Here is a 140,686-nt window from a genome sequence, read left to right on the forward strand (position 1 = left end):
AGTCATGAAATATAACAGAAGGAGGCATGTCATCAGTGCCGACATCCAGATCCCTGACTACGATGTGGAGGCTGGAGTTAGGCTGGGTGTTGTGGATGGAAACACAAAGGGCAGAGGAACTCACACCATCTTTCTCGATTTTTTAAACAAAAATGTTCCTCAGCTCTCCCTGGTTGGTCGTGCCAAGTAAGAAAGCAACTACAGATCACTAATAATCAATAATTTTTTAATCTCACTGCTATCATTAACAGCAACATGTATATGTTCTTTCAGTCTAAAAGCCATGAAGGAAGGTATGCTCCAAGTCCAACTTGTGGTCCCATCAATCAGTGCTGAAGCTACTGTCACAGCTACAATGAAACGTGATGAAGAAGTGGAACTGGAGCTTGAGAGTGAAATCAAGGTCATGGATGCCAACTCTCAACAGAAAATCAATATCAAATATGGTAAATTGCTTTTTCAGTTACAGTGTTCTAAATGTCCCATCACAAGTTATTTAATAATTGCGTATTGTTGCTTTTTTGTATCAAGGTATGAAAAATGACATCCTCCTCTCTGTAGAAATATCTGTCACTCTGAAAATCATAGTTAATAATTGGAGCCTAAAAGATGGTTTTACTGACCATTTAAAGGCAACTATGATCAAGACGTAGTGAAAAAGTTGACCCATTTCTAATAGATTGAATTTGATTTTTCTCATTAACTAACTTTGTTTGGATTTTATTCAGTGCTCTCTTCTTTATCATTTTAGACGCCACAAAAATTGAGGTTGAGGTCAAGTCGGATGTGAACGCTAAGACCACCATGTTGCCTAAGGGCGACTTGATTAAAAATTATGGCAATGATCTTCTTGACATGCAAGTGGGACAAACTGACATGAAAGTTCGTCATATCTTCAAGAAGTTTGTGGAGGTACATACATATTTGCTCAATTATACAAATGTTTTTCTTAAAAAAACATAAACTCAAAAACAGAATCAGAGTACTTTATTAATCCCAGAGGAAATTTTGTAACTGTGCATATAATAATGGTTATCTGTTTTCAGGCAGCAAACAATTACATGGAAAAGTATGGTGCTGATTTCCCTTACATTCGGAACTTCAGATTGCCTGACATGCCAGAGATTTCCCTACCAGAGACACTATTCCTGAATACGTAAGTGTATTAAACCTCATGGTAAATATTAAAACTGTCTAATTTTTCTCCCTAAACAAAGAGATATTTACTTTTGTCTTTTTAATAGTGAGGCAACGGCCATCTATTACATAAACAATAATCGCTTCACAATTGCTATCCCTGTGCCACTTGGAGGAAAGTCAAAAGAAGAGCTTAACTTCCCACCAGCTTTGACCACACCAGGCCTGTCTCTACAGCAGTATGGACTGGAAATCCCCTCTATGGAGATTTCCATCCCAGAGTTTGTTGTTCCTGAGAGCATCACGCTATCTATTCCCTTGTTTGGTAGAGCTGAGGTTTCAACAGTGATGAAAAGCAACTTATATGACACAGAGGTCTCTGTGGCTTTCGGCGTAGACCAAGAAGAATCACAAAGCTACTCAGCCAACTTTGTCATCAAAGGAACCTCCCCAATTGACATTCTTTCAATAAAGCTTGAAGGTACTTCACACTGAAGATCAATGATAAATTTAAAGTCATTAATGTGTAGTTCAAATGAAGTGCTGTTTTTTGTGTCGGAATAGTTTTCAAGAGATTCTTGATGTATATATGGATATTGTATACAAGCAAATGGATCTTTTCTGGTAAAGTAGTCACCATAGGGATTCTGAAGTTATTAGTCAGCAATTAAGCAGTTTTTTTGTTTTTTGTCCTTGTGTGTTTTTTTTTTTTAATCTAGGCTCAGGAAAAGTCGCCACTACCGATTCCATCAAAGCCCAATTTGAAAGTTCTTTGGCCCACAAATTCGTTGAAGCCAGGATTAGCATTGTTGAAGATGCAATCATCTCTGATGCAATTCATTTGAAAACAAACACCAAGATAGAAGCCAGAAGTCCACTTGGTCTCAGTGTTGTCACAGAGCACACTGGTATGGCTGGAATAAACCATGAGGAAATGTCTGTTGACAACAAACTTCAGGTGGCATTTGAAGCTGGACCCATTTATGGCAGGACTCTCTCACTCCAGTCCTTAACCATCTTCCCATTCAGGCCAGAAGTAAAGTTTGATTCTAATTTTCAGGTAGATTCCACACTTGTTAAGGCCCTGAATGTAATTACAGGAACCTATATCAGTGGGGAAGTCTCAGTTGTGTCTAACACCAGTGCCTTTGATGTCATCACTCACAATGCTGAGCTTTCTATCAGAGATAGCAGAGTGAAACTGATATGTGCTGCAAATGCCCTTGCTTTTGGCATGAAGATGCAAAATCAGATGGAAGCCTCTGCTGGTGCTGGTGAAGTCATCTTGAGGATGGAAACAAACACAGACCACTCTGAAAATCATGTTTACTCTTTGCTGACCGCCTCTCTTGATGTCAATGGTCTGGCTATAAATAGTGATGCCAATGTGAAGCTTCTTGAAAATGAGGCTACTCATAAGGTCATTCTGAGAATGAATAAAGATGGTTTCACCACAAAAGGAACAACTACTCTCCATAGCCCGCTGTCCATGGAAAACACCTTTGATGCCGAGGTTGATGCTACAAGAGCTACTCTATCCATTACCAACAGGGCTGCGATGTATGAAATCAAGGTTGACAACACCAACAATTTGACCATAACTCTCTCCGGCCTTAACTTCAACTCAAAGGCTGAAGCCTCTGCAAGGGATTATGCCTCTTACACTCATGATATCACCTTCGACCTGAACCCCCACAGTGTTTCTTCAAATGTTAACAACAATCTAAATCTCCTGAGTGCTAACTTTATTAATCAGGCACAGCTGCAGGCAGGGCTTGGCAAGCTGGATCTGAGTGGAGTTTTGAAAGCCAACAATGGTGAAGAAGAGCTCAAGCACACCTATCAGATCAGTTATGGTGACATGAGTGCTAATGCAAAGTGCAGCACCACTGGAAAATTCCTTGGAACTCACATGAGCCACAACACTGAAGTTGAAGTTGTCGGCCTTGCTGCCATGATTACCAATGATGTCCGCTTTCACTCACAACCGGTGCGCTTAAGCCACACTGTGCGTTGCAATATTGCTCCTTTCGATTTCAACTTGGATGCCATATTGAATGCTGAAGGAGATATGGCCATTTATGGAAGAGAGAGTGCCCAGATCTACAATAAGTTTCTCTTTAGAGCTCAGCCCATGGTTCTTGCCAGCTCAAATGAAGGCAGGGCATCCGTAACCCATCAACTGAATAATGGCTTTTCCCTTGAGACCACATTTGACAACAAGATGGTTACTACTTTGTCACTCCAAGAGCAAAAGACTAGTTTTAAATTCAAGTCTAAAATGAATGAGCACACCTTTGATCAGAACATAGAAGTTTATAACACTGCTGAGACAACTGGAATTGAGGTTTCTAGTACAATCGTTACAAACATTATTAACACAGCTTCCACAGACAACCAGGAGTTCACTGTCTCTGGCTTACTCAAATATGACAAGAATACAGATAGTCACATAATTCAGATTCCAAATCTGCTTGCCCTCCTGGAACACATCAAGGGATTTTTTGTGAATGTTGCAGATGCACTGCACCACTACATCAACAATGATAGTATAAGAGCTAAAGTTGAGGCTCTTCCGCAACATATAAGTGACCTACTTACTGAATTGAATATAGAAGGCAAGATAATTCAACTGAAAGAGTTTTTCAGTCATTTAATTCAGAAATATACTATCTCCATGAATGATGTGGAAACATTTTTGAGGAACCTAAATGTTACTATTAAGAAACTACTAGCTAATCTCTCTGTTTACATCCAGAACTTTGTTGATGTGGTGAATGAAACTATTTTTAGTGGCAATTTCCCTGAAACCACCATTCAAGCGATCCAGGAATGGCTGAATAACCTTAATGAGGAATATGATATCGAGCCCATTATTGTATATGCAACTGAAACCATAGGAGAAATCATTCAAGTGTTTGACTTGGAAAGACTAAAGGGCAGCAGCTTTGCATTCCTACATGATATTGCTGGCAAGGATGAAATCAAAGCCAAACTACAGTCAATCCTCAGAGGTATAAAAGAAACATTGGAGATTTTTGTTGCTGAGCTAAAGAGCTTCACGTCATCCTTAAAAGCTCATATCGAGTTATTAACCAGCTACATTCCCACGAACATTGTCAGCCCCATAACAGATTTTATTCAGAAAATTATTCAGGACTTTGATATTGTAAATAAGATTAACACAATAACTTCCAAACTAAGTGAACTGATTGCAAAGCTTGAGGCTGACAAAAATTTTCAAGCAATCTTAGATAAAGCTGTGGAGGTCGTGAAAAAGATCAAGATTGACGAAACCATCACTAATCTCGCTACTGACATAATAAAATGTTATCGTTTTTTAATGGATTCCACTGAGTTTACTATCTACCACTGGAAAACAACTGAAGTAAAAGAAATAATTCAGGAAATTAACATGTTTATTGAAATGATTGTGGAAGAGCTTAAATCATTTGATTATAACAACTTACAGCAGTTTGTTGATCTGTCTGTATGGATCATGAATGAGATTATTAGAAAACCTGAAATTCTTCAACTACTTGGGGCAATAAGAGATTTTGTCAATGCGGTGTTATTGTCTGTTCGAGACCTTTCAGAACACTTAAGAGAAATCAAAGTAGCTGAAGTTTTTAAAACTCTAATGGATATCTTCGATGAAGTTGTGTTTAATACTCTTAAGAGAGTTGCCCAACTTGTCAAAGACAAAATTACAAGCCTTGATATCCCAACTCAGCTTGACATACCCGAGTTCACTATCTTTGGGTTACACACTGTTAAAGCCACCACAGTCTCCACTGATGACATCAAGCAGAGAATTATTGAACTTATTGATTTAATTTTAAACTTTAAGATTAGCATGTTTGACATGGATGCTTTCTTTGGAGATTTGACGATGAACTACTTTCCTTCCATCCCTGAGGTAACCCTCCCAGAGATCACTCTTCCTCAGATCTCATTCCCCAAAATTCCACAAGTTCCTACAGAAAAACTTGCCAAGTTTCTTCAAGTCCCTGAAATAAGCTTGCCAACCATTCCAACTGAAATTGTAGCCCCATCTTTTGGTAAACTCTTTGGTGAACTCAAACTCCAGACTCCCATCTACACAATGGAGACATCTGCTGAGTTTAAGAACGCAACTGAGAATGCAATGACGCCTCAATTCAAGGGATTTTTCACTTCCATTGGAAACTCTCCAAATGTTGACATTCTCAATTACAAACTAGATTCCACTGCTCGCATTGCAATCCCAAAAATGAGACGTGTTGTCTTTGGAGAGACAGTAAAGTTCAGGCACAATTTTCTTGGAGCTGAACATCAGGCATCTGTGACTCTCTATGGCCTATCAGCTCAGGCCCAAGCAAAGACTGAAATTAAGGTCACTACTAGACCTTACACTTCTACCTTTGTAAACACAGCCTTTATTGCTAGGGAAGGGGGAATGACTGCTTCTCTTGATACAACATACACACATTTAGTGGACATTCAATTTGACAAGAATGTCATTGCCAGTAATGAGGTAGCTCTAAAACAGAAATCACTTGTTCGCCAAGATGGCTACACGCTTACTCTAACAGCTGACAATACAGGAACGTTTAATGGTGATGATAGCCACAACAGCAAGTTAGAGTTGTCATTTACTCCCAGCATTGTCACCATATCTTTCAGTGGTGACACAGACTGTTCCATGTTAAAGATGAAACAACATATTAGTGCTGAAGTTAGCACATTTTCCTACTTCAAGTTTAACGTTCGCAATGAAGCAGAAGCACCAATTATTAAGAACAGTCTTTTTGTTGGATCTGGATATGCAAACCTTCATGACATGAAGGTTGAGTTGAAAGCAAACAAAGACACAGAACTCTATGGTGCAGTCACTGGTAGACTTTCCAATGCAATAAGCGTTATAGCTCACCCTGGTGAGTTTTTCTTTGACTTTCAAAACAAAGGAAATGTTAAGGTCAACAGTTTTGAATTTTTGACTGCTAAAATAGAACTACAGAATGATTACTTGGCCCACATCAGTCCTGACAGTCAAAAGATGAATACAGTCATTCTGACTCGTTTTAACCAGTACAAAATCTTGTACAACTTCACTCTTGAAAATAATGTAAATGAAGTTGGAATCTTCGCTGCCATGGAAAGTGAGGCCAGTCTTGACTTTCTGAAATACCCCATCAGTATTCCTGAGATTGATCTGCCTTTTGTTGACTTTCATACTCCTGCCATCAATGATCTGAACTTGTATGATCAGGCTGGATTGGACAACATTTTGACTACCACTGACCAGTCTCTGGATGTGAATACTAAGATTGTTTACCAGAAAAGCAAGGCAGCCCCGCTTGCTGATATGATGGGCTTGATCCAAATTCCCTGTGTGGGCAATCTAATAACAGAACTGTCTGTCAAGTCTGCCATTATTAATCTGATTGCTAATGCCAGAATGTATACAGAAGATGATCTTGTGTTCCGTATTGAAGCTACCACAACCTCTATGTTTGAGGACCTTCAAGTCAAACTTGCTGGCACTACTAGTCTTACCACCAAGAGGGGATTCAAGATGGCTAACTCCCTGTCCCTAGAAAACACTCGTATTGCAGGAACTCATGACAGCACCATCAGTCTGAGTGCTGATACTTATGATACTGAAGTCTCTGTGGCAACAATTGCAAATATTGCCCTGCCAATACTAAACATGCAAGCAAACCAAAAACTGGATGCAGACACAAAAACCAAAGCAAATGCCATTTCCACCTTGAGGATAAGTGGTAATTTGAATATTCCTGTGATCAAAACTGTTGGAAGGGCTGAGGCAGACCACAGTCTGAAGCTTGAAGGGACCTCTGATTATATTTCCATGGAGTCCTCTACTAGAGCAAACATGGATGGCACAGTCTATGAGGACTACCTTCTTTATGGATTGCTAGATAACGAAGCTAATGTGTTCCTGAATAAAGACGCCCTGCGCTCAACTTCTAAAGTTATTATTGATACCAAGTTTAACCATGGTACAACCAAAGTCATTGATATGGATGTAAATGAGAATCTTTCCATTGAAGCCTCCATGAGCCATTTGTATGCAGTGCTGAAGTATACTGGAAACAATGAGGCAAACCTGTTCAACTTCAATACCAAAGGGAAGCATATTGCCCAAGCCAAAATGGATTTTGCACCAGCCTCCTCCTTGACTGTTGATATTGACATTGACGTGTCTCAGCCAACCAACATGGGTGACTTTGGTCTCTCTGAGAAGACTGTTGTTGAAGTAACAGCTGCCAAGCAGCACATCTTTACTAATTCTACGCTTGTCAGCCCACTGTACACTACAAGCATGGCAGCTGAAGTAGAAAGCCGTGCTCCTGTCATCAGAGCAGTTGCTAAGTCCTCTGCAACCTCTGCTTTTGTGATCTTGGAATACAACATGGATGGTGAGTTGATTAAAAGTCCCTAAAAACCTCTATCTGTCTTTATCTTTTTTAAGCACTGTTGAGCACTAAATTTGATGAAATTTCTTTATGTAGCTTCTTCTACTGTAAACTTTGAGAATGAAGCTTTCAACATGATTAGCCAAATCACACTGACACATGCTGACCTGACTGTGAATGCCAACCATGCCATTATGCAAGCTATGAGGTAATAATCAATATGTTTGTTTTAAAATGTGTTATTTTAGGAAAATGCACAAAGCTATAATTCATGCTTTACTGTGTATTTTCATATGTAAATTGCATATTTTTATATCTTTTGCATGTAACAACAGATGAGGAGCAATTGTGATTTCAATATTTCCTTTTGTTCCAGTGTTCAACAACATGCACTGAATGTGGACTTCACCAGTCATACTTTCACTGATGTGAACCTTCAATATGCTACACGCAGCAATGGTATCAGTGCCTCAGTATCTTCTCCAGCCACTGGCCTTCTGGGCCTTCAGTTCAGTCGTGCGGTCCCATCCCAGATGAGTGCAAAAGTCTATGGCCGTTACCCTGTAAGTATTGTTAGCAAGATCATTTTAATACAATGGACACTAAGGAAGAAAGGCACTGGATCAAATGGCTAGGCAGAGAGATCGAGCTGGGAAGGATGTGCAACATGTGCACAGATCACATGTGTGTGAATGAGAAGGAGACAAGTGGAAAGGTTACGAAAAACAAGGTGTAGATGGGTAATAGATAAACCGTAGATGTCAAAATTTTTAGGGGCAACACAGGTTGTGTGGTTTACATACAAAGTTAGAGACAGGATTGAGATGGTACAGAGGAGGGATAGTCGATATATTGAACAAAAGTTGTTAAACATGCAGTTGCCAGAGAGTAGGCCCTCAGAAGAGGTTTATAAATGTAGTAAAGGAAGACATGGAGAGGGTTGGTGACACAGAAGAGGATCCCAAGGATAGTATGGTATGAAGGCAGATGAGCCACTTTGGCGACCCCTAAAAGGAGCAGCTGAAGAAGGAGAAGAAGAAGAATGTCAGTACAACGATAAATTAAAATTTTGGTTACTAAATGTTACTTTCTTTTCTTTCTTTCTTTTATTTTCTTTTTTCTAGTCTGCCCCAGAGGTTGATGTTGACATCTTGGTCATCAGATCTACTCCCAAGGATAACGACAAGATGAATCTACAGATTGTTTACAACATGGAGACACCCACAGCAATACTCTCTCTGATCAAGATGAGACTTCCTTCCATAATCTCAACATTCAAAGAGTTTACTGACAAGTATCAGTTCACAGGGTACATGGAGATGTTAAAGGACTCTGTCATTAACCACATCAATGAAGTCTATAATGCTGCAACCAATTATGATGTTCAAATGAGCCAGCTTTCAATTTTGTTCAGGAACATAATTGTACAATACCAGAAAACTGTCCAGGTCTTCCTAAATGCTGTCATTAAGGTCTTAAGGGAGACCAGGTTCAAAGTGCCTGGGTCAGATGAGTTGACCACTCTCCCTGAGGTCTTAAAGAAGCTAACAAGCAGCATTGCTGCTATGCTAGAAGCAACCATTCAGATTATCTATGAGAACATGGAGGCTGCCTATAACTTTTTTGTTGAAAGGTTGAGCAATGTGAAAATGCAGATGCCGGTTGGTGATGCAGTCACTGGAGGGCAGATCATAGATCAAGTTAAAAAACTTTCCAAGAAAATCTTTGAGGAAATGGTGAATTTTGTAAAAAACATGGAGAGTCTTGACACAATGCTAGTGAAAATAGATGAGACCCTGGAGGCTATTGTTGAGAAATCGCAGGAATTTGTAGACTCTCTCAAGTCAGATTATTTAGATGCAATGTTTGTCAATATCAATCATCTCTATCGTAACTTTGTCACGGTCCTAAAGAACATAGTTGACCGGATCTCTGCCTTCGCTATGGAGTTCAACATGGTGTGCGACTACATTATAAATGTGTTCATGTATGTAGTACATCAGTTCAATAATATGGTTCATGGGGTTCTGCAGCAAGCTTCTGAGGAAGTTCAAGCCCACGTGACAGTCAGAGATGGAAAGCTTGAGATTGACCTTCCATTTCACTTTCAACAGTAAAGCATCAAAGAGTGAAGCCTAAGTACATAGGAAACACTACCATCCATTCAGAGCACATTTTTGGAAAGAGTACGGACAAATAGCTTTTCAATATTTATAACAATAAGTTCAGCAGATACACCGGCTACACCATTAATGAAGATGGATTATTTTGTAGAAACACGTGTAGAACATGTAAAATGTTATTCAAACTCACCTTCCAGCATAGACTGAGAAGCATTAATAAAATCCATTAATGCAGTCTGTAAATGTCTGATTTATTGCTTTGTGATTTTTTTTTATTTACATCCGAACTTAATTAATTAGGAAAACTGTCAAACTACACAAAAGTAATTCTTTATGTTAAACTGTATCTTACATGAGTGATCATCAGAATTGGCCGATAATGTCACTGTAGTTTGAATAAATATTCATACCTTTTAATCTCTTCAGATGCAACATTAGCTTCAGATATAGTGATCAGGACAAAGCTTTACATGAATTTCTAAAGCTGAGGTGTTAATTCATTTGTCAAAGAGGCACATTAGAAACTGGGACTGTTGTAGAGGGCTACACCAAAAAGATTAACTCAGTTCTGCTCAATATTAATTTTATCTCTTGATAAACTGTTACTGGTAAGAGTATATTTGACAGTTAAGCAATGAGAATGTGAAATGAAAGGTGAGAATATATAAATCAGTGTTTAATCAGCATTTCCAAAAACAACTAGGAACAAAATGTGCAAGCTATAGCAAAATTTCAAAGACTTTAATTTTATCTATTGCTATTTTACTTGTAGTTTAACTACTTCATCTTCAGTTTTTCTCCATGTTCTCAAAGTTCTGGACTTGAACAAGTGGATTAAAGACAGACTTATGTCTAAGTGGAAATTTTATTTATATAGCACCAGTTCACAACCACAGTCACCTCAGTGCACTTTTTAGTGTAAAGTAAAGACCCTACAACAGGGGTCCCCGATCCCAGTCCACGAGGGCCGGTGTCCCTGCAGGTTTTAGATGTGTCCTTGATACAACACAGCTGATTTAAATGGATAAATTACCTTCTCAACATGTTTTGAAGTTCTCCAGAGGCCTGGTAATGAACTAATCATGTGATTCAGGTGTTTTGACCCAGGGTGAGATCTAAAACCTGCAGGGACACCGGCCCTCGTGGACTGGGATCGGGGACCCCTGCGCTACAATATTAGAAAGAAACCCCAAATAATTACATAACCCCCTTTGAGCAAGTACAGTGGCGAAAGTGTGGATGAATACTCCCTTTTAACACAAGAACCCTTCAGCAGAAACCAGCCAGGGTTATAAATTCCCGAGTAAGTTTCTGGTTAGATACCATGTTCCTGAGATTTTTTTGGCGAATAACCTCAGTTTGATCCTAAATTAAAGCAGGAGATTAGACGTAATCCAGGTCTTTATGTGATTAGACTTTAAACTCTGAGAATGCAACAACTAAAACAGTTTTTTTTTTACTTTTCCGATCATGGTGGAGATGACAAAGAATAAGGTTTTCAAATGAATTCAAACTATTTCTAGGTCTTTAATTACCTGATAGCCTCTAGTGAAGAATTTCTTCTTTTTTTTTTTTTTCTTTTTTTTTCTTTTTCTTTTTTTCTTCTTTCTTTTTTTTTTTTTTTTTGCACAGTATTCTTGATCAATTGATCAAGAATACTGTAGTGAGAGTAAAAAGAGACTAGAACAGGACTAGACGGGGAGACCATATTTATCCCATATCAGCTTCTTGTCACTGACTACCAAACTTCTTGGCAATAGTGAGAAATAAAAGCTCCCTTTTAACAGGAAGAAACATGCAGCAGAGCCAACTTCAGGGAGTGTTCAGTGCAGCCACTATATGTGCCACTATATTTGCAGCCACTATATTTCTTGTCTGAAAATACCAGCTAACTGTTCACTAAGCAGCAGTGAAAATGTGAAAATGGAATGTAAAGTGCAAACAGAGAAATCTTTGATGTAAAGTTGCACATTTTGAGACATGTTGATACCTCTAATGGCAACCAATTCACCTCGCAATGCCCTGCAACCATTCAGGCAATACAAGAAACCTGGAAATTGTAGTTGCTAACAGGGTTCTAGATGCACCCTTATTATTTATGCACCCTTCAGCTATGTTATAAGTTTCAATGTTGTAATCTTTGTCCACCAAAGAACTGCAACTTCCCAGTTGGCAGCAGATGTTTAAAACACCTCAAAGACAATTACCAACTGATCCAAGCAGGTCCAGGAAGAGTGTGTCAGTATATCAGTCAATATACCAGATTTTTAAATTGCTAAATATCTGTGTTTGGAATCAGTTTTCAAAATCCTATATCAGTCATGTGAAGCATATATAATACTTGGCCCTATAATTCTCTTAATATTTCTGCCTTTTGGTTTTCATGCTAGTAATGCAGAAATTCTTCCACATGGGAATCTTTTATATCTTTTTTCTATATTCCCTAGTATGTGATAGATTTTGTCCTACAGCAGGGGTGGGCAACTCCAGGCCTCGAGGGCCGGTGTCCTGCAGATTTTAGATATCACCCTGGGTCAACACACCTGAATCACATGATTAGTTCGTTACCAAGCCTCTGGAGAACTTCAGGATATGTTGAGGAGGTAATTTAACCATTTGAATCAGCTGTGTTGGATCAAGGACACATCTAAAACCTGCAGGACACTGGCCCGCGAGCCTTGGAGTTGCCCACCCCTGTCCTAAAGGAATGGTTACCGATTATATATACTGCAACATTCCATTACTTAAAGTTTAGATTCAGCTACAGATGAGGACAGAATTATCCACCCCTGCCCCCATTCTTTTTGCTGAATAACAATATGCAGTCATTTGTTTTAGTTTTTAACAAATCTCGCACACGTCTCCAGAGCAAGCCGAGCCCCTTCTTCTTTGGCGAATCTCTCAAGCTACTCTAGATTTGATGGTATTCTAACATGAACATTGATCTTCTGTTCACCCCACAGATTCTTATTAAATGTGCCTTCTGCACCACAAACAGGACTGTAGACCCTATTCGAACATCAAATTTGGGAACCTTTGAATCCCTGCTTTAAAGATGGACATATGGTGGCCCCGAGAGGCCAAACGGACTGCAACTTAAGAAAACACCAGCAATAAGAAAAACACTGCAAAAGCACACAAAACACAACGGAAATAGGAAAAAACAAAACAGAAATAAGAAAAACGACAACGGAATTAGGAAAAAAGACAAAAGAAATAGGAAAAAGGAAAACAGAAATAGGAAAAAACAGATTTTCAAAAGCACAAGGGAAGTGTTTCTGGGGAGACAATAACCCGATGGACCAGTTGCAGGAACCAAAATATGCTAAGAATTGCGCTGGGAGACACTTAAAAGAAGTGGCGGATCTATCGGTTTTGTGAGGAAAGAAAAGATGAGAGGTAAGTGTGCTAGCCTAACTATTAGCCTAAAATCCGTCATCAGTATTATATGAATCATGATAAAACACACCTAGCAGGTTTGGGTTCCTGCAACTGGTCCATCGGGTTATTGTCTCCCCAGAAACACTTCCCTTGTGTTTTTTCCTATTTCTGTTTTGTTTGTCATTTCCGTTGTCATTTTCCTATTTTTCAAAATATTCCCAGCTTATGTAAGTTAAAGGATATAAATAACAGCAGTAAGCAACCAGTTGTTGATGACATAAATATCTTATGTGTTAGTGAGAGCACTGATAATAAAAGCTGACAACACAATCTTTGCCCACTACATCGTCATGGACAATGAGTTCTTCCTGCCTACTGTCACCGGTGTGCCTCTGAGGATTGCAATCTCTGGTACTTTTACACCCGGTATCAAGGCTGGACTGAGGATTCCTCGTGACATGGTAATTCTCCATAAATATGTTTAAATGTCACCTGTCATTTTTTCACCACATCATCACAGGTGTTAACTTATGTTCCTGTTTCCATATAGATTAAATAGACTTTCATGCCCTCTGCTGGTATTGAGTTTGTAACTCAGATGGGTTCTCACATCCCTGAATATGTCAACTCTGGATTAGAAATGCCCACCAATGTTTTCCATGACAGTGGCCTCCATGCTAAGATCACCAGAGCAGTCATGAAACACAACAGAAGGAGGCATGTTATCACTGCTGACATCCAGATCCCCGACTACAATGTGAAGGCTGGAGTTAGGCTGGGTGTTGTGGATGGAAACACAAAGGGCAGAGGAACTCACTCCATCTCTCTTGATTTTATCAACAAAAATGTTTCTCAGTGCGCCCTGGTTGGTCGTGCCAAGTAAGAAAGCAGATTTTCCTACCAGAGACACTATTCCTGAATACGTAAGTGCATTAAACTTCATAGTAAATATTTAAACAAACTATTTTTAGACCTCAACAACGTAAACAATGCTTATTTCCTCATGCCTCTTGGAGGAAAGCCAACTTAAGAACTTAACTCCCCACCAGCTTTGACCACTCCAGACCTGTCTCTAAACCAGTATGGACTGGAAATCTCCTCAATGAAGATTCCCATCCCAGAGATTGTTATTCCTGAGAGCTTCACTGTGTCTAGTCCTCTGTTTGGTAGAGCTGAGGTTTCAACAGATGAAAAACAACTTAATGACAAAGAGGCCTCTGTGGCTTTTGGCTAAGTTGGACATTAAAATAACCTCCCCAAATAAAATTCCAAAGCTTGAAGCTACACACTGAAGATCACTGATACATTTAAAATTAACTTGTAGTTAAAATGAGGAGCTGTTTTTATTTGAAGGATTTATTTGCGGTTTGTGAATTTATTTCTTTTATAATGTTTTGGTAATGTACTTTACAAATCTACTAATAGATTTTGGTTGTATAAACTGTAACACTAATAACTCGAAAAAACTTGCTGCTGAGCTAAAGAGGCTCTTTTCATCCGTTGTCTTAAAAGCTTATATTGAGGAACTAGTGAACTACGTTCTTAGACAGATTCACACTGACATAACAGATTTCATTCGGAAAATAATTCAGGGTCTTGACATCGTGAGTAAGATCAACATAATAAATTCCAAAATAAGAAAATGCTCAAGCTGTCTAAAAAAATAAATATTGACAGAATTATCAGTTATGTAGTTTTATGAATGCCTTTGAGGATATCAACATGTGGAAACCACTCAGGATTGTTTTCATGTTCAACCTTGAGGCCAACTTTATTGCATTGTGTGTGCATTAATTTGAAAATCAGGGCCCCTCTGGTGGTCCTCCATGGGCTCTTGCTCTCTGGGGGGCCTCTAGGTTTCTGGGTCCTGGATCTCCTCCATGCCTGCTTCATGTCCTGGGGGGCAGGGCTATGGCTCTCGACACCCACTAGTGTGTGTTCACAGACACAGACTATATCTTTCTTGGCTGCTGCCTCAAAGTATACATTGCACTGTCAGTCTTGTGTGCTGCTTAGTAGCATTCAGTATTTATTATTTATCGTTTCTTATACTTATCTAGGTTGTTGCTGTGATCTCCCTACTGTGTTGTTCTCTTTTTGCTTGTTCTTTTTTTTTCTTCCAGCACATGAGGTATTTGTACTTGGTTATTTCTCACCTCTGCATATGAAGGTAGATCCAAGGAGAACCAACATCTTCTAAGCATATTTCTTTATGTCTGGAAAGTTCTCTTCTGTGAAAGAAGGATAAAAATGCAACAGTGATACTGACTTGAAGGATATTCTGGAACTCAAAAAAACCTACAGACGCACAAATGTAATGTCTATTTGCAACCAGAGGGGGTCACTGGAACCTTTTCTTCACGAAATATGTAAAAACAGTGCTACAAGGCTGTGATAGCTCATATGTTGTTAAATTAATGAGAACACAAAATAGACTGGGCATTTGTCTTTTCATGGGTATGAGGTAGCATGCCACGATACTTATTGTAAAAAACATAGTTAATTTATATATTAGTCACTCACAGCATTTTTTCATTCTTAACATGTTTCAGTAATTGAATTTTGTGTTAGAGTGAAAAAAAAATACATTTTAGATATAAATAAGTAACATGAAAAGCTTGAAGCTTACAGGGTTGTTGATTTTTCTCAAATATATTTCACTCGTGTGAAAAAGAAAGTATACCTTCTTGTTCTTCAGTGTTCAGGTTGTACATATCAGGACATAATAAAAAAAATAATCTGGTCAGGTCAGGTTATCAGGTTCTAAAATAATTGAAACACAATCACAAAAGAACAACAACAGAGAATTATTACACTGTTTCATTATTTATTTAACAAAAATTAAGTCAAAATTTAAAAAAAAAAAACATGAAAAACTAAGTATACCCTTACTGCTCCCATAGGAGGGTAGGTATCAGCCCAGTGCTGCTAATCACATACATTTAATTAACTGATCGTCAGCAAGTGTGAGCACCTCTATAAAAGCAGATGTTTGGGCAGTTTGCCTGCTGGTGTGTTAACACAGTGCCTAGTAGGAAAGACGTGGTCAGTAATCTTAAAGAAGCAATTGCTGCTGCCGATTAATCTGGCTAGGCTTATAATGTTATTTCTAAACAATCTAAAGTGCATCATTCTGCAGTGAGAAAGATTATTCACATTCAAAAGAGCTGTGTGGACATCCCAACAAATTGCAATGCAATGCTCAGAGAAACTGCAAGAAAAAAACCAGGGGCTCTATTTTAATCTCTACAGGCCACAGTTAGCATCTTAAATGTTCAAGTTTACAACAGCAAAATTCAAAAAGACTGTGGCTTTTTTTAGAAGGCTTCCCAGAAGAAATATTCTTCATACCATAAAAGAACATTCAAGAATCAAGATGGCAACACAGCTCAGGTGTAAAAGGTTGTACCTGAACAAATCACAAGATTTCTGAAATAATATGTTTTGGGCAAACAAGACCAACATGAAGATGTTTGGTCATAAAGCACCACGTTTGGTAAAAATCAAACAGCAGATTTGTACCAGCAGATCAAACCCACTGTCAAACATGGGGGTGGATGAGGGATGATTTGAGTCCTTTATATACCCAAGTATTCTAGAGTCGGATGTGAGGCTATCCAGCCTACAGCTAAAGCTTGGTTGAAACTAGATCAAGCAAACAGTTCAATGATCCCAAGCACAACAGCAAATCTCCAACAGAATGACTAAAAAAGAAAAGAACGAGGTGTTGCAATGGTCCAGTCAAAGTCCAGACCTCAACCTGACTAAAATGCTGTGGTGGGACCTTAAGAGAGCTGTACATAAATCAATGCCCACAAACCTCAATGAACTGAAGCAACATTATAAGTAGGCGAAAATTCCTCCGCAATGATGTAAGCGACTTATAATGTCATCCACAAAATGATTACTTCAGTTTATTGCTGCTAAAGGTTGCTCGAAAGCTACTGAATTATGGGGTGTACATAGATTTTCACACTTTTTGGCTTAAATATTTGTTAAATTCACAATTACACTGTGTAACATGTCTTGAGGTTTTTGTTCATCTGAGATCGTATTTAGATAACTGTACAATCTGCTGAGGACCGTATGATTTTTGTTTTGTCCTCTTATACAAACTTTACAATTAAAAGAGGGTATAACTTCTTTTTTCATATGTTTGTAATTAACAGAACGATAGTCTCTGTATTTACTTCATCACCGATGTACAAGACATTTTTATATAACATTAGCGTAAACAAGTCGTGGCAAACCAAGCGCAGCTTCACCTCTGATAAAACTTTGAGGACCATTGCCAGAAACTGAAACCTTTGATCCATGACTGCCCTTCCATAGCAGTACAGGAACATGTTATCAAGTTCCTGAAGATAGTAGAAGTTACTCGTCAGTGAGATGTAGGACAGTGTTTTCCCAGTGCTCTCCTTAAACAGTACGGTAAGTTTCCAGATGCTAAACAAAGCCTCTTTTTGACCATAAACACGTGAACAAACATTGTGAAATTTACACAAAAAATGCATTATGCAACATTTTGCAATAAATTAAACATCTAGTAAACAATAGCTGCAATTATTCATCATCTGGTGGGTTTAACATGTCTGTATGGCCTTTCTTTACTCCATCTGTTGCACATCCTTATTTGGTTTTGTAAGACACATCCAAAGCCACCTTCCACAAGTTCAGTCTTGACCAAGGCAGAGAAACCTCAGATGCTCTCCTAAAGCTGCAACATCTGTAATATTCTTGTCTCTCAAGCTAAAGCAAGCTATAAAAACAAATATTGGGTAACTGCTATTACCATGACTCAAATCCCTTTGTTCAAACATACACGCAGTAGCTGTTCAGTCGCAGTGTGTGTGTGTGTGTGTGTGTTTGTTTCTTCTGTTTTAGTTTGCTGCTTTCACTGTCTTACAGTGTTGTACACAGGTTTTTCATTTTTATTTTCTGTGTTAAACACGTCAAGTTCACGTATAACTAAACGTAATATTTAAATAAAAATGCCTGGTTGGTGTTTGATACCCAAATACACTGTATATAAAATGCTTGCCAAAGAAACACACAGACATTACTTAATAGTGACCAGCACTGTGTTGTTCATCAGCTGACAGGAATCAACATGTCTGCATTGCTTTACTTTGATTCACCTGTTGCACATCCTGATCCAGTGTTGCAGAGGCCACCCAGAGCTATTGTCTTTTGCTGCAGCTGCTCCAAAGTTGGGGAATGATCTGCCCTTGCACGTTAGGCAGGCCTCTTCTCTTTCTGAGTTTAAGACTCTTCTTAAAACGTATTTATTCGATGAAGCCTTTGGCACTGTTTAAGGGGGTTGACTCAGTTTGTTTTAACATGTTTTATTTTATTTTATTTAGTTAGTTAGTTATTTTGTTTTATCTTATTTTTTTATCTTATTTTATTTTTACTTTGCTTATGCTATTTGTATATGTACAGCACTTTGTGAACCCTGGTTTTATGTTAAAGTGCTTTATAAATAAAGCTGGTATGGTATGGTATTGTCCACAAGTTTAGACCAAGTCAAAGAAACTGTAAAGATTTCTTCCATATTTATCTGGTTTATCTGTCACTCTGTTGATTTTAAACTCTGACATAAGCGTGGCAAGCTACTTTATAGGCCCAGTACTAATTATGTCCAGTACTAACAGATGCATTGGTCGTTTCAGCTTCATTGCTAGAGTCATGATTAGATTTATTTAAAATGTACTTAAAACTAGTTTTTAAAACATTTTAACACAAGGATCATGCCAAAGATCATTCCATAGTCAGAAAGTACGCTTTAAACCTGAGTAATTAGGTTGATTTATTGTGCCTTTGAGGCAGTGATACATGAGCCAGTGTGATGAAACTTTCATCTGTTTTAAATCCTATAAAATGCGTTCAGTTTACAAGGCAGAAAGCTTTGAAAGGAAGTTAAGAATTAAAGAAACCTGAGATCTGGGTCTTATTTGGTCTCTGCATTAGCTTTTTAATCCAAAGATTTTGAAACGTAGTTCTTTTCTTGTTGCTTGTGAGAATTGTCTGACTTTTCCAATTCACAATGATGAGTACAATATTCATCTTGTTATGCAAAAAATCAAAAAAGCAACCAAAAAACTTGCAAGTTATTTTAAGGCAGAATGACTAGCATGAAAATAAAGCACAGGGACGAGGTTAATTTGAGTGTAAAACTGCAACATGTTGTCTTACTGTCATTCTAAAAGGTTAATGAACAGGCACATTTAAGGGTGGAATACTCTTACCTGATAATTTGTGATTACACTTTGCTAGGACTCCTGTTTACCTTTAGAACTACCTTAATTCTTTCTGGCATAGATTCAACAAACTGCTGAAAACCTTCCTCTAAAGTTTTGCTCCATGTTGACATGATAACATCACACAGTCGTCGCAGAATTGTTAGTTGCACAACCGTGTTGCACCATTCCACCATCCCACGATGCTCTATTGGATTGAGATTGAATGCAGTGAACTCATTGTCAATACTCTAGTGGCCTGTGGTAGGCAAACAATCCTCAGCTGGTGTGAAGGAGCCCACCACCTGAACACTTCATACAAAGCAGGATGATTTTTCCAATCTTCCCAATTTTGGTTAGCCCATGTGAGCTGTATAAGTCAAGGCAAGGCAAGGCAAGTTTATTTATATAGCACAATTCAACACCAAGTTGATTCAAAGTGCTTTACAGAGACATTAAAAAACAAAAACAAATAAAAAGCATGATTTAAAATTGATTAAAAAAACCAAAAAAAAACAGTAGATAAAATCAGAACAGTAGATAAAATCAGTAGTTAAAATGTAAGTTTTGAAATTTAAGCTTAAAAGTGTGGGTTTGGTGTTTTATTCAAATGCAGCTGAGAATAGGTGTCTTCAACCTGGATTTAAAAAAACTGAGTGTTTCAGCTGATCTGAGGCTTTCTGGGAGTTTGTTCCAGATATATGGAGCATAAAAGCTGAATGCAGCTTCTCCGTGTCTGGTTCTGACTCTGGGAACTGATAAAAAACCGGATCCAGATGACCTGAGGAATCTGGAAGGTTCATACTGGGTCAGGAGGTCACTGATGTATTTTGGTCCTAAACCATTCAGAGCTTTATAGACCAGCATCAGAACTTTAAAGTCTATCCTCTGACGGACAGGCAGCTAGTGTAAAGACCTCAGAGCTGGACTGATGTGGTTCACTTTTTTGGTCTTAGTGAGGACTCGAGCAGCAGAGTTCTGAATGAGCTGTAGTTGTCTGACTGATTTTTTAGGTAGACCTGTAAAGATGCTGTTACAGTAATCAAGCCTCCTAAAGATGAATGCATGGACTAGTTTTTCCAGGTACTGTTGAGACATCAGATCTTTTATCCTTGATATATTCTTGAGGTGATAGTAAGCTGATTTTGTTATTGTCTTATTGTGTTTTTCTAAGTTTAGGTCTGCATCCATCACTACACCCAAATTTCTCACCTGGTTTGTGGTTTTTAGGTGTATAGATTGAAGTTCTCTGGTGACCTGTAATCGTTTTTCTTTGACTCCAAAGACTATTACTTCAGTTTTATTTTTGTTTAGCTGGAGAAAATTGTGGCACAACCAGTCATTAATTTCCTCCATGCATTTACCAAGAGCCTGTACAGGGCCTCGGTCTCCTGGTGACATTGTGATATATATTTGTGTGTCATCTGCATAGCTATGATAGTTTATTTTGTTGTTCTTTATAATCTGTGCCAGTGGGAGCATGTAAATGTTAAATAGAAGGGGTCCCAAGATGGAACCTTGGGGAACTCCACATGTGATACTTGTCTGCTCAGATGTGAAGTTACCTATTGATACAAAGTATTTCCTGTTTTCTAAGTATGTTTTGAACCAGTTTAGTACAGTTCCTGAAAGACCTGCCCAATTCTCCAGTCGTTTGAGTAATATGTTGTGGTCAACAGTATCAAATGCTGCACTGAGATCCAGTAAAACTAAGACTGACATTTTTCCACTGTCTGTATTCAGACATATGTCATTAAACACTTTGGTCAGAGCGGTTTCAGTGCTGTGGTTCTGTCTAAAACCTGACTGGAAGGCATCATAGCAGTTATTCTGTTTTAAGAAGTAATTGAGCTGTTGAGAAACTGCGTTTTCAATGATCTTACTTAAAAATGGGAGATTTGAGATCGGCCTGTAGTTGTTCATTTGTGTCTTGTCAAGATTGTCCTTTTTCAGTATAGGTTTAATTACAGCAGTTTTTAGTGGTTCTGGAAACACACCTGACATTAAAGAAAAGTTGACGATCTGTAACAGGTCTGACTCCAAAGTCTTTGAGACCTTTTTGAAAAAACTTGTTGGCAGGCAGTAGCGGTTTTAGATACAGGCGACACGGGCGGTTGCCCGGGGCGGCATCGTGGTGGGGGGCGGCATCACGAGCATCGGCAAAAAAAATAAATAAATAAAATTGCTGCCCCGACATCATGCCAGCGCATATTGGGGATGGCATAGGCACCGATCGGTTTTCTATCGCCCATTTGCTGGGAGTAAGGGTGCCCTCCGTTTGCGGGGTGCGCCTGCTGCTTGCGGCACAGGGAGGAGAGGGCGGGGCGGCGGGGGATTCTCTGGCTGGCTGGAGCAGCGTCTAATAACCAACTCGCAAAATAAAACAAAATAAAAACAAACCAACAAACACGAAAACACCAGAAATTATGATACAGACTTATAATTTGCGCCGACGTTTTTCTATACACGAAAAGTGAGCGCGAGAGCCCTCGGTGCGCCTGCTCGCTGCTGAAGTCAAAGTAAACTTTATTGTCATCTCCGCTACATACAGTCCAGTATAGAGAGAGACGAGACCACGAGGCTCCAGTTACAGCAGTGCAAGTAAACGAACAATAAATATTTAAGAGTAAAAAAAATAAATATACACTTTAGGACCAGGGGTAAAGGGATCAATAACAATTTAAAATGTATATTTTATATTTTGTTGCTTTAAAGTCTCACACACAACCCGTTTTTCAAAGTTTAAAAAAAGAGAAAAAAGAGGAGTGTAGCGACTTCCACAGTCGCTAGAGGCCGGGGACTGAGCCTGCCTATTTGCCTGAGCGCTGTCAACTTTACGCAATAATGCGAGAGGTGGAATTGCTTGCTTGTTTATTAAAGTGCTTGAAAAGTTTACAGAGCAATGTGATCGGCTCGCGATTCAAACTCTTAAAACATCACAGGCTCTAATGCAACAAGGGGAAACTCGTTGTGCTGCGGTCAACAAAAACTGCGGCTACCCAGCCCTCCTCTCTGTCAAAATCAAACCAGTGAAAGACAGACTGACAACGCCCTCTTAATGTCACCGCTAGCACCCACGTGACTCCAGTTACACATCACCATAGCAACCAAACAAATGAAAACCCAGTGATCATTAAAATTCAATACATTTAATTATGGCTCCTACAAGGAGAAACGAGCAAAAGATACAGGTAAGCAGATGTGTCATTGGATAATGGCAGGTCATGTATCCTAAAACATTAAGAATCAGAATACTTTCTTAATCCCTAAGGAAATTATGTGGGTTACAGTTCCTCCAAGAAGAAATGGTAAAAATAGTAACAGTAACAGACTAAACTCCAAACAATATATACAATAATATAATATTAATTAGTCAGTGTCAATTATTGATTTGTCCTGTTCTCATTGTATGACGAATTATGATGTCTGTTTAGTAGCCGTTTGCATACTATGCATACTCTCTCTCTCTTCATATGTGTGTGTGTCTGTGGGGGGGGGCGCCAGAGGGAGTGTTCGCCCAGGGCGCCAAACAGGCTAGGACCGCCACTGTTGGCAGGACATCTAAACAGCAAGAGGAGGAGTTCAGTTGACCTAAGATGTCCTCCAGGTCTTTGCTGTTAATAGGGTGAAACTGTTTGATGGTGTTTAAACAGTTTTTCGGTGGACACAGTACATATCCTGAATCTGCTGTTGATGTACTGTAGCCTCAGTTTCCTGCTCTTAGTTGTGTATTGGCTCATAATCTTTTATATTAAGTTATGTTCCTGATGTGTTGTCCATGTTCAATTGTGGGTAAAATGTGTGGTTTATGGTATTTTCATATCATTAATTTCTGTTTTTATGTACACAACAAGCCAACTTGTGGAGAATTGGCTTTTAGCTTTTAGTATATTTTATTAATTTTAATATTTATCATGAAAATATCTCAGGATTGAGATTAAAGACAGTAAATCTTTAGTTATCCATTTCCTTATTGCATTACATTTGACAGAAAATGCAAGATATTTCTATCTGCCTTGACTCTTCTCTGTATTTCGGTTATGTTTGTTTAGTCATTATGACTCATGCTGGATCAACAACATACTATCACTACAGTATCAGAGGGGATTTTTCTGAGTGGCTCTAAAGCAATGAAGTGTCTCCTTCCAACTAAAAACTGTAAGAGTACAGATATCATTCACGCCATGATCTCAGTCTTAAATCATTTGTGTTAATTTTGTCTCCTTAATGACTTATATATACATATATTTCCCATGTTTGTTTACTGCTTTGTGGTTTTTAGTATTATTACTTTATACTTATTAACTAAATGTCCAGCACTGCCATTTCCCTCTTTTATCCACTAAACATCTGGTTCAAACGTATTAATCAGAGGTAATATATTCACATTGGTTTTGATGAACAGTGGCGAGCACTTAAACCTGCTGAACCTTATTGATTTGGTAAGTTCTCCTTGTTTTCGGAGCTCAGCAGAAGATCAGTATCTCAGACTGAACTTTGACTTGAGCCCAAATGAAACAGGAGACAAACATCTTTATTTACCTTTATTTAGGAAACTAGCTTTATTTTTAAAGTGATCATTTCATATATTTTTTTCGTGATCAGATATTTAACCATACTACTGCAAGTGATTAAAGTACATAAAAAAGCCAAGTAAAAAGGTTCAATGCATATTTCTAATTGTTTTTTTAAATAGCCCTCATTTATCCAATTAAACTAATTAATCATTGGTCACTTCATATCATCTTGTTCACTGCAACTGGCCTGTTGCTAAATTAGATGATCTGCTGTGTGGTAACTTGACTTTAGTCCAAAGATAGAATGGTAAAGAAAGATTTTACAATCTTTGTTATTATAAAGGTTTCTCTTTTTCCTCTGACATTAAAATGGGATCATTAATAGCAGAGACAAAAAAAACAGACATATTAACAGGAGGTGTCAGTGAAATGGCTTATTTAAATAGTCGTTTTAGTATTAGTCCCAAAAATTCACTATTTTCTCCTATTCCCATACATCCCATAAGTCCACATAGTCCATATAGTCTACATACTGTACTATAACCCATTTGCACAGTGCTAATGTTACTCTTGTGCAACATCAGCTAGTCTCCTTGTGTCTGATTGACTTATCTTGAGCTCATTTCTCCTGTAAGCCTTATCTAGAAGCTTTCACAGGCTTTTCTTTGGAGGTGAAAGGTTAGCCATAAATACTGAGACACCACTGCTGAGATTTATTTGCATCCAGTCTGGTTCCCACTGGGAGTGACTAAAGCTCCAGGGGGCTCTGGCCTACAGGAAGCTATGAAACCTTACCAAGGTTACATCTTTCACCCTGTTATTCCGAATGCACCACAGCAAATGGGAAATCAATAAGCAGGTTTATGGATTACTGGACCTTTAGCGATCTGAAAGGCACTGGTGATTCATTTAGCAGCTTCTGCACTTTACTACTTCAGGCCATTTGTCATATTATAATAATTACATTTTGCATGTGTTGCTGTGGGACATATTGAATAGTGCATATTGCAGTAGAAGTCATTTTAGTCAAATTAGAATAAGCTAAAACTAAACTCTTCTTATTTTGTGAATGAACAGTTTAGTAAGCCATGGTTGAGGTTTAAGGTTATTACAAGACTACAAGAGTCTAGGGTGGATCCTAAAATGATGTTACACCCAAATGCAAGACATAACTGTTGCAGTTGGGCTGAATATTTCTTGTTCAGGGAGATATGTTTTGAGTTTTCCATTCAAGTATTTCAGGTAATCCAGCTTCTTCTGGACCAACCCCTTTGAAATCGAAATTCAGCATCCTCCCATCACACCAAATCCCACTGATAGGGGAAACAGCTTATAAAAAGGGATGCAAGTTGAATTTGAGTGAAATAGCTTGAAGGTTTTGTTTTAATTTTATTCCATAAGTGAAATTACTCATTATAATCACTTTCACTTTGGATTTTTTCCCCCTGGATGTCCAAGTGCCACCCTAGAGATCCCACCACCATTCTGAGAACCACTGCAGATGCACTGCACTTCTGATGACTGGTTAGGCCCATTAGAGTCCTATCTACCATGTGCATGTCATAAAGCACCTAATGCTTTGAGACGTGCTTTAATATATGCTGATAACAAACTTTAAGCAGGAGCACACTAGCAGCAGGCGATATAGGTTCACATGCTTGAGGCATCTATGAGGCAAAGGTGAGCGTTTGTGAAGGCGTTCGCATATTTGTAGTACATCATAGTGCCACATTTGTGCTATAAGCTATATTTTGAATCGTATGAACGGTCATGCAGTCATAAGTTTGAAACAAAGAAATAATACTCAGAAAAACTTTATTAATCCCAAAGGAAATTCTGTAAAATCAAAACTGAAACCCTTCTCAGTCAGGTGAACTGATTGCCTTTTAGAATAATGGCACACATCATTGAAATGAAAGTCAATAAAATCCTGATACTACCAAATGTTTCTGTGCCCTGAGCTTTGAATGCAACATACAAACAAAGTTATTGATCCATGATGATTAGTACCTACACAACACTGATGATGGTTATTAAAAATGTTAGCTAGCAAGACTATATTAATGTTGTATTAAAATATAATGATATATGAAAACATACCGGTATAAACATTAGTATTAACCTAGTACCACAAAATCTATGTTGTACTGCACTATATTACTTACTAATACAAGTAGTAGAGCACTAAATAATAAATTATCTGCTAGATATAAATTGTGTTTGTGTGTGTGTGTGTGTGGGGGGGGGGGGGGGGGGGTTGTTTTTTTGTTTTTTAACAATAAGCATTAGCATTAGCATTCTATATTAATGACCTCAGGATGATCTCAAACCAGAAATAATAAAACAACTGTCATTTAGAATAATCACTGGCCACCCCCACCCAGTGCGGACAGACAGTCTTTTTACCTTTGACCTGCCACAAGGACTGCTCAGACTTTGGAACCAGGGCAACACATTTGCAAGTCCCTGCAATCACATACAGTATGTCTTGAAAGCTATAAAAGCCAAAAGGCAAAGGCAAAATAATTAGTCTTCAGAGAAAGAGGGGGACTCTCCTTACCTTAAGGCTTCCAGGAGCTCAACCCATGATGTTGGGTTACAAGCTCTGCCTTGTGCTGTTTCTGGGCACATGCACGCTAGCCCGTGAGTACAATATATATATATATATTTTATTTTTTTTTTTTTTTTTTAAAGGCAGTGGATTTTTAAAACTTAGTCCTGTATGTGACTTAAATCTGCTTGTTTAAAAATATGTAACGAATGCTTTTTTTTTTAGCTTTGTGAAAAGTTGGCAACTTGCTCTGAAATGGAACACATATTTTACAAATTTGAGACGATGATCTTTGATACCGTTTGTGTCTCCTATGTTTTTAAAATAGAGCAAAACAAATGTGTAACTATTTAATTAGACTTTGACATATAAAAATTTACAGTAAATATTGTTAGTTTGTGTTAAGTGTTTTGCAAGGCATTGACAAATAACAGTATTATGTTTTTATTATTAGTAGTAGTATATTTTAATGTACTTAACTTGTATCTTAAACATTCACCAAACAAAAATCAATAGTTTCCCCCCGGTAGGAGACACAAATTCCTTAGGGCTTGCATAAGACAGCGTATTTGACATAAAATCTGCCAAATCAAATGCGCAGAGACTCACGCTTGGAATATGAGAGCAGCCAAAAGTGGCATAATTACTGTATTCAGTCATTTACAATTGTGTTGTTGCACTGTAACGGCAGCTTGTGCGTTTGTTTGTTTGTTTGTTTGTTTGTTTGTTTGTTTTTTTCGTTTTCCAGAGCAAGATGTTGGAAGTGTTGAGGAACCATCTCCAGCCTGCTTTTGTGAGTGTCTTTGTTGTCATTGTTTAAAAGTAAACATTTTATAATGTGTAATTTAATATTATAAAGCGGGAAAATTAAAATGGGAACCTTGAAGTATTTAATTCCCATTATACCTAGAATATATATAGAGAACTATGTATTAAACATTTGGCTTCAGTTCCATAAGTCCTGGATGTAAAGCTTTGGTTTGAGTGGAGCTAGCCTTGAAATTTTTCTTTTAGTGTAGCATTTAAAAAACTGGCTGTTGTTGGTCTAACTATTGCTGTAAATGCTTTAAATACTTTTCAGTGGCCAAACGATACAGGCACTTCAGAAGATTTGTGTATGACTACGAAGCTGAGACCTTTAACACTGTGAATGGAGCTACAGACAATAAAAGCGGCCCCAAAGTCTCCTGCACAGTAAGTCTTCGAGCTTAGATCATTGCTGGGGGGGAAAAAAACACCCCAGCAATCTCATGACCCCGAATGTAAAACAAGAAGTCCAAACAAACTGTTTATTCTGCTGCACAGGTTGAGGTTGATGTGCCCCAGACCTGTAGCTTCATCCTCCGCACAACAGAGTGCTCTCTGAGTGAGGTTGTTGGCATTGATGATGAGGGGAATCCACTGTATCGTCCTGCTGCTGGAGCTGAGGCTTTCAAAGCTGCCATGGAGAAGTGAGTCATCTTGTTTGTAGGGAAGATTTATCTATTTCGTTAATTACTCTCAGAAATTAGGATCCAGGATAACTGAGGAAATCAAAGAGTGACCTGAATGGCAGGCTGTAAATGATGATCTGTCCACGTCAACAGAAACACTCTAAAGATCACAGTCGAAGGACAGACAGATGTCAAGCTGTACCCTGAGGACGATGAGCCTGTCAACATCCTCAACATCAAGAGAGGAATTGTCTCTGCTCTCATGGTGCCTGTGATGGAAGAGGAGAAGAACAATGAAATGGTAGCTCCCCTCACTTGTTTATTACTTGATTTCTTCTTTTTTGGGGATATTTTCATAGCTTCATAGTTGGCAATTAAATCAGGCCAAGTAGAGCCTGATTCAGTTTGTTGTTTAGTCATGCACAGATAAGTTGCACAAGAGGCAGATAAGCTGGCCCAGTCAGAGCAGATAAATACACTGATGTAACAGCATGTTCCAACAATGACAATCTTCAGCAACAGGTCAAAGTCCTAGATAACTTTATCTTGTTATTGACATATGCTGCTCTCATAATGGAGGTAATCTTTAAGAATGATTGATTACCTGATTGAAGAGATAAGTTAAAGGAAAGAAAGCACGTCCACAAGTCCAGTTCTTACAGCTTGAATATTGAATGGTTTTGAACATCCTAATCATTTCCAGCCCACCGTACACGGAGTGTGCTCCACCGACTTCACCGTCAACAACAAACAGGACATTGCTACTGATGTGACAGTCAGCAGGGATCTGTCCAGATGTGACTGGTTCACTGCCCGCAGACAGGACACCAGTCCCCTGGCTCTCGTCTCTGGCATGGTAAGAGTTCAACAAAAATCTGACACTGCCTTCACAAACTCAGGCCAAGAGTCAAAATCCTCAGTGGAAAACAATATGGTCCGATTACACTATTAAACGAACCCAAGCTATATTTTCATAGTATAAAACCACAAAGCAAACATCCATCCCTTTTTTCTTCACACGTCAAGTCATAAAGTACATCTACATTTCCAAGCATTCTACATTCTCCAAACTTGTGACAAAACATTGATTTTTTAAATTTATTTATTCTTTTGCCTGTCAGAAATACGGCCTGTCCAAGCTGATCAGGAGCACTCAGAGCTGTAACTACAGGTTTGACAACCAGAAGAAACACATGACCAGTGGAACCTGCACAGAGAAACACATCTTCCTGCCCCTGTCCCATGAGTAATTTTTATTTTGACTTTTTGTATATTTTTCATGAATAATTTTGTGAATTCTCTTTAAAAGCTAACGCACATTTGGCACATATCTCTCTTCTGTAAAAAGAAACCAATATGGAATTTCTGCTATGGTGAAGCAGACTGTGACTCTGAGAGCGACTGCCAAGATCAACGACAGAATCTTTGATCACAGTGAGTGCTTCTGTTGCGTGAAAACAAATTTTGTAAAAATGGGGGGAAAAAACAATATAAATATTCTATGTGTGTCTCTAACATCCAGATTCTAATAGATTTTCCACTGCTTGTGATTTATTTCTGTACAGATGAGGACAATGTCAGGTACTTGCCCATGGATGTTGTTGACGACAAATCCCCAGTGCAAACCATGGATGCTGTCGCTGCCACGATGCAGAAGCTGAACTCTCTGTCAGAGACCAACGAGGGCGAGAAGCGCGCCGGCCTTTTCCGCCAGCTGGTGTCAGAGTTTCGTGGCCTGAAGGGGGACATCCTGAACTCAGCTATTGTTGAGATGACAGACATTTCACCCTCTCTGACGTGGCAAGCTCTGGCTCAGTGTGGTACACCAGAATGCACTAGCGCCATGCTCAAGCTTCTCAGGACCTTTGATGGAGACGCTGTTGAGGTTGATGCTGTTGTCTACGCCCTGGGGCTGCTGCCCAACCCTTCCCGCCAGATGGTGAAAGACTTGCTGGCAATGGCTCAGTACAAGCAGAGCAAACCCATCATGTATGCTTTGAGCAATGCAGCCAGGAAGTAAGTGAACATAAATATATGACATTCTGAAGGACGCTGTCCTCGATGCAGTAACACTGAATTGTGGTACCTATTGTAAATTAATACATAATCCCTAATGTCTATCTTTGCTTCTAGACTGTATAAATCTGAGGGAGTCACTCCAGAGATCACAGCTGTCTACAAATATATTGCTTCTCTTCTGGGTGCAGACTGCGCTGGTGACAAAGACCTGACTTTCCTGACTTTAAGGGTAGGTAACAAGACGTGAATAAGAATACATTTTCATTCAAGAAAACTTTATTATATCAAGACAATACAGAGGGGAAAAAACACTGATCCCACATTTCCTGAGGACAAAGATAAAAAAAAAGTTTTAAGGGGAACATTTAATTGCATGATTTATGATTTGCTTTAATATTCTGTCCAGGTTGTTGGCAACATGGGAGACGCAATGGAGGCCACCGATCCTGCTATTAAGACCACCCTGCTCAAGTGCATGAGACAGCCTGCAACCACTTTGTCCGTGCAGCTGGCCGCCATCCAGGCTTTCAGGCGCATGTCTGTGACAGATGAGGTAACTAACCACATTCCTCTTCTACATGAACAGTCTCCTTGCTTCCCAGTTTTATAGTGGAGACAAACTGAAGCTACAAAGACCATTAAGTCACTGTTTTTTCACATTGTTTTCCTGTCCAGATTCGTGCCAACCTCCAGAGGGTCAGCCAGTATCCCAAGGGCGCTGTGCAGAAACGTCTGGCAGCTTATCTGACACTGATGAGAAACCCCGAGGACAGTGACATTGAGGTGGTGAAGAAGCTGCTTAACCAAGAGCAGAACGAGCAGATCAGGGCTTTTGTGTCCTCCCACATCTACAACATCATTTCCTCAACTGATTCAGAGACCAAAAAGTAAGAATAAAGCATTTTTCAGCTTAATGTGTTGTTCTATACTAATATAGCGCCGATTTGGGCACCCATCTATTTACACTCAGCTAATAGTTTTACTTTTAATCTTCACTCCAGGCTCGGTGAGAAAATAATGGATGCCCTGCAGGACACAGATGTTTCTACACACAGTGACTACACCACAAAATCTCGCAACTATGAGCTGGGAATGGCACATGAGAGCATGGCGGCCAAAATTCAAGGCAATGTCATTTTCGATCCCAGCAGCACGTTGCCAAGGGAGGTCTTGCTGGAAACTACCCTGAATGCTTTTGGTTACAGCATGGATATTTGGGAGGTATGTACATTGCTTGTCACGCACAATAATTTTGCCATTTTAAATTGTAGTTTTACACCTTTAACACTGAACTTTATTCATGGGGATTGATTTTATTTGATGGGACCTAACCCCAACAACTCCTGGTTCATTTCTGTATTCATATTATTAAATTCTTTTTGGCAGGTTGGCATGGAAGGAAAAGGCTTTGAGCCAACCATTGAGGCTCTGTTTGGCAAGAATGGATTCTTCCCTGACACAGTGTCCAAGACTCTGTACTGGGCTGAAGAACAGATGTCACCAAAGATCAAGGAGGTTCTGGAGAAATGGGTTGCTCCACTGAAAATAGAGGGGCAAAAGGTATATCACTCGCATAACTGTTTCTGTTTAACACTCTTATTCTTAGTGAACGTATCATTGTCACTCACACTAACGTATCTAACATATTGGTCCCTTTTTCTTAAGGCTCCTGAAAACCTTGCAACAGAAATTGTCCGCAACCTCAACAAGCTGGTAAAAGACCTGCAGAACCGAGAGTCCCCAGAGGCCATGGCCTACCTGAGGCTAATGGGAGCTGAGCTTGGCTACATCAAGAGCAATGAACTGAAATCTATTGCTGAAAATGCAATGATGTATGCGAACATTTTCATGAGGATAATGCCTACAAAGGTAGTGTTCTGTAGTCATTAATATAGTGTCTATATAGAGTTTTTTTTTCTTTGCCCCAGAAAAACTCTATTTGTTAACTGTATTTCTTCCTGTCAGGTCATGTCTAACCTGATTTCAAGCACTCGCAATGAGATTTTTGCCCATTACATCTTCATGGACAACAAATTCATGATGTCAACAGCATCTGGCTTGCCTCTGACATTTGCTCTGTCTGGCACCTTTGCTCCTGGTGCAAAAGGAGGTCTTCGCATGACTCCAAACATGGTAAAGTTTCCATCTATTGTATTAAACCTGTGTTTAGCACCATACTAAAACAGCAATTGTTATTACAATGTTGCTGTTTTAATTGTTTGTTTCTGTGACATGTTTGTAGAATTCTCAATAATATTAATCCTGACATTGTAGCAATGTTGGTTATTTTTTCCCCACACACTTCAATTTTTCTGTGATCCCCTTTGTTTCCAGGAGCTGGTGTTCATGCCCGCCATTGGAATTGAGTTCATGACTCAGATGGGAATCCATGTGCCTGAATTTGTTGTCTCTTCAGTTGAGATGCACACCAACATGTACCATGAGAGCTCTTTCAATGCCAAGATCACCATGGAGCAAAACCAGGTCAAGCTTTCCATCCCTGCTCCACAGGGCACCATGAAATTCTTGAGAATCAGGTAAAAAAAAAAAAAAAATCTGATAACTTACTTTGTGTAATACAAGTAAATGGTATTAATTGATATCGATTGAATAATTATAAAGAACACTACCAACAGGGAGCATATTGCATTTCATATATTCTGTATGTTTAATAAAGTTGTTAGAAGTAATTTTGCTGTTCTTTGTTTGAAATAGCAACAAAGTTATGATTGTGGGTGCTGGGCACGCTACAGTGATCCCACACAGACTGGCCGACTCCAGCTGCAGCCCTCTCTTCTCTGGAGTCAAATACTGCACAAAAACACTTCGTGGTGATGCTCCTGGCAAGACGGCTGTTCCTTACTTCCCTCTGAACGGAGAGACTGAGTAAGATGTTCTTTAAAAAGTCAGGTTTTGCTTTTTTATTTTGTTTTTCTTTGTTTCTTTGTTAAATAAGAAAAGGAAATGCCTTAAATATGATCATGTAACATATTTCCATTTAATGCTGAATATTGTTTAGTATATTGTGGTACAGTTGAAAAGAAGATGGTTAAATACAGATAAGAATAGCCAAAACAGCACCGCCTTACTTCACCTTATATTTATACTTGGTCAAGAATAGAGATGAAAAGATTTTAGCTCATCTCAGATGGTGGTTTTAGCTGGATATATGCACATGAGATCATAGATTTCATAGCTGCACAGTACCAAATTGCATTAGAAGAAATAAAAATGTACTAAAGACTTTATTTTTACCCAAGGTTTGCTCTGGACATCGAGCCTACTAAAGAGGTCTCTGAGTACACAGCCAGTATCACCTATGGCGAAGAAAAGGACGGACGCCACAAGGTTAATTCTGTGAAGATGACTCTGAGAGCCGAAGGTATGAATATTGCTTTTTTTTAATCAAGGATTTTATTACATGTGCTGCCTCTTTCTTTTCTTTTCTTTTCTTTTCTTTTCTTTTTTTGAGTTATACAGATAAGTGATTAACGTTTTTCTGACTCTGTGACGTCAGGTGCTCAGCCTACTGAGGCTACAGTCACCATGAAATACAACAGGAACAGAAATGTCTTCAGCACTCAGATCGACATACCTGACTTTGATGTTGAGGCGGGCGTCAAGCTCGGCATGACAGATAGCAATGCCAGAGGCAAATCTATTACCCTCGAGATCTCCAACAAGAACGAGCCTCAACTCACTCTGACTGGCCGTGCCAAGTGAGTAAACCCAGCAAAATCTTTCCCTAAATTGTTCAGTTACTTTACTATAATTCCACTGACCTCATTGCAGAAATTAACTGCTTTTTTTTATTATTAATTATAGGCTTCAGGCTATGACTGATGGCATGCTGCAGCTTCAGCTGTTAGTCCCCTCACTCAGGACAGATGCCACAGTCACTGCTACCATGAGCAAAGCCGACGGACTCACCATGGAGATCAGAAGTGATGTCAAGCTCCCAGAGATCTCCTCCATTCAGGCAGTCACCTTCAAATATGGTAATTTTGCTCAAGAAGAGTGGCAATGGAGCTCAAAGAATGGTCATGTCAGGCACAGTTTAAAACACTGTCTTTCTGCTGTCACAGGCAAAGATCAGGCTGAGGTTCAGCTGATGTCCAACATGAATGCTGAAACAAAAGTCCCAGTGCATTACACTAAGGTCCTCCAGGCCTGGCTCAGGAAGACTGCAGAGGATGTTATGGACCAGCGGGTTGTCAAGACTGATATGAAACTACGACACATCCTCAACAAAGGAATTGAGGTAAAAAGAATTTTATACTAACTGAATGTTTATTTCGTAGTTTTTATTTTGTCCAGACTGAATCATAAGAAATATGATGTGTTTTAATCAGGCCAGCAATATCTGGATGGACAAAGTCTCAGCTGATTGTCCCTATATGGCGAGACTGAGGAACAGCTTAGCTATGATGGAAATGCCATCTGTGCCTGAAAACCTGTTCATGAACCTGTAAGTGAAGCAAAAACATAAACTAGTATCTTCATAATTTTTATTATAATAAAAAAAAACTTCAAACCTTATACTGAATAAATACAACATTTTAACAAGTTCCCTACTTTTGCCATTTCAACAGTGAAAGCACACTGAGATACCAGTTCAACCAGGACCGTCTGACTATCACCATCCCAGTTCCTTTTGGGGGCAAATCATCTGAGGAGCTGAGGATACCTCAAATGGTCACCACTCCACACATTTCCATGCCGAAGTTGGGCATAGATTTTGCCCCACGAGGAATCCAAATCCCAACTTTTAACATCCCATCTGACTATGATCTCACCCTGCCTCTGATGGGCATGGTGGAAATGGCTGCCAAGGTCGACACCAACTATTATAAGTGGGAGGCAACAGCGTCTGCTGGTAACAACACTGCAGAGTCTCCTAACTATGTGGCCAAATTCAACATTGTGGCTGACAGTCCGATCAAATTCCTCTCATTTTCAGCTGAGGGTAATTCTTTATTCTTTATTCTTATAAACTATACATTTGTTATTGAACAGTGCAGAAAAAACATAGATGCTGATACGAATTGTTAATTTTTTTTATTTGTCTGTTCTAAAGGAGCAACCAAAATCACTGACACAGAAGCAGAAACGATGGAATTCAATCTTGATGGTTCCCTGAAGCACATGCTGATCACCACAGGTTTTAATGTTCAGGAAACCATTGCAGTCACAGACAGTTTGATGTCAACTGGCCACTACAAGGTGCATGCTGTTGCCCCTGTGGGTCTGGACACCTCCCTGACTATTACTACCCAGATGACCCTTGACTCTAAAAAGCTTTTTGGAAATGTTAACACAAATGGAAGTGTCACTGTTGGACCCATGACTGCTACCACCACCTATCTCTACACCTTCTCGGTCGAGCCAGCGAAGAAAGAAGCAATAATGCAGAGTTCACTGAATGTGAAGTCTGAAGACCTGAAGTTTGAAAACAAGATGAAGGCATCATATGCAGAGGAAGAGCTTCTGTTTGACTCTAACACTAAAGTGAACAGCGACCCCATCGTGCACAACACCAAAATTAACCTTAGGTACAAGGATCTCAAGCTTACCATCCAGTCCAGCTCTGAGACACAGGCTGATGAGAGGATGCTTCGGAGCCAGATAGAGTTTGCTGCCTCTAGAGGACAGGCCAGTCTCAGAATAGAGAATCTAGCCGATGATACAAGCAACCGTATCTATTCACTGCTTACCGGTTCCCTTAATCCCTCTGGCTTGGAGGTCAACACTGATGCCTCCATGAACATCTTTTCAAGCATCGCCTCTCACAAGGCCGCCTTTTCCCTGAACACCAATGGCCTGACCACCAGCTGTACAACAACTGCCCAGCACAGTCCATTCACATTTGAGAATATTTTCCATGGCACAGTTGACACTTCAAGTGCCACCATGTCTCTCACAACAAAAGGAGGCATTAAAGAAAACAAAGCAGAGCTCACCATTGGAGGCAAGATTGCAACCACAGAAGTCTACCTTAACAGCAACTTTGAGGCTAACCTCTTTGATATTAACAGCAGGAACAGAGTGAACTTCAGAGTGAATGAAGATGGCTTGACTCTCTCTAACAACATGGTTGGATCTTTCAATGAGATGAGGACTGAAAACACAAATGCACTGTCTCTTACATTGAGATCTTTTACCCTGCAGTCCAAGACTGACAACTTGCTTGACAGCAGCAACTCTTACAAGCATGACATCACAGTCAACATGGGCCGTTCTGCTGCCTCAGTTATTGTGAAAAATGACCTGAAGATAATGGAGGTTAGCTTCGTGAATGATGCCCAGTTCAAGGCAGAGCCCTACAACCTGGAGCTGACTGGAACAGTGATGGGAGCTTTCTCAGAGGAAGAGCTCAAACACACCTATGAAATCAAGTTTATTGACATGGTCCTGTCTGCAAAGTATAACACCAACGGTAAACTCCTGGGAACTCAAATGACCCATACCACTGATATCGAGGTTGCTGGCCTGACCATGAAGTTCAACAATGTGGCTAACTTCAACTCACCATCTCTTCATCTGGACAGCAAAGTTGCAACTGTGGCTGCACCCTTCACCCTGAACATTGATTCCATTTTCAATTCAAATGGTGCAGTGAATCTGTATGGAAAGCAGAGTGGTGAATTATACAGCAAATTCCTCCTGAGAGCACAACCCATGCTTTTCACACAATCATTTGAGTACAGAGCTTCAACCACACATGAACTAGAAGGCAGACCAACCATTACAACAAATATGGACAACATGTTCAGCAGCATGCTGAGCCTCCAAGAGCAAAGTGTCGCACTGAAGGTGACATCTAAAGTAAATGAGCACGCCTTTGAACAGGAAATGAGTGCCTACAACAATGCAGAAAGAATGGGTGTTGAAATGGCAGGAGCAGTCTCCACTCCCCTCTTCAGTGAGTCCAGTCAAAATTATGGCATCTCTGGATTTGTGAAATATGACAAGAACAGTGACAGTCACTCTCTCCAGATCCCATTTATTGAGCATCTGCCTGCATTCGTTGAAAAGATGAAGAGCACAGTGATGGCGCTGATGGACAACAGCATTGAGATGCTAAAAGACATCAACAACAGGTATGAGATCAGTGCCAAGTTACAGCTCAAGGTGGCAGAACTAAAGGAGGCCATTGACAACTTTGACTTCAACCTGTTTGTCCAAGACCTGAGAAAATTCATCAGCTCAATGGAAAACTTCATCACCAACATGACACCCAAGCTCCCAACTGAAAAAGTCATGAACATACTGAAATCTATCAAAGACACCATAATGGTTTGGATGAAGAAACACGACATTGCAAACAAGTTCCAAGTGATTTATACCAAAATTGAAGAGATTCTCTCCAACTTTGAAGTTGAAAAAAAGATTGGAGCCTTCATGGATGAGATTGTTAAAATTATGAAGCAGTATCAGGTCAGAGAAAAGATTCAGCATGCATTTGATGCTCTCAGGTCAATTGACATTCAGCCTGTGATGAAAAACATAATGGTACCTGTTCAGGACCTGTTGAATGAGCTATATGCCTTTGACTTCAAACAGCTAATTGATGACATGAGTGACTATTTCATGAGAATGATCCAGAAAGTAAGGTCCTTTGATTATGACACCCTCACCATGGAGCTGAAAGAGAAAGTGGCAGAAATGAGCAAGATCCCCTGTTTTGGAAAACTTTATGGAGAGTTCAGAGTTAATTCACCTCATTATAAACTCACAACCACTGCTGACCTGGAGAACACAACAACAATTTCTGACACACCAGAGTTCAAAATGAACCTCATCTCAAAGACTACATCTACTTTACGAATCCTTGACTTCACTGTGGATGCCAGTGCACATTTATCTGTGCCCAAGATGAGTCATTTGTCCATCTCTGAGCTCATCAACGTTGATCAGTCGTCTTTTAAACTTGACCACAAGGGTCAAATGACCTTCTATGGTCTGACAGCTGAAGCTTCTGCTGATACCACTGCAACAGCAGCAACTGAGCTCTACTCTGCAACCCTTGTTAACAATGCAGTCTTCAACATGGAAAATGGAATTTCAACCACCGTAGCCACTAATTACAAACATGACCTCAACATGCCTGCCCTTAACATCTTTAGTGAAATGGAGATTAATGAAAATGTAGTTTTCCTGCTTAAAGATGGCTCCATCCAACTGACCTTTAACAATGTTGCCAGTGAAAAATATGCAATTCGGGACTTCTCAGATGAGGCACGCCACAAGAGCGACTTGTCAGTGGTCATGGATTTCCATAAAGCCAAAGTGAGTTTCACTGGAACAACAGACAGCAACCTTCTGAAAATGAATCAGAATGTTGGTGCTGAAATATGCATTTTCAGCCACATAGTTGTTGATGCCAAGGCTGAGACTGAAACACCTTTCATTAAAAACAGCGTTGCAGAAGTCAAGTTCGAGGCAAAGGTTGAAGACATGAAAATTGATTTCTCTGCCTCTCACAGTGCACAGCTGGTTGGTCAGGTTGAAGGAACTCTCTCAAACTCAGCCCTTGCTCTGGTCACACCTAATGAGCTTAAGCTTGATACCAAGAACACAGCAAATGCCAAAATTGCCCTTCCATTAAAGCTGTCTGGAAAGATAGATCTCCAGAATGACATTGCTTTCACCGTGAACACCGAAGTGCAGCAGGCTAGTTGGACAGGTCTGGCTAGATTCAACCAGTACAAATACTCCCATTACTTTGCTCTGGACAACAGAGAAACAGAAATTAACCTGTATTCCCAAATCAAAGGAGACGCCAATCTTGATGTATTGAAGCAGCCTATCACCATTCCTGAAATTCCCTTGCCATTTGTTGACATGAAGACACCAAAAGTGGAGGACTACTCACTGTGGGAAGACACTGGTCTGGGCAATCTACTAATCACAACAGAGCAAACATTTGATCTGAGCTCCAAGCTGAAGTACACTAAGAACCATGAGTTGATCACCATTGACATCAATATGGATCCAGTCATCAATGCCATTAACACCAATTTCAAGACACTGCACAAGAAAATGATGAATGGCAAGGATAGGGCTGCTGCCATACTCGCTACATCATATGACAAAGCAAAGGAAGAGTATGAAAAATATAGCACTGAGTTGCCTAAAACTATTACTGTCCCTGCCTATAAGGTTCCCATGATGAACATTGAGACATCAACATTCACAATTCCACTGCCTGACTTCACCCTCATCACAATGCCCACTCTGCGTGTGCCCTCTGCCCTGCGCAAGGTAACTCTTCCAAAAATCACCCTGCCCAAAATTCAGAGCATCAAGATCCCAGTTATGGGTGATATGACCTATGAGATCTCCATGAAGACACCGATGATCACTCTCAAGACTAACGCAAGCATCCTAAAGCAGGACAGCATCACCATCAAACTAGATGCTTCTTCAATATCTGAATTTGATTTCCTGAATGGAATGATTGAGGGCAATACCAATGTGAATGTGATGGGTGGATTTAAAATGGCCTCTCTCCTCAATGTGAAACATTCAATGCTAGAGGGACACCATGACAGCACCATCTTCCTAACTACTGAAAATGTAGCTATCGCCATCACAAACACAGCAAAGGTCAACATTCTTGACCTGACCATGGAAATCTATGAGGAGATTACTGGAAATCCAGAAGAAGGCCTTATTGTCTCAGTTTCCAATCCATCTGCAGGACTCATTGCAGTTCAGATGCAGGCTAAGCGACCGGCACAAGTGAAAGCAAGACTCTATGGTCGTTACCCGGTAAGAAAATAGTCTACTATCGATGCACTTTCTAATTAAAGCTGATTTTTTTTCAACCTAAATGGTATATTATTTAAATAATTAACCTATTGGTTTTCATGTGTACTGTTTAGTCTGAGCCATCCACAGACATTGATATCTTGGGTCTGAAGATGTCTGTGATCAACTCTGAGAAGCTGAACCTTCAAACAACCTGGAATATGGAAATACCATACGAGATGATGCTCGGAGCGAAGAATCAGGTGCCTGCGGTCATGGAAATAGTGTCTGAATCTGCTGTCATAACATACAACGAGGTCAACAAGCAAGTTAGAAGACTCGAAGGTTCCTTTGCACAGGCTAAAAAGCAGGGTAATGTGATGTTCAAGAGGGCTATTAATAGTCTCGAATCAGTAAAATCTTGCAAGATTGTGACAACTGTCACAGATAATACTGTTTTAATCCTCAAAAACTACCAGAAGAAAGTTGAAAAGTTCCTTGATGCTGTTGTTAAATTTCTGAGAGAGACTAGGTTCCAGATTCCTGGCTATAAAGAGAAGCTGTCTGGGCTTGAGGTCTATCAGAAATGTACTGCTTTTGTTGCTGATGTATCTGAAGAAGCAGTCCATAAGATTCCAGAGTACCTTTCTTCCATGTTTGCAACGGCACTTGATTATTTCCAAGCCACTGAATTCACCTTCCCAGGTTCTAATCGCATTGTCAGTGGAAAGGAAATTTTTGATGATATGTTGGTAGCTTTAAAGAAAATCCAGGACCAAGTGGTTGTTACTGTGAGGAAATTTAGAGATATTCAGCTGGAGGACATTGTAAAGAAATTATCAGCAATCATGCAGTTTACCATCCAACAGAGTGAGAAGCTTCTCCAAATGCTAAAATCCCAGAATCTGGAGACACTTTCTGACTTTGTGAGTACTGCATACAACGATGCCATGAACTCTCCTGTTCTGGCTGGTGTTGTCAAGCCAGTTGAAGAGGTCTGCAGAGTTGTTATGGAATATCTAAAAACTGTGACTGCTAAACTCCAAAATATTTTGGCTGACATGTCTAGTAAACAACTCACAGCTGACATCCAGTCCTGGATTAAATCAATGGTAAAAGGCATTAATAGTCTGCACAACAATGCCATTAAATCCCTGAAGGAAAAAAGCAAAAGTGTTGAAAAATATGTTAGAGTAAGCGAGCAAAAAGTAGAGGTTGACATCCCTTTGCCATTTGTTGCCAAATTCAACTAAGCAACCATAGCTAACAATGATTTAGGATGTAGTGTCTGTATTGACTTTCTGTGTTTTGTAACCAACGGTGCAATAGTGAATCTATTTTCATAACAGCAAACCAAACTGAGCAATAAAAATGATGCCTGTATAATGTTTGTTCCTTTACTAGTTTTCAAATTGATAAAATTGTTTATTATTTCACAGCAGACGCCCAGTGCTCCCTTTGTGTCTTGTACTATTTAAAAAAAAAAAACCCTGTCTGGGTATCAATAAATACAGTTTGTACTGCATTCATGTCTGTGCATTCTTTACATAAAGTTTAACATGACTGGTTAAAAAGATTGGAAGCTAATGGACTATAAATATTTCCATGTAGTTTTATGTTTTCCTGTACAGATTTAAAACAATAAAAAGCTTACTCCCTAAAGATCACAACAATACACCCTTGCTAGTAATTTCTATCCTCTGGTCTAATTTTAGATCGGACACAAATAGTTCCTGTGATACACACACACACACACACATTTCTTATAATAAAACAATCACAATAAATATAGAAACAGAGTCATTTTGACCAGGGTTATAACAATAGTTAGAAGTCAAGTCTCAAAATGTATTCCCCCTTTGGAATAATGGGATTATTTTGTCTGGGGACAGCTACAGGCTATGTGTCATCATGAGAAGTGGTGAAATAAGTATACAGCTTATTGACTCGTGTAACGTGATAAATAAGTCATTAGAAGTATAAACAAGCTTAAATCTTTAAAGGGTTTGCAAATAATATGAGAAAGAGTAAACTATGAGACCCTTAAAAGTAAACATATTCATAATAATGGGAACACGACTCAGTACGCTGTATACAGTGCTTAACAAATTTATCAGACTGTCTGTCATAAAAACAAGAAAATGCAAATATTTTTTTAAATCTATCAAAAATATATTTATAACTAAAACAAATGATGCTGTTATTTATTATTTATTAGGCAAATGAAAAATTGAATCCAATGTTTTCTTACCCAAATATGAACAAGTACACTGGACTTCTCTGAGAACTCAAATATGAACCAAACATAACATTCAAACTCTAAAGCAGATTTTTCTATTCAGGAATGTTTATAAATAAATAACTGTAGTAAAAATAATAATAATGTGCTTTAAATATTTTTTCTGCTTTTCTGTAAAATGGTAAAAGTGGAAATTCATGGATAACAACAATAATTATATTTTAGCAGTAAAAATATTTATTTTTAACATATTGTAATATTAACAAAAAAGATTTTTATAATTACCAGTACTGTTAATTTTGGGCATTTGGGTCATAAATCTGTATAGTGGGGTATAATTATTCATTTTCATATAGTGTTATTTAATGTTGTCACTTGTTGAAAAGCAGGTATTTTGAACTAGCATAAATTTCTTTCAGCAAAACATATATAAGTAAGTTAACTGCAAATACACAAGTACATTAGATTTACTCTTGTTTCAAAGGCCTGAATCAACGTGATGGTTCAGTGGATCCTGATTAAAGCAAATAAAGAAAGAAATACTAATAGAGTGAATTTTCTAAATTTACCACCAGGTTCCAACTATTTTAATCAGTATACGTAATGTTTCTTTGTATGATCAAAGGAAAGAAAGCTGTGTGTCAGGAAAATGCGACAAAAGAGTGGAAAAGTGCAGTTAGTGAAACACATTGATTTTTTTTTTATTGACTTTCCCAGAACAGTACCACTTGTTCCCTTACATTCTGTTTTTTTCCTCACAAAATTTCCACTCTTAACTGTACCATTCTTCCACAGAAAGCATTGTGTAATTACACCAATGGCATCAAATAAACTCTTACAAAGAGATACGTTTGGCATATTCCACAATTTCCTTTTGTGTGTTTTCGTTAAATAAAAGGAGACGCAAACTGCACCGTCTTACCACAAATACTAACCTAAAATCATTGCAAATCAGAGGCACATGAGGGGGGCCGGTGTGGGAAATTAACCAGTCCAGCACAATGCATTCCTGTGCTGTATGTCAGCAAAAAAAAAAAAAAAAAAGAGCCCAGCAACAGACAGCAGACAGGAGGAATGTGACTTTTAAACGCCACTGTAACTCCGGCTGGATTTTTTATTTTTTTATTTTTAAACAAAAAAAAAAAAAAAAAAAAAGTATTTTTAAACACAGATGTGCCTGCAGCGCAGTTTCTTAGTAAAAACACAGACAAAGTAAGTGTTTAAAGCAAAAATCCATCTTTTTTTGTTTCCAATAACAAGTAAAAGAGCAAAACATGAACAGTAAGAGTTTCACCCTTAACAGTCTCTGTAACTGATGTTCACAGTCATATGAACAAACACTCCCACCATCATGCAAGAGGACAGTTACACAACACTTATGTAGACACTGTAAAAAAAAACAAAAAAAAAAAAAAAACAAAACAATCTGAATCCTTTTCACAAGAATGAAAAAAAAAATGTCAGCTCAAAATACACTGATTTTAGCTTTCAGTAACATTTTTTTGACAACATAAATTTAAGGTACATTCACTGTCATAATGGAAGACATTGAGATTTTAAGAAAAAGGGAAAAAAAGAAAAAACTTTCTCTTTCTCAACTGTATTTAATTCAGTTTAACAGCTCTATAATCATTAGTACTTCACATTTACCGTTTTCTCGTGTTTTAATAATCAAAGGGAAGCCCTTTAGTTTAAGTGTGTGTTACTATTACATAAGTGTTCTACTAATAGAATTGCATGAAACACTTCCAATAAAGTGTTGCCATCAGATGGCTTAATCCCACATTAGCGTGTGCCGTTGGGTCATAAACAGCAGTTTCATGACACTTTGAGAAAACGCCCTTCACCGAGCAAGGCCATCACATGCCACACCGTCTCAAGTGCTTAATTGTCTCTGGGAAATATCCTCCGTGCCACTCTAAATGAAGCTGTGCCCAAACAGAAAATTTCAAGCTGTTTCCCCCCCCCCCCCCCCCATGTGTTTGAAAGAACAGAGACAGCTGGATGGAAATGGGACTATATACTACTGTATGTGCTTCAAAAGATGCTGTTCAGATGTGCTGTACAGAAATATATGTACAGAGGACAGTGTGTTTGTATAAATTAGCCAAAATGAGTTAAAACTTGTGTAAAAGCATGCTTAGCAACATAAAAAACTAAAGTAATAAAACGTGACTCCCACTTAATACTGACAGAGTTTCTGCCTGAAAACCTGCAAAACTATAAGACATTGTGGTTAGCCCTTTTCAAGACTGGTCCAGGTGTAGTCTTGTAAAACTTGCATCAAATCTAACCTGCTGCGTAATTTGAAGGGGAAAAAAAGACATTTAATACTGTGGAATCAAAACTATTCGTTATTTTTAGCCGTGCTCCGAACTAACAAACTCTAAAAACATAAATAACCAATTACAACCTTGAGCTATGAAATGTCTTTGCAAAGGTGCCCTAAAATATCACAAAAAACAAAAACAACAACAACAACAACAACAAGTTGGCAATGACTTGTAGTTTTAACAAGCTTTCTTTCTATGAGTTGCTGTAGCATCCTGGTCTTGTGCAAGATCAAACTTCAATTACGTCATATTAAAAATAACAGTGCATTTGTTCTTTTTGCTTTGCTTGTTACACAGTATAACCATGGCAATAAGGCTTGTGGCCTATGCAAACTTTAAAACACAAAAAAAGAGAGCAGAGTAATCTTGACTCTCCAGCAGGCCTTCTCGTCTACACGAGAAGATGCAGAAGGGGATTGAAAAGTCGCCCACTGAAATCAAACGGTTTGTGATTTTTTTTTTTCAGTCAGACTGGGATCATGTGACCCAAAAAGAACATGCCAACATGCCATAACCAGTGTATTTCCCCCCCCACATTACACCCGCTATCAAATGATATTCGTGTGTGTTCCAATCAGCTCCGTTTGCAGTCACCGGTTTTGGTTCAAGCAAAGGCATCCGACTTCGAGGGAGTGTCCGAACAATGGTCACTGCCCTCACATGTCCAGACACGGACCCCAACGCAGGAAACGTCTGTTCTTGCGCGTCCCAGTAGCCCCCCGCCCAAGCCAGAGTCAGTTCACATCAAAACACAGCATTTGAAACAGCCACCTGGGGTTGTTTGTCGTTTCTGTAAAGCTGCCCGTGTTGCCGTTTCAAATACTTCCCAGATCCCCTCCTTGGTTTTAGCTGAGCACTCCAAATAGTCATATGCGCCAATGCGCGTGGCCATGGCCCGGCCCTCCTCTGTTTTCACTGGCTCCAGCTTCAACCGAGACAGCTCATTCTTCACGTTCTCGTCGTTGCGGAGATCCTTCTTGTTGGCCACTAATATGATGGGTACATTCGGGCAAAAGTGTTTCACTTCAGGGACCCACTTTTCAGGGATGTTTTCCAACGAGTCCGGGCTGTCCACCGAGAAGCACATCAGAATGACGTCGGTGTCCGGATAGGAGAGCGGCCGCAGCCGGTCGTAGTCCTCTTGTCCGGCTGTGTCCCACAAAGCCAGCTGGACTTGCTTGTTATCCACTTCTATGTCCGCCACGTACGTCTCAAACACAGTCGGGACATACACTTCTGGAAACTCGTCTTTGCTGAATACTATCAGTAGACATGTTTTCCCACATGCACCGTCGCCCACCACGACAAGTTTCTTTCGTATGTCTGCCATTGCTGCCTCTCCCAGTTCTCGCTCTCAAACGCGGCTCAGTCCAAAGTCGGCAGTTGTAATGTTTAGTCGTGTCAACTCCAGTAGCTTTGAAACTCTAAGCAGATACTGGTCAAACTCGTCCCTCAAGTCAGTCCTTTCCACTAACTCCGGAGCCTTTTGCCACAAACTACAGCAATCTCTTTATAAAGCGTAAGGCGTTTTCCTAAATATAGCAATCCAATCGGAAATGGGGAGGTGAGATCACCGTCTGTAAAGGAAAAGGTGATTGGGTCCCGTCGGGTTTTTCTTGCGTTGGAGGAGGGAGGAGTCACTGACCACGAGGATCCACCCGACTGAGAATCAGGCGAAATCAACTAAATATCACAGCACGATGACGATAAATATACACGTACTTCTTCTTTGAAACCTCCCTTTCAAATAAGCTTCCTCAACACACTGCCTTGCTACTTTTATTACTGAGTCAGCATTTTGTTCACAAAATGACATGAGCCGGCTGTCTAATGAGGATTCATTCAAACTAAGCCAGTTTATCCTATGAAATGTGAGAGTGATTTTGGGTGGGGAAGTGTCTCAGACTAATTTCTGTGATACCACATGTTAGGTTGCCTAACACAGGGGGATTTGGTGTTCAAAAGGCACGCTGGGAAGGCAAATTGACACTGACATTGTTATACGCATGTCTACGTAGTTCACGCTATTTACAGGGAGGGGGCACTAGCGTAGACAAACTCTTAGCTTTGACTACCAAGCTTTGCTAAATCACCGCTCTCTCTCCAAGGAAACAAAACAATATAGAATCGGGTTGACGGCGTGCAACAAGCACAGATCCTCTCTCGACACGATAACGCGTGAGTATGCCCTCACATCTGTTCACAACCGAATCCAAAGCTGTGTAAGGGGACTGCTTTGGAGGCGGTTGTCGCCGTGCGAGTATTTCCCCTTTTGTTTAGCGGTTAAGGCCCCTCTGTTTGGAACTTGAAGGGGGGCCATGTTGTTTAGCCACTCAGTGTTTGGCTGATGTTTTAGCTAACAACAGCAACATGGCTATTAGCGTTTGTTAGCTCCCGGAGATGGCCGTAACGTGTTGTGTACAGTGAATATCGGATAATAAGTCGAGAAAATGTGTTCTATTTAACATGCAAAGACACTCGCTGACTATAAAACAGCAGTGAATTAAGCGAATTTCTTTGATGTCTCACCAATAATAAACACAACAGGCCCTTTGCGGTTAGCACTAGCTAGTTAGCTCCAGTGAACCAATGGTTAGCTTTAATCATGTTCGATTTCCGCTAGCAGAAATACATGAGGGAGGGGGAAAAAGTAAACAATCAAAAGAAGCGAGGCAACAAACCACAAAGCAAACACAATCTAATAAATAAATAAATAAACATTTACGCATATCTCCGCTGAAAGTCGGTAAGGTAGCTTCCTTATTATAACAGCGGCTTGCTTGCTGCTGGCTAGGCTAGGCTAGCTAGCCAGGCTGCTAATTGGTGTGCCACAATGAACAGTTTCAAATTTGAATACGTTGTTGCAAGCTCGTTACATCATCTCAAAAATCAGTCGTGGCTATCGCTGAATAATTGCATTCATGCGTGTATGTCTGTGTGGTAGCCGAAGCTTTATTGCTGGTATCCCCAGTCTTATGGTCACCAGCTAGTATTTGGCTAACGACAGCGTTACCGAGCGGTGTTGCTCTTATAAGCCACCAACATCGATGTCAGTCGCTTGTTTTGTTCTTGGCCCGATCTTTTTAATTTAACAAAACATTAGTAACCTGTTGTAGCACAAATAGTTCAGCAGAATTAGACAACTATATCCCTGGCGTGTTGTTAGCAGCTCGGGAATTAGTCTTGTCCCAGCGAGGAAAATTAAAAGCATTAGTTATCATTTTATTATTCTTTTGGATGAACGTCTTTAATGGGATGTAAAAGCTGATTTTTGTCTGAAGGCTCAAGGAGGATTTAATAGGTCCACGATGGTCGCATTATAATAGCATGGGCTTTCATAAAAGCCAATTATGATGCCGTAAACACCACATTGTAATGGGTGCTACATTACATTATATAATGAAATTAAAATCACATCTGAGTCATTTATATCCTAGTGTTTCTTATTGGTTATTTATATGTAATTATACAGGACACGCAGAGAAACTATATCCTCTAATAAGATTTCTTTCAACTTTATGCAAGTGAAATTAAAATAAGAAAATAAGATTTACTCACTGAAATATGTTTACTTTGTCTGTTTGTTTTATTTTTTAGGCTTTCCCGTGGAATGAGCATTCCATGCAGCATCCTAGGTATGAATGACGTGGCCTGGCAGGAGACAAGAGGTGGGATGCTGCATGCAAATGGTGCTCCTGAGTCTGGGGGTGTCCGAGTTCATGGCGGAGGGCCCCTAGCCACAGTTGGTGGAGCTGGTCAGGCTCCTGGAGGGCCACACATACAGGGCATGGACAGGGTTCCTAACCCTACCCCAGGTACCCCACAGCCCCCGCTGAGCGGGAGGTCTCAGGATGACGCCACAGTAGGATACTTCTTTCAGAGGCAGCCTGGGGAGCAGCTTGTAAGTTGCACACCTAGCAAGCATCGCTGGCCTACTGGGGATGCCAATCATGTCGATCAGGTAAAGAGTTGGTTTGCTTTTTGTTTTATTCAGATAAGACATGCGGTGATGTGCAGTTTAGTATAATTACCAGACAGAACAAGTCCTCAATTTTCACTGATTATTATATTGGTATAAACAGCAAGTAAACAATCTGTTGTTTATTGTTTAAATGTAGCACTTTGTCATTATTGGAATTACAGACATGTCTATCCACAGCCGTTTGCCCAGTCAAACGTGAGGTGAAGGTTGGAGTGCAGATTTCAGAGATCACCAGTCTGTTACTACAAGTATTAAAAAGCCATAGCACTGCTTCTGATTTACAACAGACATCAGTAAGATTATAGTTTTGGCCATTGTGTCAGCACAACAGGGGTGTGAGTCTCACCATGTTGACTGAGCCAGAGTTGTAATAGAAAGTGTGGTTATTAAATAATGAAATAAATGCTGCAATTAAACTTTAATGAAGAAAGCTTGTCTTTTAATTCTGTTCCCCTTCAAATTATTCCCCTTCTGCACCTACAGACTGCTGCACTCGGGGCTTTCAGTGATCAAAGCAGCGTAGTAAGTCTTCTTCCATTAGTGGTCTAAGAGGCTTCATGGTTTTATTCTACACTGTTGGATCAGACTTGGAAGTGCTTCTCTTAAACGCAAATGTGATTTTGAAGGAAAATAAATAAAGTTGCGTGGTACTTGGATCAGATGAATAAGGAGGATTGACATGTAGTCGGCCAGAAATGGCTTCACTCGGACAGCTCATCATACTGATATGGATGGAAATATTTTCCCACAGCTGTGGCTTCTTTTTTGCTGACCATATATTGAGAAATGTCTACAATCTGTCTGTAGTAATGTTAAGCCAATGGTGTACTGGAAACCAATCCTCTTTTAATTTCAAAACCTGTCTTTGTGTTGTCATTTAATAGCCACACCTCACATCCTGTCTCAACAGTAGTTTAAGCTGCTCTGCAGCTTTTTTTTGTTGCTACATACAAAGCCCCGTCTCGTGTTTAGGTTATTTCATTTTTTTTTCTTTCAAACTTCATTCAAACTATTCTGTTTCATGCAAACAAGTCATTGTGCCCTGCAGAAGAGCGAGTGTAATCGCCTCTCTTTATAAATCACCATGTGTAGCTTGTGCAAATGTTTTTTTGTGTTTAGCTCTGCATAGGTCCTAGTCTAAAAATGTTTTTTTAAAAAGGTCTTTCTTAGATTTTTATTTTCTTTTTCAGTTTTCCTTAACACATCATGTATAGTGGGCCGGGGGGCAGCCATGCAATAACCAAAGCTAAATGATCGTGTCAGATACCTTAACATAAGTCGAACAGTCAGGACTAATTGCTTTGGGATTTCATGTAAGATAACTTTATTAAACAACAGCCTCTTATTGGCTTAACAGCATATTCAAAATACTGTGTAAGTCATAATTCATGTCTGGCTTATTTCACAAAACCAGAATGTTACGTAATGTAAAAACAATTGCACAGATTGAAGAATAAATGTTAGTTTTTTTGCTATGAATGTTTATGTATTCTATTGAATTGTCACATATTCTTACAACAAGCACTCTTTAGCATTGCAGGTACAATTTTATAGTTTACATTTTGTTAAATCAGTGCTGTTTAATTTAAAATGTTAAAATGTGTTTTTCTTTTTTTCCTTTTTTTAATCTCTGTCTCAGGTCCGTGCAGTGGATGAAATGAACTATGATTTTCAAGCTCTTGCTTTGGAGTCGAGGGGGATGGGAGAGGTAAGAACAGTTTTTGTCTGCATATCGTTCACTCTCCTCACTCTTATACAGTTTTCTGTGATTATTATTTAATTATTTTATTCTTTCCCCGCCGCTCTAGAGTTGAAAAGTGACTGTACACATCCGTAGGTTGCTATTTTACAGAGGCCAGATTTCAGTATGGCTTTCTTCAGTCCTGTGAAACCACGTCTAGAGAAAGTATAGAAATGCTGAACTATTTTTAAAGCATCAATGTTTGCACCGCCACCACCACCACCGAGTCTTTAAAATACAGATTTATTGTAAACTAGTTCATCTTACCTTTGATTGAAATCCATTAAACCCTCACCTGTCCCTGTTTTATTGTCAGCAAGCATATGCACAATACAGAAACAACTGAACAACACTAAATGTTTGTTTGCCTAATAAAGGGTTTTCTGAAAGCCTTTTGACTTAACGCTATTACAAATAATTTTTTATAAACGATAAACACCTTCTGCTCCTCTGTCTGCTACACTGATGTAGTTACATTTTCTCATATTTTATGTCTCAGACCGCCCACCCCCCAGGCTGCTGCGTGTAAATCTATGTGCAGTCCTCTACAGTGATGGTAAAACTGTGTTGTATAGGAGTGTTTTTCTCATTTTATGAAACAAGAAGACTAAAATAGCCGGTTCACTTAAGCAAATAAATTGTTCACTTGGTGTTTGGTTAAAGCATCAATTGCAGCATTGACTTTCTTACTAATGACAAATCTTCTTAACAATGGTCATAAAACTTGGCACGACTTTCCTAGAAATCTTCAAGCTCAACCAGCCTTTTTTCCTGGCAGTGTGGATTGGGTCATTGACTTGTTTGCCTCGCCGGAGCACTCTAGGGGGAAAAAAGATTCCAGTTAGAATTTAATCTATTTTAAGAGGAGTCTGAAACAGAAAACCTGTACGGATTCTTTAGAAAAGCAAATTATTGAACTGACTTGAAGTTAACCGAGAGTTGCTCGAAGGTCTTGAGTGTAATAGCCCCAATTATAGGTAATTGGTGTCTATAATGGGTAATTAGGTCCAACTTACACTAAATAATAAACATTTGAATCCTATGTCAATAAAAAATTCTTATGAATTAGTAGTCAGTCACTCCCCATGTCTGTGTACAAATACAGTCTAAACCATTATTGCAGCTTAGATTGTTCAATTAAGTGATTTCTCCTGATATCTTCCAATTCTGCCAATTAATTATTAGTGAGTTTAACTTGGCCTCAAAACATTCTGTTCTCAAACATCTCATTCACATACGGAGTTGAAAATACGTCTCCCTTTGCACTCGCAGTTTGGAATCATAAATGCAAATGCTTTTCTACACCATTCAGAAACGCTGTTTATGTTTTTTCTTAGCTTTTGCCAGCAAAAAAGCTCTGGGATTCTGATGAGCTGGCCAAAGATGGCAGGAAAGGAATGCTTCTTGGAGAAGAGTGGAGAGACAATGCATGGGGATCATCTCGTGAGTGTTTTTTAAAATTTGTCTTTTCTCTAATTAATTAATTAATTAGATATGTGTTCCAGTCATGTGTTTGGGAATGGAATATCTCAGTTTTCACAGGTGCCTGCCAGCTATAACGTTTTGATATAAATACTATTAGAACAATATAAATACAGTGGCAAGAAAAAGTAAGTGAACCCTTTGGAATTTGTCTTAAAATCAGGTCAGATCTTCATCTGAGTTACAATTATAAACAAACCAGGTTTTTTTTTTATTTTTATTTTTATTTTTTTTCTGCTTTTTTGTTTTGTTTTGTTTGTTTTTTTTTTTTTTCATTTTTTGTTGAAATTGCGCACACACACACAATTATTTTTACATATATCATGGTGCATTTTGACTTTTTTTTTTTTTTTTTTTTGTCCAAAGGCTATGTTAGAAAATGGTAAACATCTCCCTTCACGAATACCATCTACAAATCATTCCTGGTTAGGACAGTAAGGACTGATTTAGACTTCTGCAGTGAGTGTTTGTAGAGCCTGTGGTGTAGCCTGTGTAAGTGCCTGACTTCATTGGCAGCATTTACGCTTGTGCGAAATACATTCTGTGCGGATTACCTCATGGTTATGTCCTGGTCATTTGTATGCGGAGTCATCCAATAGAAACCAATAAAATGGTGGGGCTTTTTGTCCCGTCTTTAATTCCCACTCAACTTTTTTTTTTCACTTGCTGCATTCCCTCACATCTATTCTGATAGGTTCAACAACCTGCCTGCAGGAATTTGCAGACATTTGTGAATCCTTACATTGATGCTATGATCATTATTCCTTATATTGAAGTGATGACAGTTATTCTCTCACTAATGAATTAAGAAACTACAGTAAAAAAGCAGCTGGACATGCACAGGAAGAATCGGCAGTACTGAACAGGCCAATCACAATCGTTGCGGGCTGCGTGGACATGATGGGTAGTTAAATCGCTGGTTAGAACGCCACTGCTGTCCATAAAACCTTGCCTGATATTTGCTAAAGGAGTACTTTGATCCTTTACAGCACTATTGCAATACTGAATGATGTAGCTAAACTGCAAAGTAAAGCCTGCACTTCCTTTGCCTGAGTTCAAATTATTCTTCATTTATCTCATTTGTCCCTTTTATCCTACATTTATCTGATTGGTTGTCCCTCGTAAACAGAAGGTTAGAACAGCAGGTGAGTGGAGCTGCTGAGCTTGCAGCCAGATATGTGTGCATGAGATGACCATATTAAGCACATCTGCTCTAAGTGACCTCACACAGAGCTAAGAGTAGGGAAAACATGAAATTGACCATTTAGAACAGTGTGAATCCTGAGCTTATGGCATTAAGGGATTACTTACTAACCGTAGCTGATTATTTGAAATAGCCATGTTTATTATGAGCATTGACTATTGTGCCCATTCACATATGGCTGAAAATGAGCTAAAGTATAATAGGGTCCTTTTACAAGAAGAAGGTCTAACAGTTCAGTCAGAGCCCAGTTTCTTAATCTAATAGAGGTGCTGAAGAATGACCTCGAGGATAATTCACGCCAGAGATATTTCTGACAACATGGCTGAAGTGAGACGATTCTAGAAGAATGACTCAAACTTCCTCCTGATTGTGGCTGCAGAAAACCTTTGAGATCACTGCTGCCACAGGAGGTTCAGTCACTTGTCAAATCCAAGGGTTCCCTTACTTTTTCTACCTGCAATCTAAAGTTTTAAGAAAGACACAAGAGATTTTTTTGGGTCAAACATCACGTTTGTGTTTACTTGTGACTCAGATGAAGATCAAATCAGATTTTCTGACCAGTGAACGCAGAAGAACATGTAATTCCACGGGTTCACTTCGCTCGCCACTGTATTTGATTACGACTTTTCGTTCAGATCATTCAGTGTCTCAGCCAATCATGGTGCAGCGGCGGCCAGGCCAGGGTTTCCATGGGAATGGTGATGCCAATTCTGTGCTTTCACCTCGCTCAGAAGGCGGAGGTCTCGGCGTGAGCATGGTGGAGTACGTCCTGAGTTCGTCCCCTGGTGACAAGATGGATGGCCGCTACAGGAATGGAGGCTATGTAAGCCAAACTCTTGCATCTCATCGATCTTACCAAAAGTGGAGATTGCATTTCTTTGTCTAATTGTTTTTCTGTCTTTCGTATTTACACAGGGTGCAGGAGATGCTGACCAAGATGGGAGAGAGAAAAGTGATGCGCAAGAGAAGGTGTCGCCTTTTGAAGACGACAAAAGCCCTGAGATGAAGGTGGGAGAGGAGAGTGATCCTACTAAAGCCAATGGAAGAGGTCTGCTGAACGGCATGGACAGAGACTGTAAAGACTTCAAGTAGGTTTTCCTTTTACAATGATACAAGTTAACCAGTAGAAAATGGAGGGAAAAAAATTGAGAAAAAATAAAGTGACTTTTGTATCCATCTTTTAAATAACTGTATCTCTAATATAGTATATATAGCTTTTCAGTTAAAAACTAAATATAAAATACCAGACTGTGTAAATATGAACATTTATAAATTGATTTGAGGGTTTTTAGACTTTTGTTTCGCCCCAAAATAACAGTTGTGTATAAATATGGTGGTCCTTTTTAAACTTAACTTGTTTTTTTGTTCTTTTAGCCCAACTCCTGGAAGCCGTCAAGCTTCTCCCACTGAGGCTGTGGAGAGGATGGGTCCCAGTCAGACAGGTTTGGAGATGATGGGGCAGCACCACCACCCTCATGCTCTCCAACAGCAGAACCCCTCCCAAAACAAGGTCCAAGCTGAGGATTTCCAGAACCAGGAGGCCCAGAACATGGGCGGCATGGAGCAGCAAGCTGGTGTGGAGTCCTTGCAATTTGACTATGCTGGTAATCAGATTCAGGTGGACTCTTCAGGGACTCCAGTTGGATTGTTTGACTACAACTCTCAGCAGCAGGTCTGTTAAATGCACAAAGTCTGTTTGGTAGTTTGCTCTGCAGGTTGTGAGCAGTTTGTTGATTTTTATTTATTTATTTTTTTCAGTTGTTCCAGAGGTCTAATCCATTGACTGTTCAACAGCTCACTGCAGCTCAGCAGCAACAATATGCACTGGCTGCAGCCCAGCAGCAGCATCTTGGTGAGACAGACTTGTTTGTCCTCCTCAGATTCTTTTGCAGTATTGTTTAACTGCTTTGTCTCTTAGGTTGACTCTGTTTGAGTTGCATAGACTTTTGAATGAGAATTATATTGCTGTTCTTCCCCATATTATTCAGCTGGCCTTGCTCCTGCGTTTGTGCCAAACCCTTACATCATTAATGCTGCCCCACCTGGAGCTGATCCCTACACTGCTGCTGGGCTGGCAGCAGCAGCAACGCTTGCAGGTGATCACATGGCACATGTTCATCCGCAAGTTCTCATTGAAATCCAACAGATCATCCAACAGATTATTATTATTATTATTATTATTATTATTATTATTATTATTATTATTATTATTTTATTTTTCTTTTACTCTTGATTATCTTCTGCCCAGATCCAATGTATAACTTCAGAAGTGTTTTTTTTCTCTCCCCTCCTCCAGGCCCCACAGTTGTTCCACCACAGTACTACGGTGTCCCTTGGGGTGTGTACCCAGCTAATCTTTTCCAGCAGCAGCCTGCATCTACTGCCAATCACTCGGCCAATCAGCAAGCATCGAGTCAAGGGCCAGGGCCAGGGCAACCACAGGTAGGAGTAATTTCTCTAACCAGTATTAATTCCCTACCTTATTCGCCTCGTATGATTGTATGAAAAATGTGCTTCAGAATTTGGCTTCAGTCATCTGTCTGTGACCAGTTATCGTGTGCAGAATGTTTATGATGACAGGATGACCCTGAAAATGAGTCATCCATGAAGACCTGCTGTTAAAATTTAGAAAAGTTAAAAGTGGGCGGGGCTTCTGTGGCGTAGATCCATCAGTTGTGCATTTGATTCAGAACTGTTCTGGGGTTGGTTGTATATGTTTCCAAGCAACTCGTGACGTCTGATCAAACCAAACAGTTGTGGTAAAACACGTTAGCTATATTTTAGCTGTTCCTCATTTAGTCACTTGTTTATTTTTTGTTATGACGACAAGTTGAGATTGCTTCCCTTTCAGTACAAAGCCAGTAACAGTATTTTTAACCGTTTCTGCCAGGTAATGCGCACTGGAACCAACCAGCGACCTCTTACACCTGGGCAAGGCCAGCAAAGCCAGCAGGAATCCCTAGCTGCAGCAGCTGCTGCAAACCCTGCGTTGGCATACACAGGAATGCCTGGTTGGTCTACCATTTCATACTTATGCTGTACTGCAGTGTAGCCAAAGATACTCACAACCAAATACATTTTTTCCCTTTATTGGTTCACATTAAGTGTACACAGTGTGTGAGTAGTAGTAGTTACAAAACACTGAAACAGTGTTTCTAACAACACTCTAAGTATGTTGTGTAGTAGTAGTAAACTGTAATTACTAACTCCTCTTTGTGTGTCTTGTTTCTTCCTCAGGTTATCAGGTTTTGGCTCCTGCAGCTTACTATGACCAGACTGGAGCTTTGGTAATGGGCCCTGGTGCCCGCACCGGTCTGGGTGGGCCTGTTCGTCTAGTCCAAACCCCACTTCTTATCAACCATGCAGCGGCGCAGGCTGGTAAGAATTTTTTAAAACATTTGTTTTAATTAAGGAATTCTTTCCTCTCCGGTGTCACCAACTGTTTGCTCAGAGGGGATTTGTGGATGGTTTGGTGTTTGTCTTTCCTGTTGTAGGGTTTTTACATTGCATTCAAGTGCCTTGGGGTTAACTGTTGTGATTTGGCACTATATATCTCAAGTTTAGCTAATCTAATTGCATTAGAGATGATTATTTGGAATTCGGTGACTGTACCAACTGTTATTTTATCTGATTCAAATCTCAAAAAAGATCTCTCTCTCCATCTCCTGTGGACTATGTCTCCTATTTTGTCCACTGACACCTTCTTCAAAAAAACCAAATGTGACGTTGACCAGATAAGCAGATCTCATAGTTTGGTTTAAATTTGGTCTGTTCGCAGTGTTTGTCTCCTGCAGTTACCACTGCTGTCTCCACTCTGTGTGTGGGGAGGACACACACCGAGCAGTGTTTCATTTGGCTATTTTTGTGAATAAATTCATTACTTTAATACGTTCCCAAGCCTCTTACCCCGAGTTTAATCACCACACATAAGCAGTAACCTTTAAATATAGGTGGAAAAAATGATTCAGCCAAGAAGTCCCAGCTTCTACAATGTGTGTTCACGCTGATGGTTTAAAATGCAAAGTGGCTCTCCCAAAAATAGCTGAATATGTTTATATTTAATTCTGCTTTTTATTATTTGTTTATATTTGAGCTTGTCATTTGTGTTTATCTGTGGAAAAATGACTTCACCCACTTAGCAGTTCTCTAGCAATCTGCCAGATCTGCTGTTTTGAGTAGGCACAGTTGCATGCGCACATGAAGCGATCTGATTTGTATAGATGTCCTCTTCTCAAAATGATAACTTAATGAGTGCTTCTGTGTGGTGTGTTGAGCAAATAATGTGTGTGTATTATTAATAGAGATGGGATTTTTTTTTTCTTCTTCTTCTTAGATATGCCTACTATAATGTCTGTCCCGCACACCCACTTCGTTCTATTCTTACTTGATTAGTACCACTCATGTGACCTTTCCTCACCTTTGACCTCTCACAACAATCTCTCTCCATCAGCAGCAGCAGTGTCTGCATCTGGCTCCGGTAACAACATGTCTGGTCCTCCAGCCAACGGACTGTACCGCTCCATGCCCCAGCCTCAACCTCAGCCGCAGCAGCAGCAGGCTCCTCCACCCAGCAGCGGCCTGCCCTCCAGCTCATTCTACGGATCTGGATCAGTCCCTAACACCTCTCAGAGCAGCTCCCTTTTCTCTCACACCTCTGCTGCCCCACCACCCCCAAGCTCCTCCCTGGGCTTCAGCAGCACCGGCGGATCTCTTGGCGTTGGCCTGGGCTCTGCTCTTGGGGGTTTTGGCTCTTCTGGTCAGTGGCTAAACAACATGCTGCTTGGAGAGGAAATGGTCTTGTGTTTAAATTTAAGTTTTGTGTTCTAAAAGTGCTTTGTTAATGATTTTTCAGTATCCAGCTCGACCAGTAGCAGTGTATCCCGCAGGGATTCCCTGTTGGCAAGTTCTGACCTATACAAACGAGGTGGCAGCAGTTTAACTCCCATTGGGCAGCCGTTTTATAACAGCCTGGGTTACTCCTCTTCACCCAGCCCCATTGGCCTTACACCAGGTCATTCCCCACTCACTCCTCCGCCATCTTTGCCCTCTTCCCATGGATCCTCTTCAAGCCTTCACCTAGGTAAGGGGGGATGTTTACCTTTGGTCGAATGTTGTTTTTGAGGTAGAAAATAAAGAAGCATTTGAGCCTGTTCGTAAGTGAGGATTGATGTGACTTAAATAGAATAGAACTTTAAGTTGTCATCCCCTGTTAGGGGCACCTTCAGTGAAATTGATGCTTGTAAATGAAATGTTCAAAATTGTCTTATTTAATCCTAGGTGGCCTGACAAATGGCAGTGGCCGTTACATTTCTGCAGCTCCCGGAGCTGAGGCCAAATACCGGAGCACAGGCGGCACGTCCAGTCTGTTCAATTCCAGCAGCCAGTTGTTCCCTCCCTCACGGCCCCGCTACAGCCGCTCTGATGTCATGCCATCTGGACGCAGTCGCCTATTGGAAGATTTCAGGAACAACCGTTTTCCAAACCTCCAGCTCCGTGACTTGCCTGGACACATGGTGGAGTTTTCTCAAGACCAGCACGGCTCCAGGTGACGGACCTAATTTAATGCTTGAAAATGCCACCGCACAATTAAATATATAGGCTTTTGGGAAATTATGAATTTCTTTTAGGTCTCGTAAATTTAAGCCTTAGCCAAAAAAGAAAACATGCAAAAAAAAACTACATTGCAGTGTTACACTTTTTATAATGAGTCCACTCTTTGAATTGTCTTTTTAATCATTCCCTGCTTTCTCCAATCTAGATTTATCCAGCAGAAGCTAGAGAGGGCCACTCCTGCTGAGAGACAGATGGTGTTTGGAGAGATTTTGCAAGCAGCATACCAACTGATGACTGATGTATTTGGGAATTATGTCATCCAAAAGTTCTTTGAGGTTGGGAGTGTTAAAGTTCATCCATGTGTCTTTTGAGTAACTGCACAGTATAAACTAAACTAGATTCCATTTATAATAAATTACTCTCATATTGTAATAGATTCCAGCATATATAATATATTTTTTGTTGTCTAAATGTTGTCTCAGTTTGGAAGTGCAGACCAGAAACTTGCTTTAGCGACCCGTATCCGCGGACACGTCCTTCCCCTGGCGTTGCAGATGTATGGTTGCAGGGTCATTCAGAAAGCCCTGGAGTCAATTTCCTCAGACCAGCAGGTAATTGTAAGTGAGATTTCACTTCTTTATAACAGTTTTATTTTCTATTGAAAAGCATTTTATTCGTCCTTCATATTAAAGGCTTTGATTTAAACGGTCTTTTTTACAATATAATTTGATATAATTTTCTTCCATTTAGAGCGACATTGTCCGTGAGCTTGATGGCCATGTGCTGAAGTGTGTGAAAGACCAGAATGGGAACCATGTGGTACAGAAGTGCATTGAATGTGTCCAGCCTCAGGCTCTTCAGTTCATTATTGATGCCTTCCAGGGACAGGTGGGGTTTTTTTTTTTTTTTTTAGTTTTTGTTGTTTTTGTTTTTTAGAATAGCTCCCATATAATAAGCTGCCTTATAATGCTGCCTATTCAGTATAGTTTATTTTTGTAGACAAATGTGATCTGTAGGGTTGCATTAATATCTAAATCATCTGATGTTCTTTCACTACATGGTACAATAAGCACTATATTTATTTTCTAGGTTTTTGTACTTTCCACACACCCCTATGGCTGCAGAGTTATCCAAAGGATCTTGGAGCACTGCACCCAGGAACAAACTCTGCCCATCCTGGAAGAGCTTCATCAGCACTCTGAACAGCTGGGCCAGGTGTGCACATCAGTTTCCTCTCTGTCCCATTTTAAACTCCAAGCTGACTACCTTATTTTTGCTAGCTGCGACTGATCGCTGTTGACATTTATCATTTTATGTCGCGTATTTGCATGCGTCCTTCATGTTTGAACATTTCATATTTTTAGCCTGTCATTGTTCCTGTGTAGTTGTGGTCTGCTAAGTGTAAGGATGAATGTAATTGTGCTGTTAGCTGACATTACATCTGACATATGTGATTATTTAAACATCCACCCTGCCCCCCTCACTTATTCCATCTAGAAATATCAAGGCGTATCATTGGAGATGACACCCAAAACATATTATACAGTGTCCCGTGATGCACTGTTCAAGGTCAGAGCAATTTGCCTCTATCGCGGATGTCCCTGTTCTCACTTCCTTTTTCCCTCTTTATTTTTTTTTTTATATTTTCTTCTGTAAAGAATCTAATTTAACATTTAGATAGTTTTCCAACTCCCAACCCTTATAGTCCTTTCCTAACCCACTGAGCTGCCTGTTCTTCCTTTTTCCTCCCTTCTTGCTTTATGCCAGAGGATTTAGGGACATGCTAATCTGCTGTCTGATGATCCCTCTTTTGCCTACAGCATTTTTTGATCAGTCTGTTTTTCCCTTTTTTGTTTTTTTTTAAATTCTCATTTTGCTAAAATTATAATTGTTTGATTCAAATCTAGGAGTTTGAAACTCTTTTATAACCAAATAGTTCACAAATGGTGTTTTAAAACCAACATAATGCAAGTTCATGTTAAAACAGATTGACAGAAAATGGTTTGGGAGGCAAATACTTCAAATTTAAAGGTGGAGATCGCATTACCTACTCAACAAATTACCACTTTAACAAGCTTGGCAGTTGAGTGGTGTTATTTGTTGTTTGGTCAGTTAATTTTTTGTCTCCATCTTGCCGCACTAAAATTACACCCGTAACTGTCTATCACCCGTTTCTGAAGGGGCAAAGATGCTATTGGTTGTGTTGCCTGGTCAGCAACACAAACCAGCAGCATCTGTTTTGTCTGACCTTCCGCAGTGATGACGTAAGGGTATTCGAAATACTACAAATGGGGGTGTCGCTCATTCATCGGCCAGTCATTGTAGAGTTGCATGATTACCCTATCAATCGAGGCCAATGGGGAAAAAGTAGTGCATGAGTATCAATCATGTTCAGTTGTATCTCACAGTTTGTTTGTTTTTTGTTGTTGTGATTAATCTTGTTGAGATGACTTTGCCTTGCCCTTACACCTCTGTTGCCTCCTGCAGGATCAGTACGGTAACTACGTCATTCAGCATGTTTTGGAGCATGGCAGACCAGAAGATAAGAGCAAGATAGTGGCAGAGGTGCGCGGGAAGGTTCTTGTCCTGAGTCAGCATAAATTTGCAAGGTAAGCTAAGCAGTCTGTATGAATTAAGAGTGGGCTGTATATTGTTTGCAGATTTTGACATTAACAGGGCAGACGGTGAATATTCTAAAGTTCATTTTGTATGAAATGATTGTGAAAATAAATAAATATTCTGTTGTGGGAGGGAAAGCACTCACATTACTGTCAATATTAGAGCAGCTGTGTTTCTTCACACTTCTGCTGGTGTGAGGACAGAGATGTGAGTGATTTGCACTAGCATAACTAAGGAACATAAGTTGATGCATATCATTTGAAGATCAGTCGATACGCTGTTGTTGTTCTGCTACATCTTTCGAGTGTTTACATTTGTAAAAACCGGTTAATAGTAGGTTTATAACACGCAGGTTAACGACTCATGTTTGGGCCTGATAGGAGATCATTTTAGGCCTGGGATAATTTATCAGTAACCATGTGGTAACAATGGCAGGAAGTTCATAACCTAGATCTTTCTTGAGTCGAGTAGGATGGGAATGCTGAATTTTAGGTCCCTGATGGTTCCATGTTCTTTGTTTTCAAAGCAGAGATTGTCCAGGGCAAGTGTCCATTTGCTTAGCTTGGAGTAAATTCTTTTGTAATTTATAGGCAGTGGCATAATGGTACAGTGGTTACTGCTATCAGCTCACAACAAGAATGTTCCTGGTTTGAATCTCCAGTTTGGCTCAGGCCTTGCTGTATGGAGTTTGTAAGTTCGCCCTGTGCCTACATGGGTTTCCTCGAGCTTCCTCTCACACTCTAAAGATATTCATTTTAGGCAGGTGCAGTGCTTGAAGTGTATAGCATAAAATTATGATTGAATGCTTGGTTAAGATGAGATATGCAGTGAAGTGCCTTGAGTGGTCCATAAGAATAGAAAAGTGCTTCCTTAATGTGAGTACATTAGGCAAGTAGATATTTTAAAAGACAAGTCTATCTTGAACTAAATGTATCTGTACGAGTTGTTATGCTGGTCATATTGGTTTTCGCTCTTGTGGATGTGATGTGTTTGTCAGTGAGCAACTTTGTACCTTAATTTATTTTAGTTTGATTTATTTAATTACATGGCTCACGATAATTGTGAATATGTGGGACAAAGGATGTTGGCTAAGTAGGAGGAAAAGACCACAGAAGTTTCATGGATGTAGGGACAGAGGGTGTAGAGGGTTGGTGTGACAGAGGAGGGTCCTAGGGATGGGGTGAGATGGAGGCAGATGATCCACTGTGGGGATCTTTAAAGGGAGAAGGCCAAAAGATGAGGACAAATCCTCGACTGGGAGCCAGTACCACAAAACAACTCCCACGTTCAGTTCCTGTAGGTAAACAAAAGTGGTTATCTACTTGTTTCGTAATACAAGGTTTTCCAGTCTTGCTACCATAAAAATGGTGGTGTGTGCCGCCAATTTGTAAAAATACACGTCTGCTGGCAGCAGAGTGGCATATTTTATAAATTTAAAAGATGAGCTGTAATATTAGGAAAAAATAAGATGCTCACAAACTTAACATAACTGCTGCAATTAAACAGCACTATACACGTGTATGAGTGTTTGACAGGAAAAATGATACTTGTAACTTGTAGAAAAGTGCTGTAAGAATGTGTAAATGACTAATATCCTCTGTAGTGTAACATGGAGCAGTCGGTAAGACTGTCTCAGTGGGCCATCATTGTATCATATGTTTAGAGTTTTGTGTTTCATAAAATTCATAAACTTTTTCCAGCTGAAGGTGTTGGAATTGATTAGAATTCTAATCAATGAATGTTCTCAGCTTTAGGAATAAATTGCTGTGTAACTCTAAAATTGATCCTGTTAGCCAACAGAAAAAAAATTAAGCTGGGAATAGTAGTCCCCTCTCCTAAAAGCCTGTCTCTGATAGATTGTAAACTGATAGACAAAGGGCTTAGACACTCTAAAAACTAGATGCTCTTATTGGGATGGTCCAGTGGAGGAGGATTATCTGGAATTTTCTATAGTCAGTAGGTGGTAATGTTGTACATGTTGTTTTCTTATCAAACATAACCTGTTCCTGCACGTGCCAGGTGTAAAACTAGGTCAAAGTAATCCTCCTTTATATTTCCCAAATTCGAGCTTACCCCATTAACAACCAGCCCTTGCCTCACAGTCGGGGTCAGCAAAAACTTAAACTAATTGAGCTGTTTGAACACTTGTCCAGTCCACTGTGCCCAATAATTACAGTTTGCTAACACACATGCATACATACCACGTGATGCCAAAAACAAAAGAAAATGATTCTAATATGCTGGCATATCTCTGCTTCCATCTGTTCAGTTATAAACTTGAGTAACAGTAGCTTATTTTTCCCTCAGTAATGTGGTGGAGAAGTGTGTGATCCACTCCTCGCGTGCAGAGAGAGCTCTGCTGATAGATGAAGTGTGCTGCCAGAAAGACGGGCCCCACAGCGCCTTGTACACCATGATGAAAGACCAGTACGCCAACTATGTTGTCCAAAGAATGATCGACATGGCAGAACCTGCTCAGCGTAAAATCATCATGCACAAGGTGAGTCGCCTGCTAAATGTGCTCATGTTAGTGTTAATGATAGTGGGTGGATCGTGGTCCATTTGATCCAGTGAATTCTATCAGTATTCTATAAGGTTTAGCAAAGCTTAAAAAGTCTAATCTGTTTATGTCCATAGTTTCTGACAAGTGGTCAAATTGACTTGGCTGGTAAAAGTTTAGCTGTGAAATTTTATCAGTGGTATCCAGGGCGTTGCACAGCTCATTCAGATCATGAAACAGCCCAAGTTAAAACAAGTGCCTGCGTTGGTGCTTTCAAGGACCCTTGATATGTGAAATATGACCAGAAAGACCAGTTTTTAGTCATGTTATCAGTGCCATTATGTGTACAGCGATTGTATTTTGCATGAAAACAAAGTAATAACTAGGGTGTGCACTTCCATATCTTATCTGCCAGCATTGTGTCCATTGTTTACATATTTTACATTACTCTTTGTGTACATCAGTGCAGGCTTTTGTCAAGGCTCTTGTGTTGACATCAAACTAGTTAATGCTGTTTTTGTTTTTAAAGAACAGTATAGCGTGGGTAGGGCTGCTCGATTATGGCAAAAATGATAATCACGATTATTTTCACTGAAATTGAGATCTCGATTATTTGACGATATTTATTTAACAATAATGTATTGGATAATGGCTTTAAAGATTGTCAAAAAATAATATAAAATAGTGTGCAAATACTGATTACAGTGCAAATGTTTGCAATATAAAAAATAAATGAAAAATGTAAACATCTATGTTTAGTGAACTTCAAAATACTGCACAATATTTGATCCACGTCTGACTCCGCGAACCCATAATGTTGCCACCAATGTTCCCTCTAATATTTCATGTGTCTGAGCGAACACACAAACTCCCTGAGTGATCCCTTGGACCACTGTGAGCGACATCAGACGTGTGCACTGTGGTCACGCCAGCATCTAATCCATCCAAGTTACATGGTTTATTAAAATAATCAAATTACAGCATTTACATTTATGTTAGACTACTTTTAATTAACTGCTTTAGCCCACTTACAATGAAAATTTAAAAAATTTTGTTCATGACCTGTGTAGTATGTTAACACTATTGGAAGTAAAAATAACTTGAACTCCAATTTTGAAAACACAACTTTCTTTCTTCTTTTCTTTTTTTTCATAAAGCTTTGACTTGTATTATGAGTCTGTGGTCTGGGAGAGAGTCCTGTAACTCTCTGTCTGCCAAATACAGTAAATAATGACCAATGTTGGGCAATTAATTATATAGTTACTACTTCAAAAAAGTTACTCAGTTTGGCAAACAACAAAGTTTTTTGCAGCTATTTATTTTTTTTAATGCAGCCAAGGCGTTTTTAAATAAACATTTCAAACTATTTACAGAACAATCAGCTGTTCTGCATCAAATCTGATGCCACACAAATTATTTGTGCCACTCCAAAAAATAATTTCTGTCCACTATGAGATAAAGGAGAACAACAGCCTGATACCTGCAGGCCTGACAGCAGATGTATCACTCCTGTAACACCTGTAACATTCAGTAGTCGCCTCATTGTTCTGACACACACAACAAAACTATTGACTACACTAACTACACAAGATTTGCGCTAAACGTCTCAAATCTCTCACATCTCAAAACACCGCCTAAAACTTCCCCCCGTTTCTTAACAACTAGATGCCACGTTGACATATCATTTTTTGATTGGTCGACACGGTACTTTTTTCGCCCAATAGGAAAGGGGAGGGGGTTTGGTTTGGTTTTGCTCACAGGCGGAGAGTGCTTTCGAGCGTTTTCCTTATAAAACGCAGTTTTTACCGTTTCTCCCGCAGTAAATATAAATAACGATAGTATTCAGGAAGAAAACCAAACATTGCAGATATTTTTATCATAACTCTGGTTTTACGTGGCCTATCAACACAATTTAAAAACTGGTATAAAGTCCACACCTTTTCCGTCAATTGTTCCGTCTGTCCTGCTCACATCTCCAATGGTTGTACACGATGTCATTAATGTGACTTCACTCCACATCAGCCACGCCGCTTTGCTAGCTAAAACACCGATGTCGGCACATAAGGACGCTGTCATAGCCTGTCAACGACGTTGATTAGCTGCGTATATACGAATGTGAATCGCATTATTGGCTGGACTATGGGATAAGGTGGCATCGTTCTAATCCCATACGGGAGCAGCCAGTCACTTACTGACTAACACTGCAAAACAGAATTGTTAAAGTTTTAATTTTAATTTCAATTCAGGTTAGATTTTTTTTTTTGTGCGCAACGCAGATTTTCTGTGCGCAGAGACCGTGCCAGCAGTGCGCAATTGCGCACGTGCACAGCTTAGAGGGAACATTGGTTTCCACACCACTGAAGTCGTTTTACCTCTCTTTTCAACCAACGGCATTCTTTCTTCAGCAGCCATTATCCTCTCCTCTCCAAATAACTTCTGCTTAGCTTTCCGAGCTTCCCTCGGGTCCTCTTAATTGTTGTGACGCGTGTTCGAAACGCAGAGGTGCGCGCTCGATTTGCCACACGGAGCAGCGCGAGAGTAAAGCACGAGGGAGGTGCTAATAATCGGTTCAGTCATTTTTAATGATCGTTGAAAACCCAGATCGTAATCGAGATTAAAATTCGATTAATTGAGCCAGCCTAAGCGTGGGTGCCAAAAATTTGCCAAAATATCTGCATTCTTTCTGCTGGCCAACAGGGGGCGACTCCTGTGGTTCAAAAAATAAGAAGTTTTTGTAGCCTACTGCAAGAAAATCACTTAACTTATGAATTCAGTAACCCTTTTACATACACAATCTCCATCAACAGTTTCAAGACTTACTTAATGTAACATGATATGCATTTTGTAAATTCTGCTACCCATAATTAAAAAACATGCCCATTCTTTACCCCTCCTTCCAGATTTAAAATCATTTGAGCTTCTTCAGATTTTAAATGCATTTATCTTCTTCTCTTCTTTATTTAGATCCGGCCTCACATTGCCACTTTGCGTAAGTACACCTACGGGAAGCACATTCTAGCCAAGCTAGAGAAGTACTACATGAAGAGTGGATCTGAACTGGGTCCAATCGGCGGTCCCACGAATGGTCTGATGTAGTCGCGTACACATCCCAGGTCCCCTGAACAAGTGGAGGAGTAGGAGCCCCAAACCCCCTGTTCTGTCTGAGATGTGCTCCTTAGCCATAGGGGTTAGCCTTTGACGCCCTCTGTTATCCCATCATTTGGGGGGCAAGTTACCAAAAAAACAAGACAAGTCAACTTCACCTAAGAACGCTGTGACAACTGACCCCTGCCACTCTGCCACCCCTGGTGCAGGTCCCCAGCATGGCCCCCAGGGGACGCACAGTCAGCAGGCTGTTTATTCTTTTTGTTTTTCTTTTGTTTTCCTCCTTTTTTTTTTTTTTTTTTTCCTTTTGTTTTTTCCCTGGGTAAAGCACAAGCCCATTGTTAATGATGTAATTGATGTATTTGACTGGTTTTCATATTATCTTGTACATTTAGTTTTTTACCTTGTAAATTCTCTGTAGAAAAAGAAATTATTACACATTTGCTGAAATTTACAGTTCTTACAATTAACACCAGCAAGTGACTTTATAAAGGCTAAACTGAGTGATCCTTTTAAAACATGATTCCATTTGTTTTTGTAAGACAGCTGTTCTTATTAAGCTTAGGCAATTTATTATAATATTTGTATATTATCCCACACACAGTTTAAAAAAAAGAAAAAGGAAAAAAAAGTTTTCCCATGCCAAAGCCAGCTGATGGATTAGTTTTCAAATAGCATCACATAGTATGGATGGACAGAAATCCCTCCATCCACAAGCGAGTACTATGCGTCACGTGCCACAGTCACCCAGAGGTCTTTGAGGCCGCTTTGCCAGCTCGGGGTTTGGAGATTGGTGCTTTACTCTAGGGTAGCGTTTGCCAGTGGTGGTTTTTTCTTGCCTCGTTTTTTCTTTTGTTTGTTTCTTTTGTTTGTTTTTTTCCCACCCTTTGCGGGAGTGTGTGCGTGTTTGGTTACTCCAGCAGCTCGTGGCCTGCATTATGTTTTGGTACTGACAGACTGAGCTGCTACATCCACCGAGCACCATTTGAGCCGTCTTACTCTCCCCTCATGCAGGCGATCACTTAATATTTTTTTTATGCAGGGGGAAATAAAACGCTACCATTTAACTTAAAGAAGCAGAGCATGAGGTTTGGTTGTACAGCGGGCGTATGACCTGGTTTAATATTAACATAAAATGACCATAGCTTTGGGTGGGGTGGGGCTTTTTGCAGGGATAGCAGGAGTGGGGTACGCGTTGGCATGCTGTAATAGGTTTTAATCCTTAGAATTTTTTTTTCCCTTTATGTTTTGTGTAACATCTTATCTGTCTTGTAGTTTGAGATGAACACTGCCCTAGAAAACAGTATCTTTATGTACTGAATAATCATCTCTTGTGTAGAAGTAGTTGAGCAATGTATAGCATCTTTATGTATGAGTAAATTGTTGCTCTTTTTTTGGTTGAGGGACTTGCAGCAGTGATGGGAACCCCCACCGCCTGAAGGTCAGAGCAGGAATTTGGTCAGTTTTGTACATCTGAGGTGAAATAAATTAGACGTAGCTGAAGAAAGGGATGCTTAAAGAACCTTTTTCTTTTTTTTCTTTGGGTATGTAAGTGGATTGGCGCAGGCCGGTGGGGCCATCAAAAGCTATACAATTCACCTGTAACGCTCGTAGTGACGGCTTCTTTGCTTCATATGAATTGTAGAATAAATGTAGTATATGTGCAGTTAATAAGTGTAAGATTATTAGTTTCACTAAAAAAAAAAAAAGTCTAGTTGTGGTGTTTGACAGGCCTTGCTCTAAATTTGTAGTGATGCTTTTATTTGTCTGTACAGTTGTACATTTGTAAACGTTTATGCTGTAAATGGGATGTCTTTTACACTTTTTCTTTTTTTTTTTCTTTTTTTTTGGAGGGGGGAGAAAAAGGCTAATGTGCATTTAGATGTGTGTATATTCATCACTCCTTTCCCCTTGAATATAATGTATACAGGTTTTATTTGATCAAGTGTTATTTTAAAGGAAATGAAAACTTAATGGCTTCACAATCTGGCATGGTTTTTGTTTTTAAATCTGTTCTGGGCCAGCCTCTATTTGTACTGAAGCTGTAACATCCACTGTTGATAGTCTTTCTGATGTGTGACAGTTTAAAAAAAAAAAAAAAAAGAAAAGGAAAAAAAGAAACACTCTGTACTAAAATCGAGGCTGCATTTAGTCCTCTCTGCTACCATGGAAACTTCACAGGATATGACGAGAATTATTTTTGTACAGAAGAGTGCTGTATTTTGAAACAGCTACTACCTTGTAAGCAAAAGCAATGTAAAATATTGTCAATTATATAAATATGAACATATGAGTTTTGTCACACTGTCAAAGTCATGTACATTTTCAGGTGGCCTTATGTACATTTCCAGATGTTAGATGAAGAAAACGAACTCCTTTTTCGAAGCAGAATTGTGACATTGTATGATTAAACTGTTCTTCTAACATTTGACCTTAATTATTGCCGAGTTTTTTTTTCCTCCTCATATATTAATGATTTCTTAATCATTTCAAGAAACTGGATTTTAAACTAACGGTGAAATAAGTGCCTAAAAGTTGGTTTACATCCATTCGCTTATCCTTTTCAGGGTCGCGGGAGCCTATCCCAGCTGTCATAGGGCAAGATACGCCCTGGACCCTAGCCTGATGGTGGAATTGAACTCAGGACCTTCTTGCTGTGAGGCAACAGTGCTAACCACCATGCCACCATGCTGGTTTACATATGTGTGTGAATTAGGGTAGAGTTTTAGCCTCAGTGAAGCCTAACATGTTTTTAAGATTAGCTTGTTTTATATATGTATAAACACATCCACTTGTATCAGTATGTGCCAGACTGTGTTGGAAAGATTAACATTAATTTCTGCTTTCCAAAACAATTAAAAAGCCTTCACTTCACTGAAAACGCAGCAGCTGGAACAGAAGCTAAAAGGGAACTTTTACCTCTCCTGTATTTTTCTTCATCAGCTTTGTGGTAAATCAAAAATTACATTTTTATTCCTCACCGCATATGAAATGCTGAATGACTTAAAGATATCTTGGCATCTATCTCAGTTTCCAGCCTTGGTCTTAGTTCCTACAGTTACAAGTCTTCAGGTCCTTTTTATGTAGAACAGCTCCCACTCTGAATCCGGTGACCCTGAACAGTTCCTTAGTTATGCTGATATAGTCTCAAATTGCTTATGGACTTCCTATGAAGCACTGAGCACTCCTTTTCTGAGGTGGATTGTTGCGGGGGCAGCCGTGGCTAAGTAGATAAGAGTCTACTATTTAGTGTTCTTGGGCTGGACACTCAATGCATTCATCATTTAAGAGCGCTTGAATGTTTGACAAGGGGCTTAGGCATGAAATAACAGAATAAATGATGCGTGGAAGTACAGCCCCAAAATGTTTAGATGTTGTGTAAATTAAAGTAGAATGCAATGGTTTGCAAATCTGATAAAGCCATGTGTTATTAATAATCAAACACAGAAAACATCAAATGTTTATAATGACACATTTTATTATGTCATGAAAAATATTTGCACATTTTGAATTTGATGGCAGGAACACAAAAAAGTTGGTTCGGGGTGCACAAAGTGCTTGAAAAATACTGAAAAAGAGATTAAAGAACATTTTTCAACTAATTAGGTTAACTGGAAACATGTCAGTTACATGATTGATTATAAAAGTCGCATGTTGGCAACAAAGAGTTTCCCAGAAAGGAATCTGAGCCGAAGCTCGGTGTAAAATTGTGAAGGCGTTGGATATGTCATCATCTACAGTACATAATATCATGGAAAGATTCAGAGAATCTGGAGGAATCCCAGATGTTTACAAACTGATGTTAAAAGAAGAAGGGATGCTATACAGTGATGAACATGGCCCTGACCCAAAGATGTGTTTTGTTAGATCGGTAGATTTCTGCATTTCAAACATGTTAATATATTTTCTGCGTTCTATTGTGAACAGAACATGGGTTTATAACATCTGGAGATCACTGTATTCTATTTTTACTTACATTTTACACAGTTACAACGTTTTTGGAATCAGGGTTGTAAAAAGCATTTTGGTTGCTCAAGTAGAGTTAAAAAAAAAAAACCATGTCTACCATCCCCTGGCCTTGAGCCTGTTCTGCAAGATATCTCTTTCTGTGTGAAGGGAGTACTTCCTTTAAGCCATTGCCGAGTGCTTCTGGGGAATCAACTGATTAGTATGGTTCTCTGTCTTTACCTTACAATATAAACACCTTGAGAGGCTGGTTGTTGTGAATTGGTGTGGTACATAAACAAAAATGATTTAAATGTTCACACATGAATACACAGTGAGCAACCAGCTCATTATATCTACAAACAATTCTACATAACTCTTTCAATTCTTTACTGAATTGGTTCCAATCTTTTGTTCTTGTGAAAATTTCATACAGCAGTTATTATAGTTTTATGGTTATCTTTATATCGTTTTGAGTTTTTGTTTTAAATTCAGTTTATTTTCCCTTTCCAGAGTGGATTTTTTTTCATTATAAATGTTTAAATTTTGTTTAGTTTTTGTTAGTTTTAGTCTTTTTAATTGTTACTGTATGGAGAGCATGTGTCAGAGGCAAAGTCTAAGAAAATTTCAGGTAAAGTACAGGTATTACTGTAAAAATCTTCTGAAAGCAGGTGACTCATAGTGTGTCATAGTATTTACAGCAAACATGTTTTTCAATGACTCATTAGGACTCATTGTAATCAATGTTTTTAACAAACAGACAGGTAGGAAAAGTAGCGATGTTTCCCTTACATTTTTATTTTATTTTAGTTCGTTTTTCGAGTTCACAAAATCGTTTAAGTTAATTTTTTTTTCCCAAATTTCTTATTATTATTATCATTTTAGTTAACTAAAACGTTTTTTGTTTTTTTGTTTTTTACATCTAGTTTTAGTTTTAAGTTTAGTTTTGGTTAAATAGATTATTTTTTTATACAAAGCCAACAGGATCCTCACGCGATATGATATAGATAAAAAGATAGTTTTAAGGGTCAAACTACAGCAAGAATAAACAAATTACGGTTTTGCTTTTATTTCCTCCTACGGTAAGTTAATTTGTTAATTAACTTTTTGTTAATTTATTTGCTCTTACCCAGGGGTCTGACTTATGTACAGACTCCAGCGTATGAGCCCTGCCACCTGTTATCAGCTACAGTTAACGCGTGTTTTATTGGTGGGCGGGATTTGGACACCGTGACACCGGGAGAGGCTGGAAGTTCAATAAAAACACCTTCGCAGCTCCGGAGAAGAGCAAAGTGGACACCAGCTCAGCTGAAACATGCGGCTATCTTTGGCAGCTTCTTTATTTTTCTCTCTGGGATTAATACATCCGGTGTGGACGTCGGTAAGTCCTTTTTATCTTGTTCAAAGATCTCGCGCTCACCTTTCTCACTTCCTGAAGTTAACCGGGCTGCATTAGACTTTCGAGCAAGAGATGTTAATGTGTACATTTTCAGCTAAGAGTGTCTTGTGGTTTGTTTTTATTTTTAGGAAAAGTCAACTGAAGATAATACCAATTAAAGACCAGTTTCTGTCTTTTGTAGAGTCACGTGACTGCAAAAAACAATAGCACACACCTATTATCCACCATATTGTTATCAGTAGCAGTGATGAAGTAGTCCAATCCTTTTAGTCAAAGCTGAAATTCTTAACTATAAAAAATAACATAGAAATAATCAAAAGTATAAGGAGGCTTCTCGCTTGTTTATAATGGTGCATGGTGTAATGTAAAGGCCGTAAAAATCAGATTATTGTATCTGGAAAACAGGTTTCAATAAATTGTTCAACCCTACGAAACCGAAAATATTAATTAATTATACAAGAAAACATTTTTGAATCAGTCGAAATTTCTGTATGAGATATGGTTTGATCTTTTCATGTAAGCCTCGTTAAAAGGCAAACTTGTGTCTGCTTCAGGGTTTCGATTGGAGCCTTTAATCCTCCCTGAAACGTACATGATGTATGATCTATGAGGCCTGTTATTACTAAGGCTATAAGCTTAAGTTGGGTTAGCGTCACGACTCTGATTTGGCCTCCATAGCATTAGTTTTCTTCTTGTTCAACCATTCTGTTGTTGATTTACTTGTGTTCGTTGTGTCTGGTTTCAACATCCAGCCTCTCCTGACCTCAGGGCATATACACCTGCTGTGACACATGACTGAAAAAATGTTTTAAAGTGGTCTTAAAATTAATTATGATCTCAGTGATTGAAAGCCCTCCAGGCCCTGAGCACCTATTGTGCTTTAGCAGGATTGCAAGACTGGTTCTTATATAGTGCTTTTCTACTCCGGTTGAGCACTCAAAGATCTTCCTTCTATGTTTAGGTGTAGGCAATGGTCGGGAGCACTTTGGGGTTCAGTATCTTGCCCGATCACGCAGACAGGGATCAAACCATGAAACCTTCTGATTAGTAAACAGCTCCACTTCCTGAGCCACAGCCACCCACGATGTTATGTTGTTGTGGAGTTCCTTGTCCCCCCCCCCCCCCCCCCCTTTTTTTTTGCCAAAATGTTAAACTTTAGTGTCATTTCTCCATGAGCATTGTCATAATGGTGGTGTAGAGGCTTCAACAAGTATTTTTCTCATAACCTCGGGTTCTGTTTACCGCCTTCTTGAAGAGCTGGGAGAGCATCAAGGGTTCTGATTCCATCCATAATAATACTGTTTGTCATACTCAAGTCATTGAAAATGGTTTATTCGGTGAATGTTGTTCATGGTTCAACCAATTTTCTTGAGAAAAGCAAACTTTCCCAGTACAGACTCTGTATGGTGGGTCATGTTTGCAACCCACGTTCCATATCTCATCTCTAAAACTGGAACACATGAATTCAAGTAGCTTTTGGAGGCTGTGTTATGACTCAGTGGAGCCTCAGTTTATTGGCTTAGTATGACTGTGTTTGCCTGTAACTGTAACAGAGCACATTTTATTGGCGATAATGCAAAATACCGGTCAAAGAGTACACAAACTCTTTCTTGCAGCTGTAGAATGGCTTCCTTATGAGGCCTGTATCTGTTCATTACACATAAACAGCAGATTGTGTATATTTTATTGTACTTTGGGTTCTGAATTCACTGATTATGAGGACTAGACATTCCCATCTGATTGTTCTAGCTAAAAAATGTAACTAAATGTCACCTGTATTTATTATTACTCCCTGAAGTTGTATTTTGTTAAGTTTAATTACTTGCCAAATGGGTGGAGTTGTATTCCCGCTTAAAGTCATCTACTTGACACTACATGCCAGTAACAATCTAATCACTTGTGCCATTATGGGCTTGTCAGCCACAGTGTGTGTGTTTCAGGTTATTTATTTTTTTGTGGGACTTTGTATCCTTGACATGATTCATGTCTTTATTGGCTTCTTAAGGAAAGTACCTTCGTTAGCTTCCTTCACCTCTTGTATGTTTTCATATCTAACAATATAACAGGAAGCAGTCAGCATGTTTAAATACCCTCTTGTGTTTTTTTCCCATGATTAGCAGTCTGACTCTCCAGAGGACTTGGAGGGATCAGGCTATGACCTGGATGGTTCTGGTTCCGGTTCTGGAGATGGGTCAGAGGAGGGTAATTCTTCATCTATAAAATGTTAATGACCCATTTTACATAATGTACATGACCACTGTATGTTTCATCCTCTCTAACTGCACTCTTGCCAGGTGTAACTGAAGATCAGCACAACAGCAAAGATGGCAGAATTCTGGCAGAAACCAGAGACGAGACCAAGATTACTTTCCATGTATGACTTACTTCAATCAGTCCCATGATTTCTTCACCTGTTGATGTTGGTGGTGTAACAGGAAGTGATCGTGTGTAACTGTCTTGTCTTTTGCTTTAGGGCTTTTCAGACAAGACGTTTGGCAACACGCACAGGTCTGCAGCAGACGATGACTATGTTTTTGTAGCAAACAGCAGGAGCTACTTTGAGAATAGTGAATTCCTTGCAGGTACTTTGCAATATGGCACAATGAGAAAGCTATAAGCTGCGACTTTCTAGTACAGCTCACCTAGTTTTATGTTTACAGGTGTTATTGCAGGGGGATTAATGGGATTGGCTCTCGCAGCAACTGTGGCAGGAATATTAATCTACAAATGGCAGAAAAAAGAGGAGGAGGACCGATACAGTCTGGGCCCAGAGAAGGTTTTAGATCATAATTATCAGAAACCAAACAGGGAAAAAGTATTCCTTGTTTAACCACACCTGCATCTGATAACTGTAAAGCCGTTGTTTGATAAGTTGATGCTACTTGGGCAATTTATGTACCTCAAAGTCTACTGTAAATGCATACTTTACTCGTAGTCTCTGGAAGGAAGGTGGGGTTCATATTTCTCATGCACTTAAAGTGAAATATGTCTATTGTTGTTGAATGTATTTATATTTAAGATAAAACATGAAGGATTTTTTTAATCGATGATCTTCCAGGTGTCCGTCTTTTAAAAATAATTGTGATTCCTTCATCGTACACTGAGTAGCTGTAGCACTGGGGTCGTATCCTTTGAGTTTTGGGTGATGTGGGATTTTGTTACGATGTGTAATTTTAGTTGCCTTCAGTGTGTTTGGTTGAATGAAGGTAAAGCAAAGATGCACCGTTTAATATGTAATTAGTTATCATTATATGAAAGTTTCTGTTTAATTGTTTTGAAGAGGTAGCTTATTGTAGCATTTATATTTGCCTTTAAATGGGCAAAAAAAATATCTACTGCACTTCTAAAGAAAATGGAGTGAAGCAGGCCTGTCCACCAGACATTTTGACAAATCACAATGCAATAATAAAACACAAAAAAGCAGGCAAATTAACATTTTTCGTAGAAACCTGGCTACTCTGTCATGTTTTACAGGGATGGGTGAATAAATGAGAATCATTGTTAAGTTGCCAGAGAGTGATAATTAAAATTTCTGTAATGTGGTAACCATTGATAGGCAGGAAAATATCTGTCATTCACCATTACTTTAAGCTATGTGACCCATGTGATATGAGATATGAATTGAAGGGGCAGCTCATTTAAGAGTGCATAACACCGCTATAGCTGCTGTAATGCAACATGTTTTATGTTGCATATATGTATGTCTATTTTTCTATGTAATAATCAATAATAAAATAACTTTCTAACAATTAAAATCTGTTTTTTTTTTTAATGTTTTCTGTGCAGAGGTGGTTTCTTTGAACCACACAGTTTGCTTATGCGTGCATATGACTGAGAGTTTGTGCATTTTATTGCATGGTATGTGTTACTACTCAAAGATGATCAGAACTGCAGAGCCTTGTTTAAGTAAAAGGTTGTTTTATACACTGCAACCTGTAGGCTCAATACAAACTGAAAGGCTTTAAATTGTAATACCCTAATGGGTAAATATCATCTGTAAGATATTTTGTGTCATTGAGCTTTATTATTTGCAGCATGGTATTATTATTATTTTTTTGTTATTATTATCGGAGATATAAGAGCGACAGTGACAGTAGTGTGGTGTGCAGTAGTAGTGATTTAATTTAGAATGGAGATGGACAGACTGATGTTTTCAGATGACAGAGACCAGGTAAAAGAGAGGGTGGGAAGGTTGGGATTTGCTCTGGAGAAAAGAGGAATGACAGTCAGTAGAGGAAAGTCAGAATATGTCTTTGGAGGGGGAAGATGAAGGTAGATGAGTTTAAAAACCTGTGGTCAACCTTCCAAAGTGAAGAAAAGAACGCAGGCAGAATGGAGCGGGTGGAGATGTGCGTTAGGGATAGCAGCAAGTCTAAAAGGTAAGGTTTACAAGATGTTAGTGAAACCCGCTATCATGTATGGTTTGGAGACACTGGTAGGACTGACAAAAAACACGTGAGGTAGAGCTGGAGGTGGCAGAGTTGAACATGCTGAGAATTTCACTGAGTGATGAGGATGGGCAGGATCGGAAATATGTGCATCCGAGGGACAGCTCAGGTCGAGGAGTTTGGAGACAAAGTTAGAGAGGTGAGACTGAGATGGGTTGGAAATGTACAGAGGAAAGTTATTGGATTTTGAAGATAGAGCTGGCAGTTAGGAGGTTTATGGATATAGTGAACGAGGATATGCAGGGGTTGATATGGTAGAGGAGGATGCAAGGGGAAAAGGTGAGGTGTGTGCAGATGAAATACAAATAACAATTTATGAACATTTTTGCGTTGCGGAATATTCAGTAAAGTAAATCTATTTAGGCCTATTTAATATTTTTTTTATTTCTTTGCGGCCAATGGTTGAACCCTCTGTCAATCAAACCCTGGTGTCCCTGCCTTTTCCTGCCCGTCAGAGGGTTTGTTTTCATGCGCGCTGCGCGCAGGCCGTCAGGGAAGTGGTGGGCGTTCCTCCGCATTCGCTCGTTGACTGTTGATGCTGAGAAGAATTTCTCCTCCGCAATCAGCTCTTCAGATGTTTCTCCCTACGCTTGTAGAGGACATGCATCATTTTAAACCCAGTCGAGACAGACTGTACACCACCAGGTGTTGCGGATGTTGCCACGTCCGAACGGGGACGATCATCCTGGGAACATGGTACATGGTACGTACTGTGGTTCGCAATGATAGGGGTCAGTAAGCTAACGTTAGCTAGCACTTTACCAGTTCCGTTAAGTTCCCCAAAGTAGGAAGTTATGCAACGAAGGATGTTAATACAAGGTGAAAATGGCTCTGAGAATTTGTTGCAATAGTTTTTAGGGACTAAAATATGAAGTAGCTGTTACTCTGGACTCTTTATTCGTCGAGTTAATTATAACAGAAAGCTAGGGTTAGCAATAACCCGCTACCGCTGTCATGTCGGATTTTGCTTTCTGTTAGTCTCAAACTCGCACAAGTTTGAAAAAAATTCGGTTAGAAAACTAAAACAGAGAAAACGTAGTGGTTCATCATTTTTTTCGAAGTCATCAGCAGCTGGTTGGTTATTATGCGTATTAAAATACATGAAATTTGACTTGCGTAGCTGACATTTCGCTAACTTGCTAACATAGCGGTTATCAAATAGTGGCCATAATAAGATTTACAACCCAAAAAAGCAAAAACGCGCAATTAACACAATAACTACTTATTGTGTCTCACATATGTGGTGATGGTGATGGCAGTTCTATTAAAGTAGTCAAAAGTAAAGTAATTGGGCATGCCCACGTAGCTAAGGTTAGCTAACTGTTTTTTGCGCATCTTGTTGCTGCAGCTCTGCTGGCTGGTTAGAGTTAAATTGCTCACTGAATTAATCCCCTTTTCCTTTGCCCACATCACGTAGCAGATGTTGCATGCTTTGGTTGCGTATGTAAATCCCGATTTGCTTTTTTTATCCCCCTGCAGCTGCACAAAATTTGCCTGGTTTAAACACGTGAACTGCGACTCCCAAATCACTCGGTCGTGTCCATAATGCTCTCTACTGCAGTCGGATAAATGAATAACAGTCGTAATCGACCGGGGTGTCATTTTTACATTATTAAATCCCACCGTTACAACGTATCAGATGAATACGGAATACGGTCTGGTAGATAAATAAATACTAGCAGTTACACACATTATACCAAGCTTATTTTCTCAAATTAATATCCATAAATACTTTGATGGAGTTTATAAAGTTAAGCCCTCCACTCTTTCCTTTGTTGTTTTGTTATTGTATTTGGGGGTTTTTTGTTCGCTCATTTTTAACCCAGCTCAAGCCGTACATGTGTATGTTTGGTATTGCTCACTATTTCGGGTGGGTGATATAGCCTCAATATTACGTCGCAGCATTTCAAGAAAATTTGCAAAATTTGCAATAATTATGTTTCTGACAATATAGAAAAAAATACTAAACAGTGTGTTTTTTTTTTTAATATTTGCAGACAGCTGCATTTGTAAGTTGATGACCCAGTTCCTAATTTAAGGTGTGAATCAAATAAAACAAGACGCAAACAGCAGGATTATAGTTCAACAGTTGTAATATATCTGGTGACAGCATAAATCAAATGTCAGCACAAAAGTAGTCCAGATAGTTTTCTCTTGGGATATTTCAAGTACAAATAGAAAATGTCTGCTTAACACTTTAGTTTAAATAAAGTAGTTTAACCTTGTAATACTACAGGAGCTGTACGATATTGTCACCAAAAAAAAAATCTACCTGAGATGTTGTATCTTGGCTTGAGCTTTTTAACCAGCTGTTGAAGCCCCACTACAAGGTAACCACACGAGTAATTTCCAGCCACTGTTTGCTCTTCCTGTAATGTGTAGTGCATCTAACAAGTTGCAGTGCTGCTTGGTGGAGTCATTTGTTTATATTTATGTTGAACTTTACCAGCTGTTAGTATCTCCTCCTCTCCAGAAATTTGATTCTGTTCATTTGGATTTTAGTAGGTGAAATGTTTAGTCACTCATCCAAGTGAGTGGATATTATTCAGCCTTACCTGGATGATTAAGCTTGCATCAAGACATATCTCCTGCCTTGTAGCCTGGTTGTACTCGACTGTGTATTTTTTATTTTTTAAATAAGTGTGTTGTTTCCACCTTTAGCAGGACCATTTTTTCTAGCATATTTTGTAAAGTACTGCACTTTGTTGGAGGATGTTGAAGTAGCTTCCTTTTTAAGTAATAAATTATCATTGGAGGCTGACCCGAGGCTCTTGCTTTCATGCTCAAGCTTGTCTCCTTGTTGCACACTGGAGAACTTTAACACATGATGTTGCTATAGCAGTGATATTGTGATATGACACTTTTATATGGTATAAATTATCATGGCTGTTATAATATGGCACAGCCCTACTCACTGTGCATTCAGACAGCGCTACACAACAGCAGACTCTGTAATTTTCTATACAGAGTATGTACTAACATAGTCTTTAATGTGGTTTAGGCGTCTCAGGCTTGTTTGTTGTTACCATTAATGTAAAAAGCGGAAGTAGAGTTACTGAGAGAGGCGAAATGAAGACGTACCTACTAGCTGGGGACTTTATTATAGTTGATGCAGCATGGTGGTGCAGCGGTTAACAGTGTTGCTTCAGCCAGAAGGTTCCTGTTCTGAATCTGCTGGCCAGCTGGGGCTTTTCTGTGTTTAGTTTGCAAGTTGTCCTTTTGCCCGTTTGGATTTTCTCCAGGTGTACAGACTTCCTCCTAGAGTCATGCACGTTAGGTTAACGGATCCTAAATTGCATGCATGCTGGTGTCAGCAATGATAGAATGATTTAAACTAAATATTCACCTCTTTGCCAGTAATTTTGATCTAGAAAATTTAAATATTGTGTCTCAGATGTGTCAGAGTCACTTAGTCATGGCGATACATATGTGGTCACATTTAGTAAGGAAACATTAACTGCAAGTAAAGATAGCTGGTAGTACTAATTGGTAAGCTAGTGTCAGACATTACAGATTTTAATTATTGAAAAGTGTACTTAGTTTTTTGTAGTGTTTCTTTTTTAACAATTTTGAACTGTTTCTGTTTAAATTGTGCTACTTTAGAGTGTTTGGGGATGTTTTTTTACTTTCAAGCTACAATTTTCTCAAGTGCTTATCCAGCTGGGGCTCCCAGTTTTCAAATAGCAGGTGGAGTTTATAAAAACAGGTTGCAGGTCCATGATAAAGTCAATCTAGTTGAAAGTGACTTTGATCACTTTAAGATAAGGAGAGTGTTTTCCTGTTTCACTGTCCACAAATGAGTCACCAAAAACATTCTTAAAATAGTGTTTGGTTTAACCTGTCAGTATGTGGGCTGGTTTTTCAAAGGCACCGGGTCAGAACTGGTCCCGTGGCCCATTTGTGGGAAGTCAATAATGGTGTGTAGCAGTGATTAATTCGGGCATCTACGTTTGGCATAAAAATGATTTTTCAAGCAGACGATATCAAAGGAGAATTTGAAGGCTACATAACAGAGACCCAGTGTAGGTTTTATTTATGTCAGTGAGTAATTGGAGCATAAGTTGAAGGGCACAGGTGTAAGGGGGCTTCCAGATTAGGTTCACTTAATATCTTTGGGCTTAAACAGTATGTGCTAGAATCCTAATTTTTGAAAGCATTCAAAGAAAACAAAAACAGAACAGTTTCTGAAAGATATTGTTGTGCCTTCTTGAATCATGGAACAAGATGAATACCCAGATAAGGCAAAGAAGAAGGAGGTTTTGCAATCTTGTTGTGATCTTTATCTGATCATACAAGTTTACTTCTCTTCCTTTTACGTAACCAGTGGTTTCAGTTGATCTTTTTCAACAATATACTTGTTGCTGTGCCTTTCAGCTTCAGTGTTGCCATGTTTCTGGAATCTAAAATGTGTCCTGGTAATTGTATGTTCATCTACTTTTGGTAAAGGAATACATATCTATGTATTTTAAAGCCCATTTTAACCTTCTCTTTCCTCCACTCAGGTAGTGAACCTGTTGATGGGCATTCTGCTCACTGTCGCTGTGACCCACCCAGAGAACGTCCCCACTATCGACCTGCAGTATGAGGTCATTGACCACTATTTTGCTTCTGACCGGATGTCTGGTAAGTAAAAACAAATTGTCATAAAACTAATTTCATAACAAAAAAAACTGGATTGTATTCTGGTTAGTGGATCATACACCAGTATTAACTTTCAAAGGTTGGTCTTTGAATCGTGCTGTGTCCTATGACAGTAAGGGCTTGTGCTCTGAGGTAGAATGAGTGAAACATTAGTTCACTCCATTGGAATAAATAGTGGAGCCATGCCTTTTCTTTTCAGTGCTTTCCACTAACTCATGAGTCGCTGTTATTCTGTGGTTGATCATGTGATTCATTTTCCACTGGGAGATCAGCTCCACACTGACTGCAAAACAAAATTCACAAGGACAGCAAAACACTGTTAAGTTGTTTACGTGTCATCTTAAAATGTAGTTTGGGGTGTGGTGCCACTGGTGCTACTTCCTTTGTGACTCCTTGAGGATTTATGTTTGTTTAGATATTTGTGTGTGCGCGCGATGGGGCAGGGCTGGCAGGACTGAGTGCGCGTTCTGTTTAGCTGGCAGTTGTTTTGTTGGTTGGCTTGGTGAAGGCCTCTTCATTTTTCTAAAACAGTGACTCAGCGAGAGAGGAGGGGCCACATTGGCCATGGGGTGACCTTCCCATAACAGGCTTGTGGCAGCACACAGGACCTTGGAGGATGTCCACTGCTTGCAAAGGCAATCTTAATATTCAGATGGGTTAAGTTGTTAAAAGTCGTGGCCATTAGGGCAGCTTCATCAGCCTCCCACTCATTCAGCAGTTGAAGTCATTTTAAAAAGTTGTGCAGCTGATAGAAAGAACAGGTGAAAGTGGCTCTGTGGGTTTGAGGTTAAGGTCATTTCTTTAAATACTCCTTTTAGATATGCTGGTATAAATAGGAAATCCTGTGTTAATAATACCGGAATTATGAGTTGATGAAATTTTAGTTGTTCGTCTTCCTGCTTTAAAAAATATATTATAATATATTATTGCGGTGCGTGCATTTGCCCCTATCAAATTTATTTTTCTTGAGCGGCAGTCCCCTGTCAGGTTCATGCATCAGTGAACATGTTGTTCTGCCTGAGCTACTGAATAACGGAAGATTTTGTCTGGACCGCATTGCTGTAGTTGCTCTCTCACAGCATCTCCAGTGCAACAGGCAGAACAGTTGAGTATGAGAGAGACTGAGTAAGTGATGGGGAGAGAGAGGAGGATATGAAAGGCAGACCTTTTAATTATCCCAGACTGAGTTTCATTACGTCTTTACTGACTGAAAGCGAGAGGCTTAATGCTCCCCAGAGCTGGCCTTTAAAATGGAGTGAGCTGGAAAGAGAGGATCCCTGGAGACTGTTCACTTAACACTGTAGCTGCCTCAAAGACCACAGGCAAAAATCCATTCTTCCTCACTTACTGTATGTTTAACAATAAAGCCAGTGCTGTAGTAAAATGTAGTAAAATCTTTAACTGTATTCATTCAGTGTATTCCTTCTGTCTTTTTCTCATACAGAAAATGCCTGTGTTGGATTTGCCATCTCTCTCTTGATGCTCACTATCAGTGCCATGATGGTGTACGGCGCTATTACTGTAAGTGTGCACTGTAAATAATCATTTTTTTCTTTTTAAATCTCTTTGACAGCGTGTTATATAGTGTTGTCGTTTTTTTTTTTAATGCAAAAATGTAATTCCAAATGTCATGTTTAAAAGTGTAAAAGAAAAAGAAGCAGGATAAGAGGTAACCAAGGGAGAAAACACGCCAAATAGCCCTGATGTCATGGGGCTGAAGCATACAATACTGTGATCTTACTGCCTGTCGTCTTTACCTCACAGGCTTGCCTGATGGCATCAAGACTGACAGGTTTGATAGCGTTTTGACGTGGACCTGTATTTAGCTGCTAGTATGGATGACTGCACAGTTAAAAGTATGACACCCATCTGCAGGCTGGGTATACTGTGCATGCTGATTGCTGTGCAGGTAGAAATCCAGAGACAAATGTGGCAGATACCCTTTTCCACTGTAGTATACCAGGTACCCCTTTTAGATCTCTCCCCCCCCCCCCCCCCAAAATTATAATAAGTATTTAATTATAGTGTACCAAATCCAATTTCCTACTTAATGTTAGCAGTGAAGAAGATTTTTGTCAGAACCTGAGTACACTGTGCTTTGGTAGAAAGAAAATGTATCAGAAAGGACTGTTTTGCTGATTTAAACCTTCTCTCTATATATTTGTGATAATGCCTGTTTATATCCATGGGTGCTCATTGTTAGCTGTTTGTGTTTGTTTACCTCAAAGCACATCTGATATCTCAATCTGAGCAGTGGAAAATCTCAGAATCATTAAGTTTAAAACTTGGAAGAAGACTTCTTAAAAAATGAGTAGTGCACCCACAGCTGTAAGATTCGTAGATCTAAATAAACCCTAAACATATTAATGTTATCTTAATTAAGACAAGTGTTTAGAGATAAGGTTTGAATCTGCACTATGGTTCTTCCAAAATTATAAAAGACCTGCCCAAGTGATGCATTTTTTTAAATCATGTTTCTTTTTTTCTTTCTTTCTTTCCTTTCTTTTTTTTTTTTTTTTTAGCATCGTGAGGGCTGGCTCATCCCATTTTTCTGCTACCAGCTGTTTGACTTTGCTCTGAGCTGCCTGGTGGCCATCAGTTCTCTCACGTACCTACCCAGGATCAGAGACTACCTGGACCAGCTGGTCAGTTCAAAGTCCGATGTTGTTTTTCACAATATCTCAATCTGACTACACCCTTTCCATTTATGACAGTATCTTTACAACTTCTCACTTGGCCCTCATCCAGTATCGCCCTCTTTGCTCTCTCTAAAGATTTAGTGATTCACACCATGCCCAGCCGCAAACTGAGATTTCGGACACTTATTAGTCACCATTTTCCATAAGTGCTGTTGCATAAATGTAAAAGTTGTTAAGAAGGTAGTGTACTTTTGTGTCACACTGGAAGTCTCATGGACACTTCAGCGTATAAATGTAACTGGCTCTCTTGCACAGTCTGTCTTTTAACCTGTCTTCCTCCCGTCACCCCCAACCAGTCGCGGCAGATGGCTGTCACTCCATGAGGTCCTGTTTAAAAGGGGGTTTTTCCTCCCCACTGTCGCCAAGTGCCTGAAGAGGAGCGTTGTTTGATTTTTCTCTCCATTATTGTAGCGTCTTTACCTTACCATATAAAGTGCCTTGAGGCATCTGTTTTTGTGATTTGGTGCTATATAAATAAAGCTGAGTAAATGTGCACATTTATACATCAAACACTCAATTAGTAAACAGTCAGTATTTATAGGCAGTCCTTTCAGATGCAGCCATGACCAATGAAGCAACAGTCAACAGTCGTCGTATCCACAACCTAAGCTTTTCATGCGTCTAACGATAATAAGAAAGAGAATTCTGATTTTACCATATGATTTATCTCTACACATACAGAGATTATTTCCTAGAGGGAAAAAAATGTAAGAAAACAGATGAGCTCATTGTTATTCTTTCAGTAAGGGTGCTTCAGAAGAAAAAAAAGAAAACGATAGTAGTCTTTTTACATTTCGAGTGTGGAAGTGCTGACAGTAAAGTGAGTAAGAATCAACATTTTGTCTCCTTTTCTTCCTCAGCCGGATTTCCCATACAAGGATAACCTCCTCTATATGAACTCCAGCTGCCTGCTGCTTGTTGTGCTGGTCTTCTTTGCCTTCCTCATCATTCTCAAGGTGAATCTATCAATTATTCACAGTCAGACATAGTTATATTAGTATGTTTGTTTGGTTTTGGCATATGTGTTCATTTAGGAGGAGGAGACGGGAAGCTGTCGACTGTAACGATACAAATAGTTTTCCCTCTGCTTTCCAGGCTTATTTGATCAACTGTGTGTGGAATTGCTACAAGTATATTAACAACAGGAACATGCCAGAAATCGCTGTGTACCCTGCCTTTGAAACCCCTCCCCAGGTATGCAAGCCACCTCAGCATCTATAAACAGAAAGTATTGAGACACTGGCATCGTGATGCTGTAGTTGAGGCAGCAGGTGACACAGTGTCTCCACAGTGAAAGCTGACCTGAGAGGATAGTCTCACTCCAGATATTCTTTACGCCATCTTTAAAGAAACATTATTAGTTTATTAGTTATAAAACGTCTTATTTAGGTTACACTAAAACTTGCTTCTACTATGGTAAAAATTAATTCATAACTCAGGCTAAAATTAACAATATAAATGATTTAGTTTGCCAGTTCTCAGTTATTAGACTGAAAATGTGTCTGGAGACAAACAGAAGTTGCCAGCATTCACATTTAAAAAGCTCCGATTCACTTTGTGCATTTTCCTTTATTTTTAATCAAGTTTCAGAATAATTTCAAACTAATTTTAACTTCACTGGTTCTGCTCTGCTCAGAATGTGCTGAATACTGCAGATGGCCCAGAGTTCTGATGTCATCACAGCTTAATTTCATTTATTGATGTTGAATTCAACAAAGGAATTGAGAGTCACAAAACATGACTCTCAATTCCTTTGTTCAGAGACATTGCTGTTTATTACAGAGACTCTGCTTGGTTGGGTTTTTGGTTTCATGTTGTTTTTTCCCCCGTCCCTGTACATTGAGCCCTCACTACTTTAAATGTTTCTCTCTCTTCTTTAGTACATCTTGCCTACTTACGAGATGGCCATGAAGATGCCAGAGAAGGAGCCGCCTCCTCCTTACATGCCAGCCTAAGCACCAGCCCTGTTGCCAAAACACACACGCACACGCACACACAGCCATCATATGCATTCCTTCTTGCCCTCACCTCATCCCCGACCCCTCTGACCTGTTGTGTAAGTGTAAGACCACTGAAAATGTTTAGTTCAACCCTCCCACCTGCCCTCAGCCGCTGTATTTCTATAGTGTCTATAGAGCGTTCTGGAGATGAGAGGAGAAAGGTGGCAAATGAGAGCATGACTGAAAATAGATGAATGAATGTGTTTAAAAAGAGGCACAATTGTATCCCTGTCCCACCCCCAACTTCTGCCAACATTTTTTTTGGTGTCTTAGTAAAAGGGATATATGTGAAAGTTAAACTGCTTGAAATGCTCTTATCAATCCAGCACATCTCATTAATAGATTGATATATGAAGTTTAAAAGAAAAACAAACCGACAATCCACTTATTATAGCACTTATTGTTGCATTGTGTTACAGTTTTCCCCTCAATCATTAAGAAGTAAATGATTCTATCTCAGTCTTGAATGGAGTCTGTAGCATTTTTTTGTCTGTTATTTATTTAGCTTCACTGTAATTAAGTTTTACCCCCACCTTAGACATCATCACCACTCTCTGCTGCCCCTATGTGTTGGCTAAGGTAGTAAACTGTGTTCCAGCTAAGATAGACAGTGTGAGGGCAGAGTGCACTGATGGTGGATCATTTTCTCTGCTTTTTTTTTTTTTTTTTTTTACTTTTACCTGGTACCTGTAGAAAATGGCTAGTCTTGTGAAAATTAGTTGTTGCATGCTTATCGGCAAACCTTACCCTCGTTCCTATATTGGTCATATGATTTATCCTAGTAGAAATACATTTGACTTCAATAAACCTTTCAAAACTATTACATCTTAGTTCTCGTGTTTTTTTTCTCATTATAAATAAACTGAAGGAAAATCGAGAGATATTAAAAACAAGGAGCTCTCACTACAAGTCTTGAATTAGCGTTAAGGACGAAAAAAAACACCACATGGTCTCATAGACTCATATGCTGGTGATTGATAATACTCATACGCCATCTAGTGTCAGCAGGTAGTAATACAGTTAGTGTTTAGGGACGACCTCAACCCAGCCCTTATTTCTTTATTTTGTTTCCAAGTAGCCAGACTTTCTTTTAATTTTTGAAAGTGGTCTTAAACAGTAATTCTTCAGAATTTTTTAAGGTAATGTGTTATTGTCTATAACTCCACAGGTTTTATATTAAGTTATTCAAACTCTGGACTTTGTTGGTAGAGTGTATTTCAGACAGCATGTTTAGATCAACAAAATCACATATTTACCACTTTATTGTCCGAAATGTTTTTCATTATGGTAAAACAAGATTTGCATATTTGCAGCACTGTTGCAAAAAATTGAAAAAGTAAGAACAAAGAAACACTTTAGACTCATCTATACACCTTCTCCTGAAGTTCATGACCCACCTTTTTGGGGCAGACACTTTGACGTGTCTCACTCAGGTCTCCTCCTACTCGGTGGCGGTTTGACCCCCTGATCCTCACAGACAAAGTATTCAGAGAGGTCAGACCACAGAAGGCGCTCTGCACACTGAAATGATGAAGGCTTTTCACTGGATCCTCCTGTACTGCGCTGCACCCCTGCTGTCTGATGTACAGGCCACATACCACCTCATGGCAGGGGATCCCGAGCTAATGGCTGCTCAGAGTTACGCTCAAACCAGAAATAACGTGCGCCCACCGCTCAGGACCCTGAATCCAGCAAGTAAGTCTTTCATTTTTAGTATTCTGGTTTTACACAAAAGTCTAGCAGTGGTGGAATAGGTAGGCTAGGAAAAGAAATAAAGCAGCTTAAAAACATTTAAAATATCAGAGCAGAGGAACTAGAATTTGACTCCCAAGTTTATTGCAGTAGACATGGTACAAGATACTTGAGTGAGCATACTTTGTCCACCACTCCTTTCTAGCAGTATTATTTTGCTTTTTTCCACAAAAAATTAATGCACATTTTTTGTAGTAAAAACCATTTATTTTTAATATTACAGATATTTCATTCATAAAAATTCATTCTAACAAATTTTACACTCTTCTCAAACACATCATGCATGAATTCTCAGATCTTGGCCGGGGGTTTCACAAGCTCTGTCCAGACTATAGTAGAAGCTTGTCTGAAACAGCCCGGATGGCTAAATGCATATACTAATAATTTGTCTGTGATCCTAAGTAAACAAAAGAGATTATTGCACAGTATATTTTACTTACTGCACAATGTCAACTTACACAACTTTCCTGTTTACCTGCTACCAACCTACTAATGTTCTCATCACTTTTCCTTTCTGGTGGCCTCGTAGTTCACAGAAGTGACTACACGTATAGAGGAAGGTATCACTACCACTACCAGCCACCAAGGATCCCTCCACCGGTAGTGTATCACCCCATTCCTCTATCTCCACCAGTGACTTACCACAGACCCCCAGTCCCCATATCACCTTTTCACCACACATTCAAAGGCCCAGGTGTGCCACATATGCATCACATACACAAAGCTCTCTCACCACCACTGGTTCGTCATCCCCAACATGGGATCAAAGACCCGTTCCCTTACAAAGTGAAAGGTCTCTGCCCCTCACCTGTGGTACGCCCTCCAACTGAACCAGAACCGACAATTCTACCAACCCTGCCAGCGAGTACAGTGGCACCGGTGACCGCCGTGATGCCAGTGTTGGTGACCACTGTGCCGCCAGGGAAGACCACCACTCCTGTGACGCTACCGGTCAGTACCCAAAGCGGCTTCATCACCACCGTCAGTCCTGTGCCGACAGGTAGAATATTACCAGTCAGGTTTGCTTTCCAAACCAACCAATGCTCTTTTTTCAGGTCAGATATTTTAGTTCACTTTCATCAGTGATGTTTATGTAAAGAGGTAAACACTCCAGAAATGATCTAGTTTAATGTATGTGTGTTAAACCGGACTGGCAGGGATTCTAACTGCCATTGACATGCCATTTTTCCATGTAGGGCATAGGGCATCCTTTTCATTCAGGAAAATGACATGAAAGGATAAAGCATGTCTCTGATGGACTGTTGAATCCCTGAAATGATGCATAGTATGTCAAATAGCATACAGTATCATTTTAGAGGAACCACCGCGGCGATCCTCAATTGTTTCATTGAGTGCATCCCAAAGTATTCTTTCTTCTTTTGTGGATGAATAACTACATAATGACCTCAGAGAAAGTACAAATGTTTGTCTGAATAATGAACTGGATTTTTTTTGTATTAAATCAATTTAATCCTGCCATGGTTTGATCACAGAGACAGACTCTCAGTGCAGAAGCCGTTCCCTGGACCTGGTCTTCATCATTGACAGCTCTCGCAGCGTGCGTCGAGGAGAGTTTGAGAAGGTTAAAATCTTTCTGGCCAACATGGTCGACACCCTCGAAGTGAGCTCAGATTCCACCAGGGTGGCTGTGGTCAACTACGCCAGCACGGTCAAGACAGAGTTCCTGCTCAAAGACTATTTTAGCAAACTAGACTTGAAGAAAGCCATCTCCCGCATTGAGCCCTTGGCGACTGGCACCATGACCGGCCTCGCCATCAAAACTGCAGTGAATGAAGCTTTCACCGAGCAGTCTGGAGCCCGGCCTCGTTCTAGGAATATCTCCAAGGTGGCCATCATCGTGACAGACGGGAGACCTCAAGACCAGGTGGAAGAAGTGTCTGCTGCAGCCCGGGGAAAAGGTATCGAGATCTACGCTGTCGGGGTGGACCGTGCGGACATGCGATCCCTGCAGCTGATGGCCAGCACCCCTCTGGAGGACCACGTCTTCTACGTGGAGACCTACGGCGTCATCGAGAAGCTCACGTCCAAGTTCAGAGAGACCCTGTGCGGTAGGACAAAGAGGGCCTGCAAGACCTTTTTCCATCATTAAGTCTGGTTCTAATTCCTCAGTAAGGGGCACCTACAGTCCACAAGGGGGAGGCTTTTGTGGGTCATTGACAGTTATTGGTAAAAATATGAAAAAAGTATTAGAACAGATGGTCTCAGCCCCCGTATGGACTGCAGATGTTGGCTCTAGAACGTGCTTGTAGTCGCCAATTTAAACCCACGGAAAGTCTTAAGAGCAAAAAGTTTATATGGTGATCATAGATTGATTATTTTTGCAATCAAAGCGTCCTGATTCTCTGAATTTTTCCTTAGTCTGTGTTAAAAATAATTCAAACGTAGAGTAAAACCTCTCTACAAAACTTTTAAACATTTGGAAAACTGATTAGAAAGCATTCAGATGCACATAACATGATAAGTGAAATCCATCAATATGAGCTGATTTTATTCTTTTTGAAACATCAGCTTGAATAATAGAAACATCGAATTTTCAAAGTAAATTTATCAGACACAATGATCAACAATCAGAAACAGTTTGCTAACTTGTGTGACTGCTCTTCAATTATGTTCGTGTACTAAAAGACAGATGTTGAAGTTGAAGGTTTGAAATGGATGTTTTGCTGTATTGTTTCTCCATATGTGTGAATTTGTGTGCGTCTGTTCGTTAATTGTCCAAACTGATGTGCTGTATTATGTTACCTCAGTTGTCCAACACACAGCAGTTCACAGATGCGGTGAAGGTGTTTCCTCCATATGTGTGGTCAACTACAAATATCTTCGAAAAGTTTCCAGTCATACTTTTTTAACTTGTGCATGCAGAAAAAAAATCGTAAAATTCCAAAATGTGAAGTAAAAAATAGCTTCTGTCTTTTTTAGCATAGTCTTACGTTTCACAAGCTACCCATCTACTGTGCTGTATGCTTGCACGCAAAAAACTGTACCCATGCTGCCATCCCTTAATCCTGGCTTATTCTAGGTGTGGACCCCTGCTCCATGGGACACGACTGCGAACACATTTGTGTCAACAGCAACGCCTCGTATTACTGCAAGTGCCGGAAAGGTTATATCTTGAATGCGGACAAGAAAACATGTTCCCTGAAACGTAAGAACATACTGTGTGGATTCCTGCAGCTCTTTGGTGTCATACTAATGCTGCTCAACAGTTTAAAGACACGTGTAGATACCCAGCTTGGATTCTGATCAGGGCTTCATAACACTGCAAAAATCCTGAATCTGTAGCAGATGGTTTTGTTTTTTTGGACAGTTTACATGAAATTTGTACTTTTCTGCTTTAAAAATCTGTTTCAATTCATTTGAGCTTTGTTTTGTTCTCCATCAGCAGTCTAGTGGGGGAAAGTGGCGTGGGTGGTGCTCTGTGTGCTTTTTCACTCTCTGCGTGATCTGTTACCCTGATGTGAAATTTGCTTTCTCCCGGCAAAGAGGTGAAAGTCGAGGTGGTGGAGGATCCCTGCAAATGCGAGGCTAGACTGGCTTTCCAGAAGCAGACGCAGGCAGCCATCCAACAGCTCACAGCCAAGCATATCCAGTCTGTTGTTTCAGATGGACGACAGTTTATTATGAACAGTCTCTGCAGCTGACAGCTGATGGTTTCTTTGTGTTATTATTGTTACTGATATTATTGCTCCATTGTATAATTGTCAAATAAAAGTCCTTGACTCCTCAAACTTGCTGACGTGACTGGGAGAATAGAGCGTCTTGAGAACATGGTGGGCCGTGCCTGAAGCTTTGCACGTAAGTAAGAGTCAGCGGCTTTTTCCTCCATGATTGGTAGTAAAAGGTTCCCACCCACTGGGAGCAATCTGACCTCCTGATTATTTATTTTCCGCAGAGCCAGATGACTTTTGTTGCTCCCACAGACTACTGCATCATGGGGAGGAACTTCCTGTGATCCACTCTAACTTCAACCACAGACTGAGAGAAGCTATGACTCACAAATCAACCCCCCAGGTTACTGACTGCTAAGCAACAATGTCTACAAATAAACTTTATTTTAACTTTTTATTGATGATTTTTTCCCCCAAATCTACTGTAAATGTTACTTAAACTAAACCCCCAGGAGCATATTAAAATATATAGTAATCTAACATGTCTTTAATCTTTTTTTTTCTATTTTGTATAAATGAATATTGTATATATTAGCCTCATGCTGAGTTACACGTAGCCTTAATAAATGTGCAACTTGAATTCAACTAAAAATACAGAATAATGAATATTTTTACATTTATCAGGTGGTGACACAAACATGTATCATACCATATATATAGTAAAAAATTCCATTAAAATTTAATCTCATATTTGCATATTTGTTGTTGTATTATTTTTGAAATAATATTACATGGTGCACTCTAAAAAATACATATTTAAAAAAAATACAATTACTCTCTAAAGATGTAATAGCGTTATAGTAAATTCTTTAAGTAATAAAATTCTAGCTGATTAACTGAAAGATGGCATTTATTTTTGTGCAAATATTTAGGATTATAACTCTGCATTCGAGAGTTATTACAGTTTTTGTATTATTATTTTTTGCTTAGTTTAATTGTATTTACTTTTCAGTGTATGTTCCCTTGTTTAACCGAAGCTTTTATAGTTTGGAAATGATTAGTTTCATTGGTTTTAATGTTAGTTTTAGTCTTTTGTAGATGGAATATGCTAGATGTAGGAAAACGAATACAAATGTTACAAAAAAAAACAACAGAATTTCTGTGAAAGCAGGTATCTTTCATTAAACATGTCTGTTTAAACCTCACTGCTCACTGCTTATCCAAAAAGATTACTGTAAATGAAGCCTGACACTCAATGATTTTTCAAGTTTAAATAAAATTAAAATTAAAAGTATCAAACTGTCTCGGTAACTCTTCTAAAATTCATTCCAAGTCCTCTCAATGAACATCTATCTCCAGAAACTTGAAGGTATTTGGGAAAACATGTCTGCAGCTACAAAAGAGTCATTGCCTCTCTCTTACATAACTGTACATTTTTATGGCATACACGTATTTCTATGTCAACTTAGAAAGGCAAATATGAAGGTAAAGCTCTAACATTTCTGTTTACAGTGTGCTGTAACACCATTTGGCTTCACAGAACAGTAAAGATGTGTGGGGTCAGGGGGAAATCAGTTTTTAAACCTCTATTTTTTTCACTCAGAAACAGCTTTGATAGTAACACAACATAAAGCACGATTAAAGTCTACAGTTTACTTCTCTGACTGCTCTGAGCTGAAAACCTTCTGGTTTTGTACCCTGCTATCTTTTACGCTTTGGCTGGTGCCAGAAAAACAACAGACAGAGGTCACCGTGTCACCTCTGGAATGACTTGGCAGCACTGACAACAGAGCTTCTCTGTCTGCGCTGTCTGTGTGAGTCAACATGCCAACGTTTACATCAGTTCTGCTCTGGATCCTCTCCCTCCTTCCTTTTTGCAGACAGCTGTTTTAGGTTTGTTTGCTATTTCAGTTCATAGTTACGACACACACACACACACACGCGCGCGCAGACACAGAGAGGTGAGCCCACCAGTGTTTCGGGGGGAAAAAGATGAATGGGACTCACATGCCACCGAGAAGTGGAAAAGACACTACAACGAATGTCTCTTCAGGAGGTTTAAATAGCAGAATCTTCTGCTTACATTCATTCATTACTCTGTTACTTTAACAGCTGTAGATATCCTCATTGAAATGCTTTTCTCTTGTCTCATTATAATAAATCATTTACCGTTTCTGACAAGTGTTAAGCTGGGGATGGTTTAAAGTAACCATATGTGCTCGTCAGAGGTGCAAAGCAGTGAACTTCCTGCTAGGTTTTTATTTGGGGAAGAGAAGTGTGAGGCCACTCTCATATCTACACACTAAATATTAAACAGCTTAGTATAAAACCTGGAAACAGGAAGAGAAGTGAAAATGACCATAATTTTCATGACCAAAAAAATTTGCCATCTGTCTCAGGCTCCAGAAATCAAATCAGCCTCATAGAATATTTCTTATAATCACTAATCCAGACAATAACTGTTTTGTTATTAGAGCAATAAAAAAAATGGACTTTGACATGTGTAACAGCCAAATCTCATGATAAACAGTCTGTTCTGTAATTGCGATCGATGTATCTGAATGTATCACAGTGCAGACTGAGAGTTTTACATCAGTTGCACTTCACGTGAGCTCCACATTGTCAGTGTTTTTCATCAGACAATTTATTTTTAATCTACATTTGTACATCATGTTTTTGTTGTATGATGTGCGCACAGAAAGGTTCATTTTTATGTTGTTCCTGGTTCTGTCAATTCACAGTGATCTTGGATGTTTTGTGTTAATTCTCTCAGCAAACAGCAACATTTTGGGTGATGAGACTCGGCGGTGCTGAGATTTCTGAACATTATGTTTTCTTCATGATATCGGTGTCAAAATAAAACAGTTAAATCTTACACAAAGCTGACTTCCTCCTCTTGGATTCCTGTCATGTAATAATTTACAGTCACACTGATGTAAAAATTTGTATATTATATCCGTTTTCTCAGTAGTGTCAACAGACAGTGGCCTACATGCCCTTCCTCTGGTCAAAACGGTCTCTGTTTGATCCGTTTCAACTCGTCCACACAGTCTAGAGATAAATGGGCTGTAAAAGGGAAGTGCACAGCCTCTGAATGACCTTTAGCTCTTAGGGTGCATTTTTTTTCAGCAGGACAGTTGACTTCTTCACCCTGGACATTCTTCCCTACAGAATTCCCTTGTTGTTGTTCACCGCAGTGAGAGTTCCCATTGTCTTGTTACTGGTGTTTGGGGTGATTAATAAGCAGGTTTTTTTTCTTTAAAATATGAAAAAACTTCTTTAAAGATATGAAGCCTCTTGTTGGGTTTCCTACTCAGATGCACCGGCCCAGGTCGGAGACGGAGCAGGTCAAAGCCCCCGTGTCGCTCAGTAGTGGGATCGCGCCCGTGAGTAGACGTTGTAGTGCAGCCTGAGCAATACAGCGAGACCCAATCTTTATACACACACACATCCATATACCTGTCTCTGCATCACGCAGCAGCCTCATCAACCCTTACTTGTCTTTTTAATTGACGTTAAACACGCTCACAAACCTGCTGCTCTGCTTGTCCTACACCACCTCCACCTGCAGGACAGCCGCAAATACATCCTCCATCCTAAACACTTCTGATGCCCAGCAGGTGGAGACAAACTCAAACTAGGAAATTCATGCAGGTACCCTTTGGGTTTAATATTTGCGTCTTATGATCACAGCTTTGACTGTCATGTAAAAGGCTTTTCATAAGTGAACTGTCCATAGCGGACAAGTCTGCACATTTAGACATTTACACAGTTACTGCGTGACTTCAGTACAGGCATGAGTCAGGATTTCGGGGCAAAGTAAATGTTTTCTTTCATCTGCACATCAGCTGCGAAACAGTCTAAATAATTGCAACTCCCCCAAGAATGCAGAGATGACAGCTATATTTAAAACCAAAACTTTTTCTGCTGGGTATTTATCCAGCTAATTCTAACATAACAAGGAAGCATCATTTATTTTTAGACATAGGGCTGCTGATGGCCAAGAGAGTAATTGCAATTGCTTGGAAAGAGGTGGATAGAGCAGGGACAGGTAAATGAATTTCAGAATTAAAATCAACTCTGCCCTTAGAAAAGATCACCTACACAATCAGTGAATTTCCATCATGAAAAGCTTCAAATGAAGATGCTGTGGTTTGTTAAGCTGTACTTTACTAAAACGACTGAATGAAGCTCAGACTGCATCAAACGAAAGTGATTTCCACGTGTTCTTTATTGGGCTGTAAGCATTAAAGTTGAAATGGATCCAGTTGAATATGTCTGTGAAGGTTCTCAGTCATCCAGGTCATCGTAGTCTAAGGAGCTTGGAAAGAAAAGCGTCTGGACTTCTTAAAGTTGCTTGAAGACGTTTCACCTCTCATCCGAGAAGCTTCTTCAGTTCTAAGGTCAAATGGCCGAGAGTCCCAGATTTAAACCCAGTGGGAGTATCCCCCCAAAGAGGGACAAAGGACCCCCTGGTGATCCTCTAATCACATGAGCCAAGGTGTGAAAGCGGGTGTGGGACCTAATCAGCCAGGGTTTCGGGTGAGCTCATTGTTAAACCTGGCCCCACCCTATCATGTGAATTCCTGAGGTCAGATGGCCCAGAATGTGAGTGGGCGTTAAGGCGTCTGGGAAGGGATCTCAAAACTGGATTATAGATGGCAGACAATTGGTGTCGTAAACCACCGCCTCTGTTCAAAGATGGTCGCTCACAGTGGACATAGATGGCCTCTTTCACTCCTCTTTCAAACCATCTGTCCTCTCTGTCTCTGTTTGTTCACATTTTGGACAGAGAGGACAGATGGTTTGAAAGAGGAGTGAAAGAGGCCATCTATGTCCACTGTGAGCGACCATCTTTGAACAGAGGCGGTGGTTTACGACACCAATTGTCTGCCATCTATAATCCAGTTTTGAGATCCCTTCCCAGACGCCTTAACGCCCACTCACATTCTGGGCCATCTGACCTCAGGAATTCACATGATAGGGTGGGGCCAGGTTTAACAATGAGCTCACCCGAAACCCTGGCTGATTAGGTCCCACACCCGCTTTCACACCTTGGCTCATGTGATTAGAGGATCACCAGGGGGTCCTTTGTCCCTCTTTGGGGGGATACTCCCACTGGGTTTAAATCTGGGACTCTCGGCCATTTGACCTTAGAACTGAAGAAGCTTCTCGGATGAGAGGTGAAACGTCTTCAAGCAACTTTAAGAAGTCCAGACGCTTTTCTTTCCAAGCTCCTTAGATCCAGTTGAATGTTTCCGAGCTCTAATGTGCAGCTATCACTTAAAAAATGAACAGCAGAACTTAGAACGCACTAAGTGATAATGAAATATTTCACTGCAACTTAAATGTTTATTTTACTGCTTTGTGCGATAAATTACTAGATTAGCTGTGTTACAGCTTGGCTGATGATGGGCACGAGCCTGGTGTGATGATATCACCTCAGGCATAGTTAAAAGCCCCGTGAATGAGGCTGCAGCTCCACAAATGTAACAATTTATGATTATTATCTAACAGTATCGAGAAAATTCCTGTCAGCTCAGTCAAATGTATTTAAAACAAGAAGTATCATAAGGTGAGGTTTTTGATAACTTCAGTCAGTTCTTTTTCCTTCTTATGAGCTAGACCTCTGTTTCATTAATCATAAGGTATTTCTTTCATTTTATTCCCTTATGTATTTATTTATAACATTTTTTGCTCTTTGCCTTTAAAATAGTTTGCAATGACTTATTAATCATAATGTGTCTTATTTTGTTTTTCATCTTAGTACAGTATCCCCCAATTTTTTTTTCTGGGTCGACTCTGGTATCGTGTCGCCAGGTTGCGTGAATGTGGTAGTCGCTCCGCCTCCGCAGTGGTTCCATGGTGTAATGGTTAGCACTCTGGACTCTGAATCCAGCGATCCGAGTTCAAATCTCGGTGGGACCTGGTTTTTAATACACTGATTGGGATGTGAAACAGTAGCGTGTCTTCTCTGGGACACCAAAACTGTGCTACAATTGTGTTTTCAGTGAGAGGTGTAAAACATCAAGCAGCAAACCTTGACCTCTCCCTTTACAAACACTTGTCAATCCCTATGTGGTACTAAAGAGCTGTCTGAAATTCAGTTGCACACCACATACTTTTACACAGTGGGGTCGCCGAGTGCTGAGGTGCGCTTGTGCGTAAAAGTCACAAACACTCCCCTGACTCACTAACTGCACAGCTGACTTCAAAGTCAGCACAGAAAGTGGGTGCCGTATGTGTTTCCATGGCTGAACAGCTGCTATATGTGTTATGTGGAGTATAACATGTGTGTCTTCCAAAGTATCTAAACTTGTAACCTCCACAAAATCAGCACGCGGACGTCAGAATGGCCGAGCGGTCTAAGGCGCTGCGTTCAGGTCGCAGTCTCCTCTGGAGGCGTGGGTTCGAATCCCACTTCTGACACTGAAGCTTTGCTCTTCTTGATATTGTGACAACATGCACTTGAAATTTGGGTTGACCACGAGGTCTCTCAGAGCCTTGTGGATTTTATAATCATGTACACTCTAACAACATTCTAGATAATTCTAATACAAGCTGATTACTGGTGCACAACTAAATGTGCGAATCTTTGAATGTGCTCACACTCATGTGCTAAAAACCTGATTTTGTGGAGTCAAGACTTTCAGCACGTTGAAACAATCTTTCTTATTTACTCCAATTATCCCAAAACAAGGACTGGTCCCATTCCATGTCATGGCATGAAAATATGAGAGGCTGTCATCAATTCAATCACATACATAAATTGTAAACACTCAGTAAAAATCCTTCAACATTTTTCTTGTATTTCTGACAGTGTAAACACAAAACAATAATATACAAACACACACATACGTTGTGTTTCGGCTTATTAAAAAGGCCATGTCATGTTTTGCTTGGTCAAAAAACAACAACAAAAAGAAAACAAACTTTTTATTACTGGGCTGACTTCCTAATTTTGAAATGATTAGTTGTTATTGTTTTTTTTTTTGTTTTTTTTTTTTGTTTTTTTTACAGCATTTCATCTTGGCTGATGAAGGGCACGAACCTGATGAGCTCACATGAATGAAAATAAAACTTTCTGTGAACGTAGCTGCTTCTCGCCGGGTGCGGTAGCGCGTGCCTGTAATCCAAGCTACTGGGAGGCTGAGGTTGGAGGATCGTCTGAGCTCAGGAGCTCTGAGCTGCAGCAGGCTATGTCGATCAGGTGTCCGCACTAAGTTCAGCATCCATATGGTGATCAAGGGAGAGCCCGGGACCACCAGGTCGTCTAAGGAGATTATATAGATATAATCAACACTGATTGCATCATTTACTTTTTAAATCAAATCTTAGTCAAGTCTGACACCTGCTGTTAGAAAAAGAAAGCACAGTTTGGTTTTCACTCACATGGTGTTTTGTCTTATGTAACATCCATCCATTTTCTGTAACATATCCAATTTAGGGTCACATTAGGGCTTGAGCCTATCCCAGCTGACATCACGGAAGAGGCGGGGTGTATCTAGGACAGGTTTCAAATCTATCGCAGAGCTAATACATAGAGACAGACAACCATTCACACCTACAGTCAATTTAGACATACCAATAAAATCTAACGTGCATGTTTTTGGACTGTGTGAGAAAGCCAGAGTTCCTGTAGAGAAGTCATGGAGACACAGAGAACATGGAAACTCCACACAGCCAGCTGGTGGATTCAAACCCAGGACCTTCTTGTTATTAGGCGATGGTGCAGGTAGATAGTTTGCCCACCTTTTTTCTTTCTATTTTGTCATTTTAAAATCTGAAACAAAAAGATGCTTTACATAGTTTAAGACAGACTATTTAAAAGATACTTTAGGTTAAATATATATATACATATATGAGGCTCTTTTACTGTACCCCTAAGAGGCACAGTAAAACAATAAGAAGATAATCTCTCTTCCACAAATGTGTGTACACATGAAAAATCAAGAAAAACAGAGAAAGCTGGGAGATGCTTGATGTAGTTTAGTAGTTATTATGAGCAAAGAAAATAATATAGGAAAGGTGCATTTTTACAACAACTAAATGAAGAAAATGGGAGAGAGAGGAGAACAGATGGAGAAAGGTTAGTAAGGAGGGGGTGAGGGCATCTATGAAGAGGATGTAAAGGGGAAAGGCAGGTGGTCCTGATGGCACACCTGTGGATTTTTAACAGGTTGTTTACTGCAATTATTGGGAGCGATCGGATGCCTGAGGAATGAGGAAGGTGTACTGGTACCAGTTTTCAAGAACAGGGATGATGTGTTGAGCTGTAGTAACTACAGAGGGATAAATGAGCCATATCATGAAGACATGGCAAAGTATTATTAAAGGTATGTTAAGAGGACAGGTGACAATCAGTGAGCAGCAGTATGGTTTCAGATGCAACGTTTGCTTTGAGAATGTGATGGAGACATACAGAGAAGGTGCTTCACTGTGGCTTTGTGGCTCTAAAGAAAGCATGTCATGGGGCGCCAAGAGATGAGCTGCGGTAATAGATGAGGAATTCAGGAGTGACGGATAAGTATGTCAGAGTGGCACAGGACATGTATGAGGACAGCGAGACTGTGGTGGGGTGTGCAGTAGGACAGACGGGTTCAAGGTGGGGGCGGGATTACATGAGGAGATGCTCTGAGAAGCTTCCGAAAGTGGTGATGGACAGGCTGACAGATGAGGTCAGGCAGGAGTTTCTGTGGACTATGCTGTTTGCAGATGACAGATCTGTAGTGAGAGTAGGGGGAGAGAAGAGGAATGAAAGTCAGGCAGAAGACCTGTTTGTGAATGAGAGAGTAGAGACAGCGAAAGTAAATGAGTTTCAGTACCTTGGATCAACCGTCCAAAGCAATGGTTAGTGCACAAGACAGACAAAGTTGATGGTTTGGACATGTATAGAAGATAGAGATTAGATGAAGGATGTTGGCTATATAAGGAGCTGCCAGGCAGGAGGGAAAGAGGAAGACCATAGAGAATGGTGCTTCGCAAGTATTCAAAACAATACAAACTAATTTTTTTCTTTTTTCTTTTTCTTTTTTTTTAAATTTTTTTTACTAATAAAGGTTTTAAAACTTTATTCGTGATTAGTACCATGAACCCTCACTGATCTACGCCGACATGTGAACCACGCTATGATTGGACAGTTTGTAGCGCAACGTCACATCCGCAGGTGAAAAACAAGAAAACCTTTCGCACACATGGAGGAGAATAATTCCCAGATACTCGAAAATGCCCACGCTGAGTTTAAAAGGGAGAATTTTAAAATGGCAGAGGAGCTGTACACAAAGTTTATCTCTTCCTGCTTACAGTCCAGGTATCGTCATTTTATTCTGGAGACGCTAAAGGCTAGCTGTTGTCGTTTATGACATGGTGGTGTTACGACACATTCTGTTACACATTAAATTTTGTGACCCGTTGTCGCTAACTGCTAGCTAATTTCAGTTCCCTTCCTCTCACTCATGTTCACATTTAACTGTAGCCATGATTTTAAAAGGGAGTTTTAACTGTGTTATATTTGAACAGGGACTGTGAAGCAAGCAGTTTAGCAACTGCTTATAACAATCGCGGGCAGATAAAGTACCTCCGGGTGGATTTTCGTGAAGCGGTGGATGACTACACCTCTGCGATACAAGCTGACAGCCAGTTTGAAGTGCCTTTCTACAACAGAGGACTAATTCATTATAGATTAGGTAAGAAGAAGCAGCAATTAAGCGACAGACAGCTCGCAGCGGCAAGCCAGTTCACATCAATAGCCAAAAACCCCACCTGAACCATTACCTTCAAAATAAATGTCTTTTTCTCCGCTTCGTTTTTATTAACCTCTGTAGGTCCTATTTGAAAACAGTCCACTAAAATGTAAATAAGAATAAAAAATGAATAATGACAGAAGTAATTCACCTATTGTATACCATATAAAGAAATATAAGCGCACACTGTGTATTTATACAAGGTGTGTGAGGTCAACATATGGGATGAACATCTCCATTATAGCAGACTTGCCTGTGTTTCCTCATAATCATCATCTGAAACACAAATGACACTATGTCTATTAGAAGAATGACATTACTCCTTCCAATCGCGTTGAAAAGGTGTTTTAAACTATTTTGGCTAGACAGTATTTATGATACAAGTGCAAGTCAGGTTTTTAGATCCAATCATAGCACAGAAACAGCTGTTATTAAAGACTCACAGAGAGTTTTGTGTTTCAGGTAGTACATTTAGATCTGCAAAAATAAAAGCTCGGAGGTTCCTCCGTTCTTGGTCCATTATTCTGACATGCTCCTGCTTGGTGCTATCATGAAGGATCATTATATATCCTATCACTCTTATGCATATGATACACAGCTGTACCTACCTATTTATCACCCTTTTCTCTGAAACACTTTGAAAAAGACAGGAGCCATGTCATCATTTTGATCTCTGTTTCGATCGTTAATTAGCATAATCTGCCTTCTACGGTGTAAATATATATCAATAGTTAGAAAAATATCATCTCAAACTTACTCTTAGAAATGGGTCCATGCATTCATATCGAGGAAGTTAGACTACTATAACGCTCTATTTGCAGGATTATCCAAATCGTTAGTAGGACAACATAAACTCATTCAGAATCTGGCAGCCAGAACCCTTACACGTATACACAAATGTTAACATATTGTCACAAAATGTGACTTAAAAAGAGATGTGATGATCTGTGGATGACTTCAACTCCACTGAAAACTAAAGATGATTACAAGAAAGCACAAACACAGCAAAGACAAAAGACATAATATATAAGAATAAATGCAAGACAGTAGAAACAGTAAAGGCTTCTGAAATCAACTATTATTCTGTAACTGTTTGGTGCTTTCTTTTCTACAACACTAGATGGAGCTGTGTATTTGCAGTCAAACTTTCCACAACCCTTGTGCTTTTACTGCCCAACAACTGCTGACTCTTTAAAATCCAGCCTAGAAGTGTATTATAAAAGATACCCTTAAATTTAATATGTATTTACAATTTTTATTATCTTACAGGCTTTTTTGACGATGCCAAGAGCGATTTCCAGCAGGCATTAAAGCTCAACCCGGATTTTGAAGATGCCAAAGTAAGCCTTCGGCAGACACTTCTGGACCAGGAGCACAAGATAAACAGGGGATACTGACAGCTTCTGAACCTACGTGTCATGTGGTTCTGATAACAAAATGTACACCAGTGCACTTAATATCAATAATTGTCCAACTGTTTTTATTCGCTTGTCATTTTTTTGTTTTTAAATATAAAGTGATTTGCACAAACAAAGACAGAGCTGAAAATCAGAGGATAATTGATCAGATGAAGCAGACGTCCCACTGGATCAGGGGCCACAGTTGATGGATTTTTATTAAGAAGAGCATTAATATTCCTTTTTCGCACCGACTCAAGCTCCTCTCAGTTAGTGAAAAATTGATATCCCTTTATAAAGGGCCGTATAAGACTGTGACTGGACACTGCAGATTTATCGACCCATCAGGTGAAAGCCTGATAAATGTTGGAGCACCCTGTTGAAGTTTTTAGGAGAGGCTTTGTGACTTTAAATGAACCCTAATAAGAAGCTGACATAAAATAATAATGAGGAATGTCTCAGCTGCATAAAGCACACTTTGTGTCCTAAATTGAAGCTCAGACACAGCTTAAGTTTTAATACAACAAGGTGATGTGGTTTTAAAGGAAGGAAGTCAGCAAATATAGAAACAACAAACATACACAGAAGACATTATAAATATAATATAGACAAATGTAAATAGAATCACAAATCAATGACTAATAAATTATTTAATGACACATGTCTGTCTCGCGCTTACTTATTCACACAAATACAGATTTTGTGATGTCCTACGAGAAGCAAAGGCATCATAAGTGGAGCCTCCCCACAGTGAGTGAGGCAGGAAGCATCACTGATGCGTTTCACCTGTGCAGAGGTGATTACCTGCTGTATAAAACAGCTGCTGACGCCTGAGTGAAGCAGTCAGCTCTTTTGTGTCGGAGCTGGTTTGTTGGTGGCAGGTCTTGCTGGGGGTTTCAATGCCAAGCTCTGGTTGTGGTTGGTTTCAGTAATTTTTTTTTTTTGCATGGTTACATTGACTCTGCAACATGTGGCGGCTTAAAAACATGTAAGTTTAAGTTTAGTCTTTAGTTTTCTGATGGTTATTCTAACTTTTCTAAAATGTGCATCTTTTTTTTTCCCCCCCCTTCAAGTTTATTATGGAACTTGGTGGCTGCAGTAATTGTTTTAGGTCAAGCATGGCCAAATACGAAGCTCGCTTCACAGTCAAGTAAGACTAACTCATGTTAAACTACTCCAGATCAAATTAAGTGAGACTACACTACCTGACCATCGTCTTCTTTCACAGGCAGTGGTTTAAAGGCAGACTGTTTAGGAAATCTAATGAGGCTGTCAATGGACGAGGCTCTAGCAGTGGGGAACCAGCTTGTAGTGGAAGCCATCAGTGAGTTAAAGGGCTAATTAGGAACAGGCTGTGTCATTGCTTTGAGAAGTGATCCCTCATGTTTGCATGTCATCTCCAGATGGCACCCAGCGTGTCTTGTTGACACCCAGCCTGGCTGCTCAGTGTGGGTACAGCATGGAGTCTGACCCCTGGGGTAACACAAGAATCTACACGTCTCTGATGGGCTGCTTTGTGGACAACAAGGTATGTTGAGCTGAGGTGGAACTTTTTTCTTTCCAAACTTTACAAATTTAAATATCACCTAGCTTACTTCAACCTTCCATTTAATAGAAACCTTAAAATTTTAGGTCTGCGAGTTTTGCAATTAAATTTGCAAATGAGTACAGGTGATAGTGTACCGGGAACTAACTGCTTAAAAAAACCCTCTTCTCTTATAGGACGATGCAACATTTAAAATTGGCTTGAAACTCCAAATGTACAGCCAGAGACCATCAGATGTGGTAACTCATGATGTGAGTCAGACGTGCAGCTACACTCGCTGGGCCCCTAAAGAGGTTCTCTGTGACAGGAACTACATGGAAGTAGGTTACTTCACACTGCCAGGTTTGCATTAATACTTGTGCCCTTCAAACTCTTCAGTTAGCTTTGTCTTGTCTTCTAGGTGTCAAACTACTTGATGAAAGCTAATCCACAAACTAAGCGGCCGGCTCAGGATCAAAACGTTGATTCCAATCTGCTTGAGGTTCCTAGATTATAGAGTTAAGAAAATTACTAAATGCAGTTGAATGAAGGCTCAAAATGTTCCATTTTGCTGCAGGACTCTGGTGCATCACATGGTATCTGGAAGATGACATTTTTCACCCCTGAACCAGTGGTAATGGTGCTGAGGGAGGCTGAACAAGCTGGCTACAGTGCAATGACTACCTCAACCAGATTGATTATGCGAAGCCCTTACAATACACCAGAGACCTTCTCAGAGGATGTAAGGATTACTTCATAATGGATAATTATTTCTGGTAATTAAAAATGACAGTAAACTCCATATTTTTATTTTTTTCCTTAAGGTGGCTGGAATCCCCATGGAAGTCCTCAAGGTGAGCGTCTACAACAAGGTAGAAAGTGGTCTGGGTATCGTGAACTTGGTAGCAGCTTGTCCCACAGGTGAGCCTCAAACCTTCCTCACAGTAAGCATTAAAGTGCAGAATTGTCAATAAGTTGCTTCCTCTCTTCTAGGGGGCGTCCTCTTCACTGAGAGCGTGATCTCTTGGTACATCCCTCGCCGCATGACCCCTCTAATGGACGGCACATTCAGAATTGTAGAGATGCACATGGGCATCAATGGGCAGAGGCTGGATAGGTCTCAGATGGCTGCGAGAGGGTACACACTATCCACCACAGACTTTCATATTGTTGCCGAGATCCCAGTGGGCTCACCCGATGGTTACTACAAGGTCTGGAAATCTACCTCAACATGCAACTTGTGTATTTGTATGTACGTTTTATTAAAATGCCATAAATAATTGCAGAGTCATGCCCCAGAATACCAGTACCATGTCACCTACACTGTGGAGCCGATGCTCGAGGTACTCTGGAGGGCAGATGGGACCCAAGATGATATAAAATACAAGGTTTTGTTCCCCATTACAACACCTCTGATGCCCAGACCTCCCCATGCGGAAGATTGTAAGTCCCACTTAAAGATAAAGAACTGAAAGTCAAGGTTGCAGAAAAAGCCTAAACGCATGGCTTGTTCCTCAGATACAGTTCCAGAGGACGGTGTGTTTAGCGTCAGGTTGGGGAGCTTCCTTCATGATGTGGAGCTGAAGAACATCACCTTCTTTACTGGTGTTCTCACTGTGGAGGAGAGCAATGCCAGAGGCCTCATTGTCCAGGAGCACATCTACACCAATGGCACCAAGGGCTTCTCTTTACAAGTGGCCTTCGATGCCGATGTCGTCCTGAAGACTGTAGGTGGCCAACTATGGGAAATTGCACTTAATACTGTATTCCAACTGCCAACATGACTTTTTTTTTCCCCCCCCCTTAAGAATCCCGAACCCTTGGTTACAACCTACTCTCTCCCTTTGACCTTTGGGCTGCTCATCCTGCCTGAGGGAACTTCCTTTGCTCATGAGGTGACACTGCAGGCGTCTCTGCAGGATGTTGGTGAGACTTAACTTTTCTAAAATTGAACATTGAAGTTTGAACTCCAGCTGGCTGACTCTTCTTTTCCTTGCAGTGCTGCCTGCACTTACTGGCACCTGTGATCAGAAGCACTTTTACATCAGGGTGAAATATGGCAGTCAAGGCCGTAATTTTGAGACCACGGTTGGACCGCGACGGCTAACCCCCGAACTGGCCAAAGCCTACAAGCTGCAGGAAAACCGCACACACTTGCACCTCAGAGTGCCATACACTGCCCAAGACTCAAACTTTGAGGTATATAATATAACTCTTTGAAAACCTTCCAAGCATGGACAGGAAAGCCCTGTAAATGCCAGTCTCCTCAGGATCAGAATTAAATGTGCTCTGAACATCTTCTTGCAGCTGGTTTCCTCAGTTTCCATCCAAGCCAGACTTGACATTGTGCTCTGGGAACCAAACAATCAGTGGGTGCTTGGTGACCTCTCCCTGGCCTGCAGCTTCCCCTTGATGATGACTAGTAAGACTTAATCACTTAAACTTCTCATTAAAGTAACAAACACAATCATAATAATGTCCACTTTCTTCAGAATGCTATCCTAATGGAACAATAACAGCAGTGGCTGTGAAGCTGGAATCTGTGCCCAGTCTCGTCCCAAGTCAGCTAACTTTGAAGGACCGGTCTTGTAGACCAGTTTTCAGCGACGATCGCTTTGCCCACTTTTCTTTCTCTGCAGATTCATGTGGAACAAGTAGAACAGTACGTTTACAGACCTTTTTCAGTTGAAAGTGCCTTTTGGGAAATGTGTTAATCAACTTGTGTTTTTTTTAAGTTCTTTGACAACTACATGCTTTATCAAAATGAGATCAGCCTGTATCATAAGGTGACAGCGAAAACATCACCTGCTGAATCTGGGTACAGGTAGGTAGACTTGACTAGTGAGTAATCCTGATGAACTGCTGATTCCCAAGTTAATGTGTGTGTGTGTGTGCCCCCATCCTGTTTAGGCAAACCATCTACTGCTACTACATGGTCAACAAAACACAAACTGTTGCGTTCAGTCACAAACCAAGGAGCTCTGATCCTAGAGCAGAAATTGGGACTGGGCTACTAATGGTGCAAATGAGGCAAGCCCAGGGTAAGTCTGACAGTCGGTTTGCTAAAAGGTGGAGAATTTGACATCTGTTCTCTTTAGGTGTATACACTGCCTTAGTGTTCTAATTAAGCTTCTCTTCCAGATGCTGCTTATCAGAGCTTTTACAAAGCTGAAGATTATCCACTGAAGAAATACCTGAGAGACCCCCTGTTTTTTGAGGTGGTGCTGATGCAGTCAACAGACCCCCAGTTGGAGCTCATTGTGGAGAACTGCTGGGCTACTCTTCAAGAAGACAGGACATCTGTACCCCAGTGGGACATCATTGTGAACAGGTGATGACATTAAGTAAATGCCAAAGTGGAATGTCTCCAAGACTTCAACTATGTAGTCCAGCTAACTTTGCTATCGTTAATAGTCTAGAGTGGGTGGTTAATTCACTTGGCGAATGGGTCTTCATGCTACATTTATTAAAAAAAATTTTTTTCCTCACTAGTTGTGAGAATCGTGATGACACCCATGTGACGGTCTTCCATCCAGTTTTGGATAATGTTGCCATGCCATCCCACGTCAAACGCTTCTCTATGAGGATGTTCACCTTCACCAATAACAACGAAGTTCTGAGAGATCAGGTGATTCAGGCAATCTAGTCATAGGGCTGTCTAATGCAATACTCTATCAATGTGTGCTTAACCTTCCAGTCTCCCCACAGATCTATGTGCACTGTGATGCAGTGATTTGTAATACAAATGGCCCACCAGATGGCATCTGCAGAGGCCAGTGTGTGCATCCCACAGGTGCAAAGGGCACTAAATTTCAAGGGCTAAAAGGTGCTAAAAGGGGTACGTGTTAATGGTGTAAGTAAGACTGGGACAAACTTCAAGTTTGAAGTGCAGTTGGTGACTTTTTTCTTCCCCATTTGCAGAGCAAAGAAGTACAGGGTCAACCCACCAATGGCAGCTCTCCTCTGGACCCATCCTACTTTCAAACTGATATTTCAATAAAAAAAAAAAAAATCTTAAGCTATGTGGTGTCTAAGCTTCAATTTGTAAGTTGAAAACTGTTCTGGTTGACATCTTTAACTGGCTATAACAAGGCCTCAAATGTAGCCATATCAGATTACTTAAAATAATGCTGCTTGAATTTGCATAATGCACTTGTCTGAACCCAGTGTTCAGACAAAAGGGCATTGAAATGTGAAGTAAACTGCATGGTATAGAGTCATGGGCTGAGCTTCACATGAAGCATTAGGCTTAAATTACTTGTACAACATTGCAAAACCTTCAAAAGGGTGTGGTAACTGTTTATAAATGCAATACTGTGGCTGGGGTGCTCCATTCACAATCCAGTGTGGCTGAGTCAACTTCATCTTTCTAGCTGACATCTTGCTATTTGCTAAGGGCTCGTAAATGCTGAGTGATTCTTAGTGACTGTGAAAATGGTACTGACTGTGGTTAATGCAGAACAAAGTATTCAAATTAAATAGCTATTCTGGTTCATACATGTAACTTGATACTCTACAAACAATTCTTGCTATGGAAATTTACAGAACTTCTGTAGTTGAGCAAGTTTATCTAACAGACTACTCACAGAATTGCGTCTCATATTTTAGTGACACAATGCATTTGTGCACCTTCATAGCTTTTAGTTTGTCTGTGCAACCAGTGAAACTTCTGTACTTTAAACTAATCACCTGTAAATTATGATGGCAGTTCAGCTACAATTTTGTGGTTCAATAATTTTTCTAGTCTGTTAATCCTATAGTTTTAAGTGGCTTGGAGGGGTAAAAAATATAAGGTAAATCTTTAATCACAGATCTTAATGAAATGAAATTGCTCTTGATATTCACTTGAGAATAATCAACCCTTCAAGGGTTAAAATTGCACCACAAATTTTTATAATCCAGTTTTTGCAAAAGGCAGCTTATGGTTGCCACAGATCAGATATTGTCCTAGCCCTATAATTTATGTAGTCTTGTATAGATGCACCATAAAATCACACCCTCACCCATAAACGTCTAATTGAAATGTCAGTGTATAGAGTACAACTCAAAATGCATGTGGAATAAGGACGATCACTGGCTACAGGGACAGCCATAAATCGCTTTGACAAAACTTTCATGGACAAACTAAAGTACTTTGCTTGCTCTGAAAGTGGAGTCAGCATCCATCTTGTGCTTCCAGGGAAGAAAGAGACGACACAGCAACACCATCTCAGACCCCCCCCGCACAGAAGTGGCTTGAGCAGATGGAGATAATGAATGAGTGCTGAAGGCCTGTGCAGAAGGAAAGCATGTTCTTTAACCTCTCACTAAGGCAGGCAGCAGTTCTCACCTGGCTCAAGTCGGCCACGATTGTCCCAGTTCCCAAGAAAACAGCAGTCAGCTGGATAAATACTAATAACCCAGTCCACCCATCATCATTTTCCATACTCCTTCAAACCCACATCAAGGCTGCTATTTCTACTGCATATCAGACTAACAGGTCATGCAGTTATAACACCCCTCCATACATCTCTTACACACCTGGATCAACTAGAAAGCATATGTAATGCTGTCATTTATGTTATGATGTTACAGTAGCTCTACATTCCCTAAGAAACAGACCCCCAAATGTCAGACCTCAACATAGTGTTTAACCAGATATTTTCTCCGGATGACATTATCTTGGCCTGTACTAACACTGAGGAATCATTTGACCAGATATGTCCTTCAACATGCATATCAAACAAATATGTAGGACTGCTTTCTTGCATTTGTGCAATATCTCTAAAATTAGAAACATCCTGTCTTAGAGTGATTCTGAAGACCTAGTTCATGCATTTATTACTTCTAGGCGGGACTACTGTAATTGATATTATAAGGCTAAAAACTAACAGAAAAGCCTTCGGTTGATTCCAAATGCTTCTGTGAGAGCATATTTCTCTCATATTAGCTCCTATTAATTGATCCTTCAGCTTTCCAGCTTTTCTCTTCTGTGGAATGCTCTCTCTACTTTTAAGATTGGGTTTAAAACTTTCTTTTAAAGCATATAGTTAGGATGGGTTCAGGTGAACCCGAATCCTCCATTAGTTACACTGCTAATGACCTGGGCTTCTGTGTGTTTATACGTCACTTTGCATTTAATCATTAGTTATTAATCTCTGGCCCTCTTCCACAGTGCGTCTTTCATCCCGTCTCCCTCCCCTCTCCCCCAACTGGTAACGGCAGATGGCTGCCACTCCCCTAAGGCTGGTTCTGCCAGGGGTTTCTTCCAGTTAAAAGGGAGTTTTTCCTTCTCAGTGTCACCAAAGTGCTGGCTCATTGGGGATTGTTTGACTGTTGGGGTTTTCTCTGTATTGTTGTAGGTCTTTACCTTACAATATACAGCACCTTAAGGCCACTGTTGTGATTTGGCACTGTATCAATAACACTGAATCAACTCCAATCCTTCTGTTGTTCCACCATTGAGAGCCTCCTGATAGCACAAGATCAGAAAGATGTGCAGAGGACGGCGAAAGTGGCCTCATTGGAACTACTCATTGGAGTACTCCATTTAGTACATTTGATTTAATTACACTGTAAAAAAAAAAAAATCCTAAAAAAACAGTAATATTCCGGCAGCTGGGCCGCCAAAATAATACCAGAAAATAACAGAAAATAACTTTCTCATGAAAATACGGTTATTTTCAGTAATGACAATACAGTTTGTTGCCCTAATTTTACATGTGATTTTGCCTTTCTCAAGTGCTTTTAAACATTAAATTAGGAACATTTTAACGTGATTAAACAATGAAATTACCTATAAACAAGGTCAATGAATGCGGCAATATGAATAATAATACTTAAATGTACAGAAATATACAGTTAACAGTTGGTTTAAATAATAGATTGCATTCATATAGCGCTTTTTGAGACCCTCAAAGCGCTTTACAATTCCACTTTATAATTCCCCTCTGGCCATCACCAGTAGGTGGTAGGTAACGTGTCTTGCCCAATGACACAACAACCGAGAGTGTCCGAGCCGGGGCTCGAACCGGCAACCTTCTGATTACAAGGCGAACTGCCAACTCTTGAGCCACGATCGCCCTAAATAACAATAATAATAATTATTTGATGTAATAAAAGTTTATAAGAATCATTTTATATATTTTTCCATAGCATTACATTTGAATTTAACAGTTCAATCTTTCAAATAACGGACAAATATTTGTGAAATGATACATTTGTGAATGTATTTTAACAATCTAAATATGCATATGTACAGACAAATACATTTAAAACCAAGAAAATTGTGTTTTATTACATTTACAGTGATTTTGTAAATTTACATTTCAAATGTAAGTCCATTTATGTAAATTTAATATTCTAGAAGAACAGTTCAAAACTGTAAAATACACAGTAAAATACTTTACCTTTTTTTTTTTTTTTTTATACAGTGTAGCTTCATTTACCATTCATGAGCTGCTGAATGTCATTTAACAAAAAAAAAAAAAAAAAAAAAAAAAAAAAAAAAAAAAAATCCAAAGTATCTATTTATGAAGAAATATTTTGAAGTGGAAAAATGCACCCACCACACTACAGAAATCCCAGTTAATGCCTCTGAAAATATGAGTTTGTGGAAATTGTTCCTGTGGGCTGTAAAATGAGCCACTTTATACTGATGCATTTTGAAGAATACAAATATTTATTGGACTTTTTAGTCAAGTACAAAAGCAACCTAAATTATTAAGATTCTAATCAGTCTTTTGGCTACTCTAGGCACCACGTTAGATCTTTCATTTGCATCCTCTGTCATACAAGAGCAAACATCATTCTGGTCTTCCTCCAACCTAAGCTGTCCTCCAATCATGTCCAGTCTGGCAACCCCCAATGAAAATATTGGCACCTTCATTTCTCCAGCTTTGACTGCAGTTTTTGCGAGTGCCACCATCTCAAAACCACGTGTCTCTCCATATCATAAACCTTACATTTGTCTCTTAAGACACATGGGCACTAGTATTCCTCTTGTGAATGCACACTCACCTCTGTAAGAGTCCTTAACCCAAAGAGGTACATTGAATTATGACTTCTCACATAACTGACTACACACTCAGAATTACAGCTGGAAAACTCAAGTTTCCACATGTAGCAAAGCAGAGGAAAGAACAGACAATAAAGGTGAATTTTAAAAATCTTTATTGTATCAACTCATGATTACTGGTCCAAATGTCACAAATGATTTTGAACTTTGTTCCTCTGAGATGTGTCTTTTACCTGTGGAGAGAAGAGAATGAGGAAAGTTAACCGTAACCAATTTCAACAGGCTGAAAAGAAAATTAGCCTGAGACAGAAGTACTATGGCACACCATGTTCTCTTCTTTTTCTGGGTCAAACCCTTGAAACAAAGTGTTCCATTATAAAGGACCTCATACTATACCTTTTCTGTACTCTGGGTATGAACATTGCCCATTACAAATGCCACCTAATGGATTTCTGGTATCACAGATCACAACGTCACAGTGGACGAAGACCTAGAAGATGCAAGTGTTTTTATGAGTACTGATTTGCATGTGCAGTTTTCTGAACCATGAAATGATTTGTTTTTACAGGCCGAGTTACCTGAGGACTTAGATCCTCTTCATTTTCAGTAAAGGCAAACATCTGGACCTCAAAGCGCTTGAAGTGAGAGGGATACTGAACCCTAGCATCAGTCCACACTGGATGGAAGACCACATGGTGTGGGTCTGTGTGTGGACAGCTGGACAATTTCAAAGATACGTTAAAAGAAAAATTAAATTTTGTCCCCCTACCCCATCCTTGCATCAGTATGAAGGAAAAGCTTATGCTAATATGCAAACACCAGCTTGAGCGTTACCCGTTTATGATCAGATCCCATCTGGGTTGGGACATCTTGTCCTCATCCAATGTCGCCCAGCAGTTCTCCAGCTCCAGTGATACTTGAGGATTTGTTGCACTCATGAGCTCCACCTCAAAATAAAGCGGCTGCTGGAGATATTTCATGATGGGAGAGTCCTCGAGTCTGTAAAACTCTCTGAAGGAGTCGTCTAAGTGCAGAGAGACAGCATGAAATGACATTATGACAAGAGGTTTTGAACAATATAATCAGCTCAGGACATTGAGGTTTTCCCCTCTCACATGTATCACACAAGTGACATTTGCCTTCTCACAATGCTGCGTATACACCAGCCAATTATGGCCATGCATGGACCTACTTACTTGGGAGCTGCCAGCTCCCAGAACAAATTCCTGATTTGCTTCTCGCATAAAGCTCAATATCCAAATTTTCTGGGATGTTAGAATAAAAACTCAGATTTAGTGAAGGCTTAGCTACTTTAATGAGAGCGGCGCCTAGGGATGAAATTCAACACACACACGGCATTTTAGATTATAGGAGCTCCTGGAGTAAAAACCATTGGAAGCTGATGGTCAACATTAAGCAGGAAAAATTATCCACATGCTGATGACAGCAACCTTTAAAGTCTGAACCATGTAGTTGCCAGAAATTTTTTAATCTTTTCAAAAACTATTAGATCTTCTAGAGATAAAGCAGTAAGGTTTAGTTAGTAAAGGTAGTTAAAGATTAATTTAAAATTGCTTAATGATTTGAGGATTATTTCCAGTTTTAGGGAGAAGCATCTTAAATGTCTCCACAGTGCTGGAGTTGTATTTGTGTTGTGGAGGGGAAAATGAAACGATGCCAACTTCTTACCCAAAGAAAGTCTCATTGCCACTTGCAGCTGGCCTTTTGCATTTTCAGCATATGGTTCACTCCTGCGAGGTCTGGTGTGGAAGGACACAGCGTGGGTTGTGTTGAGGTCGTAGTAACATGAAACCTTTAGCCTAGAAGACAAGCCATGAGATTTGAATGCAGTCAGAGGTGCAAAGACCAGAGAGAAAATTCCTACAGACATTCATCTTCGTCTCAGTATCAAAGATTGAATAAAGGATAACGGAAAGCTGAAGGAGTCCATTTAGTCCAGAGATTCAAGTTACTTTTAAAAACTTTAGTCTCCTAATTTTCCTAATAAAGTTCAGACACTCACGCAAACTCTGCTTCCTCAGAGTCTGATGCACTTGTTTCGAGGTCATGTGGCACAGAGATGTCATTTTCATAGAGCATCGCATTGGGCAAAAACTAAGGGAACAAAGTTAAAGACAATACATCAGATCAGCCTCAGCATTAATAGTCTGTATTAGTCATCAAGTTGTGCAGTGACAATACCTTTCTGGTAGTCCCACAGGAGTTAGCAGTGAAGACAAAGTAAGCGTAGCGGTCGTCACTGTAGACTGGACCGCAGGTGGGGTCGTGCAGCGTGAGCTCACTGGGGTTCAGGCTGGGAACAGACTCCAGTTTCACAGCCAGAGTGGTTATGGTACCATTAGGGAAACACTCTGAAAAGAAAAGTTTAAACACTAGACTCAAACTTGCCAATGAAAAGTCATTTAAACAACAAGAAACCCAAACCAACCAGTGAGCCGTGAGAAGAAATTGCAAGCCATCGAGAAGTCACCGATGGGCACGTTAGTTTCTGGATCCTTCAGGATCACGTCAATTCTGGTCCTAATGGAAGTTGGTGTAATAGCCTGAAACATTGTTTAAGTTAGAGCAAGCAGGACGTTAAACAGAAGATTCTCATCTACAGCAAAGCACAAAATACCTCAAACTCAACATCAGGGGCTGCAAATGGCACTACAAGATTGAAGTGAGTTCCATTCTCCATGTAGCCATACTGCTGAGCCAAACCTGGCGTCAGCAGTCGTTTTCCCACCATGGTCTGAAAGTTGAAGTCTGAGGTTCCATGTTTCACAAGGACATAAAAGTTCTGGTAATCACAGCTTCCAGAGACCGAAGGAGGAACTGCAGATAGATTAAAAATGCATCAAGAACCCTGGCCTGCAGCTGGTGCAAGATGACAAACATTTTAGGCTTGTATATAACGCATACAGACCCCTGTCTTCCAGTGTGGCTTCCAGATAAGCCATGTGAGAAAATGGAGCAAACTCATTCAGCACCAGCAAACCAAAGGTCAGGTGAAGAGAGTAGACTATAAATCCCATTCCCCTCTGTAGGGAAATGGAAAGATTAGCAGTCAAATTAAATATGCATTAATATTCCGCCCCCAAGCTGAAATTAAATCTTACCGATTGTAGCACGGCCGGGTCTGTGAAGGGCACTTCAAGTGTAAAGACCTTCAAGCTGCTGTTAGGGGACACTTGCTCTCTGATGTTAAAGCCTCTGGCATGGCACTGTGCTATAGTCAAAACCTCAGAGGGGAAGGTGATGTTCATCAGCGCCACGTCAGGAGCAAAATGCCCAAGCACCATCTTAAACACTTGCTGCTTCGGAACAGTATCTGTAGGGACGAGAGAAGAGGAATTCAGTGAGCTTGCATTTTACACAAATAATCATAATATATGATAAGTGGGATGGTGAGACTCGCCGTCAAAAACTTGAAGATTCAGTGACAACAAAGGTGTTGTGATGGGAAACAAGACTTTGTATCTTGTGTCTTCTCCATCTTCAGTCCAGAGCAACTCCAGCATGGGTTCAATTGTGTAGGAGAGGAGATACTGATTTCCCTGGATATGGCTCTGTTTATCATTTTAAAACCAAGAATTTGTCATTATGACTACTCCTAATGGAACATATCTAAAAGCAGAACAAAAGTTGTAATAATTCTTTATAAGATTCCTGCTTTAATGCTTGTAGAGCAACTCTTTTGGAGGCTCAGCTTTGGAAATGGGCCCTCATTTCACAGTGAAATGTGGCTTTTACTACTTTGCTATCTTAAAAGGCCAAGGAAGCCATTTATCAGTATATATTTGATACAAATCTTGATTTCTTTTAAAAAGAACTGCCTTTCACCTTAAAGTATCCACCGTCGCCCCCAACAGGAATCTGAACAATGATGTACGAATCGTCAGCAGACAGCTTGGCCGGCATCTGAGTAGGATCAAGCCTCTGACCGTTGATTCCTAAGTACACCTCCAAGAGCTGAACCCGCCCAGAGGACATTAAAGGGTCAATGCGTTGGGGCAGGCGCCAAGTGATCATGGTGGGCGTGAAGGAAACGCTATGACCTGCACATAAGGCACAATCAGAGGCCAAAACAGACACTACTATACAGGATTTAGAGGCTATGAGGTCTGCTGACAGACAACTTTGCTAACAAGTTAGCATTTCTAAACCACACATGCATACAACAATTTGCGGGTTTAACTGCTAAAGTATTCAGGTTTTAAACACTACATGACACGAGTTCCCTGCAGCTTTTACATGGTTAGAGTTTAATTACCGTCCAGCACTGGACAAGCAGCTACAGCATCAACTCGAGCAGTCAGCCACTGCTTCTCAAAGATTGTCGAAGTTTTGAACACCTTCATGGGCACCCCTGCTACCTGCAGGGTGAGATAACCATTTAATACATTGAAGATAAAGCATGTGTGCAAAAGAGCAGTTCGTTAGAACGTGGAAATGCAGGCTAATGGGCCGTATGTACTTTATCTTGTCAAATCGATGTGAGACTGTAACAAGTTTAAAAACGTAGTCTGATCATATAATTTAATCTAAATCCAATTGGTTACTGACTGTAAGTGTGAGCAAGTAGAGAGCCATCTAATGGGCTGCAAGTACTTTAACCAGAGGCTGTCTGTAGAACAAGATGCCAGGTCATGTCAGGCATGTGTGAAAAGCATGCGATCTGCAGTTTACTCACAGTCTGGGTGTACGTTGCCAGTGCAGACTTTGAACTCCGGAGAATCACCCTGGTGGGAGTGTTTCCTACCCCGTATCCCCTTTGGTGGGCCTCAGTCGCCTTCATGATCCTCTCCTCAGGTGTGAAGAACACAACTGTTGTGATTCTGTATCCTGCATCTATGGGGCGTTTCTGTAAGGCAAACACCAGAGCGTGACTTTACATGCAGAGAAGGTTTCTGAGAATAGACGAGAGGCCAAACGAGCTCCTCTAACCTCTGCGGCTCGTTGAGTATAAGCAAACTCTGGACTGGCCTGTTGGTTGGAATATGCAGGAAGGCCATAATCATCTGCAGCTGCCCTCTTCACTGACACCTAGAAACAAGACCCTTTGAGTCAATGATAAGCCATCTCTCACCTCTCTAGGAACTGTATTAGCCTTGATGCTCTTATGGGCTATAGTGCCATTTATTTAGATGGGAACATGACCACGGAAGGTTTTGCTGCAGTCACTTGCCTCCATGTAGTTGTGGTCACAGACAATTTCCCTGAAGGCCCAGGGAGTGTAGCGGCAGGTTTTAACCACCTGGTACACCTCGTCTTCAAGCAACTGGTTTCCATGCAGTCGAAGATGCAAAGCAGTGGTGAATTCTTTATCGTCCTAAAAAAAAAATAATAATAAAATGTATACATTTTTAAATATATTAAAGTTAATACTAGAAGCCTAGGACACACATTGGGTGCTTTAAAAAAAAAACAAAATAACCCTAATAATTCTGTCTTTATCCTTGTTACGTTACCACATTGTGAGCAAAACAGTTTTGAAGAGAAGCATAAATCAAGGCGTTTCCCAGCAGATCAATCTTCACACTGATGCCACACTGCGAGGCTAAACTTGGCGTAAGAGGAATTGCAGTGTTATCTGAGGAGAGGACAGGGAACAAAAAAAGTGAGAAAAGTTAAGATTTAAGAGGCAAGAAGCTAAAGAGATAAATAATTTTCAGCTTACTCATGACGGCAGTAATTTTCAGAAGATTTCCTCCAAGTGGACCAACATCCACACGCATCACATTCCCCAGACACTGAGCGGTGACATCTGGAAATAAACATTTACGTGAGTAAGTAAGCAATAGTTTGATTAAGTGACATTTTTAGGGAAAAAAAAAAAATTAAAACTTACTTAAAGGGGGCCTCTTTTGAGCCTCTGTGTTCATAACAGCTATCAAAAGAATGAACCACCTGAAAAACAATTTAGTCAGTTAAAGCAAAAAAACTGAAAGTTTAACTAAAAAAAAAAAAAAAGGGATCTTAGAGAAATAAAGCTACAAACCCCAATCCTAATGAGTGACCCATGGCACAAGAGGTGGGGAAGTGGTAATCTTAGCGTCTCTGTTTTTGCCGTTTTTAAAGAGGTTTGTAGGGGGCCTAAAGGCTCCTCTTTGGGTAAGATGAGGGAGGTTACAGCCACACACAGGTGGATCTCGTTGGAGCCTGATGAGGTTGATTGGGTGGAAGTGAGTTTTAACCTGATTTGCAAAAACGCTGACGGCATTTGTACTGGAATTAAATTTAAATATGCTTTTCCAACAAAATGAACTGTTGTAAAGTAAATAATTAATAAAATGAAGCATGTGTGTTTGTTTTGTTTTGTTTTATACTGAGAATTCATCCAAACTCTGGAGAGCATTTAAAAATTAAAAGCTATAGTACAAAACCAAAGCAGAAATGAATTTTAGAAAGGCAACAGTGTTTTGTACTATTGCTAATAATTGCTGGTTTTACGTCCTTCAGTTGAGGGAACAAGTCTATGTGAATAAAGTAAAATAAAAATGAAGGTGTGAGATTTTTCATACAATCTTCCAATAACCCACCTAATTTGAAATGAGTGGTACAAATTTTAAAATGTGACAAATTCACAGTAAAACCAATTAGAAAAAGTCAGAATAAAGTTGAGAGGTGCCACTGGGGTCAGAAGATATCAATAGAATAACTATCAACAACCCTTGCGTAGCCCTGAACATTTGTACACAATTTATTCAGAAAGCACACAGATATTAAAATGGCAAATTGAGTTTTTAAGTCCTAAAGAGCAGGAAGCACTCAGGAAATCCCCTGTGCTTTTAGGAGGTGAAGAAATAGATTTTATGGAGGGTCAAAACTGCTAAAATCAAAAATTAAAACAAACAAAGATACTTTAGACAAATTATCATCAAATGCACCATAAAATATTATTATAGTTAATTTAGAAAGCATGAAGTAATTTCATATTTCTGTATTATTTAGGTTTTCATCAATCCCCCTATTTATTGTTTAGTTCATTTTATTTTATTATTTATTTTTCTTCCACTAAAACATTATTAATTAAACATTTAAAAAAAAAATACAACAAAACTTCAGTAAATACTTATACAATCCAGCAATAAAAGCAAACAAAATAAATTATATCAGTTTTTTTTAAATGCCTGCATTAATTAATTTATTTTTTTTTTTTTTATAGCATATACATTTATTGTGTCAAATTTTTTGTGCTTCTTAATCTTGGCAGTTTTGGTCTTCCGTATAGCACACAGAAGTTGTGGGAGATGCTGCGGTTTCTTTCTTTGAGGGGATAAAAACGGACTTTGGTAAGTTATAAAACCTGATTTATAAACGTTGAACAGCAGCTGTTTGATGAGTAGCGTGTTGGAGTCCGGTTTGGCAGTTCGCCTCCCGGCAGCGCTTTCTCAAAGTGGATTCAAATGTCAGATATTACTTACTTTGCTCTCTGCAGCCAGTGCGCTGTCTCCGCGCTGGTTCAACTGCAGCTGTTTCACTCAGATACAGAACAAGAGAGGTTTGTAAGGGACATTGAGCACATCTGAAGTGACATTTAAAGAGGGAGTGAGTGATAGCCCAGGACAGAAACATAATAATTTTGTAGGCTCTTTTAAAATAAAGCGACTAGGTTACATACGTTATACATTTCTGAAGAGGTGTTCCCAGCCTCTCGCTGCCCTCTCCTCTCCTCCCTCGCCCCTCCCTGTTCCCTAGAAAAGGGAACAAACTGCCTCCGTGCTTCTGTCCCGCCTCCAGCTCTTCTTGTCCCGTCCGCGGAGCTGCGGCGCCCCACTCCCTCCGCTGACCTGCTCTGTGCGGCATTTCAGGAGAAGATGAAAAGCAAAACGGCAGGATAAAAGTTCTTTTTCATGGAAAGAAACGCTCCAAGGGTACGTTTTTCAACCTTTGCATTTTGCATGCAAGACCCCATAATTAACAGACTTTTCGGGTCCTTATTAACCAATTAAAAAAACAAAAAAAAACTTTAATTTGAAAAACTCAGCTGCACTTAAACCAGCTGTTTAAAAATATCTACACAAAAATGTAGACGCGTGCTGGAAATCAGTTTGTAAAATGATATTTTTTTAGTGGTAATCCTGTACATGTGACAGCACCTCATGCCTCTCTGCTCACTCAGTACAAGCCATTTCCTGTGTGTGCGGTATTGATCCCCCTCCCTCCTTCCGAAGACTAATGTATTCTACAAACAGTGCAGTCAAATGTGTCTTGAGAGAAACCATCCATTTAAACGTTCCAGTTAGTCTTCACTGGGGAATCCTTGTGGACATTTTAGTTGTCATAAAAAAAAAGAAACAAAAAGTCTGCTAGAATGAACTGACTTCACTGTAATTGTGTTTTCAGGATCATGGGGTATGGGCAAATCCTCCACCGGCGAGGGGATGAGGAGGACCAGGTCCACCTCAATGTGGGAGGGGTACGGCATGAACTGGATCCTGATATGGTGCTCCGCTTTCCTCACACGCGTTTGGCTCGTCTGCTGTGCTGCCAGAGCGAGGCGGCAATCCTGGAGCTGTGTGATGACTACAGCCCGGCTGAGAAGGAGTACTACTTTGACAGGAATCCTCGGGTTTTCCTCTGCGTGCTTAACTTTTACCACACGGGACAAATCCACATGATGGAGGAGCTGTGCGTTTTTTCTTTCTGCCAAGAGATTGAGTACTGGGGCATCAAGGAGCTCCACCTCAGCCCCTGCTGCAGCAACTGGTACCACGAGAGGAAGGAGTACATCGAGGACAGAGACTGGGACATCAGGAGCGAAGACCAGCAGGAGCCGAGCTTCGACTCCTCGTTTGAGGAGCTCTCTGCTCTCGATAAAGACCTCGCCAAGTTCAAAGGTGCCTGGTGTGCAGAAATTCGCAGCTACGTGTGGCTCAGACTGGAGGATCCGGGTCACTCGAGAGCCTCGAAGATCATTGCTGTGGCTTCCCTCAGCGTGGTGTTGACCTCCATCGTTGCCATGTGTGTTCACAGCATGCCAGAGTTTCAGCGTGTGGATGACAGTGACAGGCCCATCGAGGACCCCGTGCTCACTAGACTGGAGGAGGTTTGCATCGCCTGCTTCTCCGCAGAGTTCATAATCAGGTTAATCGTCGCGCCCTCCCGACGGAAGTTTCTCGGAAACCCCTTGAACATAATCGACGCCGCTTCGATTTTGCCATTTTATGCCACTTTAGCTCTGGAGACAGCCGACGAGGAGAGCGCCGAAGAGAACGAGGACATAGAAAACGTGGGGAAAGTGGTGCAGGTTCTGCGCCTCATGCGGGTTCTCAGAATCCTCAAACTGGCTCGCCACTCCATCGGACTGCGGGCGCTGGGGGCCACCGTCCGCCACAGCTACCAGGAGGTGGGCCTGCTCCTTCTCTTCCTCTCAGTGGGAATCTCCATCTTTTCTGCTCTCATCTACTTCGCGGAGAAGGAAGAGGAGGACACAGATTTGGGGACAATACCTTCAGGTTGGTGGTGGGCCACAATCACCATGACCACAGTCGGCTACGGAGACACCTGCCCCGTGACGGTGGCGGGGAAGATTGTGGCCACCGTGTGTATCATCTGTGGCCTGTTAGTGGTGGCTCTTCCCATCACCATCATCTTTAACAAGTTTTCAAAGTACTATCAAAGAAACAAAGCCATGGAGGGACAGTGCATCACCAAGCCTGAAAGACAAGACCCAGAACTCCCTCATTACAACATCAGGGAACTGTTAACGGGAAGCGTGTACCCCTTTATAGGAAGCATCGCCTTTAGGAACAGTGGGAGCAGCGGAGGGGACGATACGGACGCCTCCAGTCTCCAGGACATCGAGGTGTACGATAATGACGCTTGTGAAAATGGAGCAGCCAAATGAGATTCCTGCCATTTCACTGAGCATCACTCCCTTTATGACTGCGAGTCAGTCTCTGCCTCTCGGGGCAGAGTGCTCCATCACTGACCCTGCCTTCCTGCACTGTCTTCCCCCTGCAATTTGACAAAGAAATATTGTGGCCATGAAGTTTTTTTTTTCCTCCTCTATCGCTCTCTCTTTCTCTCTCTCTCTCCCGCTCTCTGTCTACAGGGGGAATAGCTGTGGCTGAAATTTACATCGTCGCTAAAACCGGGAAATCCAAAGGGAATTATCTGAACCTTGCTCAGAGGTTTGAAAGCCCATTTTCTGCTTGAGAAAACTGCAATGATGCATGTAGGAGGCCATAATGTTAATGTTTTTCAAAGTAATGTCCTTTATTGATTTCCTGCTTGCTGAAAAGTTCAGACAGAGAGTTTGCCAAATGCAAAAGTCTAGGATGACAACAGCACAGTTTGATGTTTAAAAATGGCGTTATAGATCTCCACGTTGGCTGCATGACCAAAAATAAATGCATTTTGAAAGAGAGTAATAAAAATAGTAGAATTATGCACAAAAATTAATGAAGAGAGGTGTCACATTCCTCTCAGAGCACCGTGGAAGTCGCTGATGTGCCGGGTTTTTATTTCGTTTTTGTTCGTTTTGGACAGTTCTGGCATCTCGGGGAAAGGGGAACTCATGTGGACATGAAATAAAACTCACAAGACAGGTGCTGCTCATTTGTGCCTGTTCAGATAAGCTTAAGATTCAGGCGTTTGCATTTATTTCTTCACGCGAGTTTAAACTCACATCAGGTAATCAATGTGCCGAATGCACTTTTTGAGGAGTGCAACACTTTGAAAATGCAAAGAAACCTTCTTTTTTGTGGTATTCTTCAGCCTTATCTCTCCCTGAATGTATTGATCTCCTGTCCCCTGTTATAATTTCTGCTTGGATGGACGCTGCCCTACCAAACTTTTCTCTGCAGGCGTCTAAAGGTGCCCATGCAGCTGACCGGAAACAATTCGAACGTGAATTTGATGGCGATTGAGGAAAAAACATGTAAAAGCACCTTAAAAGTCTGCACGAGAAGCCGTTTTCTGTTCAAACACACAGACTAACTGAGGCTTAACCTGAACAGATAAACGCCATTACCATCTGATTATTCCTTAGAAGTAATAAATGAGTTTCGATCACTTGGTTTCGTGTATCAGGTGTGCTCAGTAACCAGATTAGCATATTGCTTATTCCACACTTTGGGTTTATTGCCTTTGTCAGTTGCATTTTATTGTAATGACAGAGCTGGCGCAGACACCCGCTGATTATCAATAAATTTACATGCACAAGTGAAGAGCACAGTTGATGGCATACAGTACGTGACAGTGATTTTGCAGGCATGCATGCAGTGTGCATCTTTCCAGAGGCACGACTGTCCGTATTTGTCAGGATATCTTTCTAAAAAACAAACAAACAAAAAAAAAAACATGTGAGGAGTCACCACATGAATAAAGGGGAATATTGGACGATTTCTGCTCTCCATTCAATTCTTGTTTGAACTGCTCGCACCTCATGCCCTTCACTGAGAGGTCACAGTTAGACATCATTCACGTTAAGGCCCCGAAGCATCCGCTGCAACAAAATGAAAGGAGGTAACGATCTCATACATTTGAGGCATTGTTAGAATAATGGTTACAATAAAATGGTAGTGCTGCTTTTCTGAAATGTAGATTGCTGTGAATGTTGCACAGTAATAATAATAAGGCACAACACCTCTCAACAGAGTAAAATACTAAAGTCGAGGTTCCGTTATTCGGCCACGATAAAAACTTTTATGAATTCTTGATGCAGATAAAAATGAACATCAAAAAAACACAAAAAGTTTTTGTAAAAAAGACTTTTTATACGACTGAAAAACCTGTACACACTCATGTATGTCTTTACACTTAGTCGGTGAGGACAATATTTAATTGAAAACCAAATCTGTAATCTTTATTCAATATATGTGTGAACATGTATATCTCTGTATGTGTTAAGAAATCTGCCCCAGGACATTCAGCTGACAATGCAACACAGTTGGCAACAGATAACTGCACAGATATCTGTTCCTCACCATTACTCACAGCCCTGTGGCTTCTTGGGCTTTGGTTTTGAAGAGGGAAGTGGATTTTAATATCTTGTATAGGCTTCCTATATAGCCCATTTCCCATAGCAGGTGGTGTCTCTTATCTATTTATTCTTATTGTAGCTGTTAGATTTAAGTTTGCACTGTAGCATGACAACAGTTGCACCTAGGTTCAAATGTTTAGTTGATGTTGCTCTTACGTTGCACATATTCCTGCAAGCATTTCCATTTCCAGTCCTCAAATAATTCAAATATTACAGTTTTCTTTATTTTAGTGTAAATGCCTGGATGCCAGAAAGTTTCACAAGGAAGAACCAGCTGCCAGAAGCCAAACAGTTTATTATTCAGCACCTGTCTCATAACTGTTTGCAGATGCTTCCATTTTTTTATGTAGACCTTTATACTTCTGTATTACTATTTGGACTTCTTCCCTCAAAGGTCAACACAGTAAAGAGGAACAGTTATAGAGACAGAGTGCAGTGGAGTCATGGCTTCTACTGGAGGAGAAAATTGCATATGCTGGTAAAAATGATGGATACCTCAAAACTTCTGTGTGGTGAGATCAACTAAAAACAGTGAAAAGAAACATGGAATTAATTGTTTATAAGCTGTTGAACAGAAAAAGGAACCCTTCATGAGGTGACATCGGGTGATTTTCAGGTGGGATTCAGAGGGATCCTGATCTACTGGATTGCTACTGATTGTGTAGCAGAAAGCATTTTGTCCTCAATAAGCCAAAAATGAAAATTTGTTAAAAGTGCCTTAGTTAACTACAGTAGTAATAATAGGTTTCATATATATAGTTGGATGTCAGCTAACTATATATGAAGGGTGTAAACAGACTGGCAGCAATGTGGTGATGAGAAATTTCAATGAAATTCAGCAACTTATAGCAATGACAGACAAAACAACTGACCGACAGACTTAGTATAAGGTGGATATATCAGCCATCAGTTAGTGCAGACCTGTCATGAAGCCCTGACCTGAGTGCTTTTGGTGTTTTGAAACCAAAGGATGGATTAATGAGCGCTAACCCTGGCTATTCCTCCTTTCTGACTCGTCATAATTTACAAAATGAACGTCATGCTTTATTCAGTATGACCTGAAGGTAGCGACTGAGCCTGTAAAGTTACTGATATCACAGAGCAAGAGAGCTGCAGACGTCTATACAAGTGGAAGTCTTTCTGCAGTCAGAGCAGTCGAACTCTTCTGGCCATTGTTAGGTGGTTGCTCAGCAACGTGATGATAATACGTCGTGCATATTTCAAATTTTGTGGATATAAATTAGATGTTAGTGTTGTGAAATTCAAATAATAGACTATAGTACATGCTTAGAAGCTACAAATGGGTCATTTTAGCCTGTTGGTTGGTGGTCGTTTATGCTGCCTATCCTGTGAGGTGAGCTGGTGAAGCTACTACCACTGGGAGTAAGGAGAACCATTGATTGACATATGATGGTGTGCTGAACATTAGAGTTGAATTTGATGTTCATTAGTGGCTATATGATATATGATGATGAGCACTTTGCTTTATAAATGGACAGAGCTATAGGCTGACAAAGCAAAACATATTTTTTAGCCTGTTAAAAGGTTTGTTTGGGGGGTTTTTTTGGTTAGAATATGAGCTCTCATTTCTGAAACTTGCGGCTCTCACTGTCTGTTTTGTTAGTTAATCTTCGGGTGGCTGTGATTCGATCCCTGGCTGCTCTAGTCTGTGTGCCAAAGTATTCTTGGGCAAGACACTGAACCCAATGCATTCATTGCATTGAGTGAATGCGTGTGAATGTTAGATAGAAAGCACTTAGGCATGGGGGAAAGTGCTTGTATGAATATGTGTGTGTAAGTGGGTGAATAAGACATGTTGCATAGAGTCCTTTAAGTGATCAAGCAGGGTACAAAAAAACTACAGAAGAAGCAGTCCATTTACCATTTACAAGAACAATCTATGGTGATCTGTTTTTCTCATGGAATCAAATAAATCAATACAACTTTATTTTGGTATTTAAATATGCCTACAGCTCATTTATTTTAATCCGCCTTGGCAGGTTTTTTTTTTATATAACTGGCACTGTATCCAGCCATTAAGTAAGCCTTGTATAGATGTAACTGTGTTACTTTCACTCCAGCAGAACTCTCTAACAGGTACTAAAATTCTCCACTGCATGCAAAAATGCATTTACTACAGGAACATGTCATTTTGCAGGACAGGGTGACGTTGGTCAGGGTGTTGCTGGTGTAAATAATAAATGCACTTACCTGTTAAGGTCACATCGAATGTGTCAGCAGAAATGTCACAGTGAGTTTCAGGGAGTTCCAGACTTCCCCGTTAGGCTTTTATTTTTTTTTTATTTTAAATGAAACAACCACCTTCATTACATTAAGGCTGAAGTGAAACTGCTTACTACAATACTTCTGTTGGGCCAAATAAAATCTTAATCCGAGTTGATGTAGAGTATTAAAGTACTGGGATAAAAGGTGTCACTGGACAATTGAACTCCTGTCAGAAACACTGTGACTACTTTCATGAGCTGAAAAATAAAAGCAAATCAATAAAATGTATTTAAGGAGCTTCCCCCCCCTCCTCTGGATTTATGTCCATAATCGCCAGTCAGCACTTTGATGTTAATTTGAAGTGAGTTGTTTGTGCACAGTAGAGACAGTGATGTCTTTCAGCTGGCATTGCTGTCAGGAGGGGATACTTCAGCAGCGTCTGGTGGACATTAATGTTAAACAAAAGTCACCGAAAAGAATGATGGAGGGGGGAAAGAAGCATTGCAGGCTTTCACACTTATCCATCTGTGTGGCTTCAGTGTGTTTTGATATTTCAAAGAGAAAAACAGAAATCTACACTTGAAATATCTGACATTTGTTTTCAGGTATGAGTTTAAATCTGTATATTTAAAAACCCTCTGGGTCTATAACAGCATCTGTCAGTGAACCTCTCACATGAGGAAAAGGTCATTGCATGCAGTGATGAATGTGCAAGAGGCAAAGGGGACTTTTTATGTGGTGTGAAATTCTGCTGAGGCATGCTGCACCAGCCCACCATGCATTAAAGTTAGCCTAGTATAGAAGTGTTATAATATATATAACAGTGTTATAATATAAATAACAGTGAGTTAAGACTTAATGAAAGATGGTAGACGTGCATGTGGGCTCCAAATTAAAAGAAAGTCCAGATTTTTAGAGCCTAACATATTCACAGGTGCTGTCCTTAAAAAATTAAGTACATCCTGTAATTCAGTAGTTCATAGAACCACCTTTAACAGGAATAACTTGAAGTAATCATTTTCTGTATGATAATAACAAAACATGAGCTGCTTATTTGGCTGATAGAAGTCCCAAAATACAAATCCAAAACAGAGACAAAGAGACCCCCGAAATACAGAGTAACAAAATCCAGGTGGCTCATGAAACACACGAGGAAACAGTACAATGCAATAAAGAAAACAAATAAAAACTGAAATTTTAAATACACATAGAAACACGGAGGGCAATCAGAGAGGAGTGGAAACACCTAGATAACAGAAAACAGCTAAAACTAATCAAAAACAGTGAGCTAGGGGAAGTAAAACTACATGACACAGTGACTGTCAAAATAAAATGGGAAGAGATGAATACTTAAAAATTTTTGGAAGACACTGGGACGACTATTAAAGTACAAGGGATCAAAAATATAAACAATACCAAACACTAACGGAAACCAGGTAAAAAAAAAACATAGTAATAGGTGCCAGCTGAACTACCTCCAGATCAACACTAATAAAACCAAGGAGCTGGTGGTAGACTTCCGCAGGCACAAACATCCTCCACTGCAACCACTGAACATCCAAGGTATGGACATTGAGGCTGTGGACAGCTACAGGTACCTTGGTGTTCATCTGAACAACAAACTGGATTGGGCTCATAATTCGCACGCCCTCTACAGGAAAGGGCAGAGCAGACTGTACCTGCTGCGGAGACTCAGGTCTTTTGGATTGAAGGGCCCACTCCTGAAGACCTTCTATGACTCTGTGGTGGCCTCAGCCATCTTTTATGGTGTGGTCTGCTGGAGTGGCAACATCTCTGCCGGGGACAGGAAGAGACTGAACAGGCTGATCCGCAGGGCCAGCTCTGTTCTAGGATGCCCTCTGGACCCAGTGGAGGTGGTGAGTGACAGGAGAATGGTGGCTAAGCTGTCATCCCTGTTGGACAATATCTTCCACCCCATGCAGGAGACTCTGACAACACTGAGCAGCTCCTTCAGTAGCAGGCTGCGGCACCCACGGTGTGGGACGGAGAGATTTCACAGGTCTTTCCTTCCCACTGCTGTCAGACTCCACAACAAAGACTTTTGCAGCTGATCAAACACACACAAACTCACACATGTGCAATAAGACTAAGTGCAATACTCTTTTTCTGACAAAGTTGTATTTTTACTCAGTTGTATATAGCATTTGTATTCTATTTTTATCCAATTGTATATATTTTATTTTATTTTATTTTATTTTATTCTGTTGTATATAGTATTTTATTTTATTATATTCTATTCTGTACAGTTGTGTACAGTATATTATTCTTATTGTATTCCAGTGTTCTCTAATTTTTGCTATATAACTTTGCACTGACCACTTTCTGCTGTGACAAAACAAATTTCCCACGTGTGGGACTAATAAAGGTTATCTTATCTTATCTTATCTTATCTTATCTTATCTTATCTTATCTTATCTTATCTTAAGAAGACTAAATATGGAGACATTATTAAATTAAAGAAAAGCCTGAAAGTAAAAAACTAGAAAAATCTAAAGAAACTTTTCAGTGACCTGTTCCTGTAGGGATCTAACTGGATTCTGATCACGGCAGCAAAATGTTCCTCAAAGCATAAAAGAGCCACTGAATTTCCTCAGTGTAGGCGTCGAGGGTTCTTGCTTTCCCATTTGTCATCCCTTCTTTATTTTGTCACTTTATCAAAGTGCTGCTCGTAGCAAGGTTAACAATGACTTTACACTACAATTCACAGGAAAATAAAAGTAGTACACAAACTGTAATCATTATGGTTGTAGCTATTAGATAAATTCATCAAGTTGGCATTATATTTCATGGTCCCAGGGCTTGTTCTTGTCTTCTGGAAACTTTTTTAATATTATTGATTGTTTTGTTGTAGTTATTCTAGTTCTGAGCTTCTTTTTCTATGATATAATTGTTTCTTGATTTTATTATTCTCCTCCTGTCCCAGCTGCCATAAGGCAACAGGTTGCCAGTTTGTCTTAGGGCTAACATAGAGAGACAGACAACCAGTCATACTCACAATTAAGAATCACCAGTTAAACTAACTCCGCTGTCTTTGGAAACCTTAGTATCAACCACACAGACACTAGAAGAACATGAAAACTCCCAGGCCAGATGGTGGATTTGAACCCAAGACCTTCTTACCCTCCCTGACATTATCACATTATTAATAATGCACACAAATGGGGGTTTTTGTAGAGGTTAGGAGTCTTGTGGTAGGAATGTTAACTTTTGTGTAGCTAATAGAAGTAAATTATTCATTCATATCAAGTCAGTTTAGTTATAAGCACATTAATAAACCTTGTATAGTGACAAAAATGCTCTGACAATGTGACAGAACATCCATTATGTCACGTTCCTGGGTCTGTTGACCCAGCGTTTTAAGTTTTAGTTTATTTGGATGTTGATGTTTATGTTTAAGTTCTCTAGGTTAGCTAATTTCATTTGTTTATTAGATTCCCATTTGTGTTTTCTACCCCTGTATTTAAGTTTCCCTCACCTTTTATGTGTTTCATGCTGCGTGTCTTATGCTGTCAAGTTTGTGTTGTCATGTCTGCATTCCATGCTGTTTCCTGTTTTATTGTGAAATTCCCTGTCCTTTGTGCAGTGTGTCTAGTTTTGCTTCCCCTTGTCTCATTAGGTCTGATTTGTCCCAGCTGTGTTCCCACCTGTTCCCAATCCCCTCATTATCTCTCGGTGTACTTAAGTCCTCTGTCCTCCTTTGCTTAGTGTCATGTCGTCTGTTGTCCTTTGTGTCACGGTTCCATGTATCATGTTTCCACGTCAGGTTTCATGTTTTGGGTCTTTTTTATGTTTACCTTTAGTTTCCCCAATTTAGGTTATTTTTTAAGCTTCACCTCTGCCTTTTGTTTTGTAATGTTTTTACCAGCCTTAATAAACAGCTCGCTTTCTGTTAACATTCAAGTTTTTTTCCACGTTCCTTGGTGTCTGCATTTTGGGTCCTCTTCGTCACTCTATACAGTCTACCTCCGCCAGATTGTGACACATTCATCCATGCATTATCTTATCTGACCCATCTAAAGTGTTAAAATAGTCAACAAAAATAGTTTTTATGTTGATCTTACATTAATTTTGTGTCTCTCATATAAAGGTCTTACACCTGTTGTACCTTATATAAAAACGCAAGCCAAGCTTTAGTTTCCAAAGCTTTATAAATTGTGCCAAAAGATGGGCTACACAGGGGGAAAGGGGTTTTATTTCTGGTCCTCCATATTCATTCAATGTTCTATCAAACAGCTTAAATCTCAAATTGCAGGTTTATGTTGGCTGATTTAGCAAAAATGGATTGTATCCATTAGTGATCTGTAATACATTTGATTACACTCTCATAAATGAATTTTTAAAATCTGAATGGGAGTGTACTAAAAGAAATTAAAATTTAAGAAAAACAATTGCAGTGATAAACCATGTCCCAAATTTACAACGAATTATCCACTTATGTTGTTATTGGCCTTCTAAAACCGAGGAACAGCTCTCCACAAACTGGATTCATTGGTACATTTCTGCATTTACTAACAAAAACATTAAGTTTAAATCTGTTTAAGAACATTTGTAATTGGTAGTGTTTACTAACAAACAAAAATCAGCTTGATCGCTGTTTACCCTGCAGGTCGATGGCCAATTATAAAAATCTATATTGGGAAAGAGATATTAGAGAGGCAAAGCTGAGATGGTTGGGACATGTGCAGAGGAGAGATGGTGAATACACTGGAGAAAGAGTGTTGACGATGGACCGGCTAGGCAGGAGTAAAAGAGAAAGACCACAGAGAAGATTCATGGATGTAGTGAAGGTGGACTTGCAGAGAGGGATGGAGTGAAAGCTAGAGAAGAAGAATGTAATAGAAATGTAATTTTTGGATTCGGTGGTATAGTTTAATGCACTAACTTGGGCAACAACACCATAATGAGCCAACTCTAAAATAAATATATAACTTTAATGTTTCCACATTTGTGAAATGTTAATGAGCCGGAACATGATTTTGTTAAGAGAGAAATGAAGAGAGAAGTAGAGGAGGGTTTTTTTCGGTTCCTCGTGTGAATCAGAAACTGCAGAGACGACAGCTAGGAGAAACTGTTTTAATATTTCCATTAGCCCTTGCACTTAAATGTATATATAATGTTTTGATCAATCATTACATGGTACAGCCAGCTACAGAGTACAGCCAGATCACATTCACTCTGCGGCAGCAGTGGTTTCAGCTAAGGTCAGCTATAACACAGAAACAATTTTGTTTAGATTTCTCTCCTGCTTTTCCCCTCTTGTGCAGGTTTACTGAGACTGAGTGAAAGTTGTTATTGTGTAAGTCTATAATCATTTATTACACTGACAGAGGTTTAGTTTTTAACACCAAGACCCATGAATCATCAGCAGTTTACTCAAAAAACAACTGAGGGGTTTTTTTTGTTTGTTTTTTTATCTTCAGTTACATAAATAACCATAGTTTCCTAAACCTACTTAATTCCAGAGTTAGAAAACCTTTATTGTAAACCACAAAACAAACATTTTTACTTGATTATTATTTAAAGAGTTTCCATAGCATGTCTCTTTTCCATCTTTTATTATAAATTTATTAGTCACCACCTGACAAATCTCTTTTAAATAAAGTGTAAAATAATCCAAGCGATTTGGGTTACAGATTCTTTCTGCTGATCTCCTGATTAGTTTTAAAAACACGAATTCTTTGACACATTCCCTCAGCCAATAGTTAGATTCATGCTTTATTCACTTAGTACTGCACTTCCTCGAAGCAATCAGTGCTGTTATGTTAATACCACTGGCGGATGTAGTTTGCTAAGCTGACATAAAGATGATGACTTTGAGGTCAGTCATTATTAATTTAGTCGCCATTAATAATTCAGACTAATGTCCATATTCAAACCCTACATGAAGTTGAAATTGTTGAGCATTATAAATACTTTGAGCTCTGTCTGGATACTAGACTCGGTTTGAGACCAATGTGGAGTAATGTTATGGGCAGCTGAAAGTATATACTGGGCTCTCTGCATAGCTGACTCTTTCCTCAGTCAGCTCTTCTTTTGGTGACAGGTAAACTCACCTGTCACGTCACAAGTTTCCACATAGACTTAGACATTTCTCTATCATACCTTCTTGTTGCTGTTTCTCACATGTATAGGGTACATGTTATTTATCGATGCCATTTGCACTATTGTTTGTTAAAATTCTCTTTTGCACAAGTGGCACCTCTTACACTGGGTTGAAATAGTTTCCTGTCTAAATATAGAATGAGTGCTTTTTTATTATTTCACTGGAAGGTTTTATAAGTAAGTAAGTGAGTACTGTTTATATAAACCTAGCATAAAATGTAAAGAAATTAGTGTTTGGTTGATTTTTTCTTTGTTGTTACAATGCTTCCTGGCAATAAATCTTATTTTGTTAAAAAGTGAAGTAGAAGATCTTCATGACTCAACAAGCTACCTTAACAGCTATATTAAACTTGTAAGCAAATTTGAAGAAAACTTCTTCTTTCTTTTTTTTAAATCATCAGGCATGTAAATTGTATTTCACATGGTCCTGGGTTCTTGTTTAGCTTCTCTTTAAATTTTATTGATATTTTCTTTAATGTTTTTAATGTTTTCTTATTCCTGGTATTCCTGTCTTGTTTATGTCTGGATGTCCCAGTGTTACTATTTTGTCTTCTGGCTAGTTTCTGTTTCAATTCAATTCAATTAAAATTTATTTATATGGCTCCAAATCAGAACAACAGTTGGCTAAAGGTTCTTCATATTTTAAGGTAAAGACCCTCCAATAATACAAGGAAAACAGAGAAAAACCTGACAATCATATGATCCCCTATGAGCAAGCACTTTGGCGACAGTGGGAAGGAAAAACTCTCTTTTAACTCGAAGAACCTCCAGAAGAACCAGGTTCAGGGATGGGCGGCCATCTGCTGCGACCGGCTGGAGAGAGGGAAGCAGACAGGACAAAGACACGCTGTGGAAGAGAGCCAGAGATTAATAATGACTAATAGCTAATTGATTGTTGGTTTTCTTATGTGTTGTTTTTGTTTACACTTTTCTTTGTCTTTGTCTGTCACACCCACTGTCTTCTCATCTGCTATTAATAGTTTCCATCAGTGTCCTCTCCCCTGCTCTTTGTCACATCTACTGTTTGTACTCTCCTGAGAAGTATGATGAAATAAGTTCTGCATAAGTCTAACAGTGCTTAAAACCCCAGTCAGAGATAATGGGTATCATGATAGTGGTTCTCACCTGTCTTTGTTAACTCAGGCGTTCTGCTTCAGGCTCTGTGCTCTCATGAAAAGGGGTGCTGAACATGCCATTTGACTCTTCTTAAAAAGGAAATGGATCAATTGAGCAATGCTTACTTAAGTCAGAAACATTATTAGATGACCAGGTGATAAAGATCTATAGAGAGCATAAAGAAAAATATTACAGTTTAATGTATTACTTTTGCTGCCAAGAAGACAGGAGCAGTTCTGTAGAAAATCATTAATCTTGTGAATTCATGATCATCACAAGCACAGCAAGAAAAAAAAAGAAGATATTATCTCACATTACATTTATTTTAGGGCTTTGGGCGCTCTCTGTGCAGCTTCACATTAGAGATCTGAAACTTTTTGATACATTTAAACATTAAAAATTACACAGTGTGTTCAGGTGTGACACTCACATAGCCTAATAAAGGAGATGTGGACATCACTTAAGTTTGTCACCAGATCAAAGTGGAATCAATCATAATGATTAACTGATTAACTGTTTAATCCAATATAGTAGCTGCAATTCCAGTCATATAAAAACAGGGTGTTTGGCAGAAGAAGGGAGCGGAACAAAAACGTTTATTTTCCGGACCATTTGAGTACATGTTAATTCCTGTGACAATGTGCACACAGTTTATGCTGCTGTAACTTTGCAGCATTCATTTGATGGTTTTGGCTTAACATCCATCTAATTAGCACTTAAAGCATCCTGTAAATGAAACTGGTGAAAATGTATCACTTCCAGATTATTTTAAAGCAAAATTCTGAACACAACCTGCTCTACATGTAATATACCACTTCAGATCAATTCATGCTTATTTCGGGCTCCTGTTGTGTAATCCCATTTTATTTATTTATTTATTTTTTTACATGAAGTATATGTGAAGGTTCAATAAGGAAAATCTGCAATCAGCCATCTGCCTGCTTTCCTGGGTGTTAGGATGCTTTTCTGTTCTTTACATCACTACCACTTTCCCACGCTGTCAATCTCAAAACTGTCATCGTTACTCTAGTCCAATAATCTTCCTGCCCCCCTTCTTTGAGCCAAAAAGCCTCCACTTTGTGTTGTTTAAATCTGTGCTCTCTGACATTCTCCCTTTCAAACACTCATTCGTGAAGCATACCGCCTCCCATATTCAACCTCGCAGACACCTCAGTTAGAGCTCCATCCAAGCTTCAGTCTTTACCTTCACCACCACCAGCTTTTAGACTCCGGGGTGTCCTGTCCTAAGCCTTTTTTTTTTTTTTTTTTGGGCTGTCCTGTTTGGTTCTTTTGCCATCAGAATTGTTGTCTAAAGGCAAAGAAAGATGCCCAACGGATTTACTTTACCAAATGGACCATCCCAGCCTTGCCATATTGGTCTATTTGATTCACCTTTGCTTTTATTGTTTATTTTATTTTCATTTGCTGAACACAGGACAGACTTGACTGGGGGGAAAAAAAGGGAGAAAGAAAAAGGGAAAGAAAAAGAGCGGGGAAGAGGGACGGTGATATAGGGCAAAAACCAAAAACCAAAAACCAAAAACCAACAAAACAAACAGACAAAAAATACATATATCAATCACCTGGATAACCTGTTGAGAAAGAAAAAAAGAGAAAACTAGCAAAGAAAAAGAGAGCAATATAATAAACAACATCATCGCGATGATCTATGTGAATATAACACTAAATACTTAATATTAAACATTATTGTGCAGCACGTAAGATCGACAGCGCACAGTGTGCTTTGAGGTAGGAGCCAAAAAGGGTGTAGTTTGTGTGTGTGAGCACCCGTGTGTACACCTGTGAGCAATAGCGCGCTTGTATTTAAAAGGTTCCTTCATGTAATGATCTGCTAGAGGGTGTGGGGAGCCATAGCCCCGTCCTCCAGGGCATGAAGCAGGCATGGAGGAGATCAAGGCTCCAGACATCCAGAGGCCCCAAGAGCAAAGGAGACCAAGGAAGACCAACAGAGGGGCAACCGTGCCACTATCCCGAAAAGAGCTGAGGAGAGCCCCAGATGAGGGGTCGCTCAGCAGCCGCGGAGCAGAAGCCCGGGGGGGTTGCAGTGACGTGCCCGTGAGCTCCGCCGGCAGCCAGCTGTGCCAGAGTGACCGAGCCCCAGGCCGAGAGGCCGAGGGCACCCCACCCCCGAAGGAGCCCAAGCGAGCCCCAGGCTCCAGGCCCCGACAAGCAGCCACCAGGAGTGAGCCGGTGGGTACCTGGATGCTCATCCCCGGACACAAAGAACCACCAATGCACCGATGTCTGAGGGTGTCTGCCACTGGCAGGGGGAGTGGTGGGGGGCCCTCCATACCATGGAGGGCCTGAGATGTCCCTAGAGAGGTGGCGTCTGATACCCAACCTGACATAAAGACACAGACAAACAGGCACACACAAATACAAACATCCATTCCCACCCTCATGCTCTCATATGCAATTACTAAGCACTCACCCAACGTGGAGACAGACATAAATAGACACTGTACACACAATCACACTCCCCAAGTGTACTCTATACCCCTGTCCTGTCCTAAATCTTAAAAATGACTGGATTCCATCGGAGTCTAATTGCCAAATACATGGATTTCTGTATCTCAATAAGTAATTTTCAGTTCTTCCAAGTAATTTATCCTTATTAAAATATAGTATATCCAATGTAGGCTTGCTTTTTTGTTATACTTGTTTCCTGTGTTCTACATTTGGAATCTACACTATCATTAGGATGCTTTTCCCACTCTGTTCACTACTTTTGTCTGTTTTTTTACATTATGGATGTCAAATCTATCCAAAACCTAATGTGTTGTTTCCTCATTTTCTAATATAGATTTTTTAAACTTACACTATTTTGATATTACTGAGCTTTGGAGGAAAATCATTCAATATAGAGCTTTTACACAGCAGCAGACTTGTAACTTTTATGCAAACAGAAGCGATGCTGACACCCATAAAAAACTGAACTTTTATTATTGCACTCAGCACGACCTGATATCAATAAGAAGAATATTGAGTTAACTATAAAACAAGTGACTAAGATATTACCTTCCTGTGTCATGACTGAACTGAATTTAATCATTGAAAAAATATATGGATTCTTAGCCACAGCCAAACTCCCCTTCACCTCATCTCAGTCACTGCAGTGTGACTTATCCTATTTAGAGGTCGAGGAGACTGAAGCATTTCAGTAAGCCTTTTTGGTCATGCCTCGACTTCTCTACCCTTTCACTCATACCCAGGAAACCCTCAGTAATTACGAATGCAGAGATAAGCAGATAATCCAGAGTCCCATGTGCAGACTGCTGTCCGTCTCAGAGGGGCCTGACCTCAGTCCTCAGCTCCAGTTTAGCCCTCGCAGTGACAGTATTCGCTCCTCCAGGACCTGTGATATTTGCCTTTGCACACAGATACAATTTCTGTTTGTTTAGACAAGTTACCTGAGGTCAAAACCTAAATGCTGCAAGGTTGCTGCATAGCTTGAATCACCGTGATGCTCAGATGCACAGAAGCATTGCAATTTCAATCAAAGGATAGGTTGCAGATTTCCGCTTTTTATTTCAACTTTTGAGATTTCAAGACTGTTCAAATAATCTTGTTCCACATTGCCTGCCAATATAATACATTTATTCTGCATTTGGCTTGTTTAGGTCTTTTGATGAGGGAATATAATTATAATATAGCAGAATATTTTAGACCAGGGGTGTTGAACTCCAGACCTCGAGGGCCGGTGTCCTGCAGGTTTTAGATCTCACCCTGGGTCAACACACCTGAATCAAATGATTAGTTCATTACCAGGCCTCTGGAGACATGTTGAGGAGGTAATTTAGCCATTTAAATCAAGGACATGTCTAAAACCTGCAGGACACCGGCCCCCGAGGCCTGGAGTTCAGCACCTGTGTTTTAGACCAACACTTGTGACTGATGAAAGTTTGTCTGCACAGCAGACAGTTTGTGGACCAGATGCCAGGCTGCTGCTTAACTATACTGATGCACGGTAAGTTTTTCTTTGCCAAAAATCGAGTTGAGAAAACTGTTACTCCTCTAACATGCAGTTTTACTCTCACAGTGCTTTGGCAGTTTGTCATCTTCCCAATCAGCTACTCTGCCTTGCTTCTGCTTAGCATTTAAACTCTGACTGGTCGGTATGCTCAGGAATGTCCCACCACTAATCACTCACAGCAGTTGAAACTAGTTCCGTAACGATGCACAATTACTCCTGAATTAGTTTTTATGGGGCACTATTACCAGTGGTCTAACTTCATTAATTACTCTAGTAAAAAAAAAAAAAAGTGCCCTTTTAAACAAATATTTCTTTCGGTAATTTTCTTCTACTGCAGGAAAAACGGGCATAATATAATTACTTATGAGTTTAAGACATAGTGTATTTCTTGTGCTGTTAATCACGGGCTCACGAGCATTATAAGAATTAAATTTACATTCCATTTATGCGCTCCAGCGTGACAGAGAGCCGAGCCGGGACGAGCTGGGCCAGGCCCCAGCAAAGAGAAAGTGAGGATGAAAATGTCAACAACGTGGCTGCAGCTCTTAGCCTGGATGATGAAGTGATCCACTCGCGATCGGTGGAGAGCTGCAATGAGGAGAGCGAGGATTTAATGGAGGCAGTAAAAGAAAGCAGGTGAGCTCTGAGTCGTGGTAATGAATCAGTGGAAGAGAGCGGGAGAGAAGAGCAGCATTTTCACCTGAAATACCCAAAACTTTTAGTTTCAGGTGATGAAAGACATGAAAGCAAGTTCTGCAGAGATGAACTGATCCTCAGATTATAGGACTCGTGAGAAGATGCAGAACTAAAAAAAAAATCTGACTTCATAAGTAAGAGTTAGACACAAGGCACAGTAAAAAATACAGTTTGCACATGTCTTTGGTTCACAGTTATTTTTGATGCTTTCAAAATATTAAATAACAATTAAAAAATGTCTATTTTCATTTTTGAGATGTCAAAGTTACACTTCAACCAAACATACTGAACATTCAGGCTACTACAATCAGGTACAAAAAGCCGGAGTTTGTATATTTGTATAAAACTTACCTGTTTAAACTGTTTTCCAGCTGTGTGTCCACACAGGAAGTAATTTGTTCTTTGCGCATCATTTTGTTGCTGATCTTTGGTTCCCAGTGTTTGAGTCATTACTCAATGAAAGAAATATACTACTACTGTAGAAACATGTAGATGTGGAGGCTAAAATGCCAAAGTCTGTATCCTGTGTATTCCCATTCTTGTATCCCATTGCATATCACAGTGACTATTTCTGCAAGAAAACTGGATTCATTAAAGTCTAGACTACAATTTCTTCCTCAGTATTAATTGTATGCAACCGGTACGGCAATGCATTTACAGTTTAGTGCTTTGTTTTAGTTTTACGCATATTCACCCAACTTGATTGATTTAAGTTCCAGCTGTGAAACTTTGCTCAGATTTTTTGAACAAATACATATAAACAGCATTTAAAACACAGAAAATCCACAGTACCAATTTCACATGATATAAAAAATAAATCCAGCTAAAGTACTGAGGAATCTGCCCACGCATGAATTTATAATTTTATTACTTGTAGCCCATAATCATAAAACGCAACGATGCACTACTAAAATCTCTCAGGACTGAGGCTGGAAGTTACTGCAGTGCGATATTCTTTCCCACGACTGTTGAAGCCAGCTGCCTGGACTTATACAACGCAAGTGCTATATGATTATGTCTACTCAGCCTTTCAGCACATCAATAAATGTCTGAAAATTAAAAATCAATGGAAACCTATACCTTAATAGAATTCTATTGTAGCTTTTGCTGAGTTTGGAGTTAAGTTTAATCTCTTTCTAATCACCTGTGTTATTTATTGAGCTCTATATTTGCATTTGTATTTGTCTGTATTGCAGCAGCATCCTTGGCAAATGTCTTTGGAACCTTTTTGGCAGTTGTACAGCTGTTACAGTTTCCAAATAAAGTCTTAACAATTTTTTAATGTTTTAATAAAGGCAGTTAACCTGATGGATTTTAACATTTAGCCTTGTGGCAAAGATGACGCATGACGGGTCCAAGATGTGATTTGAGAGCCAACTTTATTCACACAGTGCGACTACAGCTCTCAGCTGCAGGCCGCACATACGCCTTGCCACCACACATACGCCTTGCCACCACACACACCAACAACCCTGAATCCCCGTGTCTTTAACTCGGTGGGCGTGATTGCGGATGCCACGCAGGTGCGTCTGCATGGCACCGCAGACCACGCCCCACCACAAGCCTATTAACTTTTAGTACTTAGCAACTGCCCTCACAGAAAAGAAAGTCTAAAAGATTAGTTTTGAATGGAGGCAAAGTCAAATTATACATATCTGTTTAGTTTCTTGTTAATGCAAGTATCTGATCAGCCAATCACATAGCAGCATGTGTGTGCATTTAGGCATGTTGACATGGTCAAGATGACCTGGTGAAATTTAAGATATGGCAGTTGGTGCCAATGGGTTGGTCTGAGTATTTCAGAAACTGCTCATCTACTCTGATTTTCTTATCTTTAGCATTTACAGAGAATGATCTGAAGAAGACAAACTATTCAGAGAACGGTTGATCTCTAGGTGAATATGATCTGTATTGTTAGAGATCAGAGGAGAATTCTTAGACTGCCTTGACCTGAAACAGTGACCGAAACCCCGAACTGCAACAGGGAACTAATCCCCACCCAGGATTACTCCAAAAACAAGAAAGGCAAAATAATAAACGAGTGCCTAAAGGAAGCACTTAAAAAGCTCAGATGGATACTCACCTAACTTAACTGGGAAGGTGTATTTCCTTTCTTCTCAAAAGGGAACATGACCGCTACAGAAAAGCAAAAAAAAAACAAAACCCAAATGCCACTAATTCCAAACTCCCTTCTCAATCATCCCGGACAAGCCCCCACTGGTTACGTTCCCCTAAAAGGATCCAGGGAATGAGGGAAAGTAACAAAAAGTGTCCGGGGTGGAAAAAGGAGACAGGGAGGCAAAAGGGTTAAATTAAAGAGTTTTATTAAAGTGTCTATCAATAACTCAGCTAAAAGAGACGGACAAGCCACCAACACCATTCAAAGAAACAAACAAAAAATCGGTCAATAAACTGAGAAGTACGTAAAAATAAGTTTAGTCACCAAGCACTCCTCTCCGCAGAGCAGGAGTAAACAATCACCGAACACAGTTCATTAACTGCACCCACCAAACACACACAGCCCACTAGCTGCACCCACCAAACACACACAGCCCACTAGCTGCACCCACCAAACACACACAGCCCACTAGCTGCACCCACCAAACACACACACAGCTCACTAGCTGCACCCACCAACATGGCTCTCTGGCACTAGAGCTCACCTTTCTCTGGCCTTAAATACCTATAACAGAAACTCAAATAACCGCTTGTTACAACCAAGACATGCAGAAGAGCATCTCTGAACACACAAGTTACTTCCAGCCTTGAAGCAGATGGGCTGCAGCAGCAGAAGACCACACAGGTTGTGACTCCTGTTAGCTAAGAACAGGAAACTGAGGCTATAAGTCGCACAAACTCACCAAAATTAGACAATAGAACGCTGTGAAAATGTTGCCTCGTCTGATGAGGCTTCATTCTTGCTGCCACATTTGGATGGTAGAGTAATTTGATGTGAAGAACATAAAAACATGGATCCATCCTGCCTTGTATCAATGACTCAGGTTGCCGGTGGTGGTGTAATGGTGTGG

At 39.8% G+C, this 140,686-nt stretch overlaps 11 protein-coding genes and 2 non-coding genes across 25 annotated transcripts in view; 11 read left to right on the forward strand and 2 right to left on the reverse strand.

Annotated features, from left to right (window-relative positions):
- apobb.1 (apolipoprotein Bb, tandem duplicate 1) overlaps positions 1-9,676 on the forward strand; it is a 20,914-nt gene extending 11,238 nt beyond the window's left edge. The window contains exons 21-31 of the mRNA XM_063495795.1: positions 1-186; positions 274-446; positions 752-912; positions 1,047-1,156; positions 1,245-1,340; positions 1,452-1,618; positions 1,857-4,800; positions 4,951-7,562; positions 7,656-7,767; positions 7,900-8,122; positions 8,684-9,676. The exon at positions 1-186 is cut by the window's left edge and continues 25 nt beyond it. Of these exons, the coding sequence (XP_063351865.1) occupies positions 1-186; positions 274-446; positions 752-912; positions 1,047-1,156; positions 1,245-1,340; positions 1,452-1,618; positions 1,857-4,800; positions 4,951-7,562; positions 7,656-7,767; positions 7,900-8,122; positions 8,684-9,676 (7,777 nt within the window). The remainder of the gene's footprint in view (positions 187-273; positions 447-751; positions 913-1,046; positions 1,157-1,244; positions 1,341-1,451; positions 1,619-1,856; positions 4,801-4,950; positions 7,563-7,655; positions 7,768-7,899; positions 8,123-8,683) is intronic.
- Positions 9,677-26,407: 16,731 nt separating this feature from the next.
- On the forward strand, positions 26,408-40,828 carry LOC134643486 (apolipoprotein B-100-like). Its single transcript, XM_063495866.1, has 26 exons — positions 26,408-26,462; positions 27,119-27,163; positions 27,452-27,564; positions 27,676-27,821; positions 27,957-28,104; positions 28,507-28,659; positions 28,925-29,049; positions 29,152-29,237; positions 29,369-29,819; positions 29,937-30,051; positions 30,229-30,375; positions 30,498-30,709; positions 30,824-31,043; positions 31,209-31,382; positions 31,488-31,691; positions 31,788-31,955; positions 32,157-32,359; positions 32,538-32,708; positions 33,083-33,204; positions 33,340-33,541; positions 33,648-33,820; positions 33,908-34,083; positions 34,175-34,290; positions 34,415-34,788; positions 34,900-39,596; positions 39,710-40,828. Exons 1-26 carry the CDS (start codon positions 26,408-26,410, stop codon positions 40,826-40,828), a joined length of 9,915 nt encoding a protein of 3,304 aa, XP_063351936.1.
- Positions 40,829-43,791: 2,963 nt separating this feature from the next.
- On the reverse strand, positions 43,792-45,694 carry LOC134643488 (rho-related GTP-binding protein RhoB). Its single transcript, XM_063495881.1, has one exon. It carries the CDS (start codon positions 45,475-45,477, stop codon positions 44,887-44,889), a length of 591 nt encoding a protein of 196 aa, XP_063351951.1. The 5' UTR covers positions 45,478-45,694; the 3' UTR covers positions 43,792-44,886.
- Positions 45,695-46,192: 498 nt separating this feature from the next.
- Positions 46,193-68,759, forward strand: pum2 (pumilio RNA-binding family member 2). 12 transcript variants are annotated; one of them, XM_063495868.1, is made up of 24 exons: positions 46,193-46,325; positions 47,745-48,108; positions 48,613-48,651; positions 49,769-49,837; positions 51,208-51,313; positions 53,192-53,379; positions 53,472-53,644; positions 53,931-54,228; positions 54,315-54,408; positions 54,545-54,652; positions 54,853-54,998; positions 55,447-55,567; positions 55,794-55,934; positions 57,007-57,312; positions 57,409-57,636; positions 57,834-58,101; positions 58,315-58,444; positions 58,592-58,726; positions 58,860-58,997; positions 59,199-59,324; positions 59,607-59,678; positions 60,597-60,718; positions 63,036-63,228; positions 66,193-68,759. In XM_063495868.1, exons 2-24 carry the CDS (start codon positions 47,758-47,760, stop codon positions 66,322-66,324), a joined length of 3,684 nt encoding a protein of 1,227 aa, XP_063351938.1. In that variant the 5' UTR covers positions 46,193-46,325; positions 47,745-47,757; the 3' UTR covers positions 66,325-68,759. The 12 variants fall into 12 exon arrangements, with proteins under 12 accessions (XP_063351938.1, XP_063351940.1, XP_063351939.1 ...); XM_063495870.1 differs by having other exon boundaries at positions 58,592-58,720; XM_063495869.1 differs by having other exon boundaries at positions 57,010-57,312.
- Positions 68,760-71,576: 2,817 nt separating this feature from the next.
- On the forward strand, positions 71,577-75,376 carry LOC134643694 (syndecan-1-like). Its single transcript, XM_063496196.1, has 5 exons — positions 71,577-71,659; positions 73,795-73,879; positions 73,972-74,051; positions 74,151-74,259; positions 74,338-75,376. The coding sequence occupies exons 1-5, from the start codon at positions 71,594-71,596 to the stop codon at positions 74,505-74,507; spliced, it is 510 nt and encodes a 169-aa protein (XP_063352266.1). The 5' UTR covers positions 71,577-71,593; the 3' UTR covers positions 74,508-75,376.
- Positions 75,377-76,604: 1,228 nt separating this feature from the next.
- On the forward strand, positions 76,605-86,285 carry laptm4a (lysosomal protein transmembrane 4 alpha). The gene is made up of 7 exons (XM_063495860.1): positions 76,605-76,828; positions 80,628-80,748; positions 82,211-82,287; positions 83,289-83,411; positions 84,326-84,421; positions 84,561-84,659; positions 85,346-86,285. Exons 1-7 carry the CDS (start codon positions 76,661-76,663, stop codon positions 85,418-85,420), a joined length of 759 nt encoding a protein of 252 aa, XP_063351930.1. The 5' UTR covers positions 76,605-76,660; the 3' UTR covers positions 85,421-86,285.
- Positions 86,286-86,994: 709 nt separating this feature from the next.
- matn3a (matrilin 3a) lies at positions 86,995-91,023 on the forward strand. The gene is made up of 5 exons (XM_063496106.1): positions 86,995-87,160; positions 88,711-89,286; positions 90,258-90,383; positions 90,722-90,820; positions 90,968-91,023. The coding sequence occupies exons 1-5, from the start codon at positions 86,995-86,997 to the stop codon at positions 91,021-91,023; spliced, it is 1,023 nt and encodes a 340-aa protein (XP_063352176.1).
- Positions 91,024-96,702: 5,679 nt separating this feature from the next.
- trnaq-cug (transfer RNA glutamine (anticodon CUG)) lies at positions 96,703-96,774 on the forward strand. The gene has a single exon. It is a non-coding gene; the product is annotated as a tRNA-Gln (tRNA).
- A 418-nt stretch (positions 96,775-97,192) lies between these two features.
- Positions 97,193-97,275, forward strand: trnal-cag (transfer RNA leucine (anticodon CAG)). The gene has a single exon. It is a non-coding gene; the product is annotated as a tRNA-Leu (tRNA).
- Positions 97,276-100,011: 2,736 nt separating this feature from the next.
- Positions 100,012-103,051, forward strand: ttc32 (tetratricopeptide repeat domain 32). Its single transcript, XM_063496171.1, has 3 exons — positions 100,012-100,156; positions 100,366-100,532; positions 101,859-103,051. The coding sequence occupies exons 1-3, from the start codon at positions 100,041-100,043 to the stop codon at positions 101,984-101,986; spliced, it is 411 nt and encodes a 136-aa protein (XP_063352241.1). The 5' UTR covers positions 100,012-100,040; the 3' UTR covers positions 101,987-103,051.
- Positions 101,869-107,529, forward strand: zpax1 (zona pellucida protein AX 1). 2 transcript variants are annotated; one of them, XM_063496168.1, is made up of 21 exons: positions 101,869-101,929; positions 103,060-103,136; positions 103,215-103,310; positions 103,390-103,514; positions 103,709-103,852; positions 103,933-104,013; positions 104,089-104,253; positions 104,336-104,432; positions 104,505-104,722; positions 104,798-104,954; positions 105,030-105,238; positions 105,320-105,437; positions 105,511-105,710; positions 105,819-105,933; positions 106,004-106,173; positions 106,247-106,335; positions 106,422-106,552; positions 106,653-106,842; positions 107,004-107,139; positions 107,220-107,349; positions 107,433-107,529. In XM_063496168.1, exons 1-21 carry the CDS (start codon positions 101,922-101,924, stop codon positions 107,498-107,500), a joined length of 2,724 nt encoding a protein of 907 aa, XP_063352238.1. In that variant the 5' UTR covers positions 101,869-101,921; the 3' UTR covers positions 107,501-107,529. The 2 variants fall into 2 exon arrangements, with proteins under 2 accessions (XP_063352238.1, XP_063352240.1); XM_063496170.1 differs by lacking the exons at positions 103,060-103,136; positions 103,215-103,310 and having other exon boundaries at positions 101,914-101,929.
- Positions 107,530-111,669: 4,140 nt separating this feature from the next.
- On the reverse strand, positions 111,670-117,534 carry LOC134643273 (uncharacterized). Its single transcript, XM_063495556.1, has 21 exons — positions 117,512-117,534; positions 117,362-117,420; positions 117,191-117,277; positions 116,982-117,103; positions 116,699-116,842; positions 116,482-116,556; positions 116,204-116,374; positions 115,784-115,886; positions 115,354-115,568; positions 114,929-115,079; positions 114,630-114,841; positions 114,437-114,551; positions 114,146-114,345; positions 113,957-114,071; positions 113,710-113,879; positions 113,531-113,622; positions 113,197-113,327; positions 112,342-112,531; positions 112,086-112,224; positions 111,904-111,997; positions 111,670-111,740 (listed from the first exon to the last, which is right to left on the reverse strand). Exons 1-21 carry the CDS (start codon positions 117,532-117,534, stop codon positions 111,670-111,672), a joined length of 2,679 nt encoding a protein of 892 aa, XP_063351626.1.
- A 1,766-nt stretch (positions 117,535-119,300) lies between these two features.
- On the forward strand, positions 119,301-121,657 carry kcns3b (potassium voltage-gated channel, delayed-rectifier, subfamily S, member 3b). The gene is made up of 2 exons (XM_063495693.1): positions 119,301-119,387; positions 119,860-121,657. Exon 2 carries the CDS (start codon positions 119,864-119,866, stop codon positions 121,361-121,363), a length of 1,500 nt encoding a protein of 499 aa, XP_063351763.1. The 5' UTR covers positions 119,301-119,387; positions 119,860-119,863; the 3' UTR covers positions 121,364-121,657.
- Positions 121,658-140,686: the final 19,029 nt, after the last annotated feature.

This window comes from Pelmatolapia mariae, linkage group LG15 (assembly GCF_036321145.2).
Source record: "Pelmatolapia mariae isolate MD_Pm_ZW linkage group LG15, Pm_UMD_F_2, whole genome shotgun sequence".
NCBI classification, from domain to species: Eukaryota; Metazoa; Chordata; class Actinopteri; order Cichliformes; family Cichlidae; genus Pelmatolapia; species Pelmatolapia mariae.

Excerpts from the sequence above, each read along its gene's own strand:
- laptm4a (XM_063495860.1), top strand. The coding sequence starts at position 76,661 with ATGCTGAGAAGAATTTCTCCTCCGCAATCAGCTCTTCAGATGTTTCTC. Across the intron at positions 80,749-82,210 it reads TGCTTCTGACCGGATGTCTG|AAAATGCCTGTGTTGGATTT; the intron begins GTAAGTAAAAAC and ends TTTCTCATACAG. Across the intron at positions 84,660-85,345 it reads CCTTTGAAACCCCTCCCCAG|TACATCTTGCCTACTTACGA; the intron begins GTATGCAAGCCA and ends TCTCTTCTTTAG.
- ttc32 (XM_063496171.1), top strand. The coding sequence starts at position 100,041 with ATGGAGGAGAATAATTCCCAGATACTCGAAAATGCCCACGCTGAGTTT. Across the intron at positions 100,157-100,365 it reads TCTTCCTGCTTACAGTCCAG|GGACTGTGAAGCAAGCAGTT; the intron begins GTATCGTCATTT and ends ATATTTGAACAG. Across the intron at positions 100,533-101,858 it reads ACTAATTCATTATAGATTAG|GCTTTTTTGACGATGCCAAG; the intron begins GTAAGAAGAAGC and ends ATTATCTTACAG.
- LOC134643694 (XM_063496196.1), top strand. The coding sequence starts at position 71,594 with ATGCGGCTATCTTTGGCAGCTTCTTTATTTTTCTCTCTGGGATTAATA. Across the intron at positions 71,660-73,794 it reads TACATCCGGTGTGGACGTCG|CAGTCTGACTCTCCAGAGGA; the intron begins GTAAGTCCTTTT and ends TCCCATGATTAG. Across the intron at positions 74,052-74,150 it reads AGACCAAGATTACTTTCCAT|GGCTTTTCAGACAAGACGTT; the intron begins GTATGACTTACT and ends CTTTTGCTTTAG.
- matn3a (XM_063496106.1), top strand. The coding sequence starts at position 86,995 with ATGAAGGCTTTTCACTGGATCCTCCTGTACTGCGCTGCACCCCTGCTG. Across the intron at positions 89,287-90,257 it reads GTTCAGAGAGACCCTGTGCG|GTGTGGACCCCTGCTCCATG; the intron begins GTAGGACAAAGA and ends GGCTTATTCTAG. Across the intron at positions 90,384-90,721 it reads GAAAACATGTTCCCTGAAAC|AGGTGAAAGTCGAGGTGGTG; the intron begins GTAAGAACATAC and ends CTCCCGGCAAAG.
- LOC134643273 (XM_063495556.1), bottom strand. The coding sequence starts at position 117,534 with ATGGGTCACTCATTAGGATTGGG. Across the intron at positions 114,552-114,629 it reads ACCCGGCCGTGCTACAATCG|AGGGGAATGGGATTTATAGT; the intron begins GTAAGATTTAAT and ends ATTTCCCTACAG. Across the intron at positions 111,741-111,903 it reads ATACCCAGAGTACAGAAAAG|GTAAAAGACACATCTCAGAG; the intron begins GTATAGTATGAG and ends TTCTCTCCACAG.
- kcns3b (XM_063495693.1), top strand. The coding sequence starts at position 119,864 with ATGGGGTATGGGCAAATCCTCCACCGGCGAGGGGATGAGGAGGACCAG.
- pum2 (XM_063495868.1), top strand. The coding sequence starts at position 47,758 with ATGAGCATTCCATGCAGCATCCTAGGTATGAATGACGTGGCCTGGCAG. Across the intron at positions 48,109-48,612 it reads ATGCCAATCATGTCGATCAG|ACTGCTGCACTCGGGGCTTT; the intron begins GTAAAGAGTTGG and ends CTGCACCTACAG. Across the intron at positions 60,719-63,035 it reads AGTCAGCATAAATTTGCAAG|TAATGTGGTGGAGAAGTGTG; the intron begins GTAAGCTAAGCA and ends TTTTTCCCTCAG.
- LOC134643486 (XM_063495866.1), top strand. The coding sequence starts at position 26,408 with ATGTTGGGTTACAAGCTCTGCCTTGTGCTGTTTCTGGGCACATGCACG. Across the intron at positions 28,105-28,506 it reads AGGAGAAGAACAATGAAATG|CCCACCGTACACGGAGTGTG; the intron begins GTAGCTCCCCTC and ends AATCATTTCCAG. Across the intron at positions 32,709-33,082 it reads CCTCTGAACGGAGAGACTGA|GTTTGCTCTGGACATCGAGC; the intron begins GTAAGATGTTCT and ends TTTTTACCCAAG.
- LOC134643488 (XM_063495881.1), bottom strand. The coding sequence starts at position 45,477 with ATGGCAGACATACGAAAGAAACTTGTCGTGGTGGGCGACGGTGCATGT.
- zpax1 (XM_063496168.1), top strand. Across the intron at positions 106,336-106,421 it reads CCTGCTGAATCTGGGTACAG|GCAAACCATCTACTGCTACT; the intron begins GTAGGTAGACTT and ends CATCCTGTTTAG. Across the intron at positions 107,350-107,432 it reads GCTAAAAGGTGCTAAAAGGG|AGCAAAGAAGTACAGGGTCA; the intron begins GTACGTGTTAAT and ends CCCCATTTGCAG.